The 131971-nt window shown below is 31.8% G+C and overlaps 2 protein-coding genes across 12 annotated transcripts; both read left to right on the top strand.

The window, feature by feature from the left end:
• Positions 1–19955: 19955 nt before the first annotated feature.
• Positions 19956–89572, top strand: LOC127708383 (MICAL-like protein 1). Of its 11 annotated transcripts, XM_052213245.1 has the most exons (15): positions 19956–19974; positions 27683–27808; positions 41245–41435; positions 49879–49927; positions 51356–51497; positions 53831–53946; positions 55419–57578; positions 57936–58050; positions 63365–63394; positions 64421–64517; positions 66690–66763; positions 71103–71217; positions 80620–80660; positions 82988–83005; positions 88544–89572. In XM_052213245.1, the coding sequence occupies exons 3-15, from the start codon at positions 41287–41289 to the stop codon at positions 88639–88641; spliced, it is 3204 nt and encodes a 1067-aa protein (XP_052069205.1). In that variant the 5' UTR covers positions 19956–19974; positions 27683–27808; positions 41245–41286; the 3' UTR covers positions 88642–89572. The 11 variants fall into 11 exon arrangements, 10 of the variants coding, with proteins under 10 accessions (XP_052069205.1, XP_052069213.1, XP_052069214.1 ...); XM_052213244.1 differs by lacking the exon at positions 19956–19974 and having other exon boundaries at positions 27588–27808; XM_052213247.1 differs by lacking the exons at positions 19956–19974; positions 27683–27808 and adding an exon at positions 35679–35748.
• Positions 89573–102315: 12743 nt separating this feature from the next.
• LOC127708377 (RYamide receptor-like) lies at positions 102316–116945 on the top strand. The gene is made up of 3 exons (XM_052213241.1): positions 102316–102550; positions 102785–102940; positions 116917–116945. The coding sequence occupies exons 1-3, from the start codon at positions 102316–102318 to the stop codon at positions 116943–116945; spliced, it is 420 nt and encodes a 139-aa protein (XP_052069201.1).
• The last annotated feature ends 15026 nt before the right edge of the window (positions 116946–131971 follow it).

Raw genomic sequence — 131971 nt, 5'->3', positions numbered from 1 at the left:
CATTTATAGTGAAAATTCACGAGTCGGTCCCGTTCCCATCTGCCGGCCACTTCTAAATTAGACTGTAATTTATTTGTGTCATCTATCTTTCTAATTTCCTTATAAATAATGCTGTCATCTGCAAATAATCTTAATGTACAATGTTTGATATAATCTGCTAAATCATTAATATATATTAAGAATAAAATTGGTCCAGGCACTGTGAGGTACTCCAGATGTTGCAGGAATTTTATTTGATTTTTCACCTTCACCTTTTGTGTTCTGTTTGTTAAAATTTCTTGAATCCAATGTAATGCATTGCAATTTATACCATAGAAGCCGATTTTATACTTGATGTGGGGGTCTCAAACTTTGCAAAATGCTTTTGCAAAAACCATTATTTTGATGTCAGTTTGGATGTTTTTATTATTTGAAATTGCAAGATCTTGAATAAATGATATTAACTGAGTTTCACAGGAACGGGATGATCGAAAACCATGTTGAAAGTTATAAAGAATCTATTTGTTTCTAGATGTTTCATTATATTACTAGCTACAACATGTTCTAAAAGTTTGCAGTAGATGCATGTTAATGATATGGGGCGAAAGATTATAGGATCGTGTTTGTCGCCTTTTTTGAATGATGGACATACACTTGCATAACGGCAGTCATCTGGGATCTTTCCAGTGTTCAGTGATATTTGAAAAATGATTTACAAGATGGGAGTGATTGATGTCTTGCACTCTTTTAAGATTTTTCCATGGATGAGATCAGGCTTAGCTGCTTTGTTAATTTTGATATTGTTAAGTATATATGTAGATTTTACGTGGCTTGGTTTGGCATATTTTTAGTGATAGCAAACAATCTATATATGCAATATCATAGTCTGCCTCTCCTAATGGTGACATGGTTTCAGTTTTTTTTTCAATAATGGCTGGATGATTTGTTAACACAAGATATAATATTTTATCATTTCGAGCTGTAATATTTACAACTTGTGTTAATTAATGGTCATTTATTATGTCTAGAAGTTGCTGATGTTTTTTTATGTTTGTTTTTCCAGGGATGACTCTAGATGTTTCCCAATTGATGTTTTGGAAGTCCCCACCAACAATTATGGCTGAAATTGAGCTGGTGTTTATTCTACATAATGAATCGTTGAGCAAATCTAAGGATATGTCATCATTTGGTTGAGGTCGATAAAAAGCACGTATATAACATTTACGTGCATATGATATCAATAGTTCATCCAATATCATTTCACATCCTGTCTTGAGTTCTTTGATTTCTGTGCATAAAAAATTGCTATGAGTACGCCTCCGTGACATTTCCCTTTTTTATTTGGTGGTCTATCTTTTCTGAAAACCGTGTATTTATCTTTTGAAAAATGTTTATATAGTGATGTTTTAGGGTCTTAACCAGGTTTTAATACTTATTTTTATATCAGGTTGTGTGGTATTGATCAAAATATCTACTTCTGGTCTTTTGTTCTTAATAGACTGGAAGTTAATATTTACTATTTTTAAAGGTCTAAGTAACTTATTTTTGGTCTTTGTAACTTTTTTGTTTTGTTTTCTGTTGTCCTTTTGTAAGATTGGCGATGAACATGCATGAGGCTGTCCAGGACTACCAATGTCACTTAATGATTAAAAAAAAAATGTTTGTGACAGATGATGATAGTTCAGTCTGGTTAAAAAATTAACTACTTAAGTTTGGGAGTCCACATTTAATACAATTCCAGGTCAGGTTACTGTTGTCCATTATGCTGTACATTGTTGTTTGCATACATCCTTGACAGTCTACATGATGCCAAGTTTGACAAGAATCACACTCTAAAGCTACTAGTACATGAAAATTAAAGCAGAACTAAAGCAAATTAGTTTGCGAACTTTTGTTGAATGATTACCATTTTTTTTACCGAAAGTGGAATACATGACAAGTATTCACAAGTACATGTACTCACAGCTGATATGCAAGAAAGGTATTTGAATGTTTTTTTTCTATATTGAAATGTACTCACTACTATAAATTTATCAAATGTTTTTCGAAAAAAAATCACGAGCAATTTGGGGTTCGTCTATGGCGACCGACGAATGCGCACTAATCTTGTGTCCTTTAAATCTGATGAATTAAGGCGACAGTAGTTTACCTATTTTGAAATCAGGAAAATCGACCAAGAAGAGACAAATCAAGGTTACACACTCAACCTGTGGAAATCGCATGCACTCTAAAAAAAAAAGAGTCGACAGAGTAAGCGTCTCCTCCTTTGCATGTAATCACCCGCCTTTCGAAGATCTGATTCAGCCTGTTCAATGCTCTGATAAGCCAATAGCTGTAACCTAACCATTCTAATGTTACTTGGAATTTTTTTGGAACACACGGAAAAGAAGATATTCATGTGTGTAATGTTTGCGAAACCTCATTTTGTAAAATGCGTGAAGAAATATTAGTCAATTCATAAAAAAACATGTAGAAGGTAGACTGGATTTTGCTTATTGTTGAAGGTCGTATGGTGATCTTTACTTGTTTACATCCTCGCCTTTTTGGCACTGGAAGAAGATAATCATACAACATGTACAATGCACATCTCCTGATTTTATATAAATGATATCCCATACTATTTTTTGTATTGTTTATTTTCATTGTTTGAATAGGGCATTCATTTACCATGGCTCTTCGATCTTTCAATGAAAAAAATTCAAGCCATCAGGAGGCTTTAAGCTCCTCTCCGTTATCATGTAGGTGGGTACGTGGTGTGTACGAGCATGTTCGCTATAGGTTTGTCATCTTAATAATAATAATAATAATAATAATAATAATAATACACTGTCAGTATATACATAGATATAAGAAGATGTGGTATGAGTGCCAATGAGACAACTCTCCATCCAAGTCACAATTTGTAAAAGTAAACCATTATAGGTCAAAGTACGGCCTTCAATACGGAGCCTTGGCTCACACCGAACAACAAGCTATAAAGGGCCCCAAAAATGACTAGTGTAAAACCATTCAAACAGGAAAACCAACGGTCTAATCTATATAAAAAAACGAGACACGAGAAACACTTATGAACCACATCAACAAACGACAACCACTGACCATCAGGTTTCTGATTTAGGACAGGTCCAAACAAATGCAGCGGGTTTAAACGTTTTAATAGGGTCCAACCTTCACCTTAACCCGAATCAATAGTGTAACATCACAACAAAGAAAGACACACTATAAAATATCAATTGAAATGTCTTAACTCAATCAAAAGACATATTAACAAAACCAATGACACAATGTAAATACAAAATTAATAAAACAAGGGAGTTAGATGTAAAACAATATCAGAAAGACAACCATAACCTTGGACAAAATGCCGCCAAATAAAATAACGTACACAAGTTAATAAAAATCATTTTGTTGCAAGGTATACATGGAGTACGGAACTATTTTTTACAAAATAAATAATTTTGTTGTTCATATTACGAGAACAGAAGTGGAAATTTATCGTAAACATTAAATAACAAAAAATGCATTACAAATTGTATTAACAGGTCAAATTAACACGAAAGTACGATTTGAGAGTACTCGCAGTTACTGAAAGCTAGTTAAAAGCCAAAAACAATCAATAATAAAAAAAAACATGCATTAGAGACTAATGTTTATTATAGTTGTCGACTTGATCTGGAAATATAACCTGTCGAAATAGTCAATTCCAATTGTTGCTAGACAAGACTCTTCACTGTTCGTGGAGAATACTTATTTTCAATTGTGTATGTAATTACATATCCTGTATTTTGTGTGGTAGAATATTCATGTCATCCAGTATATACAACATTGATATTGTCATTTTTTTACATAAGCGCTACGTAAACAAAGAATCGTAACATTATCTGTATTTTACTCAGATTGGGTTGTTGTGTTGTGTTGAGTCGAAACTTCTTATCATATATCATATCTTAAATTATTTTAGTAAAAAAAACTTTTCATTTCTTATCAAAATATTAGTAGCATCTTTTAAGTTAAACCATACAATTTTTCTTTCAAGTCAGGTCATATAAATTTATTAACATTAAATCCACCGATAAGATAGTACTAAAATCTCCGAGAAAATATGTAAATTTGAAATTTTGTTTTCTCTATGCCAAACATTAAGCACCGCCGTTGCTAAAGAACGATAAAGGGATGACAGATTTATCGTTCTTCATAGAAACGGATATGCGGAATGAACAAAATATCGCGACACTTGATAAATGTATTCCCCCCATCAATCTTTTTCTTTTTCAACAAAGTCTGTGAAAAACTTCATTAGAAGAAGGAGGTTATATTCGGATCGCCATGACTATACTAACACGCGACGATGAATAAGGCTATATTCTGATCTCTCTCTGTGAAATTTAGGTGATCACGAGGTCGAGACATTTTACTTGTCCCTAACAGAAATAGTTTAATTCAAAGAGAGTAAAAAATAAGTCCGAATAATCGCGGTATCACTTGTCCGTCTAATCAAGGAGATCAGAATATCACCCCTATGAACGAACGGTCAAATAGACGAACACGAAATGCATGTAAAATGCATTCCAATATGTATAACAGCTAAAAACCATTATTTGCAAATCATTCTACCGGGCTGTTTAATCACAAAACACAATATATAAAGTCGACTTTCTTAAAAATAAACAGCAGGAAGAAACTGAATGAACTATTATTTTTTTTTTGAAATTCTAACTAAACATTATAATACAACCCTCTTTATAAAGCGCCGTCCGTTCCTTCCACACTTTTGTACCCACAGCTGCTCCTGATCGAATTGCACCACAGAATTTTGTGAAAGTTTAACAGAATCTTAATTACACGATGTACTTCCGATTTCATTTCATCACCTGAGTAATTTTAGAGGTTTGGGATGACATGTACTTCTGCATAGTTTTTACTACTAGTATACCGTTTATAGTACACATCTGTACCCGCTGTACCTACTGCACCCCTATCATAATCTAATGAAACTTTCACAAAATCTTTACCGTATGATGCCGTTGTTTTCTCGTCGGAATCATTATTTTTTTGGTTTCTCTTAATGGACTTTGCATGGGCCAATGCGATCTTTTTTATAAGCTTTGCTCGAAATACATATTATTAATTATCGGAAAAATTATTAAAGTGGGATTGAAATATATATTCTATATTCTGTATTTCACTTTTCCAACATTAAACAGATCTGATGAAGGAACACTTATCGAACAAACATCTCTGAGACATTAAGCAGATCTAATGAAGAAACATCAATCGCATAGCCAACTATATCAATCCTTTTCAGGACCGATAACTCTGTCGATAGATATTGGCGGGTAAACAATGTTGAAATGTATGCAATAACATTATTTTGTACACAAGTTAAAATTTCAATATGGATTTTTTTTAATTCTAGGATTTTGCTTAAAACATTGAATTAAAAAATAATAAATGACAAAAATCATATGCAATTAAGTCTCGTTTAATTTTCTATGAAATAAAAAAATCTATCAAATATAAAATTTGAATAAGAGTATTTTTTTTAAACAATTATCGTGAAACATTAATGCTTAGTTATATTTTTTTAAGCAAAAATCAACTTATCGAAGAATTTTCATCATATTCATGTTTTCTTAAAGTTCTTTTTGAAATATATTTCTTGGGTAGTTTTCACGGGAAAGAGAACATTTTCTTCTCTCTAGACGAAAATATTTTTCTAAGAATATATTATTTTTCTAGATAATTTATACAGAAAAAAGAGAAAAAATCTTTAAAAATATCATCGGAAAAATATTTTTCTTATAAATTTCCTTGGTAACTATTTTTTCACTTCACACTTGAAATAATCTATTTTTTATCAAGAAATGTAGAAATCAAACATATCAGAATATCAACGAAGAAAATAACAGAAACAGCACAAATCCGCATGAAAAATACAAGATGTTAAAAAATACATGCGACGCTTCCAAACACATCCGCCATTTTGAAAAATACCGAAAAATTCACTTTTTAAAATCGATGTTGGACGTAATATCCCCTCGATTTAAACTGTTAAAAGTAGCCTGTTTTGCTAGATATATGTGTTGATATTTTTAATATAGCTGCAAAGTTTTACTTTTATCTACGGAATTTGTGAATTTGATGTACAAGTAGACATGGGGTCGCTAGATTTACTATTGAGTCAACGGGGAAATAACGAGGAAAAGTACGATTTTTACGAATCTCAAGGGTAATCTAATCAAAAATAAAACTGTCACGACCAACATTTTTATGTAGAATTATGATCGAATATCAAAGATATAGCTGCAAAAGTTAAAAAACGGGTCATATGAATGAGAAAATTGAACTTTATTGAAGTTATAATTCATTTTATAAGGGACAAAATGACAAATAATGGCAGCTCGCTACGTCACCAAAGTCACGTGGTGTCTAACTTAGTTGGATATGGAGCACTTTCATCTTGAAGACATTGAGCATATTTTATGAAGGAAAACCTATCGAGCACAAAAATCTTAGACATATTGAGCATTTTTGATAAATGAACACCTATCCACCACAAACATCTTGGAGACATTAAGCATATCAGAGGGAAAAAGTATAAAAAAAATACCGAACTCCATGGCACATTCAAAAAGGACGAAGTCCATAAAAAATGACAAAATCAAACGCTATCAATCAACGAAACAAGTGAAAAACCACTGCCATATTCCTGACTTGGTTCAGGCATTTTCCGAAGAAAATATTGGGTTAAACCTGGTTTTATAGCTAGCATCCTGGAGACATTGTTCATATCAGATGAAGGTGCACCTATCGAGCACAATGGTATCACAATGGCTGACAGCTGAACAAGTAATTAATTCAACAATAATATCCCGCCATTTAAATTTGCAATTTCATTTCCAATCATCTGCATACATTTTGTGTATTGATATGCTTCCATAAAACTGTAAACATTCAGTAAGAGTAATCACAAGATAAAGGAAAATGTTTATGCGTTACGCTCGTGTATGTTCACACTATATGGACTTCATTAACAGGGTTGTGCTCCTTTCATTAAACTTATTTCTACATAGTTATGAGAAAACACGACTGAAATCTACACAACATAACATAACGGTCACCAATATGAACTGGTTGACTGATAAAGATGTGTTAGTGTCTAAATTCACTAGGGACATGTTTTCGCGGTCTTTATATTTTTATATACTAGGATTGTCGTCTAATCAGTAAATTTTTTCCGATTGTGTCCTATTCCCAGAGTGACATTTAGACGGAATGGGGATAACTATGGCTTGTGATACGTGCATAGCAGGAGATCACCCCAATTTTTGGTGCTGTTCATGTTTGCTCAGTCTAGTTTTTAGTTTTTCTATGTTGTGTTTTGTATACTGTTGTTTGTCTTTAATTTGTTTTTTTTTTTTCAATTTTTTACAATGGCGTTGTAATATTATTTTCGACTATGAGTTTGAATGTCCCTTTTGTATCTTTCGCCTATCTTTCATCCTATTTTACTCAGACGGACTGAGAGACCATAAATATATCTAAGTAAGGTTATTTTGAATCTTAAATATTGACACTCATGGGTTTAATAGAACAAGCGAAATTAAATACTTAACTATTTGGCATTTTATATGAATAAACTCATCATAGCTACCAGGATTACAATTTTGCACGCCAGACACACGTTTCGTCAACAAAAGACTTATCGGTGACGCTCGAACCAAAAGAGTTCCCTGACTGTGTACACATACATTGCGTGTGTTTGTGTGCGTTCTTATAATCCCACAAAGGTTTTATACATATTTCGTTTTAGTGGTTGATCTGTTTATGCATGCTATTGGAGTCCTGATAATGTTATCCGACTGTATGAAGTGTTGACTCATTGGGAAATATGACTTCTTTGCATCATCGCTCTTTTCCCAATGCGTACCAGTAGATTCCTCAGATTATTTGGCTGCCTTGAAACAATCAACCGATTTTCCAAGACCATGGCCAAGAAACAAAACGACAAAAAGACAGACAACAATAGCTAAATTTTACATTAAGAACTTGAATGGGTTGAAAGAATGTGTAGCACGAACCTCATAAAAAAACCGGGATTAAACTCAGATGCTCCGGAGGGTAAGCAGTTCTAGCTCCACACGAGGCCCCCGTCGTGTTGCTCATGCAAGTATAAAACGGTGATACGTCTCAATCGGTAATGTCATAATCAAGGAAAATTGACAGGGATTGTTGTTACAACAAGTGGAAAATATACGTGGTCATCTATGTCACAGATATTCCATAATGGTCAACCAAGTTATGATGGTGTCCGTAATACTATTAACGGTACCAATTTTACTGTAACAGATTAATGTCTTTTTAGTGGTGTTCGAGGCCAACAACATATTTGAAATGAAAAAAAAAAATAATTATAGGTTAGATTTAACCAATAAGGACATAAAGTATAGCCAAATTGGTACAAGGAATCAGAGCTTTGCACGTGGGAGATTTATTCCTTAATTCAAAAGGATTTCCAAACTTTATGACACGAAATTTCAATCACAAAAGAACCGTATTTCCATGCAAATTCCAAAGTACTGGCTGTGGGTTGGTGATACCCTCGAGCACTTTAAAGCCACCAGCAGACGTATCAACCCAGTGGTAGTAATGATATTAACGGTACCAATATTACTGCACCAGATGCGCATTTCGAAAAATAATCACTTAAATGATGCTCGGGGTCAAAATATTCAAACTTAAACAACTTAAACAGACGTTGAAGAGCTAATAAAACCAAAAATGACTGAAAGTATAGCCAAATCCGGACAAGGAATAAGATATATTCCTTAATTAAAAAATTTTCAAGCTTTTATAACAGGAAATTTTGATGAAACAATATCCGTATTTTCATGCCAGTACCGAAGTGCTTGATTCTGGGCTGATGATACCACGGGACTAACAGTCCACCAACAGATGAATCGACCCAGTGGTAGTATTACATTAACGGTACAAATTTTACCGCATTAGATGCACATTTTGTTAATTAATGTTTCTTCAGTGATGTTACGGAATGACTTAAACTTGACCATTTTGGATCCTTGGCGCCATAGCTTCCTTGTGAAGAGTAACCATGTAACAAGGAAGTCATGATCGGAAACGTAGACCCTGGAATATTCTTAAAAATAAAAAATATATAATCCATATGCAGGCATGAAATATGAACAACGCCTCTTTTGGGTAGATATTTAATATTCATGGCTATTTTGTTTTGTTCACCTACTGGTTCCCAGATATGATCTCTATGTTTCATCTCATAGAGACACAAATTGGGAATTATACCAGTCGAGTATCAATACACATGGATAGTGGCCAAATTGAATTCCGAGGAAGATCAGCTGTGAAGGGAAGGGTAGTACAAACTTTTAGTATACGTTTAAATTCTCAGAAATTCGAGGCATATAAATGCTGAAAATATGCCGCACAAATCCATGTTTAGACCTTTGAAAAAAATAGTAGTGTGTATGAACGTTCCATTCTAGGATATAATTTTTTACGAAGTTTTATAGTAAAAGTGGCACATTTTTAGCCGTAAAAGGAATTCCACATTAAATTTTACATTACTCACGGTGGTACTGAAGAAACATACATCATTATTTACAATTTAATAGAAAGGCAATGGGTACCGAATCGGTCCAATCTTATTCAGGCATATTCGTGGTAAACAAGAAAAAAAACAACGCCCTGAATTTTGAATCAAAGAACCGATTTAGATAATTGATGATATGGATAAAAGATATGGAATAGAATCGACTAGAATACTGAGAAATTTATCTCCCATACCAATAAAAAATGTTAATATTACATTCATGCATGAGCTATCTATAAATCTAAAATTCCAGCTCCCTATCGGACGGTATATGTACAATTCTGTACTTTAAGCATAGTGACATTCAGCGATTAATATAACTAGTAAATACAATGAATTGATTGTATTTTTGCTATTCAAATATATGTCTATGGCTCCTCAAATAAGATTATAAAATGAGAATATGGTCGGAAAACATATTATTACTATGCGAAAACAGATTAAAAATAATATGGATTATAGTTATTGAAGGAATTTCCCTATAAAAAAACATGACAGCTGAATTGTTCAAAAATAAACAAAAGGGTCTGTCATTGACTGATAGGGCCGCGATTGTTGTTCATCAAAGAATAACTTTACTTTTACAAAAAAAAAAAAAAAAATTTTAGAAGATTTTTTGGGACTTGCTTTTTTGTCAAAGTTGCGTGATTAATCATTTGACCGACGTTTAAACTGGAATGATTGTACCCTGTTTTGAAAGTTTTATTTACTTTTGTTTAATCATTGTATTGTACAAGATTTAAAAAGATTGGTATCCGTTATGTTATTTTCACCCCTGGATCGACACCTCTGTTAAAAGAATGTTAGTCCTCAATGGTATCAACAGCCAAGTAGCCAGTACTTCGGTACTGGCGTGAACATTCGGATATTGTGTTATATGAATTTGTTGTAATAAAATAACGAAATAATGCAAGATTAAAGAATTTATGTTCTAATTCATAAATTCATCCGAACATAAAATATTTACAAATTAACACCAGCTCGCATGACAATATGTAGTGAAGCTTTAATATTGTTTAAGCCAAATACAAAGTCTAGTTCAACAGTTACTATCTGACTAAGCTGTGACAGGTAACAAAAACATAAAAACAAAGCAACAAGAATAAACACTTTTTTTTATTATGCACGCAAATACACATTATACAACTAACTCAGGCAAAGTTGACTTTAAATGGATTTGACTTTTACTTTAAGGTCCTTTTTGGTCATATAGCTCTTCAACGTTTTGATTCTTATACATCCTTGGCAAACACATATTCGTCTTTGGGCGTTCTTGATGAAGGTGACTCAAAAAAAGCGCTTCGGACGCAAGAAATTTATAAAATATTGTTTCATGTTTTATGAAACAAAATTAAAGATTCAATTTATACATAAATTCTGAATTATATAAAAAAAATACACAATATATTCCTTCGGCTGTTGTGTGCTCTTTGGTCGGGTTGTTGTCTTTTTGGCATATTCCCCGTTTCTATTCTCAATTTTACAAGACAAATAAATGTATTTATTAGTTGTATTTGGCTTTCAGTAACTGCAAGTACTCTTATATCGGTGTTTTGTGTCTATTTGTTTTTATGTTTATTGTTATTGAGTTACAAAAAATGTAGGCTAATTGCAACTGCTTTTTACAGTTTGATCTTATGGTGTGCTGTAACATCACTGTCTCATATTAGGGGAGGGTTGAGCGATCACAAACATGTTTACCCCGCAACATTCTTTATGTGTCTGTCCCAAGCAAGGAACCTGTAATTCAGTGGTTGTCTAAAACTACTATTGGAACTAAAGGTGTCAAGCCAAGGTGATATTTGCACATTTGTTCTGTTAATTTTTTTTTATATCTATTTGAAAACTAATATGGAGTCTTAAGGTGTCAGACAAAGGCAATAGCATACACGTGTTTGTTAAGAATCATGTAAGAATCTTACTAAAACTACTTTGGCAACTAAAGGTGTCAAACCAAGGCCATGGTATGGGATTTTTTTTGGCAAATTATGTTAGATAAATTTAACTAAAATCGCACCACAATCATCACTTGTGTATCTAAAGAACGTGTCTGATGACCACGACTGCCAACCAAGATGGTCGACATGGCAAATAATAGAATATAGGGGTCAGATGCAAGTTTTGTCTATTATTTTGAAAAATTTAAAAGAAGAGAAAATCTATTGGGAACAAAAATGTTAAGAATGTTGAGCTCTACAAATTATCCATATGCGTCCAAACTGTCAAAATTCTCATAATAGGAGTTATTGCCCTTATGAACCAATTTTTACCATTTTTTTCATTTTTGCCTACTATCTTGAAACTATAATAGCTAAAGAAAAACTTTAAGATGCAAAACTGATCAACAAAACAAGGTCTACAAATAAGTTCTAATGTAGAAATCGTCAGTCGACCCCTTATGAGAGTTATTGCCCTTTGATGACGATTTTTCCAATTATTTGCGTTTTTGCCTTATATCTGAAAAAATTCCGAAAGGTTTTGCCAAAAACAGCGAAGGTAATATATTCCTGGGGTAGAAAATCCCAAGTATTTCGAAAATAGTTTTGTATTTACCAGATTTATAATTATGACCATAACAAGGATAATTCATGGCATAATGATGATAATTGTGTTATCGAAAGAGATAAAAAAATCAAAAAGTTGTGTTAAAGCGAATTTTACGCTGACCGTTGATTATTAATTTCAATAACATCACAATCTTCGTAGCATTCCTCCTTAAGGAATACCTTATTGTTAAGACTTTCCTTCATATCCAAAAACTAAAAAGAAATTAAGGTGTCATACCAAGAAGATATTCTTACATGATTTCTGTTAAAAACTTTCTTTCGTATGTACATAAGAACTACTGTGTGAGCTAAAAGTGTCAATCTTAGGCTATAAAAGAGAGGCGAAAGATACCAGAGGGACATTCAAACTCATAAGTCCGAAAATAAACTCTGACAGCGCCATCGCTTAAAAAGAAAAAGACCAACAGTAAAAAAATAGTACATAAGACACAATATAGACAACTAAATACTGAGCAACACGAACCCCGCCAAAAAGTGGGGGTGATCTCAGGTGCTCCGGAGGGGTAAGCAGATCTTGCTCCATATGTGGCACCCGTCATGTTAGTATAAACCCGGTAATAAGTCCAATTCGGTAGGTCACATTCGGGAAAAGGGGACGGATTGTAGTTACGACATTAGGAACATATCCGCTATCATCTGTGAAACGGATAACCAACTCGTGATTGCGTCTGTAAAACTTACGAAGGGATGATTTCAACTTCACCACTTGGAACTCTTGGTTGAATAGCTTCCTTGTGAGCAGCAACCCTCTATCAAGGAAATCATGATAGAAAATACGAACCCTGGAATATCGTATCAACTGGGAGATATACTCCGTATGCAGGCGCTGCTTGAATGCTGCTACATAGAAATGGAAAGTTCACAATAGGGAAGCTCAAATCATCTCTTTTGTCGTAAAGTTTTGTTTCAACCGACTATCATTGTCAATTTCTAGATGTAAGTCAAGATATGAGACTGACTTAACTGTATATGTTGTATCCTTATAAATAGTGTCAAACCAAGGCAATGGTCGAGTAAGATTTCAAGTTCTTTTCGACAAATTCTGTAAGACTTTTTAAATGAAATCGTTCAACATATAACCGATAATTGATGGTGTTTCATGAATTAATCTCAGATAAGAGCAAACACAACAAAAGTGTTCTACCTTTGTGTAGTTTATATATCAATACATTTAGTATGATAAGTATAAAACATATTGTATCAATATTCAAGCAAAATATAAATGTACGGAGCAATCTTCAACGAACATAACGTAATTGTACTGTCTTTTCTCGAAGCCAATAGGTGAAATATGCCGTCGTCATGGCATGACATATCACTGTTATGCGGACGATACACAAGTGTACATGGTTATCAAGCCGCTAGACAACTGGGTGAACTATTTTTCAAAACTTGAACTATATCTTTCCGACATTAGTTCATGGATGTCAACAAATATGTTAAAATTGAATCAAGATAAAACCGAACTGATCATATTCACACCGAAACATCTGAAGGCAAGTGTGCCAAATCTCCAACTCAAAGTCAGCAATAATGTGATAAGTAGTGTATCCTGCGTGAAAAACCTAGGTGTATATTTTGATTGATCAACATCTTACGATGGAACGGCAAGTTTCTGCCATAGTAAAATCTGGTCATTTCCACATTAGTAATATTGGACGCATTCGCAGCTTTATAACAAAAACCGCTTGCAAGACACTAGTGAACAGTCTAGTAACATCCAGACTTGATTATGGGAATATTCTGCTGAACGGTATCAACAAGACTACGATGAACAGATTACAAAAAGTACAAAATACAGCAGCCCGTCTTATCACAAGGACAAGAAAACATGAACATATTACTCCGATACTTGCTGATTTACAATGGTTACCCGTCTAATACCGATCACAATACAAAATACTTACGTATGTGTACTGCGCTTTGAATGGCATTGGCCCTGCTTACATTCGGGAACTAGTCAATTTACAAGTGCCAAACCGATGTCTGCGTTCAAGCTCTACAAAACAACTTACCGTTCCAAAAGTGAGGACGAAGACGTACGGTGAAAGACAATTTGATTGGGCAGCCGCATCTCTATAGAACAATCTCCCGAACAGTTTAAGACAATGCAAGTCCCTAGAGTGTTTTAAATCTCAGCTAAAAACTCATTTTTATCGAATTGCTTTTTAATATTTTTTTTTCATTTTCTCTTTTACGGGTTTTACTTGTTTTGTATCAACTTTTAATGCAAGTTTTTTGTATTCCTTTTTAGATTTTTTGCTTGTTTTGCATGCTTTGAGCCTATATTGCTAATTTTTAATTTTTTTGTTTTAACATGTATTTGCGTATTGACCTTTTATTTTATGGTAGGCATTTTTGTTGTATTTTGTTTATTTTTTAGTATTTGAATCTGACACAATGTATGTTTTATGTTTTTGTCATTGATTTGTTTTCATTACCATGTTGAATGTACAGCGCCTTTGATTAATTTTAATTTTTTTATATAGGGCGCTTTATAAATTTTCATTATTATTATTATTAAACTGATGCAGTAGCAGTGGTAGTATAAAAATAAACAATAAGATTTCCGTTCGTTCAACATGTGTTTCTTGAATGATAAACAACAGGCACGTTCGTCACTATTGGATTGTGACGACAAATTTGTAAAACATTTAAGAGAATAAAATGGATCTAATTAGATCGACCAAAACCGTCCAAAGTTAACTTTGCATGAAGAACTTGACATTAACACACTTAATACACCATTTAAAGCAAACCAACACCTAATCCTGGAGTGGATTAAGTCTTGATTGTTTTTATGTGAAGATAATTAGGCTTAAATTAAAATATTGTTTGTTTGCAGTTTACCGACCGAACTTCGAAAATCCGCCCGACTGTGAACATTTTATTGCTTTTAATTTGAAGAAATTATTTTTAATACTTCAATTGACTCGATCCGGAATTTCGGGTCGTTTCCGGAATTGATTTCGAGTCTAGGTCAATTACATGTTTGAAGTTCGGTTTTTCTTCTCTTCCTGTCAAGCGTTCATCGGACCCTTTAATGGTAAAGCACATGGAGATTGTTTACAGGTATCCACGAAGTCATGGAGGAGTACTTTATTCTGTCGTCTTCTGTCAACTTTAAGACAAATAATACACAGAAAAGTTTCATAGTAAACTGTTTATACTGTTTCAGGCAGAATTGCACACGGAATGATGTCTTCGATGATATCATTGACGATGATGCAGCGGATATTCATAAAACCGACACGATAACCGTTTCTGTCTTAAACAAATCGGATACAGAATCTTTTGAGACTGACTTTATGGAACCAATATCAGTGGTTCAACAATTCGACACCAGCCTTAAGTGTGCCATATTTTCTTTAAATCGTCGTGAAGACGACAAAGAGGAAACAGACTCCTCCGTGACTTCATGGATAACTGTAAACACGCCTATACGGTGGAAGGACGCATTTGAAATGTTAAATCAATAAGAAGCCACACAAACTGCACAAAGATGTAGAGAAAATGAATGGTTGGCTTGAGAAATAAATATATTCTTTCTGTATCAAATCTATCTTCGATTGCAATGAGTATGCTCCTTTAGGATAAGGGGGGCTGTCCCACTCATTGCAATTATTCTCTCTCTTACAATATTAAATATACCCAAACTGTGTGGCCTGTGTGAATTGAATTGAAATATGTCCTTAACTAGGAGCTATGCTGCTATTTTTTTATGCAGTCAAAACATTTCAGTACAGACCATTTACTTTTAATGGGGTGCTATGGATTTCACCCCAAAGCTAGCCTTAAGATTTTTGTTTGTTTTAAATAAAGCCTGGCATCAACATATCTTTCCAAATATAACCTTTATGTCAGATGTCTAATATATTTTTTTTTTAGTTGTCTTTTTTTCAATTGAGGAAGATTCAATGGTTGATTTTTTTTTAACACACTCCTAAATTGTCTTTTAAATCTTTAATATCTACATTTTTCTGATGCAAATACTCTACTCATGAAAACATTCTAGTAAAGATGCATATATGTCAGTGAATATGTTTCTTTACAACAATTCTAGTCATTCCTTGTTTATAAGTGTTCCAGTATTTCATAATACCATAAATTTATGTCATAAATTGTATAATGACACTATGTTAAGTTTCAGTTTTGGTTAAAAAGGTGTTTACCTGAAAATGCCTGTTCATTTCATGTTGGTTTTCAGTGTTTGTTGTTTTAAAATGTTTTTTCTTTACAAGAAACTTGGTTTGTGTTAAACTACTTGTTTAAACTTTATTCTGGCTGATAAAATAAAATATTTTTCCTACCTACCGACCCTGCAGTCTGAAGGTACAGTCGGAAAACTGCAAACAAACATATTTTTAAGGTTGGCCTTAGAAATAATCTGAAAACACTCTCAATCCCTTTCAAAAGTTGTCATTTTCTACCAGCTCGTCCGAAGTTCAGTAACATTGGAAAACCATTTTTTCAATAGGCAAAATAACCCAAATCAGTTACATATAAATAACCGATCAAAAACCATTCATTCGAAGCACTGGTTACGGTGGGAGGAATGTACCGTCGAAACTGATAGGCCACCAGCAGCAATCTCAGCAAAGGTGGTAAACACTATTTATACATCGGGAGTCCTTTTCATATATCAAATCCACCACTATGTTGCATTAAACAAAAAGCAATGCTATTTATTTACAAAATACAAACGTTGTTTCATTGGTTGAAGCATAACGTTCAGTGGAAAATACTGCAATGCATATGCAGAAAAGATTACATCTCAGCGATTGATAGAATATGCATATAAACTATTTTTATGTTTTATCCTCTCTGTACTAAACTGACATTCCAAGTCGGATTTTAATCATGCTCTCGTACCATGTAGGAAACAGTCCACAAGATGACATGTCATCTTACTCGAATATAGTATTTCGACTCCTAAAATCATCCCCAGTTTTTGGTGGAGTTCGTGTTGCTCAGTATTAATTTTATTTTTCTATGTTGTGTTTTGTAAACTGTTGTTTCTCTTTGGTCTTTTTCTTCTTTTTTTTTTGGTCATGGCGTTGTCAATTTATTTTCGACTTATGAGTTTGAATGATCCTTTGGCATCATTCGCCTCTCTTCTTGAGTGTGCGTTGAGATAATGTTCTAATTTATGCAACCCCCTTTACTTAAGCAAGGTTGATCTTAAATTAATTTTACTATTATGTTCATAATGCTCGTCACGTGTTTCGGTACTTATAATCCTTGGCTTTCAATTTGTCTGTCTTTGATCTAAAGGTAAATCTAGAAAAGCGCGTCGGATGCATACAATTTAAAAATGTTGTTTTCTTTATGATTGATGTAAATATAGAAACTAGAGTTTCTGCACTATATGATTGTCAAATTTCAGCAGTGTATTTATACTTTCAAATGTAAATAAATGAGTAGCCGAATCAACAGATTAATCTGCGTGACAACAGTTTCAGCGTAAAACCATAATTTTATGATGTCAATATAGCCATGTAATTGTAAGTTTTGGATTCACAACTGAGGCAACTGCATGTATTTGCCATATTCCCATACATTATTGTGGTTGAGAAATTTGGTGTAGCTCTTGCTTGTTTATTCTGTTGACACAATATTAATTGGTGCGAACTTATCGATAGGTATGTATCCTGGAGAAAACATTGAAAACTGATTTGACAAAAACTGATCATTGAGGTATTTGTTTTCGTATTGGATCAACTCTTAAATTATTCGTACCCTCATTTCCTCGTGTTGCTCCAAATCTTGAAACAAGTAGATGGCAACAAATCGTGCAGGCAGTTTCCATCACCAACAATGGCAACAGGGAAATAGGATAGATTAGAAGGTAGAAGGAAAATCATCAGGATTTAAGTCGAATGCTTCAGCTTTCGTAATAAGTAGCAAGTCAATGATACATAATTGCTCTGAAAGAGCCGAAAGATACCAAAGGGACATTCAAACTCATCAGTCGAAAAATAAACTGACAACGCCATGGCTAAGAAGGAAAAAGTTACATCCCCAGTTGATATTGCATCTGCCGTACCGATAGCAGGTAAAAGGGCGTGGTCCGTGTTAAATTTTCTTTTCTTTCCAACTAGCTAAAACTGATTAACTATAAGGAATTAACAGTTGCTGCATATTTTCAATTATCAATATCTAATAACATTTTGAATGTTAAAATCATCACGTTTGTCATAGATTCTAGTTTGAAGTTATTTCTTTTTTTTTTCATTATCGATGAAAATATCAAGATATGATTCATTGAAGTAAACTTTCTAGTTTCGGTTGTATTTTTAATCCCAAGTTCCCTGGAATATATGAGATGTAAGCACTTGTCTAGTACCCATTAAAATGTGGGTTATTGAGTAACAGGACATCATCAATATATCTGAAAGTAAACTTAGGAACTCTGTACGATGATTTTTCTTTTTGTCTTTCAGAAGTTTCTGTATAAATTCTGCTTCATAAGGGTAAAAAAACAAAGTAGTGGGGCACAACTAGTTCCCAATGGAATTTCGACTGTCTGTTGAAATATCAATTCACCAAACTCAACAAATATGCATGTTGTCGATAGAAAAGTCCTGCATTTTGATGTCTTCTTCGACGCAATAAGTCTGTTTCTTTACAAAGTAAGATTTTTCTATTACCAAAAATTAGCATGGAAAATAGTAGTGTAAAGCCGATCGAGGTTGCGGAAAAAAATCGAAAGTCTTGATATTACGGCAAAATTGTAAAGATTGCATTGTGATTGAAGATTTTTGAGTTGATGTTTGAAACCTTAGTTAACACACAGTAGACTGCTGGTTGAATATACTTCATCACAATATTTATGAAGACCGTCTTTAATTTTGGCTTTAGAAAGAATTGTGGTGAGAGCTTTAGAAAGATTTTGAATCGAATATCTTAATCCCGGATATATAGCTTTCTTTATAAGGATTTTGTGAAGTTTAGCTGAGATAGTGTGTTCAATGTTGTTTAAATCTCAGAGTTTATGTATCCAATATAAAGACGGGACATAACCATTGTCCTTGTTTAATGTTAATACCAAAGGAGAGAAGAACGGATTTGTGATTTTCTAAAATCTCCTCTTTCGCGAATGATGTTAACGTAAATCTGGGATTCACAGTTTTGCTATAAAATACATGTTCGTTAGTGAGACATTCCAAATGATTTTTGCATATAAAAAAAACATTGTTTCAGGCGTTTCTGCCAGAACAACAACATATATATCGTGACGAGAGGATCAAGCATTCAAATCCTCGGGTAAATATATGGTGCTATGATGGATCATAAAATTCACAGAACGGTACTTACTTTAATTATATTGCCTTGTCTATATCTATAATATATATACCTAGTCATTTTGCAAAATACCGATCAACATTTGTCCATTTGGTTATATAAAATAATGATGATGGGAGTTTTTAACGACCTTGACTGGCTATACAGCCCTCGCACGGTCGGTTAGTATATATAAGTTGCCAATTGTGCTCTTTTATGGAGAGTAGGTCTTCTTGGTACAATGTGTCAAAAATAGGCGAAAGCAATTGATTTTTTACTTTCAATGTTTCCTTGAATCTTTTTCACGATTTTGTTTGTACTCTTTTGATACTTTAACTATGAGCAGTCGTTATCAAATAAAACATAATGTAAAAAGGGAAGTAACTTAAAAGAAACTAAATGTTTTCCCGCCAAATTGAATACGTTCGGAAGAACAAAATCGATAATAATTCTAGAGAACAATCGAAAAACAGCACGTTGACATTTGACTCGAAGATAATTTGCAGGTGTTGTCAGGTAATTAATCGAATAATAACCTAACATTTAAGTGTATCATGTATATGTATAGGATATTAATACAAATTAAATAACAAACAAAAATTATGAGTATCACATTCACAGCATTACGGGGTTCAGCACAGAATGTTCAGTTCAAAATGCATCTGAAATATTTTCCACTGGACGTTAATAAACCAAGACGTTAATCGGGGGTATCTTGGATAAAATGTTTGTTGGTCACTAGATTCCTTTTGTTTTCTGTATAAATTAGTTTGTCTAGTTTTTATATATATTGAGTGAAAATACAGCAGTTGGCAGATCTATCATCTAATCTCTTTTGAGATTCTGTGTCCGGAGCAATTGTTTGAGGCCAAATAAAAAAGGCAGTGTCTGCGCGACTCCGCATGTGGGGATGGGTAGCCAAATTGGCCTTCATATGCTACGAGTACCTGCATTCGGTTTTATAATTGAATGTCATCGGATCGGGAATAAAACGTGAAAAATACATGGAAATTATCTGTAATTTGCGGATTTTGTGAATACAGTGAAGAGAATGGCAAATAATATTTTTTAATTTGTATTTATTATTTTAAAATACATAATGAACATTGCAAATTAGATGCACACTTAACAGTCAGGGGACTTACTTAAATGAGTGATTTTCTAAATCACTGATTCAAGTAACATTATGTCCATAAAGGTTGGAAGTAAGAGTTGTCTTTCTTTAATAATCACCTATTTAAGTAGTACAAATTAATCACTAGACTAAATGATTTAATTTTATTGTAGCTTTAAATATAGAATACTAATGATCCAGGGACTAATTATGTTGCTAAAATTATCAGAACCAACATCTGTGTTGATAGGATGACCGGGTCATGTCAGGTGATGACCTTGTACTAAATCTAGGATAATGACATAAAAATCACTTGTTTAAGTATCATACCTCAATTTCCTTCCAAAAAATCACTTCTTTAAGTATCATTATATTAATAACCCCCACTAATTTCAACCCCCCCCCCCCCCCCGAACAATGAAATTTTGATCACGAACAGTAGAATTTTATTACATAAATCTATAAGATGAAACCTTGAATTTTACAGGAAAAATACTCCCACTGCTGGGAAAAATCTGTTAAGAAAGTATCAGTTCATTATGTAAAGCCATTTTTATAGCATTTTTTCAACTAAAATAGAATTTGCAGCTAAATGATTGCATCAAAGGCATAAACCTTGCTGCTTAAAAGAAGCAAAAAGTTCATTTTTTTTCAATTTTACTAATGAAAAGATATTATCTAAACCTATGTGTCTACAATTTTGGTAAAACTACAAAATCTCAATATGTGACAAAACCTCGAATTTGCTTCTTAAATAAGTGATTTAAAAATCACTTATTTCAATAAGTCCCCTTACTGCTTAAGGGATAAAACTACATTCCCTGTAAAAAGAAACATGATAAAAAAAATAGAAATTAAATGTAAAATGCGCATAAAAAGAATAAAATTATACTGAATTTTGAATAAAGTTATGTAAAAACTCGAGTGTGAAAATAATTTTCTAGTAAAATGCGAAACAGAAACAAAATTTATAAAATATCTAAAACGACTAAAAATAAAGCTTCAGTGTATACATAAATTAAAGAAGCAAATAATAAGATGAAGTTCAATATGTATAAAAATAGATGCATTTGATAATTATATATCCATTCAGAACTTCGGATTCATCTTTTACTACTTCTAATGTTGCACCTGAAATACAATAAAATATTTCAGGTGTTCATATATAGGTTAAAATGAACAATGTTATGTATGATGAATAAATTAATTTGAATTAATAATGTGTTATATATATGTATAGATAATCTACTTTATTTATATATCTATTTTAAGAACTTAAACTGTTTTATTTTGTTTTGTTTTTCTCACTTGTTTTTCTCACTTGTTTGTAATGCTTTTTAATTTGATTATCATTTAATATTTTTTTATCAAAGATTCCATTATATCAATAACTATAGTTGATATTTAATAAAAATATATAAAAACTAACCAGGGACCTTTCTCATCTCTGTGAGTAATCAATGTATTCACTAATTGCAATAATTTTAACGTTTATTTCACGTTTTATTTCTGATCCAATGACATTTAATTATAAAACTGGATGCGGGTACATGTAGCCTACGAAGGCCAGTTTGGCTACTCGTCCCGGCATGCAGGGTTGCGCAGACACTGCGAATAAAAAAATCTGTGCAGACACAGAATCCCAAAAGTAATTATTGTCAAATAATGGCTGGCCCCATTGGCCCTCAACTGAAATAAGGGGCCTTGGTAGTCAAAACTCAGAAAAATGTACTAAAAAAGACCATTTTTTTCATACATCACTCACACATGTTAAACTTAAACATTTAAGACCATGATAGCAAAATAATTTAAAGCTGGTGACCCCCTAATTATCTAGGGCTTGTCAGCTTTATTGTCCTCTGCAAGAGAAAAGTTTGATCAGAAGGATAAATGCCAATGTACATGTACATGTACACTTGTCCGAAAGGGACAACATGGAAAAAAAAAATTTATCCTGTCCTTGATACACAAACGTACATCAAACTGTTAACAATTCCAATTTTCAGTAACATATATTTGTTCATTCATGGAATCATCGATAGAATGATCCTTAATTAATGTACGGCACATTTTACGTAACGTTTAAACATCACCCTGAACATTTGACCAAAATTCTAAATTTACACTATACTGTATATATATATCATTCTTACACACAGGCCATACATATATCTTTGTTAGCACTTGAACATATTCAATAGAGTGTTGATAGCTTTCTTATTCAAATTTTTTCTTTAGTTAATATCTTTAAATTTATTGTGGTACATTTATTTGAAACTTGATAAAAAAAACTATTTTTTAACGTAATTATGAAGTAATAAACAAATGTATGTGTCTGAGTAAGTGCTAGTATTTAGTCTAAAAATTGCTTAAAGTGCTGCTATAGTTACATGACTATAGGTTGAAGACTATATTTTGGCCTCTGTGGTTTGAGTTGTGTGGTTGCTGTCTCAATGCCTTGTTATATTGAAGTTTATAGATATAAGAAGATGTGGTATGAGTGCCAATGAGACAACTCTCCATCCAAGTCAAAATTTATGAAAGTAAACCATTATAGGTCACAGAACGGTCTTCAACACGGAGCCTTGGCTCACACCGAACAGTAAGCTCTAAAGGGCCCCAAAAAATTACTAGTGTAAAACCATTCAAACGGGAAGACTAACGGTCTAATCTATATAAAAAACGGGAAACGAGAAACAGATCTCCTTTTATTCATATCCTTGTCCTCAAATTACCCTTTTTGTCTTTTTGATGAATTTGTATTGGTATAACATGTAACATTACAAAGATACCAGAAAGTATGTGAAGTTTAGTTTATTTATACATAGTCAGTTACAACTGAAGCAATGCTAAACCAGATCAAAAGGATAAAAAACTTTGTTTTAAAAGACCGTGGAGAGATCAGTGATAAAGATAAAACTATAATACCTTTGTCTTTATGAAAAACAAAAATTTAAAGTTCTGTTTTAAGTGAAATTTGTGTATTGTCCTCTGTTAAAAGAAGGGGCAAGGGAATGTTTTTAATTTTGATTTTGATTTTAGTCCCCTACCAAAGAAGTTGAAGGGGACTTTAGGTTTGCACTTCCTGTCCGTCCGTCCCACACTTTTTTTTGTCATTCTTGAAGATATTGATTTGATAATTGATAATTGGTATATAGTTTAATCATGACAAGTTACAGTTTAAGTTTGAATTTTTTTCTGGTCTGATGATTTTGTGCAGAGTTATGGTCCTTGGACTTCGAAAATTCACTCAATTAATCAGTTTTCTGCACTTTTTTTCATCATGATTGAAGATATTGACTTGAAAATTGGTATATAGCTTTATCATGACAAGTTACAGATCAAGTTTGAATTTTGTTCAGGTCTGATGATTTTGTGCAGAATTATGGTCCTTGGACTTAGAAAATTCACTTATATAATCAGTTTTCAACACTTTTTTTGTCATGCTTGAAGATATTGACTTGATATTTGTTATATAGTTTACACCATCATGATGATAAGTTATAGATCAAGTTAGAATTTTGTTCCAATTCAATGAATTTTTAACCGGTAGAGGACTATGTATTGCCATGCAATACTCACAGAATACTTGTTTTTTTTCTCATCTTTTTCAAGGTTCACAGATGTACACAGATGAATATTGTAAATTCACAAATTATTGCATGCATTTATTACTGCAACTTTTGAGTAACGGACAAAAATGTGAGATTAATTATTGCGATTTCAGTAAAATCTGTATAGAGGTACATGTGTATATGTATCTTATATCAGAATGCAAGTTCTTATTATTGCAATACTCAACCAGTTGCATAACTCGCATTAATAATAAAAACCTTGCAATAATTCCTGAATTTGCAGTATACAATGCAATGAAGTTAAAAAATTTGCCTTGAATTTTTAACCATCTGTTAACATGATTAATGAGTTTGTAGAAAAAATGAGTTTTTAAATTATACATTTTGATTTCATACTGTCAGTCAAAAAACAATGCTTGAACAAAAAAATCCTATTTTTAGATTTTATTTATTTCATTTTACCATTTTTTTCTTGGTTTTAAGTCAAAGCAAATAATTTAATTGTATGGTATACATGAATTTAATTGTGTGTAAATATGATTTCCATGCTACAATTTATGCAATTCTATTAAGGCAAAATGTTAAGTAGTTGCATCTTATCTACATTAACGGATCTACCTCAGAAATAGATTACCTTAGCTGTATTTGGTAAAACATTTTGAAATATTTGGTCCTCGATGCTCTTCAACTTCATACCTTAATTGACCATTTAATTTTTTTGATTTAAGCCTTACTGATGAGTCTTGAAATCTTCATGCATGTATGAAATGCATGTCTGGTGTACAAAATTATAAGCCTGGTATCTTTGATGAGGTTTTTTTACAACAAGGATCCCAATTCTTTTTAGTTTTGATGAACTATTTCTTAACTGATATTGTAAGTTTTAAAAATATTGACATGACAGTGTATGTTTACTTGTTTTTGTTAATATGTCTTTTTGGTTGAGTTTTACAAGCCATTTCAATCGATATTTTGTAGTGTGTCTTCCTATGTTGTAATGTTACACTACTATTTCAGGTGAGGGTGAAGCTTGGCGTCTGTTAAAACGTTTATACCCGCTGCATTTGTTTGCACCTGTCCTAAGTCAGGAACCTGTTTCAGTGGTTGTCGTTTGTTGGTGTGGTTCTTAAGTGTTTCTCGTATCTCGTTTTTTATATAGATGAGACCGTTGGTTTCCTGTTTGAATTGTTTTACACTAGTCATTTTTTGGCCTTTTATAGCTTGCTGTTCGGTGTGAGCCAAGGCTCCTTGTTGAAGGCCATACTTTGACCTATAATGGTCAAACCTTAACATGCTGCATCTAATAACATGACGAAGATTTAAGTTGTTCTAAATTAAATACATGTTCATTTTATATTGATTGATTAATTTTTGGTGTTTTAACACCACTTTTGTGGCTGTCAGTTTTTATTGGTGGAGGAAACCAGAGTGCCTAGAGTCAAACGCACCTGCCATGTGCGGGGTTGGTTCATTTATTAAGTAATAAACCTAATAAACCTTCATTCAGAAACATCAGACATGTATTTTTTTAATCAAATAATCCTATTAAAAATAATCTTAAATCATAACTAACTACAATGTTATGTATCATTTGTATACTTAGTCAAACTTAAATCTAGGATTATCTCAGGTCATTAATACCATTAATCCTCTTAACTTTTGATGTGTATTTATAAAAAAAATATTACCCCTTCCAGGTGTACATTAAAAGGTGTCAACATGAAGTATGACTGTTGAAGAAGAGTGACAATCTTATTTCATCTCTGTAAGGATAAACAAATATTATTTGACTATTCAATATGATGTAACAGGCATCAATCAAGACGAGTTTTACTTGACCAGGTATTAATCATTTCCCATTTTGAACTTGTAGTGATTATTTCCAAACAACTTGGACTAAAGTGATCATTTAAAAACAACCAAGTAAATGAACAATTTTGGATGAATTGGATTAAATATTCAATCTGAATTCCTTGTGTTCTGAGATTTTTACAAGTACAGGTACATGTAAATATTAGCTAATGTTATTTGTTTATTGTGTCATGTTTGTGGTTGTAAAGGATGGTTACATATTTAATCAAATTGTTTTGTGGTTGAACTAGAAGAAAATTGAACAAAGGTCTCTGTTTTCAAGCTGCACTTAACCCTGTTGAATATATATATGAATAAAAGCATGCATGAATTATATGTCAATTTTAAAAGACACAGCTTCCCAACACTAAAAAAATTGTACATATAAACATTGCTCAAGAAGGTATGCCAGTTAAGTACACGTACTGAGATTGATTTTGTAAAGAGTTGATAGGGTTATTTTAGTGTAGTGTTTTTGTCACTTATTATTTCACATGTTTTGGTGGTGTATTAGACCTATTTTAAATCATATTTGGTAAAAAAATGTAGAAACGTATCATTCATGTTTTAAAAAGTTATTAATTTTCACATCCCCCTTTCCCTTCCTTTATGCTATACTCAGGGGTTTAAATCTAAAGCAAAATTTGTATTGTGCTGTACTGATAATTTTTAAGTAAATTTACTTATTGTGCAGTTGCAAAATCTGTAAATTAGTATATATATATATTATATACTTCAAAATGTTTCGTGGAAATAAAAAAATAAAATAAAAAATACACAGACACACAAACATTCATAATTAACACACAAAAAAGTGACAATAAATCAACTGTGGATTCAAAGATAAGTTTTGACATGCTTGGTAGGTAAATTTGAGTATCGATAGATGAATTTGAACAAAGAAAATATTGTAATTTAGAAGGCATGTTCAGTAATAATTATCCCTAATTATTTTCATTAACATGACAATGCCTGCCTATGTAGCTGAAATAAATGATGCTTGAAAGGCATTGTTTATTACAATTTACAAATTTATTTAAATGACTCTTTGCTTCATTAATTTGTAAACAAGATCATGAAAACAATATCTTATTACTAAACTCGGACTTACAATTACATACAATAAGCAAGCCATGCATATTTTCGAGATGAATGTATTGCTGATTAACATTTTTTATCTGTACAAACAAACTTGAACTCAAAATTGGATTTTTAATTGGGACTATAATTATTACATTACTTTATAATTATTCACTAAAGAATGTACATGTACATTTCACCGGCATTTCATATTTTCAAGTGCATATTTTTGAAATTCCTAAACAATGAATTTACTAGACATTTAATATATTTAGATACAGTTCAGAAATCAAAAAGAAAGTAGAAGGTGAAAATTTAAATGAAACTACAAATGACAAATTATAAGTTTTTCACCTGAAGGCTTATTTCAGGTAAGTCGTGTCAAGGGAATTACCTGAAGTTATTTAAGGTAGTAAATGTTCATTTGGAGGTTGTAATTTAAACTAGGTGCGTGTGACTCTGTGAACTAGCCAAGCATTTATTATTTACTGTTTAGTATGCATGATCACATGTGATTATATTCATGATATTTATGTTAAATTGTCTGGAAGAATGTGACAAATTAATTATATTGGATTATCTCCCTTGTAATTGTTTATTGTAGGAAATAGATTACATGTATGTGTGCAGTTCAGGATTATATATATGGAGTTGAAATATTGAAATGAAGCAGATGAGAGTGTAATTAAATATTTGTGGTCTTCAATAGGATTAACATTCTAGAGAAGTCGTAAGTACATAGGTAGATTATGCATGTACATGTAGTTAATCTATTAATCTGTAAGGAACAAATTTAATTATAATTGGATTAGAAAGTGGAAAATGTTGGTTCATATATGATATTAGAAATGCAAAATATTTGGACTGAGACAATGGACATTGGAATGGGGAAGTGAAACAGGATTCAAATTCTGTTAGCCTCATAAAAATATACTGTGACATAATAGTTATAAATTATAAAGGTGTTAAACCTTCACTTTCAATAAACATTATACAGATTTTCATGCTTTTCTGGTGAAAGATTTTTTTAAAAGGCTTTCAGTGAAATAGGAAGACTTTGTTTTCTTGGTGTAGATACAAAAAAATAAAAAAATCTCCTTTTATATACATGTACCACATATATATTTTTATTTTTATCTCATATCTATCTTTTTTTTTGGGGAAGGGGGGGGGGGGGGGGGGAGTTTTACAAAACTAAACATGTTTTTGTGTAATTTTAGAGAATTGATTGAGGGACTTGCAGAGTTTAAATTATTTTAAAACTTTTTGTCACATATAGCAAAAATGTTATTTCTCATAACCTAAAACAGTACATAAATGTATAAACCACACTGAGTAGAAAATGACATCACAAAGAGCCTTGCTGATTTATTATACCCTAAAAAATGACTCAAAACCAGTAAAATTTATTGAAACTATACAAGTACTTGTGGATTTATTTCCTTGAATTCTTCTATTGGAAAAGTCATACATATATGTATAGGTCCATATAATCACTTAACATTTCAATACACAATAGATTTATATGATGTGAAAATTGTACTGTCACAAGTTCCTGAGGCTTAATATCCATTAACATTGTCAATTGCTTCCTAATAGAATTTAAATGGATGTTCAATAATTCACAATGTATGTAAACGTAACAATTCAGTTATATCCCATTTTGGATAAATATATATTGTCCTTGTTGACATTAGAATTTAAAAGAAAATTGATAGTAAAATGATTCATCTGTCTTTATTTACTTTCGGGGATCCTTAAGTAAATGAAGGCTGATTTATCCAGCGTCATTTCATTAAGTGAGAAGAGAAGAAAGAAAAATTGATTTGGAGCAAACACATGTAACAAAATAGAAAAAAATTGAAAAAAACAATGAAAATACTGAAGAAAAAATTTTGGCCATGATATGGTCTGTCTTTCTTCAGCAAAATGATTATAAATGTTCCCTTGGTAACTAAAATTTTTCAAGACGCCTAAGGAAATAAAACAAAAAAATCACTTGCACTTATTAATGCAATGTACTGACAGAAGTTTCAGATTAATTAAGGCAATTTTAGAAATTCCTGCATACAAATAACACTGTCAGAATTTTAAATGAGAGTTGTAATTGATCTGATAATAACATTAACCTTACACAACTCTCACAATTTTGGCATACATTAAAGACATCTCAAAAATGTCACTTCATTTGCAGAAGCTGAACTAAATGTAACATGAGAAATCAAAATGTTAAAATCCAGAGTACAAGTTATTTATATATGTCTTTGCTTGGGAATATTCCTGGCAAAGGTTAATCCAGAATTAAAGGTCAAGCATGCCATATCAACTTAAGTTTGTTTTACCTTGGCTCCCTAAGAAATATATAATTTTTGATTAATTGATATTTTTGGATCTCAGTCTCATTTAAGTTTCCCCATCATTTAAACCTTTTTTTTTCAGTCACAGATTTAAAACATGTAATATTTTTTTAACTTTAGCCCTGCCTATTGCAGAGGGGGAGAAAACTTTTTCTTAATTGAGAACACTTATCGCCTGACATTTAATTCATTTTCATGTTTCTGCAAAAAATACCCAACATTTTTCTTAACAGTTTTAGTCACCCCTTTAAGTGGCCAAAAGTTCAATACAGTACTTTTTGTGAAGATGAAATCTTAAACTAGCACTCCAAAAAATTCTGAGACGTGAGTGTGTCCTTTTATAAATTGATACTTAAGAAAAATTTCTGCTACTATATATATAATTTATATGGTATGATTGCCAATGAGACGACTTTTCACCAGAGACAAAATGACGTAGAAGTTAGCAACTAGCATTATTCAGATTGACGTATAGTATCATTAGTGCGTTTTGTTTTAAACATGACGGTAGGTTGGAAAATATAACATGTAATCCCAATGACAAATCTCTCTATAGGGAAAACGGTACTATTACATTTTCCCAGCATTAGGTTGGCCTTTTGTGTACCCAAGGCAGGTGAAGGAAGTCAACTTTGGAGCGCTGTGATTGGATATTAGGGTACAATATATTTTTTTTATTTATCTATGAATAACTGCAGGGTGTATATTTACAATATAAATTTGGAAACCTATTGAAATATTTTCTAGAGAATTATTCGAAAAGACTTCAAAAATGTCATAAATTTGGTGTAAAATGACGGTGGGCATGGATAACATTAACAAGCTCCGTTGGAAGTTGGTCATGATACTATTTGGCTTCAATTTCTAAAACAGAATAATAAAGTACTAACACTACACATAACTGTTTTATCCGGGTTTTTATTATAAAAAGTGGTAAATTTAGAAAATGTTAGTATTGTCGCCTATGGCAGAATAAATAGTACCGTTTTCCCTTAATGGTATTTACCACTCAGAGTTTAACTGGCACACAATCACGGATATGGCCCGAGAACACAGTTATTTCGTAGTGCATTTCTTTTAGACAATAAATTCAAATTAAAAAAATCGCACCTGCTCTATCTCAAAAAGATTTTTACAGTGTAGTGTACTACTATTGATACAAATAATATCAAAATTATAGAAACTTCTACCAGCTCTAACTCAAAATATTGACAGTTCTGTGTTAAGGGGGGCTAAAATTCAGTTTGACAGCTTCAGACATTCTAATTTTTGACCTTTTTAACTGGACCAAATCACTACTTAACATAAAGATTCAGCACCCAAATTTTTTTAACATGTAATTTCATCCCCTTACTTAATATTTCATGCATAAAATATCAAGAAATAAATTGGAAAGTGTATAAAAAAAAAAATGCAAGTTATACACTGTTCACACTAGGGACTATATTTGTAGACAACGAAAACCAAAGGACGATAACTGTGTCCTTGGACCTAATAGGATAGAAAGACTTGTCCAATTTTAATAAAACTTTGCATGACCTAAGCTTAGGCAATTATAAGATAGTTGGCCAAGTTTCATGGCCATAGGATATATATTATAGAAACTAGGGCCATTTTAATATTGAAATTTGGATGTTTATTTTTGACGTTTAAATCAAATATTTTCAACTGTCAAGATTTTGGCCTAAAAAATTTAAATACTGCAAAAATTTGCTTTTTAAATACTCTTGAATTTAATATAATAAGTATTAAAAGCAACGGAACACTCATTTGATTTATCAGATTTATTACAGTTATTCAAAAGTCAAATTTATATGAGCCTGTGCCTGAAAATAGAGATTTTCGAATTAAGGGAAGCCTTACATAAACATGCATTTTTTTCAACCAATTTGAAGTTTTTGAAGTTTTTTAACCATACATTATTCTTCCATATATATAAAATGTACTTTAAATGTAAAGAAAAGTTACAAAAAGCATACCACATGAGTATAAAATGGTCTAAGGCCATGTAAGACTGAGAATTATTTAGAGTCGATTTAGGCCGTAGCCCATATTTACATATAAAAATGCACACAGAGGCTATAAGAAATTGAAATTTGTTACTTTTTGCTCATTTCTATGCTAAGATGTCATGATACAAGAAGTCTAATTGCAAAAGGACTCTTGAATTTAAATTTTTTTGGCAGACAGTATGGTCTGATGACCAGTTTTTCACTTTTCAATGGAAAACTTGCATGTAGTTTTAGTCTCATTTGGCATATATTTGAACCACTTACTATCCTAAAGAAGAAAATTATGGTAGCATATGAAATGAATAGGGTGAACTGATCATTGTAAAGTGCTTTTTTTACAGATTTAGTGAAATATTTGTGATGGACTACAGATTTTATGTACAAAGCTCTTCGCATTTCACATACATCAAACAGGCCGTTTAACCAGGGACATAAATACAAATATTCTACACATTTTTTCTGTGATAATCTACTTTTCTCTAGATTCCGAGTTCACAAATGGTTAATTAAATTTGATTTAAGCATAGAAACACAAATATCAGGAACATAAAAAGCTGTCAGATAGAAAGTCAGCATGGCTCTTAGGCATAAAATGGAAACTGCTTTAAAATGCTTATTTTAGCCGTATAATGCCAAAATGGGACATTTTAACAGAATTTCTGTCAAACAAAGATGTAAATCCTTTACTTTTATTGAGTTTGACAAATTGAAACCAGCAAACCATTCAGGAAAGTTGCCAAAGTACAGAATCTACATTTACGGAATTCATCTCTTAGGCCCGAGAACACAGTTATTTCGTAGTGCATTTCTTTTAGACAATAAATTCAAATTAAAAAAATCGCACCTGCTCTATCTCAAAAAGATTTTTACAGTGTAGTGTACTACTATTGATACAAATAATATCAAAATTATAGAAACTTCTACCAGCTCTAACTCAAAATATTGACAGTTCTGTGTTAAGGGGGGCTAAAATTCAGTTTGACAGCTTCAGACATTCTAATTTTTGACCTTTTTTAACTGGACCAAATCACTACTTAACATAAAGATTCAGCACCCAAATTTTTTTAACATGTAATTTCATCCCCTTACTTAATATTTCATGCATAAAATATCAAGAAATAAATTGGAAAGTGTATAAAAAAAAAAATGCAAGTTATACACTGTTCACACTAGGGACTATATTTGTAGACAACGAAAACCAAAGGACGATAACTGTGTCCTTGGACCATATGGATTAAAGGAAATTCATGTCTTTTCTAAGTCAGGAATTTCATCAGTGTTTTTAGGTATATCCTAATTTTTTGCATTAAAGAGAATTTGGTGTTGATTGTAGATGTTTAAAAAAGTCTGTTGAAGTACTCCCAAGTTTTCTTGACTTAGGCTGATTTAGAGCTTTAAAACATAATCTGCTTTGATCATGTTGATTCATATGTCTGTTGTTGAAGACAGTTTGTTGGGGGAGGGGGATTTAGAAGGGGGTCATTGGATTGATGTCTGATTGAAAAATGCACTCCCTTTTGTTTACAATTTGTCAAAGAACAGTTGGAAGACTTTTATAAAAGTTTTATAAAGAGAACTTTTTTCATATACCTAGACTTTTATATTATAAAAGTTTTGTAAAGAGTACTTTCCTCATATATATATCTAGACTTTTATAAAAAGTTTTATAAAGAGAACATTTCTCATATTTATAGATTTGTCTATTGTTGAGAATTGTTTAATGCCTGGATCTTTTTGTTGGTTGGGTTGCTGTCTCATGAAGGTTTACCCCATATTTCCTTTTATTCATATATGCTTTAGAATTATAATTTCTCCAAAGTTTTAATCCAAAATTTACAGAAGTATGTTTCTATAATTGTTTAAGGTTTCATATAGATTAAGGAGGAATTAAGTTAGGATTTACAAATTCAATTTATCATATTTTTAAGGAAAAAAATTGTCATTCCAATTAAGAGATACAGGCATGAGAATTTTAAAAGAGAAAAATAATGATAAAATAACATGTTGATAACAATTTCATCACTTGTTTATCAAACACTACAATCTTGTGAAATTGGTAATCTCAGTGAAAAGACAATGTGTCAATCAATTACAAGTCTATATCTGATTATAAATAAATCAATCAAATGTTTGCCTCCAGTCCTAAAATACTGTAAACAAAATACATTATTTACACATTGATGTAATTGACCTGTGGTCCCTGTCAACATGTAATATTGTGAGGAGTGTAACAGACAGCCATTAAAAAAGTGCATAGTGAAGAACATCAGGTTTTGTGGTGTTTGTACACACCTGGATTAGCAGAAATATTAGCAAATGGAATAAAGATAGGTAATTATAAAAAAAAAACATCATTTATAGAAAAAAAACTTGTACTTTATAAAGGGATAATATATAGGTACATAGTGAGCTCATCGTACATGAATTACATATGAGTGGCAGTATCTGCCGGTGTCACATTAAAATACCTCATATAGATTCATGAAACTTGTCATGTCATTTTTACTTTATACAAATTTGAGGTTTGTCTGATTTAAAAACTGTTCAAAATTTTACAAAAAAATTGTTTGAAGACAAATGAGAAGGTTTCAAATTTACCATGTCTACTTTAACACTTAAAATATTTTTTGGCATATAAATAAATAAATGATAATCATGATTATAGATTGTCAATGATTATGTTCAACTTCAATGGTATCATTATGTCATATATGTTAAATGAAACTTCTGTTGTCAGGGGCCTTGGCTAAAGGTAGTTGATCACATTTGTCTAACCAGCTACTCACCACAAGCTTGCATGGTCATGATCAATGGTAGGTGTTCAAGGTTTTGTGTTAGCCATTTACAAAAATTAAGGGACACACTATTTTCATTGCCGGTTGCTTAGAGTTTTCAGCCTAGATTTTTTATGAGATGTCCTACATGAATTTACCCCATTTTATAATCTTGATCAGTTAAGTTGACCATCATCTACTTTTCTCCACCATTAAATTGTAGAGATATATATTTAATATGAAAGTACGTCTTATAGGAACAAGTAGACATAATAATTGAGCATTATTGTATACATGGTATAGAACATGTATATACTAGATTTCTTGAGATCCCTATTTCTGAACTACCTTCTACAGAGGTAATTGATTTGATTATCTTAAATAATTAAATACAAAAATGACCTAATCAATAAAAGTAATGTTACACCCATATTTTATTGTTTCTTAATAATAGATTACAGAAAAAATGGCAAGGTTGCATTGTCATTGTAAAATGTTTCCTTTTTTTTTAAAAGCTGAATAAAAAGCTTCTGAAATTCACTGCACAGTTTCAAATAAAGAATAGAATAATGGAAGTCGTAACAAAAAAGTAAGGGTTGATAAGAAGGAACTTTAAAAGGTTCTTAAGTACCTACTGTTCTGGTTATTGTTTTATTAGGTGCATGTATTTTAAGGGTTTCATACACTGTAAGATTAACTTTTTCTCTGTGGAAGAATTATTTGTTAGTTAGAACTTTATTATGGTGTCTGCATGTCTATGGTAAAAGTGAATAAAATTAGAAGCTTTTTAAATATAGTGGTAGGAACAACCAGAATTATTATTGATATCTCAGCTAATTCAACATGTTTGTTTGTTTGTGTGTTTGTTTTTTTGAGAATTATTGTTGTTTTGAGAATTATGCTGTTCTTAAATCAGCAATCACTCTTTTTTCATTTTTCCTCTCAACAAATGTTATCAGATTTTTACTGGTATGACATGTATGACTTGTTAGTACGTACTGTAGATGACTAGATACAGAAAGTGTTAAATTGGCAACATAGTCCATGTTTTGGTTCACTGAATAATTAAAACAATGACTACTCAAGTAAAAATGAAATTTGCCTAATCAGCTAAATATTTTAATCTGACATAATGCTACTTTGAAAAACTTCTTATTTGAAAAGCTAACAAGATTTTTTTCTTAGGAACAAAGTAAATATTTTTATAGCCATTTTGCAATTTAAAATGATTAATAATATGAAGTGTCGTTTTAACATGAATAAGTATATAAATTTGTCAGATTTGTATTTATATTACAGTTTTAATTCATGATCATATGACCATCATCAAATCGTGATTGTTTACACGTATTGAAGTATATAACAAACAATAAAGTTCATAAGTACACAACAATATTTAAAGTTTTAAGTTAATAATAGACAGTAAAGTTCCCAAATACCTGTTCAATATTTAAATCCAAATATGTCGTAAGTGTGTTATTGATACTTGTGTAACTAAATGAGACAAAGAATACACTATAACAAACTGTAAGTAATTTTAAGCTTATTTATAACTTATATTTTTAAAATCTGTACATAGCTAATGAAAAACAGTGAATTTAATTTCTCCTGAAGGTTTTGTCCCTCCTGATAGCTTACTAAATTAAAACAGATTGCTTACTATTGACAGTGGAAGTCCAAATTCATTGTCTGACTTGGTATTTTGACAGTTGCCTTGATTGTAAAAATAAGTAGTATTGCTGTTCTGTAGAACTTTATTATTACATGTTACTGACCGTGTTACTGACCGTCAGTCTGGCCAGTCAAAGTTTTATTGTTATGTTATACTTGATACTTTTTGTCCTTTAAGGAACCTTATATCAATAGTAATTTGTTCAATTTATTCACTTCTTTTCTAAACTCCCGAGGCCTTTAAAAAAGCTTTAAGGGCCTCAGTGCCTGAGTTAAGTCTAAGTAGTTCAAATACTGTATCACTAGCCTGTCAGCACTTAGACTGGTACCCGTCCATTATTGACAAGTTTGTATATTTCGAAGGCATACTGAATATTTTACGGAGGGAACCAACCTAGTCAACACTGTGTTTGTGAGTTTGAACCCCACATGATGCAGGTGCATACTATTCCAACCTTAATTGACTAGGATTGTCAGTTTTCCTGCAAAGGTCGTGGTTCTCTCCAGGCACTCTAACTTAATTCGTACACCAATAAAAACTGACAGCCATGAGATAATGTGAGAGCTTGACATATTGTATAGACTCTTTTTTTTATGATGAGGAGATGAAGACCGTATGTGGTCCTCAGATGTCTTTTGGTCATTTGTGTCTTTGTGTTTCCATATGATTTAGCTAAGTTTTGTATCTAGAAACTCAGTGAAGTCCATCCTCACTAGCCAAGGGTTATGATCCAGTCCCCTCCTCTCCACCCTTGGCAGATTAAGCCAACATTTGTGATTACAATGCTGCGCCATATACCGGCAGCACTTTAACTCTCTTCAGTGTGGAGGTGTAAACATGGATGTGTCTAGTGTTTACCAATTTCGTGAAGCAGGAACCGAAAATATACGTTGACATTCCAACATTTGCGTGAGAAACCTACCAAGGAACTTCAATTAGTAGATTAAGAACTTTATAATTTCACTAAATATGGTCCTATGTTTGGGAGGTAAAACTTGTTGCACAATCAGCACGTGGCAATTGTTTATTTACATTTTCTACATTTACATGTGATCATCTTAAAGGCGCTTTTTGATTGGATGCAGCCAGTTTCAACTGCGACCAATGGAAATCATTACCTCGTGGATCAGAAATTCTATCTTAATCCGCCAAGGGTGGAGAGGAGGGGACTGAATGGTACCCTTGGCTATCGAAGATGCTCAAGTCATTTTGCAAATGTTGTTGTCCACTCCCAACAAATTCCTATCCAAAGTTTTTCATAAAATGATGAACATAACAGATAGAAATGAAAGAAGAATCAATGCAAATATGCTGACACTAATGTGGGCTAGAAGTAAAGATTATTTGGTTCCAATTTTAAGTGGGTTCTACATCTCTGGAAGGAGTAAAATATGCTATAATTTACAAAAGATAGATCTGCTTTATGTGAAAATAAATGTTTTAATAGGATTTCTGAACAATATGCAATTGTAAATCAGTGCAAACATAGGTAAATAATTATGCTGTAGGTAATAATCCATGATATATTGAATTCCAAGTCTGCAACATGTTGTGGGATATCGATTGTATTTTTTATAACAAAAACAAATAAATATCATGAAATATAAGGGGTTTATTTCATGTTGCAAAGGATTTAAATGGTTGTTTCATGTGAAAATGTGTAGATATGTACATGTATGGTATCAAATAGCAATGTTTGCATGTTTTAAGCATGTTACATATTAAACTAATGGAGACAAATCATGGGAAAAATTGCTTTTGGTTATTTATGCATTATTTAAAGATAAAGGGTATAATTATTGGTGATTCAAAATATTCTCCAGTCTCATATCATTTACGAGGGGTGGATTGCACAAAAACAGTACTTTAAAATTGAGATCAAATTGTCCTTAATATAAGAAAAAAGTAGCCTAGGTCTATTGAGAAATCGGTCTTTTGTGTTGGGATTACATAATTGGTGTAATTGAACTAAATTGTTATTATGTAACAAATTATATTTTTGAAGTTATGTGCAGACTCAACAATTTAAAAAAAAAAATTGCAGTACTCAATTGATATTTCAAAATACCAGTCTGGCTTCTAGACATGTATATTTAAAGTATTTAAATTATAGAAGCATTAAGAACCACATAAACTATGAGCCATAAGCTATAAACATTAAAAAAAAAAAAATACATGTAGATAAATATATATGCTAAGTGTTTAGACCGAAGCAATATTTTTTGTACAGATCTACAGTTACCTTAGGAATTTAGATGGGATTGTTTACTATAGGTAAAAATATGTAAAAAAATATTCAACCCATAGAAAAACAGACTAAAACAAAACTTTATAAGTAAATGAATGGATTTTATTTCAAAAGAACCTTTTTTAATCTGCGCGAAGTGTAGGTGTTGCAATACAAAAGCTTAAGTAGGTAAAATTCAGCTGATTCACACCTGTATTGAGATGAATATAATAAACATCTTCATTTGTTACCTATGGGAAATCACTGATTTTAGTAAAGAATTACCTCATTAAATATAGATTGTTTCATTTTGTTATCATGGTTATCACCTTTTGAGGGGGTTGGATTTAAGAAAGATCAAAGACGTGATACATATTTTTATTGATTTATTGGCCTTCTTGTGATGTTGGCCTGTACATTGCTGTATGTATTTGTTCAGTGTTCATATATATGATGTAAAAGGATTATATAGTTGGGTTTGAATCATTTGGAATGTATTATAGGTTCTTGGTGCATGCACATGGTTATTAATAAAGGTAGGATGGAAAATCTAATAACTTTTACATTGATAACTTCATGTTTTGGCTGCATTTGAGTCCAAGATTGCTTTATTGGGACTTATTATTTACATGTGATGACCCCAGCATTTGTCCATAAAAATACTGTCAGACATCATTATAAGCAATCTTGCACTACCTTTCTTTTTATTTATTTATGATATGCAGTTATTGATTTCACTTACATAGATTTGAGGACATCTCTTTTGGAAAAAAAATATTGCAAAGGATTGACAGCTGGGGGGTTATATATGTTTAGTGCATAGTCTTTTTACATTTTTACAAGTCCCACTCCTTACTTTATCTCATCGGTTGAAAGATATCAGAAAAAAATGTATAACAAAAATACTGAACTCCGAGGTAAATTCAAAAAGGGAAATTCAGTCCATAAAAGCTGTCAAAATGAAATGTTATCAACCAATGGCATGAATGGATTGAGCAGAAAACAACTCATATTCCTGACTTGGTACAGGCGTTTTCCTGAAGAAAATAAAAATAAGGAGATGTGGTATGACTGCCAATGAGACAACAATCCACCAAAGTTCAAATGAAGTGGACGTACAGCCAACAATGAGAAAAACCTATACCATATAGTCGGCTATAAAAGGCCCGACATGAAAAATATGAAACAGTTCAATTGAGAAAACTAATGGACTAATTTATAACAAAACAGTTTATAACAAATATGACAGAAATGAAAAAAAGGACAACCACTGAATTTTAACTCCTGACTTGGGACAGGCACATAAAGAATGTGGCAGGGTTAAACATGCTTGAAGACAACCTGGTTTTATTGCTTTCTAAACCTCCCACATGTTTGACAGTTGTTTATAGTTAAGTTATATTGACAAAATTGGGTGAGCAAACCAAACAGACATAATAGGTTAATGTGACAATAATTGGGATCCCACATGCATTTATCATTCTTTTTCATAACTCAGACAATTTTATATGAATAGAAGTTATGTGAAATATGTATGAAATTTAGCCTAAATAATTCTCTAGTTTAAAAAATGTAATGAATAGTACATTGTAACTTAATTACTCCAAAAACTTTTAACAATGATGTAAGGTTGAATCTAGTTGAGCTATGGTATTTTATTTGCAATTTACTGGCCTCTACTGTAACACCTGGTGTCAAATAGATTATTTTCTAATCAATTTCACTCATTTATCAAAGATCAATGTCATTTTCACCTTTATGTAGGTTTGACCTTTTGATCTGTAGTTTTTATCATAAAGAACTAGTCCTTATACTGCTAGATGTATAGGTACTATTTGAAGTTTTTATGTAGTTATCTTTAACAGATTAAAATTTTGAATGATTGGTGTTGAATTTGGCATGCATATTTAATATTTATCAAAATTCTTCAGTCAGCAGTTTCAAATATAAGGAAGTGGTGAAGATAAACTTTTACTTTTAGACACATTAATTTTATTTTTACACTAATTTCCAACATTGTTTTTAAAGACAGAAGGACTGAAAAGAATACTTATATGTTTTAACAATTTGAGTGACAAAAAAAAACATTGAATTGTACTTTTATAAAAAAAATTTATTCAAACATTAAAAAAATTAAAATAAATATGGATTTATAACATTTAGTAGATACACATCATTGATTAAGAAAATTAATTAATTAAAATATAACCATCAGTAGAATATGTTGCTATTGCTATTTCTAACTTTACTGTGCTAATTTGTGAAAGAAGCTGACTGGGACTGACTCAGATATTTTCATAATTGTTCAAATTAGGAAATCCTGAAGTTTTGTTCAGTGTGACTTAGTTAATTTTCTACCTCTTTTGAACACCAACGCAAGAGTATTTACTTTATCTTTATAAATAAAAGTTAGATAACTATGATATCATTTGTTTGATAACAAAGTCTCGTGTCTGTTTGTAAACATCATGGAACAGGAAATATTTCGTCAGATAAAGGGCTTGTTTCCTAATTTAATACTGACACAATTTATGTGGAATGCAGTTTCGCTGAATTTATGAGACATAATTATTTTTAAAAGATTTTTTATAGTTTTTCTGCTCACAAAGTTAAGTGATAGTTTGTGAAAAAAAGAATTTGGACCAAATTATGCTGGATTACTATTTCTTTGTTTTATTTATATGAAACTTGTAATAGGTAAAGTATTTAAAGAATGCATTATCTAAAGTTGTTCAGCAACATCTTCATTTGCAAATTTTTCAATTCATATTTTTTGCATTTATAATTACGTAATATTGTAATGTGTTTTGTCCTTCAGGAAATTTTGCTTTGAGGGCAGATTTTCAGTCTGTTAAATTTTACCATAACATTTAATTCTAGTTTAGGGTGAGTTAGCCTGACTTTTCAACTGTTGGGTGACCATATATTGACTTCTTTTTATTTCTCACATCTTTTCTTGTTGTCCTGCATGGATTTGCAATGATAAATGCAGGTACATTAATTTCTGAATTTACAAAATAGAATACATGTATAAAAACAATATTGACTCATGGGCAATGATAGAATGCTCATGAATATTGTTTATTTTGCTTCAGGTTAAATTCTTGTTGACTTTTTTTCACAGGAACTATATGGTGACATCTTGCTCTAAAAGTTGACAATCATCATGGCAATGACAAAAGTAAAGAGTTTACAACTATGGTGTAAGAAGATGACTGATGGCTACAGAGATGTGGATGTCAAAGACATGACAACTTCTTGGAAAAATGGCCTGGCGTTCTGTGCTCTTATACACAAATTCAGACCAGATTTGATGTAAGCATAGCTTTAGAGCTACTCTTTATTTTGAAATATGCTTATTTAAGAAATGCAATAATAGAACTCAGATTGAGTTTCACTAGCATGACTTTCTGACTTAAAATATGCCATAAAATTTCATACTTTTATTTCACAGAAATTTTATTAGTTAATAGATAAACTCATAATAGATACCAGGATTAAAATTTTGTACACCAGACGTGCATTTTGTCTACAAAAGACTCATCAGTGACACTCGAATCAAAAAAGTTAAAAAAAATAACAATAAAAAAATGTGTATGGAATAAGCTATCTGGACATTTTTTCCCCTAAGTGTATTTTAAATTTCTGGTTTATGCTAATTCAGTTTCAACAGATCTGTCACATATGAAAAATACTGAATTGTACAATAGATTTTACAGTATGATGACACACTTTGGTTGACTATTTTTGCACAAGAATTATAACTTGTGAAAATGAAGTCTTGGATTTAATGTTTACTAAATGTATTGCTATCTAGTGGGATTCACCAAAAGTATGAAACAGTTAATTTTGTAGACAAGAAATGAGATAATTTAAAAATCAACAAACAAATTTAAAACACTAAATTTTTTTAACAAAAAGGTTTATTAATTACTTTAGTTTGGCACATGTATATATATATTGTTCACATTTTTCTTGCTTGTTTGTGTTTTTGGTATGCAGTACAAAGTGCAACAAAGCTTAGGTGAATATTTAGACTTAAATGTCCACAAAGGAAGTACAGTTAGTCTATTGTTTCACCTGTCTCATAAAGATATGAACAACTAATTTCCTGCTTTAAAGTGATAAACAAAGGTTTGAGGTCCTCTAGAGGTTTTCAATGCGTAGTTATGTACATACACAATTTACTGATTGTTTATTTAATGTGATATAAATAAATGTATATTCAGAAGTATTGATTTATGATAATTCCTCTAAAAATATGAAGTATTGACAATTCTGCTTAGTTCTTGGCTCCTTATGTCAAGGACAAGAAGGATATAAACAACATTTCAATTGTTAAAGTCTACATCAGATAAAAGCCATATTTTTTGCTGTAATTATAAGGACATAGGTAACAGAAAGTAGTATTTCAGTTAACTGGTCGACAGTTTAAATTCATTTGTGAAAAAGAAGAGCATTTTACTTCAAAGGCAACTTTCAATAAACAGGCCCATTGGCTTTCTTCTAATAAGTGCATACAGGAGCTCAATTGCACAAATGTATTTTTAAGTTTTTAAGAAGTTTTTAATTAACCTCAGGGCATTTAGAGATCAAGATGGAAAAATGCTGTTTGACCTATGCCTAGCTGAACCTGTGAAATATTTGAGTCTTGTTGTACAATTATTCCCCTGCATTGGAGAGGGGTGTTTATAAAGTGATGTATATATAAATAAGAAGATGTGGTATGAGTTCCAATGACACATTACTATCCATCCAAGTCACAATGTGTAAAAAGCAAACAATTATAGGTCAAAGTACAGCCTTCAACACATAGCCTTGGCTCACTCCGAACAGGAAGCTACATGCCCTTTAGTCTGTCCATTTGTTGTCCCTAATTTGCTGTCTATCACAAGTTTGCTTTCCAGATAATAATTAAAGTACCCTTAAACCAAGTCCTTTGAAATTGAACACAAAACAGGTTAATTTTGATTTTGATTTTTACCATTCAAGAGTTATTATTATACCCCACGCAACTAGTTGCGGAGGGTATAATGTTTTTGACCCGTCTGTCAGTCCGTCAGTCCGTCAGTCCTATTTCTTGTCATCGCAACTCCTCTCAAACCACACAACAGAATTTCACGAAACCTTTTTAGATAATAAGGACATACTATGTAGTTGTGCATATCGACAGGAAATTACGATTCAATTTTTTTTTTAGGAGTTACGCCCCTTTGAACTTATTTACTTTAATGTACTACTGCAACAGTTTGTCATCGCAACTCCTCTAAAACCACACAACAGAATTTTATGAAACCTTTTCAGATAATAAGGACATACAACGTAGATGTGCATATCGACAGGAAATTACTTTTCAATTTTTTTTCCAGGAGTTATGCCCCTTTGAACTTATTTGCCCAATATACTACTGCAACCTTTTGTCATCACAACTCCTCTCAAACCACACAACAGAATTTCATGAAAACTGTGTAGATAATAAGGACATACTATGTAGATGTGCATATTGACAGGAAATTATGATTCAATTTTTTTTTCTGATACAATTTTTTTTTCTTACACTTATTTTATTTCTCCAATGACAATGTGGGGACGTGGGGTATGTGAGCGTGCTCACTAAGGTTCTTTAATTCCCCTTATTTACCTTTATTTAAATTTTTGTGGTTTCCAGGTGATTTTTAAAGTACTGTATTTAACATTTGCCAAACTTTTTACACTTTATCACAATTTGATGAAAAATGAAATACAAGTCACATTCAACATGTTCAATTTAAATTTCAGTTTTGGCAATTACAGTTTAATATTTGTTTCATCATTCATGGAATCCATGATTACTTATAGTTCACCTAATTCTAGTTTTTTTTCGACCTATATGTACCTTAAGAAGTGCTCCACCCAGTAAGATACAGTTACCTATAACCAGGATACTTGTAACTCAATTGAACAGTCTACATCAGATAAAGGTATATAATCCCTCTGTTGTCAGGTTTCTTACTTTATAAATTATGCACCATAAATTAATCAACAACCGAACCAGATACCAATCTGTTGCCACCTTGGGAATTACTTAGGCATGATTTTAAAAAAAGCTGTTATGTAAGATAAAATGTAACCTTGGTCTTATTTTGTTTTTTTGATAGAGAATAAAATCAATTTTGGTGAGGTCCAAAATTTTTTTTATAGCATAGTTAAACTAGTTGCTTTCATCATCCAAATTCAAAGTCAAAAATGATTTCCCCCTATGGTATCTTAAAGGCATATGCTTTGACTAACAACTTTCAACCATAAAATGAAGGTCAAGTTTGATTTTCACTGTAATTGACTGGTGGATGTAAATATTCAAGAGATGAAATGGTAAAGGCATATAATTTTCTGAAGGATTAATTCATTTGCTTATTTTACAATGGAGTAAGAAAAAGTTATAAAGGTTTACCAAATTGCACCTTTATAAGTTTCCAAAATTTCTTTCGAATTTTGAGATTCAGGGAAACAGTATCTGTAGAAAGCACTTAATATTCCCATGTTTAGGTCCTAATCTTTTGTTAAATTTTTAAGAGCTGAAGATTGATACAAATGTTAAATCCAAATTTGAACATGAAGAAAGATATAATGTTTTCCGGTAAAAGATATCCCAACAGAAAACATTTGTCTTTACTGATCACATTTGATTTTTTTTAACGTCATTAGGTTAACTGGTTTGCAAAATTGAGCTCTTTAAAGTGTTCCAAACTTACAATGGCTCTCTTGAATATTATGATAGTACAGATTGACATTATCTGCAGGAAGCACTCAATGATCAAATAAAATAAGCCTAGCTGTCTGATATAAAATGCCTATCATCTATCAAATAAATTCATAAACTTTAATTTTCAATCTGTCTGATAATTTTGACAACTTTGACATTTAGTAGTTAACATTTTGTCATATGACTTGTTGACATTTTTGTCAATTTGTTGACATAGACTAGATATATATACTCCTATATCATCTGTAAACAGAAGCTTACAGTCGGGTTCCTCTTATAAGTACTCCAAAATGACAAGTACATGCACAGCAAAATTTAAACAAATATATTTAAGATATTTTGGTTGTTTAAGTATAGGAAAAATAATGCAATAGCTCAGAATTACAGAAAAGTTGTTTCTGTTTTGCTTGAAAGAGAACGAGTTTGACTTAGCAAAGCAATAAAGTTTTCCCACCATTATCCTGGTCAATCCCCTTTTTATACCCCTGATAAAATTAAATAGTCTATAAAGTTTAGGCCAATAAGTCTGTCAGTCATTTTCTTTTCAGATGCTTTTTTAGATAATTTATTTCAGACTGCAACCTTGGATATATGGTCACATGTTATGAAAAGAAGTTCCCAATTGATTTTTAGTGCACTTTGTCAAAGGTCAAGGCTGTAGTTACTAAAAATAGACTGAAATTTGTGCAGAAAAGTGGTTTTCTGGATGGTTAATCAAGAACTACATATTGGATTGTTACCTTACTTGTATATATGGTCACATAATTGGAGAATGATCCCCATTGATTTTGAGGTCACTGTGTCCAAGGTCAATGTCACAGTTACTAATTATATATATATATAGATAGATAATTGTGTTGAAAAGAAATTCCAGGATGCTTTAATCAAATTCTACATACAGTATATCAACCTTTAATGGATATATTGTAGACACATATATATAATTATATATATATAATAAAACTTGAATTTGAACAAGGTGAACCTACTCCTGAAGTGGTAATCATGCGGATGGGTAAAAGTGGGTGGATACCGAAAGGTATTCACAGTTGTCTTTCACCATATAAGTAAAATAAACGACAATAAAGACAACAACACCCATCAATTACCGCATGGTTGGAGTTTATTCTGGTCGACATGTTTCGCCAACAAGCGTGGCGTCTTCAGGACAATATTACATATGAAATCAAACAGTGAAGTACAAATTTTGCGGTTGTGTGGTTCGCCGAAAGTAACGTAACAATAGAGGTTGTTATGACAACGTTATAGATATAAATAGAAAGTGAAAGTAAAATAAAAAAAGAATCTAGTTAAGTTAAAAGTGAAAGTTAGTCAATAAAGTCATTAAAGATGTGGTTAGCTGCTATTCTTACACGTCTGTGTAGTTGTTCTCATGGAGGTTTCTAGTGGTAATATTGTAGAAATGATGAAAGTAGATCATAAAATGTCAGTTCATTTCCAAATTGGACAACACCCCACTGGCCATCCCTTACCAATTCAACTGGCTTTGCTCCGAGGGAGGTACTGCTTCCAATTGCGTAGGTAATAGGGTGAAGTGTATGATCGCCGCAATTTTGGGAATTGTAAATCTTGGTAGATTCGTTCATAAAAAATTTACTTTGCTAATAAAGTGTCCGTGGATCAAGCTTTTCTTTATAAATATGTTTTGTGGTTTATGTGGTTCATTTCGTTTCTGGTTCCTTCCTTTTTTCTCTAAGTAAAATGCCTGGTATTCCTAATTATTTTGACTCTGTGTACTTATGTATGGTATGTTAATCTTCAGTGATGGACTGCTTCTTATTTGTATGTTTCTGTGGTTGCTTCTGTTTCCAAATCTCTCCTTTTTTCCTCGTATCTGGTAATTTTCGGGAACGGATCAATAACGTTTTAAACGGTCCGGTTTTTCGTCCATGCTGGGTGGTTGTTAGGTACAACGCTAGTGTGGCAAAGGTGGATCCTTTCAAATGCAGGCGTTCACAGTAAAAAAGTAAACTTGAATTTGAACAAGGTGAACCAACACCTGAAGTGGTAATCGTGCGGTTGGGTAATAGTGGGTGGATACCGAAAGGTATTCACAGTTGTCTTTCACTATATAAGTAAAATAAACGACAATAAAGACAACAACACCCATCAATTACCGCATGGTAGGAGTTTATTCTGGTCAACATGTTTCGCCAACAAGCGTGGTGTCTTCAGGACAATATTACATATGAAATCAAACAGTGAAGTACAAATTTTGCGGTTGTGTGGTTCACCGAAAGTAACGTAACAATAGAGGTTGTTATGATGACGTTATAGATATAAATAGAAAGTGAAAGTAAAATAAAATAAGAATCTAGTTAAGTTAAAAGTGAAAGTTAGTCAATAAAGTCATTAACGATGTGGTTAGCTGCTTTTCTTTTATAAATATGTGATATATAACAATTAACATACCATACATAAGTACACAGAGTCAAAATAATTTGGAATACCAGGCATTTTACTTAGAGAAAAAAGGAAAGAACCAGAAACGAAATGAACCACATAAACCACAAAACATATTTATAAAGAAAAGCTTGATCCACGGACACTTTATTAGCAAAGTAAATTTTTATGAACGAATCTACCAGGATTTACAATTCCCAAAATTGCACTTCACCCTATTACCTACGCAATTGGAAGCAGTACCTCCCTCGGAGCAAAGCCAGTTGAATTGGTAAGGGATGGCCAGTGGGGTGTTGTCCAATTTGGAAATGAACTGACATTTTATGATCTACTTTCATCATTTCTACAATATTACCACTAGAAACCTCCATGAGAACAACTACACAGACGTGTAAGAATAGCAGCTAACCACATCTTTAATGACTTTATTGACTAACTTTCACTTTTAACTTAACTAGATTCTTATTTTATTTTACTATCACTTTCTATTTATATCTATAACGTCGTCATAACAACCTCTATTGTTACGTTACTTTCGGCGAACCACACAACTGCAAAATTTGTAATTCACTGTTTGATTTCATATGTAATATTGTCCTGAAGACACCACGCTTTTTGGCGAAACATGTTGACCAGAATAAACTCCTACCATGCGGTAATTGATGGGTGTTGTTGTCTTTATTGTCGTTTATTTTACTTATATAGTGAAAGACAACTGTGAATACCTTTCGGTATCCACCCACTATTACCCAACCGCACGATTACCACTTCAGGTGATGGTTCACCTTGTTCAAATTCAAGTTTACTTTTTTACTGTGAACCCCTGCATCCGAAAGGATCCACCTTTGCCACACTAGCGTTGTACCTAACAACCACCCAGCATGGACGAAAAACCGGACCGTTTAAAACGTTCTTGATCCGTTCCCGAAAATTACCAGATACAAGGAAAAAGGAGAGATTTGGAAACAGAAGTAACCACAGAAACATACAAATAAGAAGCAGTCCATCACTGAAGATTAACATACCATACATAAGTACACAGAGTCAAAATAATTCAGAATACCAGGCATTTTACTTAGAGAAAAAAGGAAGGAACCAGAAACGAAATGAACCACATAAACCACAAAACATATTTATAAAGAAAAGCTTGATCCACGGACACTTTATTAGCAAAGTAAATTTTTATGAACGAATCTACCAGGATTTACAATTCCCAAAATTGCACTTCACCCTATTACCTACGCAATTGGAAGCAGTACCTCCCTCGGAGCAAAGCCAGTTGAATTGGTAAGGGATGGCCAGTGGGGTGTTGTCCAATTTGGAAATGAACTGACATTTTATGATCTACTTTCATCATTTCTACAATATTACCACTAGAAACCTCCATGAGAACAACTACACAGACGTGTAAGAATAGCAGCTAACCACATCTTTAATGACTTTATTGACTAACTTTCACTTTTAACTTAACTAGATTCTTATTTTATTTTACTTTCACTTTCTATTTATATCTATAACGTCGTCATAACAACCTCTATTGTTACGTTACTTTCGGCGAACCACACAACCGCAAAATTTGTACTTCACTGTTTGATTTCATATGTAATATTGTCCTGAAGACACCACGCTTTTTGGCGAAACATGTCGACCAGAATAAACTCCTACCATGCGGTAATTGATGGGTGTTGTTGTCTTTATTGTCGTTTGTTTTACTTATATAGTGAAAGACAACTGTGAATACCTTTCGGTATCCACCCACTATTACCCAACCGCACGATTACCACTTCAGGTGTTGGTTCACCTTGTTCAAATTCAAGTTTACTTTTTTACTGTGAACGCCTGCATTTGAAAGGATCCACCTTTGCCACACTAGCGTTGTACCTAACAACCACCCAGCATGGACGAAAAATTGTCGTTTATATATAATAGAAGGAAGATCCCTATTGATTTTGTAGTCACTTGGTCTAAGTTCAAGGTCATAAATGCTAAAAAAAAACAGATTGTGTAAGACAGCTTTTATATTACTATCTAAAGTCATAGAAATTAATAATGATTCCTTAAGTAAACATAAAAAAACAACACCATCACTGTAAACTTTCCCCTTTTAAGGAGGGTGTAGGCTTGCTTTCATAAGGTTCTTTAATAAGAGTCTGCTTTGTTTACTTTCTCTTTGAATGGATCTTATTCTGAATATGCATTAAATACATTCAGCTGTCTTTAGACAATGTTATCAGACAATTAAGCTAAAACAGAAATAGACACCCTTGTGTACCTTTTAAACAAGATATAGGGCATTTTAGTTTGGGTTAGACATTTTGCCTTCCAAAAGACCACCTGCAGTTCCCTCCAAAGAGATGTTGTAAGGCCTCTTAACATGATGACAGGATTGCAATCTTCCAAAACAGAGAATATTTCAGATATTCAAAATAAGAGATGTTCCCATTTCAACTAGATGTGTCTCTTATAGCCATATATGAGAAGAAAAAACAGAAATTTACTCAAATTCAATCTCTTTGCTTTTTCTTTATGTTTTCCACAGTAAAGCCTGTTGATGTTTTACCTGTAATTCTAATACTTTTGTTGTTTTTTCAGAGACTATGACTCGTTATCCAAGGAAAATGTATTTGAAAACAACCAATTGGTAAGTAATGGAAATATGGTAAAGTCCAGTAATTTCATTGGTACATGAGCAAATTATTTACTTGCAAACAGGAATCATACCAGGTTCTTCTATTCAACATATACATCATTAAAGTAAGAAAGTCATGAAAAATAAAGGGTTCCAGTACGATACCCCCTTAGGTCACAAGGTCATGTTTAAAAATCGACTCCGTTCACCAGATCGCTTTTAAGCAAATTTAAGAAAGTTTGTTCTGAACATTTTTAAAGGTCACAGGTCCCTTTAAATGAGATGTCAGACCAAGGTTCCAGGTCATATTTGGTCATGTTGGAGTCCCATAAATTTCCACAAAGTCAACTAGAAAGGGGTGAAACACGACAAAAAAGGATCTGTGAAAATATGTTAATATACAGTTAGTTCATTCCTTTTGTTGTCATAACATTAAATAACTTGACTTGTATGATAAAGACAATAGACACAAGGGAAAAGTTTGATCTTTTATAGAAAGATGAGATAGGTTATCTGCAGTTATTACATTCTGTAAAATAATCTTTACCTTGCATACCCAGACTATTACAGAAACACTTTGACTCTTTATGATTAGTTAAAAAAAACATTGACATATTAATATAGATCATTTGGTTCAACATCAAAATTTAGTGAGTAAAAAATAACAAATTAAATTCAAATATATTTCAAATTCCTTTCCTGAAAAAAAAACCCAACAAAATGTTAAAATAGCAGAAAGAAAGGTTATTAACATGAAAACACATTAACCATGGTAGTTGGTCATTCTTTTTCTCAAGAGAGGACTTAAAAATGTCATCACTAGGTGCCTATGGGTTCTTGACTTACTCCAGTTATTTAAGAAATGACAAGTGCATCTCGTTTCCTGGTATGACTAAGACTAAAGTTGCCAAAAGTTGGTTGTTAAAGTTAAACATCTTGGCTTCCTCTGACCTTAATAGAAACTGACATTTACATAGAAATGTATGAATGAATGTATATCATATCCTAGATGCAGATACATTTGTATGTGAGAAATATAAAGCAATGTTGATAAATCTGTTACATTCTCAATTTTCATATGTTGTGGTCAAAAATGCAATTTCCGTATGCATTTCGTAAAAAAAAAACATGACAATTAGACATGAAATATGTGAATGGGAAAAAAGTCAGATGGTTGAATCATTAGTTTCTTAATATGTTCCAATTTTCATTTCACTTGAAATGATTATTTGTAAAGTGCATATTTGACATGTGCAGGTCTTATTGTTAATTTGCTTTGATTTTTATGAATGGAATAATTGTATTCAGATTGCAAGAATAGTGTCTCGAGTAAAAAAGAGATTACCTTTTTGCTATAATATGATTTATATCACTGATAATTATAGCAGCATATATCAAATTAAAGATACTGAGTGATAGAATGAATGATTTATTTTTCAGGCTTTTGAAGTGGCTGAAAGAGAGCTAAATATCCCAGCATTCCTTGATGCCCCAGACATGGTAGCCATTAAAGTTCCTGACAGACTCAGTGTTGTCACCTATGTATCTCAGTACTATAACAACTTACATGATAAACCTCAGTGTAAGTTCAAAGGTCATGCTGCTATAAGTCACATGTTATTTCAGATTTAAGTGGTAAAAAGTAATGTGAATGTGATGTTTTCACTTTGGTATTGCACATGCAGAATTTCTAATAAAGAGGCAAAGATTTTGTCAAGGGATATGTTTATTTATTTGTCAGTTTTGCTGAAATAACAGAAATTTTCTCTTTCATTTACTTAGTCTTAAATATTTGATAGGTCATGTAACTTAGTACTCTTTATCACATACCATTATGGCATGGTTGCCTCTAATCACACCCTTCTTTCAGAACCTCATTGATGTATATTTCAAAAATATGATCTGTACTTGTCAAAATCTATATCACCTGATGTAATAACTCTCAACCAATATCAGCTGTTCGTATCTTTTTGTCCTTCTAGTTGATACTGATTTGATGGAATGATATAACATGCTGCTGTTTCATTTATTTTCATTAGTACCAAATTTCGAGAATTGAGAAAAAATTGAATATTCGTGGATAACTGATTTCATGGTTTTGCCAAAATCTGAATACAAGCTTAACTGAATTCATGGTTTTACTATGCCCACAATATTTATGAAAATTGATATATACCATTATTAATGAATCCACAGTATCATATTGTCATTTATAATTCTGTCTCAGTGTGACAAATGTCAAAAGGAAGGAATATGCAAGCCACAAATGATGTTTTTAACATATATATAAAAATAAAACAGACATAGAAAACTGAATAATTTAATATTCTAACATGTAATAAGACACATATTAGAAAAATGTGCTTGCATCATTCTAAAGTTTAAATATATAATTTTCTAACTGACAAATAATTATGACATAGACTTTAGTAATAGTGCAAACTCGGTTCAAATTACAACTTTAATTTATTTTTATATTATTGCGAAAGAAATGATACTTTTCCACAGATTCACTTGATAGTTACCTGTCGATTTAAACTTTTGTAAGTTCTCTTGTCCCATCTAATGAATACAATAGCTATTGTTCTCTGTGGAGTTTATTCAATGGGTCCTTTAAATTTCTTCTAAGAGAAATCTATCACTCATTGATTAATTTACCTGAGTAAAAAAATTATCTTCTAAAAGATAAAAATACATGTTTTACATTAAAAAAACTGCATGTGATTTTGTATTTATTCAATATCAATAATATATTTTCCATCTGTTGAATGTAAACAGTGAATCAAACATTAATAAAAGTTGATTTCTGACAAAATTTTCAACATTGTTCCTATTTAGATTTGTTTTTCTTGTGTGTTTGACAAATAAAAACTTGAAAATGAGGATGTTTATATTAAAAGGCCTTCTTAAAAGTATTCTATAACTAAACAAAAACAAAAAATATGCAAATTTCAATAGGAACAATGCTAAAATTTTGTCAAAAATCAACTTTTTATGATTAAATTAGTGTTTATTTTGAACAGATTGAAAAAAATATTATTGATATTGAATAAAAACAACTTATCGACATGTAATCCTGATGATCCGGGCATGTAAGCATGCCAAAGTATGCTGACAAAATAAAAGTACCTTATAATCCTGCAAAGTGTTGTACGTTGTTTAATAAAGATTTTTTATTTTGATTGGTGAAAACGACCCTGCATACCATAGATATCAACTTCTAGGATAGTGACTCGGTTCAAATATGGAGTTTTGGTTCAATAAAATCTTATATCATTGAAAATAATTTATGATAATGCTTTCTCATATGAATTTCCACTTAAATTTAAAAAAGGATAGTTTCTACAGTCAAAAGTGTTTCACCATTTGAAAATTTCACTTTATATTTCATATCAAAACACATTATCAACAAATGATTAATAACAATTCTCCTTAAGTTATTTCTTGTCAAAATTTAATGAAATTTTTACCGTTAAATTCAGAAATACCTACAGTTTCTTGCAATGATTATGTAATATATTTGTAATTTTTTCTTTTATTAGGTAATCACTATTTAAATACAAATATGAATTTCTTTACGAAAAAAAAAATGTATGTCTATATCGGATAATGACACCTATTTCAATATTTGTGTATAAAGAATGAGTCCTCAGTAATGACATTTCATAAAAAATATTTCCTTATAAACATGAAAAACTGCACACATTTATGAGCTTAACAGTAAAATTTAATAAAAATCTAGCCTGGAGTAAGTTTGTGACAATGTCTGTTTTTATATGAAATATATAGGGAAATGTACGAGTGGTGAAACACTTTTGACCTATGTATGTTGACACAAGTCATGAAAACAGAGATGGCTACCGTAATACAAATAATTTTTTCTCAAAGATACAACTTCCCTTTACTTTTTTGTAGTGGGAGGTCCAGGTGTGAAGAAAACTGTAGCTACAAAACGACACCAACCAGACCCAGAGCTTGGTGGACCAGAGGCCAAGAAACTTACACCCAGTCATCAAAATGCTAAAACGCCTGTAAGATTTCCTTGGTGCTTGGAGCTTTGTTACAAAATATACTCTTTTTTACACCCCAAAAAGAAGTTACTAAGTATTTTTTTTCTAGATTTATTTGAATAAACTGAGCTGCCACATGAGTGAAAAATCAATACAAATAAATCTTTGATCAAATATTTTATTATATACAAACATCAGTGGAAGTTTTTTTAATAATAAATGTCAGGTTTTGAATTGAAAAGTTAATACTGTAGGAAAAACATGTACACAAACAACGGATATAGATATAAAATATAAGACAGACACAGATAAGTATAAGAATAAAATACAGACACTTAAAGCAATAAGAACAAATTAAAAAGGCAAAAAAGTATATTAGAAGGGGATACTGAAACACAGTTGGAATTAAAACAGACCAATTAGAACAATCAAATAAAAAAAAATATAAGATGTAACATCATACAAAAAGAAGTTGATAAACAAAATACGCTGATCATGAAAACTGAAGCTTGCACAATGTGAACTTTCATAAAAAATAAGAAAAAAGCATAGTATTTTTTCTTTAAAATGACTGGGCCAACACTTTCACACAATCTTGAAATATAAGGTACTTTGGTGTGTCATTTCTGCTATTTTGATTGATGCAAAAAATTGCTTTAGTTTCTAACTGGAATATTATCCATTTATAAGTAATAGTCATAAAAAAGATTCAAAAAGCAATTTGTTAAATCCAGTTTTAAAGTTAACTTGATAGTAAGGAGATGTGATTTGATTGCCAGTGAGACAACTATCCATAGACCTAAGTACAAAGATGTGAACAATAACAGGTCACCATACAGCATAACAATAACAGGTCACCGTACAGCATAACAATAACAGGTCACCATACAGCATAACAATAACAGGTCACCGTACAGCATAACAATTACAGGTCACCATACAGCATAACAATAACAGGTCACCTTACAGCATAACACAGGACACCATACAGCATAACAATAACAGGTCACCATACAGCATAACAATAACAGGTCACCGTACAGCATAACAATAACAGGTCACCATACAGCATTACAATAACAGGACACCGTACAGCATAACAATAACAGGTCACCGTACAGCATAACAATAACAGGTCACCGTACAGCATAACAATAACAGGTCACCATACAGCATTACAATAACAGGACACCGTACAGCATAACAATAACAGGACACCGTACAGCATAACAATAACAGGTCACCGTACAGCATAACAATAACAGGTCACCGTACAGCATAACAATAACAGGACACCGTACAGCATAACAATAACAGGTCACCGTACAGCATAAAAACTTGTCCTTTTCTTGAGCAAATTACAAGCAAAACCTGATACAATATGTTTTGATATTTATTTAAACAGTATATTTCTTGTTCCCGAAATGGTATTGGTATAGAAATAAGGTTAAAGGTTAAATAATTAAATCAATATATTAATGATTTTATTTCAGTCAAAAGACCGACAATCAATGGGAGACAAGTGCCACATCTGTGGAGATAAAGTTTATTTAATGGAACGCCATGTTGACAAAAATAAACTTTTCCATCGGCATTGTTTTAGACATAGTGATCTTTCACCTACCAGCAAAGTTTTCAATAAATCTGAACTGAAAAAGATAAGTGACAAAGTGAAAAGTGAAAACGAAACAAAGAAACTGAGTGACAAAGTTAAAAGTGAAAATGACACAAATAAGGCTGCAAAATCTGACAATAAACAACCTAATTTTTGGGAACGACGAAATGAAGCTAGGAAAATTTTGAAAATGGACACTGAAGAGTCTGTCCCATCCAAGGGGACAGCCAATCAGGATAAAAACAGTTCTAAGTCAACTAACAAAGATATTAGTAAACCAGATATAATAGTGACCAGTGATAACAATATTTCAAAGGATGCTGCTAAAAGTAAGAAAGAAAGACCGTCAGATTTGAATCTAGAGACAAAAGTAGACACTAAAAAATCAAGTCCTTTACCATCACCAAGGAAACCAAAAACTAGCAATGTTGAACCAATGGACACAAGTGAAATAAGTGATGTCAAGTTAAAACCGGTGCCAACTCCTAGAATTGTGCGAGATGAAAAGAAGACATCACCATTAAATGGAATTTTATCTAAAAAGAGAGAAAAGTCTCCTGGCAAAAGTCCCTTTCTGTCTCCTAATCAGGGACTGAAATTATCGTCAAGTAGTGACATGTCCCCATTATCCCCACCCCCATTACCATCACAGCCACCCCCTCCACAACTGACCAAATCTAATTTATTATCACCTGAATCAGACGCTGTAGGTACAAGTGCTAAAGTGACAGCTAATTTTGGAGAAAAATCAAAACCCTTGACATCTCATGGGAGAAAATCTCCACAGACTAGTGCTAAAAATGAAGTAAGCTCTTCAAGATCTTCAAATTCTCCTGATAGAGGAAGTAGTGTGTTTATTTCCCCAAGGACAAAAGAGTTCTCTCCCACATTTTCAGATTCCAGTGCATCATCAGACAGTTCAAAATTTAGTTCTAGTTCAAAGGAGAATAAAACTTCTCCCAAAACTACAAATCAAAGATCATCTAACTTTTCTCCACCTTTATCCAAACCGAAATTTGGTGACAAACGACAGATGAGTGTGGAGGAAGCCATTGATTTAACAAAAAATGACACAAATAGAAATGAAATGGTAGCAGTTGTGTTCACCCCTAGTCCAAAAGAAGAAAATGACAAACAAGTTCTTGGTGGATTGTTGTCAAATCTTGCCAACATCCGACGAAAGCAGAAACCAAGTGATACTAGTCCAAGTGAAGATTTGTTAAATCAACGAAACACAACTGGGGCTTTGGATATTCAAAGTAGAGACCAAAAAGGCCAAGTGAAAAGTGCAATATTTACAAAGCCTCTCAGTGAGAGTGATCAAAATAAACACTCTGTTAACAAAGAATCTCATCTCAAAAATATTTCAAAAACTGATACTGATATCCCTGAATGGAAACGTCAGCTAGAAAAGAATAAAAATTTACGACCAAAATCCGCAGACATATTATCTGATAAAAAGACATCTGAAACATCAAAGACACAACTTGAGAAGGATGCACATTTAAGACCTAAAACAGAAATGTCTAAGGTGTCTCCTAGACCAAAAACTGTGGACGTACTATCGGATAAGTTTAAAACAGATCAGAAACCACAGTGGCAAATAGAAGCTGAAAAACGAATGGAGGCAAGAAAAGGTGGTTATGTTGATCCTGAAAAAGTAAGGCCACAAATAGATGTTGGCAAAGATCAACTGAGGCCAAAAGAAGAAACAAAACTTCCAAATGATAGAAGTAGTACTCCTTTAAAACCGAGTAGGGTTGACATAAAAATCACAGACGATAAACGGGAAAGTGCAAATGTTCAGAAAAGAATTTTACCGACTATTCCAAGTCTTACTGAAAAGGGAGATAATAAAGATGATATTCAGGATAAAAAGAAAATTTCTGTGAATGTTAAATTTAATTTCTCACAAGGTAAAAAGGAGGAAGAAAAAGAAGAAAAATTTAAGCCACCTAGACCACCAACATATATCCACAATAGTCCAAACGCAGGTTCACCAAACAAACCAACTAGACCACCTCCACCATTAAAAGATGTAAGTTTATTCAGTAGCCTCACTTTCATTTTTTGTATATTCTTTGTTTTAAATTTTGGGATATTTGAATTTTAATAGAGAAAAAAGAAAAATATTACTCACAAAAGAAGAACTTCTGTTTTAGATAACATACACACATTTACCATGTATTGTTTCAAAAAGGATGAGTGCTGTATGCATTAAAAAAGTGATATGATAATTATCTAAATTTTCTTCATTAGTAATTATTTGTCCAAACCATTGAATGCTCATGCTAGGAATCAAGTAAAAATAACTAAAGCATGGCTGGAGGTTCTTTTATTAAACTGGTATGTTTTCAAAATCTTTCAATATAATCATGACAATATTTAATGATAGGGAGACCAAAGGAGATTATCACCATCAGAGATCCAGAAACAATTAACACAGATAGATTCTAGACTTACAGAACTGGAGATCAGAGGACGACAACTTGAAGATTCTATCAGAAAAGGTTAATTTTTTTAGTGATTTTCCTTTTATTGATTATTAGAAAAATAGAAAAATAGAACTTTGGGTGATTTTTAATTTAATTTTTGATGATCAATATTAGAAAGTAAGAAATATCTACAATATATTTTTTTAAGAAAACCTTCTGACACTACCCTTTAGATGTTAGGAATGCTTTTAAATACCTGCTACATATCCATTTGTACATAGAAACACTTTTTTTGGTGTACAGTACATTTATGCATCTGGATGTTCGGGTTACTCTACTGTAATACTTTATACATGTATATATATGTATATATATGTATATATATATTTATGAATATATATGACATGCACTATATATAACACATGGAAAATTGTGTCACTAAATTCCTATATTTTATATCAATCAAAAAAAGAATATAATCCAAAATTAAATGTGAACATGCAGGTCAATTAATCAATTATATTTTTTCAGCCAATGACCTACACAATTTTTATTCACATTTCTTCAGTTAATACATTTGTAATAGCTTTTTGATGTATTTAGAATCATAGTTGATTTTCTATGTTTTATGCCTTGCAGCAAACTAATTTTACCATGTAGTGGTTTTAGGATCTTTTATACCAAAAAAAAAAATCATGAAAGAACAATTTCAGATTTGACAGAAACGATCCTGACAGCTTTTTATATATGTCTTTATTCTGTCAAACCTTTGCAATTACAATGGTATACAGACAGTAAAAGTAAAAATTTGTCATTCTGAAAATACCCAAATACTATTGTAAGGGACATAACTCTACTTTTTATCTAGAAGTGTTTGTTATTTGTCAATGTAGGACTATGTCTCAAAATGTCATTGGATTTTTGGTACGAGTGAATATTTGAATTTGTATCTTCTGGAAATTCACTAATGCTCTTATCATTGCACATATTCATTTAACATAGGCTATAGTAAGTTTGGCAAGAACATAAGCTTTTATATACATGTAGCCAAGATATTATTCATGTGTGATCGGCTATTTGATGCTTAATACTTCAATTCATTAAAAACCATATTCTTTGCTAGATCATTTTAAATTTAAGATACAATTTGAAAATAAAGAACTATAATTTATATCAGAATAGAAAATGACATATTTCTAGTCAGTTGTTTGAAAATCAGCGGCAGACATTTCATGAAAATAGAACTTGAAAAAGTCTTGTTATTTGTCTCAAAAGAATGTTGGTGCTATTTTTTCTTTTTAAATTATACACAGTAATTACAAGTAGGCATATTTGTTTGGGACTATTCCAGAAATATTCAAGCGATTGGAATTTAATGACCTTAACACATTAGAAAAGAATCTCCCACTTTAATGTGATAGGTAAAATGGGATAAAATGTCCTGCAAATTTTCGAAAAAAAAATAATACTTTTTGTTGACCATATTTGTCTTGTAGTAAAACAAACCTTTGGATGTCAGGATTGCCCAAAGAAAGACCTCCCTATGACCATATTATCCGGACACCCCTCTATGTGTTATGCAACAAGAAAAATCATAAACTATGCATTATCTATAACAACCCTTTTGATCATTGATTATTTAACTTCAAAAACTAAGATTTTTTTCCCTATGGAAACACCCCCATATCCACTATGATTATGCCATTTAGAAATTCAGAATAATCTTTTCAGAGAGAATTATATAGAAGGTGAGTGGTGTTGGGAGGGGAAAGTATGCTATTGGATACAATAGGTGGAAAATAAAGTTTGGAACAAGAAAATTAAGGAGATGAATGAAAGTCATGGACTTGGGCATGTTGGGTAAAATGAATATGGATGGACATTAGAATATTATCCTTAGAAGTCACTTTTTAGGAAGTTTAAGCATAAGTGAAATATGATTATTCTTAGATTATTATTTATGCCAAGCATTTGCCCTCACTCATGTTTTTAAGTTTACTTTTCACATTTTCAATATGGAAACTGTTAATTCAGAGTCAAAACTAGTAAAAAAATTTTTTTTTAAAAAAAGTGAATATTCTGAATATATGAGAATATTTTCTTCAAGACTAAGGGTAACAAAAACTAAATTTCTGGAATAGTCCTATCACCAGTAGATTAGTACATGAGATTATTAGTAAACTTTTTCTCTGTAGTGGTACATAGGTAAGGTATATAGATCATTATCATAACTAACAAAATTCACATTGCAAAATACAGCATTAGTAGTCAGACCAAAATCTTTTATATTTTGACGGAAAATTTTAATGCAACAAAGATAGTTTTGTAGCATAATCATGTTGTAATATTTTAAAGAAAGATACCCTTTTTAGGTGCCATTTTCTGACATGACATAAAATATTGGTTGCCATGGAAATCAGATGGAAGTTATAACTAATGCTGTATTTCATCATTTTGATTGTTGAATATTTCAAGAATTTATTAATGAGAAAATGTTTTTGAAAAAAATGTTTTGAATCATTTCATGCAAATTTTGTAACAAATTATATATTTTCAAAAAATATTTAAAGATATCAGCAGTCAAAAGTCAAACTATTGTTCATTCATTTACATGTTCTAAGTAAAATGGAAAGAATTACACTGCAGCAAATTTACAAGTACCTTAATGAACATTTCCTGTATCTGATCAGTAACTCCCTAAACAGCTGATCAGTAACCCTCTGTACAGATAACTTAGCCATTCAGTGCCACAGAAAACATTGTGGCCATTTGTCAAATTTTCAAGTTGGTCTAGATTTAACAGAATGTGCCACATTTTACTTTCAATTTTTTGAAGAACATACAATTGCTTATATCCACGTGGTGGATAGTTGTCTCAATGGCAATCATACCACATCTCCTTACTTTTATATAGAACATGAATATGAATTAACAATCATTATATCATTATATCATGCAAATTAATAAATGTGTATTATGCTTTTTTCGCTGAAACAGATCACAGTCTTCCATGCCATGGAGTTGTTGGGATTCAGTAGGGTAATACATGGCTTCAGCCAATCATTTCATTTAATGTCGGTTGCTATGGTAATGACCTTGAGTAGATGTTCACTAACATATGTAGTCACTTTCACTAACAAAGGGTTTTAATCAGTCCAGTTTCTGGGCTATATGAAAGAGCAAGTTTAGGCAGTAACTTTATCTGCATAAGTTGTAGAAATGAAAATCAGAGATTACTGCAAAATTTATCAGATTTCTTGTCAGATAGTTCAAAAATGTCCATACTGTATTGTAAACGTAAGTCGAGGGATGACTTTGAAATGTCATGTGTTCTTAGAAATCTTTGCACTGTATTTCACTTAAGAAATAACAGGAAAAATTGCATCCTGGGAGTTCCTTATTAGAAGGCTTCATAATTCATAAGAAAATGGTGTATTCTCTTTTGATTTATTAATTTGGAATTGACTTAAGACTTTCTATAGGAAGGGGAAGAATTTAGCATACATTCTCAAGATGTTTGTTATTTAGACACAGTGTACATCTAAAATGAAATATTTATAATATTTATTATATTCATAATTTACTCTTATTGTACAAATTTTTCTGACAAGAAACAAAAGGTAAATTTTGTGTGATCTTTGACATCTGTGGAAGAACTTACAAGTTTTTACTCAGTGATATTTTTTTTAAATATTGTAACTTTTGCACTTTGTGTGCCTTGAGCATTAAACATCTAGAGTTCTTATAGAAATTAAAGCAATAGGTCATCGCCAAGCTGCAGCTTATTTTAATGCAAAGCCATTCAGCTTTACAAGCAGATCCGTCATATTATGCTTTTTAATATAATTCAGTTTATACATTTCACTTGGATACAAAAAAAATGCTGTAATGGATTGGAATAACATTACAGCAAAGGCATACTCTATATATTTGATGAAATATTTCCCCATGGAAATTTCTAATTGAATAATTAAAAACTTGAGCTTTACCAATGCCCCACTGGTAGACATTTCAAAAACATTTTTTACAGATTTTTATATTTTTTCAAAGTTTGGTTGGAAGGGCATTTTGACATGATTGAGCAGATATTTAGCTCTCATGCCAATGGTGATTGAATACAATTAATTTAATTTAAGTGAACTTATTTAACCTTAAAATGAAATTTGAGATGGGGTGCACAAAAGGTAGAAACAAATATTTCATTTTTATCCCTGGTTTTGAATAAATAATGATTTTTTTTATTAAAAAGAGATCTAGTTAGAAATTGCCTATTGATATTTTACTTTTTAAAATGCATGTTGATGTGTAAAGATTGCCCAAAAAGAAACTAAAGGGTCACGACTCACAAGTCACACTTTTCACTGTCATGACTGTAACTTCTAATATTTGTATATGTCTCTTTTTTTTGTTTAAACAATGGGTGTTGTTAGATGTAACCAATGACACTGTCAGAGTAAGCATCTCATTTCAAATGATAACTTGACTGCTTACAACAAAAATCATAAATGTGTTTACCTATTTTCTTGCAAGTAGGCAAATCTATTTTAATTTTATCAACAGCTAATTTAAAAAGTAATACAGAGGTTCAAACAAAAACTGCTGAGGTTAAACTTAATACTAAGTTTGAGGCACTTGCATCAATCTGCCTCCTCTGAACAATTGTTTTAAAGGGTCGTTGAATAACCTTGATCATTTCAAGAAGTTTCATTACCGGTATATATTCATGATTAACGCTGTAAATAGTGATTATCAAACTCATTCAAGTTCATTCAACAATTTTATGTTAAAAGGTTATAATATAGTGAATTAGAATAGAATATTAAAATTATTTGACAAATTTGAAGCTAGATTATAGCTAATTTAGTACTTCATGTTTTCATTATTGCTTGTTGCTAGTCATTTCCATAGGCTATTGTAGTCATAGCTTGTTGCTAGTGAATTTGCATCGTAAAAATACCCATGTATCAAAACAACAAAATTCCTATATGTAAGGCATAAGTTCTTACCAAGGAGAGATTTTTGTCTTTTTGCCATGACATTGCCATGATATCGCCATGATATTGCCATGATCTTGCTTAAAGCTTTTAGAATTTACATATGGAAAAAGAGGACAATTTTCCAAACACGCAAGAACCCTTAAAAATTTAAACTCCTATGTTATCAATTTGGAAAGATATATGAATAAAAAAGATGTGTGGTATACATCAATCAAAAAACAACTCAAACGTTCCAGTATCTTTTAATATCCAAATATGATCGCAACGAAGGCTTCGTTCAGTTTTGATTTTGGTTCATGGTTTTCATGGCAAAAATTTTTTCTTGTTAAGAACTCAACATCCTCCAGGTCACCAATACCAAAACCATGCTGACTTTATTACATTCCTTACAGACTTAGATGAGTTAGACATTACTCCCATGGGTAAGAGATAAAGCCTTTCACAGTGTGGGTATGCAGTGAACCATTAACAGTAAATTTTACATTTTAAATTATTGCATGGAATGGGCAAAAAGAGCAATTTTAGTTTGGTTTGGAGACAAAATTCCTAAAATGTATGGATGGATTTAAAAATATTATATTTGGTTTAGTAATGTATTATTATAAATAAAAAATGCACATTTTATATTTTCATTTACTTTGATATTATTTCACAATTTTAGATTTTTTTTTTTTTTTATCTTACTTTGGTAGCAATTCAGATTTATTTAGCTAATTAAAATTAATGAAGAAAATTAAGAAGTCACTAAATAAAGTAGATTTTCTTTTTTTGTAGTTTTTACGTTACTTGATTTTTTTTAAACTGGAAATTTTACTAATAATAATTAACACTTGTACATTCTTTAAGTCCCTTTTTTAACCTTAAATTTTAAGAAATAATTGATATTAGATATTGATAAGTAAAACCTAATGAATTCTAACTTAAAAAAAACAGAGCTTATAACATTAATTCTGAATTGCGTTGTACTATTAAAACAAATGGTGAAGGGTAGTCAGTGAATTAATCGGTGTGCACAATCGTCAGTATCTATGGTGACTGGTAATACAACCCCAATATTTCACGCATTTTCTTGTGTATGATTTGCAATCCCATCAATGTATTTGAATTAAAATTAAAAAAAACAGGCTTTAAATTTGTCACAAATATACCAGAATTTATACCTGAGAAATCTTCTATAATCATTAATTATGCTTTTACCTTCCTTTGAAAAGTTATTTGATGTAAAAACAAATTCTGTATTTGAGTTTGAAAACCTTAATGTAAGTTAATATCTGAGTATGTTGATACTACTAGGAATGAACTAACATGGTTTAAAAACATGGTATTTACTTCATAGGCCATATTGTTGACAGAAATAAGTTTACAGATCAATTAAAGGAGATATGAGATCCAAAAAAATAGTTGTGCACTGATTTCTTTGAGTCATTGAACTGTTTAATTTTTTTCAGTCCAAGAAGAAGAGGATGACAAGATGATGGTAGAATGGTTTGAATTAGTTAACAACAAGAATGAGCTTGTCAGAAAGGAGGCTGATCTGATCTATTTGTAAGTAAGGGGGAATAACTCTTAATATTAATCTTTGTATGTATGAAAGTTACTATCTTTAAGAAAAGCAGTCGTTTTAATTTTTTTTTAAGCAGGACAATAATATAGCTAATAATTGAATAGAGGAATCCAGGGTTCTTTTAGATGATTTAAAGATGCAATATCATTTAGACTTTTTAAATGCAAATTATTTCCCACTAGGTTTTATACTTGAGCAAGATATTATTTCTAATCACATTTTAATGCATATTTTTGAATTAAACTTAAAAGCTCATCTTTTAATTCTTGGTTTTTGTGTTACACTTGTCATCAGTCATTTACATATTATACTGTAAATTCTTAAGTGAAATTTGGTCCAGTATATTTGTAAAACAGTACTTGTAAAGTGAATGGGTAATTAAAAACTAAAAACAGACTGTCCAGCAAAAAGCTTTTGGACCACATATTTTCCATTAAATACAAATGTTCTTATTGCATTGTAACAATTTTATTCATCAATATCAGATGAGCAATGCAGACTCCTTGGAGCCTCAAATTCATGTGAATAGCATCTGGAAGCAAAAACTAAAGAGCCCTCTTTTCTGTCATGCCTGTTGATGTTTAAACTATATGTGAGCCGGCAATGGACATTTGAGTGAAATGGCAGGACATTTGAGCGCCAAAGTATAAGACATTTGAGTGCCGATATATCAGAACATTTGAGCGAAAATAAAAATAAGTATAAGACACTTAAGCGAAAAAATAAGAATGATGAATGAGTACCTCTTCCGTTTGTTTGTTGATCATTAACCTGTACAAAATTTTCAAATCTATTTGTCTCAATATTCATCTTCGTTAACCATTCAAGGGTTTCCTTTCTAGATTTTGGAAGTGCAGGTAGAGATTTACGTCTCTTTCTATATCGATATAGCCTTTGAAACTCTGCTAATGTCTTCAGATTTTAGGTTTGCCCCACCCATGTTCTGTAACTCGGTATGGATAATTTTCGAAGGACGTGGAACTATATCATCATCGGCTTTGCGTTTTCCTTTTAGTGTTTTGTCCACTCTATATCAGAAACTTTCACAAACAAGGCTGTTTTTTCTTTTATAAGTCTCGGTCAAAATTATATCCATTTTAACATGTACATTGATTGGTAAGTAGAGATCAACTCAGGACTACACTACCATTAACTCAGCCAGAACCGGTCGAATTACTTGGATGTAAAATCAAATAAAATATATTTATTTCTAAAAACTTAGTACTCTTTTTTCTTACTTTTTAAAAATATTTTCTTAATTCATATAAATGTATCACAGGGAATTTTGCTCAAACGTCCTATTTGAAAATCCAGTTCCAGCTCTAAAATGTCCTATGATGTCGGCACTCAAATGACCCTATGTGCATTTTTTATTTTTGCTCAAATGTCCTATGCCCATATGAGCTGTGGTGGATAGAAATCCATCTTATGAAAATGAATATCAATACATCTGTTAACCTAAATTTCGGGTTGAAAAAAAATCTCTATGGAAAGTCTGTAACTGTTTGAAAATTGAGTTGTTATAAAAACCCCATAAAACAGACCAAAATTCCTCTTTTATTTTGTATTTGAATGTTCCAAAATAAATCAAAGTCTTATACACGTTCATGTATATGTGCACTTGCAGAAGGTCGATTTCTATCCAATGCAGCTCATATATTAAGACTGGGAAACAGCAGATAGAAAAGTGATAATGTATAGTTATTTATAAAATAATTATAAATAGAAATATAAAAACCTCAATACTTTGTGATGCAATTATAAAAACCAATCAAATGAATTTCTGCCCTATATCTGACGTATTGACAATAATAATATATCAATTGCAGCCTTTGTATGAGGTTGATACAAGGATATTTCGACCTCACACAAAGGCAATGATTCACAGTATAATGTTAACAGTAAAATTTAGGAAATATTTCCTTTTGAACACCTTTTATTGACGGATGAAGCAAAGATGTACATGAAGCGGAGTTCAAAAGCATGTTTGGCCTAAATTTTAATAGTCTTTTGAAGTAGCATATTTTTGTGATATAGATGCTTACTTCCCTTTCAGATAACTCTAAACTAAAAAGAGCCCAACAACCTTTATGCAATTGTCCTTTACAACTTTTAAAGACATTTGTAATCAAAATTTACATATTTGATTACAGATCTAGGGCACAAGAATTGGAAGGTGAACAGAATGAAATTGACAGACAGCTGAGGGCATTATTACAAAAAAATGGTAGGTACCTTGTTATGGATGCCAGAAATGCAATAGGAGGCTGGTACTAAAGTGTAGGATACAAATGGACGCTAGATTCCAAATATAAATGCTATGGTGTATGATATAAACAAATGCTAAGGTCTAGATATAAATGTTTTTAATACAACAGGGGTAGCTTAAAATGGGGGGTTTGCCCTCCCAAGATTTTTTTTGATTTTTAGATGCAAAATACTGCATTCTTAGAGCCTCTGATGTGATAATCCATGTAGATAACAGTCAATCTTTGAGCATTATATTTATGTTATCAAATATTTTCAGAATTAAAATTGTGTCACACAGTTTATTTTTGAAATGTTTAACCCCGCTGCATTTTTGTGCCTGTCCCAAGTCAAGAGCCTCTGGCCTTTGTTAGTCTTGTACCATTTTTAATTTTAAGTTTCTTGTGTATAGTTTGGAGTTTAGTATGACATCCATTATCACCGAACTAGTATACATATTTGTTTAGGGGCCAGCTGAAGGACGCCTCCGGGTGCAGGAGTTTCTCGCTGCATTGAAGACCCATTGGTGGCCTTCGGCTGTTGTCTGCTCTATGGTCGGGTTGTTGTCTCTTTGACTCATTCCCCATTTCCATTCTCAATTTTATGTTAATGTAAAAATAAGCAGATGTTGTATGATTGCCAATGAGACAACTCCCCACCAGAGACCAAGGAGATGTGGTATGATTGCCAATGAGACAACTCCCCACCAGAGACCAAGCAGATGTGGTATGATTGCCAATGAGACAACTCCCCACCAGAGACCAAATGACTCAGAAGTTAACAAATATAGGTCACTGTACACCAAACTCTCCACCAGAGACCAAATGACATAGAAGTAAACAACTATTGGTCACTATACAGCCTTCAACAATGAGGAAGAAAACTAACTGCCTGATTTATGTGCAAAGCAATAAACAAAAAACAAATATGATATACAGCAACAAACTACAACCACTGAATTACAAGCTCCTGACTAGAGACAGGCACATACAGAATGTGTTGGAAGAAGCCTCCTCCTTATGGCCTACCATGTTAGTCTACCATGTCTGGACTCTGCATAGTGTTTAGTTCAAATTTTCAAGTTTCCCATTGGATCATTTGCCAGTTTTGTACATATTTAATTTTTTCACAGCTCCCTTGGTGTTGGGCGTGTTAAATTAAAACAAATTATAAGTATCCTGGGAAAGCACTGGGGAAATGATCCAACCTTCCATTGAAGCAATTTTAAACATTAAATTAATTTAAAATGCAGGCAGAAGAAATTGATGACCACACTTAACAGTGATTTAAAAGAGCTTTTTGGTGTTGGTTGATTGAGTCTCTTTTGAAGTTTGTACAGCCAGTCACAAACATTCCATTTTTATCAAACTTGGTACAGATTTTACAAATCATCCCATGATCCGTATTCTCCAGCCACCTATAAGTAGCTTTCCACTATGTAATAAATTCTCTCTTCAGTTTTTCTGTTTCGTACTTTTTCGTTTCTCCTTTTGATCTTCACAATTAGCTGCAGCGGGACGTTTCTGTGGGTTAAAATTATGTAGAAAACGCTCCATCTCTGTTTTTTATTAAAATATTATGGGGGCTGCCATTTTGATAACTGAAGTCTCGCGAAATCACGGACATGCGTTATCGCTTTATCGCCAGATAATGAGAAATTTGATTGGTCATTATTTTTATTCGGTATCTCGTATCTGCATATTGATTAAGGAAAAAAGAAAGTACGAATACTGGGCAGACGAAAACCCTTGGGTCCTTCTGGCCCGAAAATATTTTCCTACTGGTCCAAGTGGACATAAGACATTCTCTGGCCCGGCGGGCCCCTATACTTTAAAAAAAAAACCAACATTCTACTGATGTAAACAGATGTTCAGGTCTATATAAAGACGTATTTAATACTAAGAAATGTTTGGTCCCCAAATACATGCTACTGATGTAAACAGATGCTAAGGTCTAGATATAAATGTTTTTAATACAACAGGTGTTAGGTCCCAAAAAAACCCAACATTCTACTGATGTAAACAAATGTTTAGGTCTATATGTAGACATATTTAATACAAAGAAATGTTTGGTCCCCAAATACTTGCTTCTGATTTAAACATATGTTCAGGTCTAGATATAACTGTATTTAATACAATGGATGGTAGGTCCCAAATATAAACTACTGTGTATACTTTAAACAGATACCATGGTGTAAATATAAAAGATTTAATACAACAGTTGTTAGGTCCAAAAAAAAACCCAATTCTACTGATGTCAATAGATGTTCAGGTATAAATATAAATATATTGAAAACAACAAATGTTAGGTGCAAAATATACTTGCTATTGATGTAAACAGATGCATATATCAGGTCTAAATCTAAACTTATTTAATACACAACAGATGATTAGGTTCTAAATATACATGTAACTGATTTAAACAAATGCTGAGGTGTAAATTGAAATTATTCAATACAACAGATGTTAAGTCTCATAAATTCATGCTACTTATGTTAACAGATGCAGAGGTGTAAATTGAAATTATTTATACACATTATGGTAGGTTCTAAATTTTAAATGTATACGCATGCCTGTAGTGATAACTGATTAAATTTAAATTGCAAAGGAATGTAAGTTCCAAATGTAAATGATCAAAACTAAAATGAATGGGATGGTTAATATATGTTTGTTTGCTTAAGGATGTTCGCTACTCTGTTTCAAAATATCAAGCTTTTTAAAAGATTGTTATAAATTGATAGTATATAAATAAAGGAACTAAATAAGCAGAAAAAATTGAAGGGTCAGTGTGCTTGTTTTTGAGATATGAGCCATTTAAAATTTGGCGGGAAATAATTCTCTCTAGATTTTTCATACATTTAACATTGGCACCTTTTTTCTTTCAAAAACAATGAAAAAATAACAAGGATTTTATAAGATTTTAAAAAATGACATTTTAAACTATATGTAATCATATTATAGAGAGAAAAGTAGGGGTTAGTGGGCAAATTTTTTTAATGACACTACATGGATAAAACCAGAGGTTTCCGAATATCTTGCAAAAATTCAAAAACAAGAGGAGCGAACATCCTTAAAACAGTATCACTAACCATAATAAAAAGAGTTAAAATGTGATTATAACAGGCAGTTGCTGCCTTTGCTGCTTTGACTTTGATGTCAAATTTGTTCCTGACTGAGGTCAAAAGGTCATGATACTAAAATTGACGAACTAGGTTATACTGATGCTATTTGAATTATCCTATGTATCTTAGAGTTAAAGGGGCATTAGCTGTCAAATTTATGTTCACTGATTTGACTCAAATTCTCTTAATTGATTTATAACATACTAAAACGTATATCCAAATTATAAAAAGTCTAAAATAAACAATTTTCTGATGCTTGGGCTCGATATTAGTATCATCATTTCGTGTGTATTTTAGTCTAGAGACCATCTAATTAACCATTGAGGTGACCTCCGAAAACTGCCGACAGTCATATAACCTGATATAAACATAAATATAGATATAAATATATAGTGAACATGTGCAATTGGATTTTTCTAGGTCTATTTGATTTCATTTTATAGATTAAAAAAATATGTTAATCATCGTTTTTACCTGCATAAGAATGAGTTTTTGTGGATTGAATGTTAATCATCGTTTTTACCGGTATAAGAATGGTTTACCATTGTTTCACTTTCAAGGTTGACATTCTCTTCCTTTTAATAGCTGAACATGTCTAATTTATGCATAACCCATCTCTAGCAATGGGGTTAAATTGAGGGTCACATGAGTACCGATTCAATGAGGTCGAGTTATTCACTTGCAAGTGAATAATTATTCAGTGATGTTTCTTAGCTTATTTTGACAAAATTGAACAAAACTGGCTGCTGAAAGCGAATTAATATTTCACTATTTCACTTTCATTAATGATTGAACATATAAAAATCATAGTTGACTTTTTTCATATCTCACAGCTAATGCGCCTTTTAAAAAATTTAAAACAAAAATTTAAAAGCGGTGGTATTTCATGTAGTAATATGTACATCCTTGATCAGAATTGTAAAATAAATTTGTATCATATATTGATTTGAGGTTGATAATGCTGAGTTGTAGGGTGTAAGCAAATTTTAGATCTGCCATGCAGCTACTTCCTGTTTGCGTTTAGTTTGAAATTTCAATCAATTAAACACAAAGACTCAGGTCTCGACCCGGTATTGGTCTTGTTCAGCATTACTTTCTACATGCAATGAAGTTCAAGTATTATTTGTTTTTTAATCAGTTAATTAACTGTTTGGAAAACATCTGTTAATTTTTTGGTTTTTTTTGTTGTTTTTTCTAGAAAAATACAAAACAGAAGAAGATAAAGTTGAAGAAGAGCAATTAATACAGAAGTTACTGGATGTTGTTAACCAAAGAAATATAATTGTTGACAGTATTGATGAAGATAGAATTCGGTAAGAAATAGAATAATTACATTCAATTCATATAATGTGCATTCATTATATTTCGTGGGGTACTTATTTGTGGATTTCGTTGGTAGAAGGGAACCACAAATTCATTGTTCTCAAAATACAAATTTTCTATAGGCTTGTATGCAGAGTTTTTCTAAATCCTCAAAATCAAGTTTTAAAGAGAATACATTTTTATCGACAGTATTTATAGTTTGAGATCCTGACTCACTGCCTAAATCTGAGCCAGAAGGAATAAAATGACATGTTTAAGGTGGTACATAACACTACAGGGAGGTAACTCTGTAAAAATCAGCTTAATGTTTTGATCACGTTCTATTGTTAAGGAAATATTAAGCTTCTCAATGATCAAAATTAGTGATTGTCAAACTGCTATATATCCAATGAAATTTTTCCAATAAAGTGTGTGGTCCAAGTTTTTTGAAATCTTTATATTTTTTTTCAAGGGTCAAAGTAAATATTTTGTCCAAATTTTATGAAAATTAAAGGAGCCAAATTAATTTTAGTCAAGGTGTTTGGTACCACCTTAAATTTATTAGATGTAAGAATGATGCGTTGAGAGACAACTAGTCCAGGAACACAGTTATCCTCCTTTCATTTTTGTTGTCGACAAATATACTCCTTAATGGGACAGCTGTGTATTACCGACAAGCACTCCCCAATTTATTTCTTCATATTTTATGCATCAAGTAGCAATAAGGGGTGTAAAATTACACTAAAAACAATGGGTAATGAATTTTTAGGCGAAGTAGTGATTTGGTCAATTGAAAAAGGTAAAACATGAGTATGTCTGAAGCTGACAAACTGAATTCAAAACCCCATTAATTAACATGAAATTGTCCATATTTAAAGTAAGAGCTTATGAACTTTTCTCTATTTTGTGTCCCAAAAGTAGTACATCACACTTTAAAAAATCTTATGGAAAAATAATATATCACACATGGCAGGTGCTCTCTACAACTCTTAATTGACTAGAATTGTCAGTTTTCCTGCCGAAGGTCGTGGTTCTCTCAAAGTACTCTTGCTTTCCCAACCAATAAAAACTGGCTGCCACGAAATAGCCAATAGTGCTGAAAGTGGTGTTAAACACCAAACATCAATCTTATTTGTTACAGTATATCTTAATGATAAGGAGTTGAATGGGAAATCCACTTTTTCAGCTCAACTGGTCCAAAGGGCCAGAGTTATCTTTTGCTGTCTCTTGGTGACTGTCTTCTGTCGTCTGTTGTAATTTATTGTTGTCCTCCCTTCCATAGGAAATGTGAGCTTTTGCCATCACTTGGCGTCCGTCATCGTACCTCCGGTGTAAACTATTTCAAACATCTTTTTCTCTGAAACTACTGAACCAATTCCAACCAAACTTAATCTGAATATTCCTTAGGGTTATGAAGTTTGTGTTTTATTTTCTGTTTCGTCAAAAAACATGGACACCATGGCTAAAAATAGAACATTGGGGTAAAATGCAATTTTTGGCTTATATCCCAAAAATAAAGCATTTAGAGCAAATCAGACAAGAAGTTAAAGTATTCATTAGGTCAAGGTCTACCTGCCCTGAAATTATCAGCAAAATTGGGTATCTGATTTTTTAGGTTATTGCCCCTGAATTGATGATTTTAAGGAAATTTTGCAGTTTTTGGTTATTATCTTGAATATTATTATAGATAAAGATAAACTGTAAACAGCAAAAATGTTCAGCAAAGTAAGATCTATTAAAAAGTGTAATGACCAAAATTGTCAGTTGACCTCTTAAGGAGTTATTGTCCTTTATAGACAATTTTTCCTAATTTGTTCATCTAGTTTGCTTACTTTAAAAAATCTTCTCCTTTGAAACTGCTGAATCAATTTCAGCCAAACTTGGGCAGAATGAGTTTCAGAGTATCTAGTATAAATTTTATATTTTATTTCCTTGTACGTCAAGAAACATAGACACTATGGCTAAAATAGAACATAGGGGTAAAATGCTTTTTTTTTACTTTTGAAGAAAATATAACAGATACAAAGAACATTTAAATGACATTTTTAAGCCACTCATTAATATATATTGAAAAGCAAAAATAATCATTGATGAAAGATTTAAGATCTATAAATAAGTCAACATTTAGCTGAAAATTGTCAGTCACCATACAGTTATTGCCCTTATATGTGGATTTTTACTCACTTTTTGCATTTTGATAAAAAAAAATATAGTAAAAAGACTAAACAGTATTCTGAAAAAAATATCAGCAACACAAAATATCAACTTAGAAAGAAGCATACATGTGAACCTCCCAACGGGAGTACAATAATCCCGTTTTCAGGGGTCTTCCCCGTCCTCCCGTTGAAGAGAAAAAAATCCCGTGTATGAAATATTTCATGAATGAAAACTTTCAGCCGCCATTTTTGATCATTTCTTACTACAATGTTTATTGAAGAGGTAAAAACCCGAGAGTACCAAACATATCTGGTGTAACTGACATTACCTGAAGTTAAATTTTACCTGTAAATTAAATCAAAGAACATGCATTATTATATGGCTTCACTTGCGAGCTTGGGTGTCAAAAATTCTGGTAATCAACGATTTTTACCTCAGGCTAACTGCCATTGTGTAATAAAAACTTTGTGTATTTAAAAATACTTGAAATAAATTTTGGGTTACTTCTCTTTTTTTTTCCTGTTTTAAGTTACTTTCCTTTAAATAATGTAAACTGTTTAAAGAATATAAATGAAATATAAATTGAACAAATAATCATATAAGGATGGTATTTAATGATTTTAAATGCCTCAAGACAAATTAAAAAATAATAATTTGGAAATTATTTGAGGGTTCTATACTTCTTTTCAAGGCTTAAATTGAAATTTTTATAATAAATTTGACCTTTGTATTTGGTATGACCGACCCTGCAAGGGCTGTATTGCCAGTCAAGGTCGTTAAAAACTTCCATTTATATATTTGGTCTGATTAAGTTTCTAGGATGTTTTACAATGTTAATGTCTCTGAGGAGACGTTATTAAGAGTTGAACGATGGACAGTCTGCGGGCTGAATGCTTCTTACTATCTGATTGGAAAATATTGCTGACTCTATCCAGGAACATATATACTGTTCCCAGCTCTATCATAGCTAACTTGTGTTGATTGGTTGGGACAATTCGAAACCTAGTAAATGTCTTTTGATCCCGTAAAGTGTCGGAATTGAACTCTCTATTTTAGCAATTAGATTTTGCCTGGTTACCAATCATGCAAATCGGTACACAGGTAACACTTATCTATAAATAGCCGAAACTCCTGAAATATTGTAAACACAGTGTTCTATCCAGTCGCTCACTGTTACATACATCTTGTTCATGAAAGCATACTTATGAAAACATTGTGCTTTTTTCTTAGCCTAGATTATAAATATTATACTTAGTAAAAAAACCAAAAGCAATAATCAAAAATGACGAAAAGGGAGATATGTTCGATTAAATATTAATTTTAACGGGAATTTTTATCTCTGAAAGAGGGGTGCGACCTTTTTGTGGTAAAAGCACATATATGTCTCAGTCTGGTAAAAGGAAAATACCCTAGCGATCAAATATTTTTTTACAATTAGTATGTCTACACATAGCTATGATGCATGGTTACGCTATTTCATCATAGGGGATACATTGCTTGACAAATATATAAAGCATTTACGACAGTTATTTTAATTGCATTTGAAAAAAAGTATTGACATCTGATTAGCAGTCAGGGGACTTATTGAAATAAGTGATTTTTAAATCACTTATTTAAGTAGCAAATTCGAAGTTTTGTCACAAATTGTGATTTTGTAGTTTTACCAAAATTTTAAACACATAGGTTTAGAGAATATCTTTTCATTAGTAAAATTGAAAAAAATGAACTTTTTGCTTCTTTTAAGCAGCAAGGTTTATGCCTTTGATGCAATCATTTAGCTGCAAATTCTATTTTAGTTGAAAAAATGCTATAAAAATGGCTTTACATAATGAACTGATACTTTCTTAAAAGATTTTTCCCAGCAGAGGGTTTATTTTTCCTGTAAAATTCAAGGTTTCATCTTATAGATTATGTAATAAAATTCTACTGTTCGCGATCAAAATTTCACTGTTTGGGGGTGTTGAAATTAGTGGGGGTTATAAAAATAATGATACTTAAAAGAAGTGATTTTTTGGAAGGAAATTGAGGTATGATACTTAAACAAGTGATTTTTATGTCATTATCCTAGATTTAGTACAATGTCATCACCTGACATGACCTGGTCATCCTATCAACACAGATGTTGGTTCTGATAATTTTAGCAACATAATTAGTCCCTGGGTCATTAGTATTCTATATTTAAAGCTACAACAAAATTAAATCACTTAGTCTAGTGATTAATTTGTACTACTTAAATAGGTGATTATTAAAGAAAGACAACTCTTACTTCCAACCTTTATGGACATACCAGTAATGTTACTTGAATCAGTGATTTAGAAAATCACTCATTTAAGTAAGTCCCCTGACTGATTAGTTTCAGATTCAATCTTCAACCTTGACTTAGCTTAAATATCACCTAAATTTCTCGACCTCATCAAATATCATGAAGCTTAAAATAGGCCTATTCTAGTGGCTGATCTCTACCTCTCACTAATGAAAAGTATGATAAGTAATGAATATTACTTAAAACAATGAGGAGGGTCAAGAACAAACTTCTAGTAGTCTTTATAGTAGGGTGCCCAGTCAACAAATTTGATCGATTTGGGTTAACGGAATAACACACAGCTGTATTTTATATCATTGGAAAGAGGAGAACAAGCCTCGTCGAAATATTGATGTCGTCGTTGTCTATAGTGGTCACGATTTTCTTAAATTTGGGTTAAAGGTCAAATCTAAAATTTCAAGGAATACGAAGAGTCACGTTTAGACAGCTGGCCACCCATAGATATTTGCGTTTATAGCAAAATAAATTCGAATAATGCAAAGGATTATAACTATAGTTTCTATATTTAGGACTAATTGGACAATTTTATTGCCAACTATGGTTCGAGATTGACATCTGTACTTATATGGTGCACATTTACAATTTTCATTCAGCTGTTAAATAACAGTGACCTTGACCTTTTAAAAGTTCCAAAATCGGAATTTTTACATAAGATTCGATACAAGTGATCTTTAGAGATGTTTTTTAGATATTAACATTTATAAGTTGCCCTCCTAAAATGTTATTTTGTCCGTCTTTTGATAGAATGTGTTCATCATGATTTTCTGGTAAATATCCAATTTTCTTTTGGTGAACGTGGAAGCACATCAAATAATACTTAGTTCCAAAACTGATGAATATTAACACAGAATTTATTGCATGAATTAGCAGGTCTGAGTATATATTTGCTTTACAGAAATAAAAAAAAACTGCAAAAGGTGAAAAAGGGGGAGGGTTTATGTTACAAGTTATGAAAACAAAATGAGAATTAGAAACAGCAGGCTAATCACTCCATCTTACACACTTATATAAAGTGTAATTTACATGACTTATCGAACATAAATTGGCCTACAATTGACATGACGTTAAAGATTATCTACAAAATGAAAGTTTTGAACAGCATCGATGTATTTCACAAACACTTGTAAACAACATCAATCTGATTAAAATATAGATCTCTGATTTCGTTTTCTTCATTTGAGCTTATATATAAGAGCACGCGAATTTTAATAAGAGCGAAGCAACATAGAAAAATTGCCGAAGCTAGTAGTAGCTATTACGTCTCATTGTCTACTGTTAAGTTGAAAGCCCACCGACTAGGTTTAGGTAAGCAAGCTAAATTCAGTTGTTTTTTTTTTAAATCGCATTCGACATAAGTAGCAGAATGCAATGCGAGGCATACATAATACAATCTGATGGTGGTGGCGGCAACACCGTAAGCTATTTGTAGAGGGCAGAGGAACTGGATGATTCATACTTTGTATATAGATTCATTGTATTACGATGTTTCCGTCATATAATCATTATCCTTGACCTCATATTCATGGTTAAGTGACTGCTAAAAAACTGTATAGCTTTTTTCGTTATGTGAATATCTCAATTATCATGAGTTCTAGGATAACTATATTTGGTTACTAATATATGGTATCCTTGCAAGGCCTACATGACCGTCAGACATAATTCATCTGACCTCTACCTAATTTCAAGGATCAGTGAATAAGGTTAAGTTTCAGTGGTCAAGTCCGTATAGTCTCAGATAGTAGTGGGTTAAATATATTTGGTGTATGGAATGTTGACAAAGTGTACATGATTTTGTTGCAGCGTTCATCTGACCTTACCTCATTTACATGTAATACTTGTTGTATAATATAAAAATTAGGAGATGTTGAAGCAAGCAATTATAGGCAACCGTACGGTCCTCGACAATGTGAAAAACGCATACCGTATGGTCGGCTATAAAAAGGTCAGTTATGAAAAAAATGAAAGAATTCATTTGAAAAAAAACCAAAGGCCTGATTTATAACAAAAGCTAGTTTTTACGGTAATGATGTTTATGATCATACTTTTTCTCAGACAATTGATGATGTCCTTTCATTAGTTTTCAGTAAGGGAACACCCATTTGATTTCGACTCGAAAACAGGGAGGGAATGAGGATTTTGAAAATGAATTACTTGGCCTGGTATGAACTGAAATAATTGACTTTGCACAAGACAGGATGAGAATGAACACTCTTCAACATGAAATGCAGAATAGTTGAGGATATGAATGTTTACAAAAGTAAAAATAAATTTTCGCGCCGCCAGCCCCATCCCTTTCTTCAGAATATAAAATGTTCTACCCTAGCGGAGAGTACTATTATATCGGTACCTTGTGTTTTTTGTCTTCATGTTAGTTTGTTTTTGTGCTTCATGCCGATTTGATAAGTCAAGCCATTTCAAACTGTTTTTTCAACAGATTTTTCTTATGCTGTGTTGTTATACCATTGTCCAAGTCAGGGGAGGGATGAAGGATCACAAACATGTTTAACCCCTCCAAATTCTGTATATGCCTGTCCAAAATCAGGAGCCTGCAATTAAGTGGTTGTCGTTGGTTGCTGTCTGTTGTATGTTTTTTTTTGTTTTTTGTTGCACGAACGGTGGTATATTTTTGTTGTTGTTCCCATCGAAAGGGATTTAGGTCGAAAACATCAAATAAGACTTTTGATGTGCCATATTCCGGGTGTGAAACAAAACCAACCGATTTGATTCTTATACTACAATTTTCAACAAGAACACTTTCCACTGTCATCAGCTAAGAGACGGCTAGCTTTTTTGAAAAGCTATTGTTTGTTGTAGCAGTGATTGTTTTAGTGGATAAAGATAAAAAAAAAAAAAAAAAGAGATTGTAGAATGTTAGATGGAATAAAGATAAAGAAAATTTATAAGTACAAGGGTACTATTAACATATTACATTTGGATGGAAAGTTGAAGAAAAAACACTTTAAAAGACAATTTCTACATCACACTTTTACATTTACGACAAAATTCATGTCAATAAACACCTCCTGATCAGAGTCCTAACCTCCTGACCAAAATTCTCCAATCTCCTGATCTGAGTTTCACAGTCCATCACATGTATGAAGAAGAGTTAATTTGTATTCATGATGTCATTTTCCCAATATTGAAATGTTATTACACTACTAAATATCATCAGCTGCCCTTTAAAAGCCAACTTCTGTTCTGCAGGACATGTGTTAAATTAGGGAGTGTAAGTCTACATATATAACATGTGATTAAATTAACATCTTTTGAGTGATCTTTATTAAAGTACTTAGTTTTTTGTAGATACAATCTGGTGTTTGTTAGACATCAATTACTTTGTCTAACCTTCATGAAACTTCATGAAACTTTGGCACAATTTTTTTTCTGATTATGAGATGAAGCAAAATTTAGAAAAAAGTTTTTTTTTATTTTTCAAATTTGCTGATAGTTTTTTGCAGTTAACATTTACAGACAGTCTGGGATTAAATTTTGTTGACAATAAATTTTCAAACCTTTGTTGATTGTTAAAAAACTTGGACAGAAGCTAATCTTCAAGACAAAAAAAAAAGCATATGAAGAAAAAAGTTAGATTTTAAAATCTGTATTTTACTTATAAAAGGACTTACTTTTTACAGACAACATTACATTTTTATCCCTACAGCAGCAATTGCAGGCCAGACACAGGGTTCGTGGGACCCTTTTCAATTTTTTTTCTTAAATGATATTTTTAAGAAAGAGTGTGATACAATAGACAAGTTTCCAATTTCAATTTTATTAATGAACTGCACACTTGGGGTCATTTGTTGGAAAACACATCATTGGACATTGTGACATGAAGATATTTGCTCTGTGACCTCAATTTTTTTTCAGAAAAAAAAAAGCACCAGTTCATTTCAGTTGGTAGACCATGTATAGAATTATGCAAAAATAAACAGTGACTGTTATGTAAAAATGGAGAAATGGTTGACCCTTACTGCATATGAAATTGACTCTGAGACTCTTAATTTTAATTGATGATTACAGTTGATGGTCAAAATAAGCCTTTTTATAAGCCTGTTGATGGGACGTATTATGGTATAACATTGTCAACATGTCTGACAGTAACTCAAGTATGCTTTAACCAATTTTCATGAAACTTCAGTGAATTGCTTATATCTATTGACATAAGGTCCCTTTTGATTTTTATAAGGTTTAGATTTTACGTTTCTGAGTTATGGGATTTTATTCATAAAAAGGGGGTGGTTTTCCAGATTTTGGACAATAACTCAAAAAAGCAGTTTTCATGAAACTTTGGTGACTGCTATCTATTAAAATAAACTCCTTTTAGTTTTGTTGATAATTTTTTTTATATGACATTGAGGAGTAATGGAATTTTATTCGTTGAAAAAGTATCATGCGCTCATGGCGCAGGTCTTTATTATATATTATTCTATATTGATTATTTTAGTGCAGTATTGAATTGCACCAGGTTTATGATTACCCAGTAATCCCAGTTATGACTACCAAATTTCAATTTCATTCTCAAATTTATCATCCCAAGAACAACAGGTAAATCTACAGAGTCCTAGGAATTGTTCAAAACCATTTTTTAGATTTCATCAAATAAAATTTATTTGATCTTACTGGGGGATTCATACCTGTTAACTGACCTGATTATTGCAGGTGTGACCAGGGAATTTACAAGTTCATCTTAGATTATCTATGACTCACCCATGCATGTGACATTACATAACCCAGGATTTCAGTTTCTGACCCGTTATTCCCTGTATCATCACTTCATTCCATGATACATTATATATCTAAAATGTCTTTGAAATTATGCTAATATTTAAAAGAGTTTCTTCGACAGGATTCGAGTTCAATAATTTGATCTGAATTTACTGTTAAACAGCTGTTAATTCATGATTTTTTTCAATCTTATTTCCATTTTCAGATATGAAGAAGAAGATAAAGATATTGCTATGGCCTTACAAGGTATTTTGACATACAATCATTTTAGTTGTTACGGCTGTAAATGGTATGGATATTGTTAATGAGGGCATATAGATTCAATTACTGTAATTTCATAAAAAATTTTGCTTTGTTTTTATTATTATTGCAGTATTGGTTTTGCAAACATTTAAAATTTGTATTGCATTATTTGTATGCAGCATTCCATGAAATCACAACAATTAATCTCAGAAATTTTGTCCACGACTCAACATGATTCTCTGTAGATTTATTATAGATTTAACATCGGCACCTTTTTTCTTTCAAAAACTTGAAAAAATAACAAGGATTTTATAAGATTTTAAAAATGGCTTTTTTAACTATGATTGTAATAAAATTATAAAAAGAAAAGAATTGGTTAGCATGCAACATTTTTAATTGCCCTACATGGATTAAACCAGAGGATTCCGAATACCTCGGATATCCTTAATTGACACATACACAGTGACCTCATTTAAGTATTATACTGACCTTTATAGTTTTTGATTAATTGACACACGTAATACAGCTGTAGTTCAATGACCTCAATTAAATATATGACCCTCCCATTCAGTTATGAAATTAATTTACACTTTTATGAAGACTTATTGCAAATTGATCTAGCTTATTTAAGTGTATTACTAACCTTTTTAGTTTTTAATTAATTGACACACATAAAACAGCGCAGCACAGTGACATCAATTAAATATATTTCCCTTCCCTTATCAGTTTTTAAAATTAATTGACACTTATGAGGGTCATAATGGGGGTATCTTCATGATGAATAATGTTAAAAAATCTTGCCAAATGACGTTAACGGTAATTTTTTATGCATGATGATAAAGTATTCATTTAATTTTCTTTATGATCATAAAAAAATCTACTGATTTTGACGAATCACGTTAAATTCTTTCCAAAAATAACGGTAACGGGTAATTATTTTAGACCTCTGACGAATCACAATAAGGATATTTTGACGAATCACGATAAAATTTTAACTAATTTGATGCTAACGTCAGCCCAAAATGACCATTTGACGCCTGATGGTAAAGGGGATTCCTAACCTCTTATGTGAAAACTTACTGCACAATGACCTAAATTAGATGTTGTACTCTACCTCTTAGGTTTTGAATTAATTGAGACTTGTATGAAAACTGCTGCAAATTGACCTTGATTAAATATTTTACTCTTCCTCTTAGTTTTTACATTAATTGACACATGTTGGATTTGTCAGTGAGGGCATATTAGATTAAGTTATTGGTTCATAGACATGGTCTTTTCAATGAAATATTTACTGTCAGCTTGTACTAAATATGCAGAAAGAAAATAGCTTAAATTTTGAAGTTATATATGATGTAAACTTTCACAAGACAGATAGCTACTTATAGTGTCTGAGGTGATAAAGACAACATGTTAAAAGTGTAGGTAGACTCTCAAATCTGGTCTTAAGAGGGAATGGACCAAATGTTAAAAAGGGACAAATGGAAGCTCACACTTGGAATTTGACACTTATGAGCTTTAAATGTTTCATATTGTTTTAATGCTCTACGACAAAGGTGTAAAATAAAAAAAAATCATTATGTAAAATGGCAAATAAAAGGTCTTAATCTTACTCCAGGGAGTGTTCACTTTATAACATCTCCATGGAAAAAGTTGTCTATTTGAAAATTATCACCTAATTTTTACAAACCACAAATACTTGAGACCATCCCTTCTATGCTTCACAAAAATATATATGCTGAATTTTCATTATTAAAATTTCTTCTCTGAAGCTACAGTCAGTTCATTGCAAACTTTATGGAATGATGACAAGGAGATCTTCTGCATTATAACTCATTTTGTATGTATGAAGGGGACTACATGGGGCTGTGGTTCAATCACATCCTATATGAATTCAAATGTTCGTTTCCCTTAAAAAACATAGGATTCAATCATTTATTGTTTTTCAGAAGCCACTATTCTTTTTTCATCTAATAGGAACAAAATTCACTTTCATTCAAATTGGTGATTAAGTTTTATTTTCAAATATGACATGTCCCCTGAAATTGAAAGAAGAAATAATTTTTTTCTTCTATGTAATTATTACAAACAAGTTCCTTTCATATTTCATGCTGATCAAATGGCATTCTTTGTTGAAATGATAAACAATACTGATCTCCATGGAATTATATGTGAAATTTTTGCACCCACATGAACATAATATCGGTACTTTCAAGCCACTAGTATTTAAATTAAAATACATGTGACCAGTTTCAAGAACATATTTTGAAGCCTTTTAGTTCCAAATGTATTAATCAATGACATATGTGTAATATTGAAATCTTATTTCATAGATTTTATGAAAGTAAATGGTAAGATGAATTCATCAATAGAATAATTATGCTTTTCCCAAAACTCCAATTTCATTTTAAATTACATTATATTGCATTACAAAGCGTAGTAGATTTAATATGAAAAGTCAAAGATAATTGCAAATTACAATCTTGCTTTTCCTGTTTATTCTTATATATCTTTTAAATAATTTTGCATGCCTTCTTGAACTCACAATGAATATTTTACACAATAAACAAATATTTGACCTGTAGATTGCTAGAAAACTTTAATGTAGGAGCACAATTCAAATTTTCTTTTTTTAGTGCCCTATGACCCCTGTGTCAATTTTTGAAGGATCATGGTAGTATTTCAAGAACAAATGTTTATTATATGCCTTCTTCAAAGGAGGGGGTATACTGGTTTGTCTGTCTGTTGGTATACCTGTCCATTTTACCATCCATCTAATCACATTTTTCAAAGAAGTTATAAAGCAGATCTTCCAGAAATTTGGTATCATTAGTGAGCAATAACTGATTTGCTAACTAGACCTGAGATATTTAAGTGACATAAATATGGTAAAAAAAAATGGCAATAATGAAAACCATTTGTCAAGTAACCTTCAAATTATGAGTTAAAAAAGAAACTGGCAATAACTATGTCACTCTCATTTTATCATGTTAAGAGCTGATGTATGGAAAAATATTTGTTAAGTGGCAATAACTCTGTCACTCACATTTCATGGTGTTTGAGGTGAGATATGATAAAGTATTTGTTGAGTGACCTACATATGGTAAAAATGCAACAACTGTGTCACTCACAGTTCATGATGTTTTGAGGTGAGATATGAAAAAGTATTTGTTAAATGACCTATATACATATGGTAAAAAAAAATTGCAGTTGTGTAGAATTTACATTCTGAGATATGAAAGAATATTTGATACTGGAATAAGATTCTGGGTTTTAGCTGAGTTTTCTCTAAAGGGATTATGAAATGTGATATCAATAAATTATTGACAAAAATGGGCTCTGCTTTTATAAAGTTGTAACTAATACTTTGCAGCTTTTTTATGTTTACTGTTGAAGCTAAAGAATATGTGTAAGTGCCTTGTACAACCTATAATATTCTGATGGCCAAGATATTAGGGTGTTTCATGACATTCAAGAAATTTGATGTCATGGAATTGTAAACAATAAGGACAATAAATACACTATTTAGATTTCATATCATTTTCATTAATACATATGTGTCCTGGAATAATGAAACTTAAATGAACCAATTAATTTCTTAGCAGCTGTAGATTCATTTGCATGTAAGGCATTGGGTCATAATTGACTATGTGCCTGCCAAAAAGAGCTGAATTTAAAATTTCCCCATAACTTTTTTAACCTTCTAGTTTCTTCATCAAATTTCTGAACAGCATAACTATGTAAAAAAAAACCCTCTTGAGATATCTTAGTGTTTATTTGTCTCGCGTCAACAACGTAGAAAAAGGGAGACTTAGGTGTGCTGTTTCCGATGGCGATGTCGTCAGTGTAAACAATGTATTAGTTTGTAATAAGGTCAAGTTTATGGGGAACCACTAATGGTAGGTCAATGATATTTGGTTTGCAGTTGTATTAGCATTGGCACATCCCATTTCGATAGAGAATATTTGGCCCTGCCCCCTCAGTCATGGTCTATTGACTTTGAAACTTTTGCTAAGTCAATGATATTTGGTACACAGTTGTATTGGCATTTGCAAGTCTCATCTCCATGAAGATATTATATGGCCCCACCCCCTCATCATGGTTCATTGACATTGAAACTTTTACATAGTTTACAAGTTATAGATTGTGTTTAGGTTAGTTTAAAGGAACCACTTATGATAAGTCAATGGTATTTGGTATGCAGTTTTATAAGCATTGGCATTTCATATTTCCATGGAGGTTATTAGGCCCTGCACCTTCAGTCATGGTTCATTGTCTTTGAATGATTTGCATAGTTTACATGTTTAAATATTGCCATTTTAATTTCAACATTTGCATTATACCATCAAAATTACAAAACGGGAGACATATCTCTGTGTCAACAGTTTTTGTTTATGAAGAAAATGGTGTTGATGGTTATTTTGTGTGCCCGCCCCTAGTGGTTGTGCGTCTGTTAGATTTATTTAGTATTTACTTATAGTATTGTATTTACTGAGCTTGGTACAGACCTTGTCCATGAATTAAGAGTCTTTCATGAATTTAAGAAAAATAACCTTCACCTATATTTATTGGATTTATTGTTTTGTTGGGTTGTTGTCTCATTGATGAATAACCCTCATTGCCATTTATTGATTAGTATGAATGTACGTCCACAGCTCAGTCAATCTCATTCTTCAATTTAAGATCAAACAAATGCACGTAAAAGAAAGAAAAGGTCTTGCTTAAAAGTTTTAAGAATTTTGATCCAAATCATGGCAAAGTAAATGGCATTTGAACAGGTAAATTTTAATCCCCTTTCCTCACAGCTAACAAGTTATAAAATTTCACTGAATTTTGCATGATTATCACCAACTAATCTGTACCATTGGAACATTTTTATTTACCCTTATTTTTATGTCCAACCTATGATAGTAAAGGGGCATTATGTTTCTGATCTGTGAGTCCATCTGTCCCAGATCAAGTTAATGTTTAAGTTTGAGGTAATTAAAAGTATTGGTTTGAGGTAGGTTAAAGTTTTGGTTTGAGGTAGATTAAGTTTTGGTTTGAGGTAGGTTAAAGTTTTGGTTTGAGGTAGAATAAAGTTTTCGTTTGATGTAGTTTGTGGTCACATCAACTTGAAACTTAGTTCACGCTTAATTTATGTTCATTATAATGTGAATTGTATAATATGTAGGTTTTTGACCCAGTTTTCATGGTTCACTGACCATGACAATATGATAGAGTTAGAGGGATATGGTGTCCTCTGGACACATATTCTTGTTATGAATACCTCCTTTTCAAAACCAAAGTAAATTTCAAAATTTGCTTTGTTTAAAAGATATTTGGACAAAAAAAATAATAGACCCTGTTTATCTGATAGAGGGTCACATCTTATCACCCCAACACACCACTGCATGGGTAATTATAAGCAACACATGTTGAGAGATTGCCACACACCTGTCACAAAAAACCTCTCCAGGATCACTTCTTTGGAATAAGATCATAGGAGGTTGATGCTGTGGATTTTTTTTCATCCTACCCAAGTATCCATATATTTCCAATTGTTTGTCAAAGTTTGATCCACTTTGGAGTCCCATCCCTCCCCTTACTAGTTGTTGGTTTGTTGTTGCATTGACTTGATCCCCACATCTTTTTTTTATATCAAAACTTTTATATAAAAATGTAGTTCATTTTGAATTTAATTTCTGTCATTTAATCTTATAAATGGTGAACTTTATTTACCAAAAAATATGTGGGTTTCAGGAATCAAGAATATCTTAAATCAGAAGCCATTGACTGGCTTTTATAGATTTTGGGCTGCAGTTTACACTTCTGCTACAACATAGATCATTGGACTTGATTGTCAAAAAAAAAAAAATATAGAAGAAAAGGTTTTGCTCTCTGAATCAATCCTGCTTGTTGGTCTTCAATGAAAGTGAGTGAAAGATTTATGTGGTCCAATGTAAAAATATATAAGATTTGGATCAGAAGCAAAGTGAAAATAACACTCCAGAAATTTGGTGTGTTTGAAGCCTTTTCTGGATTTACTTTCCTCAGGAACACTCAGACTCAACTATTTAAAAGCCAAGGATGTATAAATACTTGAATACTTGAACTGTATGACCAAAAGCAACCTGAAAATAATAGCAAAAACTCATCAAAGGTCAACTTTTGGCCAAGGGAGTTTAAAATTTATTTATAGAAAATTAAAAAAATTATGTTATAAATCATGTCAGTACAAAAGCACTTATTACTGAGCAAATGTTACTGTTATGGGAGTAAAAGATCACTAGCAGCAATATTGACCCAGTGCTAGAAAAAGTGCTTGGAAAATCATTATATTCATTTGAAGTGTCAAAAATGCTTTTCTGGATTTACATTCACCAGGAAAGCTCAACATTTGCATTATACCGTCAAAATTATATACAGGTGAGACACATCTCTGTGTCGACTGAAATTTATTAAAATAGTTATAGAATTTGATTAACTAATTTCAGTTGCTCCTGTGATTGTCTTATTTAGGATTATTTTTTACTTAAAGTTTCCTAGTATCTTCATTTTTACTAAAATTTACCTGTTTTCTCCCTTTTTCAAACATAACATTGTTACAAGGACCTTTACCAATAAAAATTAACAGTTAGTTTTTGCACCTTGATTTTTGCATGATGTTTACTATTTCCTTTTTCAAAACCTTGACATTTTTATGTGAGAATTTTTTTAAATGTTTTTTTTTTGTTTGTTTATAAGTATGAAACCATGACAACTTTAGTGTGATTAAATTATGAAAATCACAGATTTCTTTCAGGTTTGAACATGTTTACGGGCACCCAACCCTTCCCTTACCAGGGACAGTGGTGTAACAGCACAACACAAGAACAAACTATAAAAAAAGTGAAAAGGGCTTAAGAACAAACTAAGAAAATGGTTGAAAAGGGCTGAACTCATCAGATCAATACAAAGCACAAAAAACAACTTACAAAAACACAAAAGTCACAGATCTGAGAGTACTCACAGTTACTAACAGCTAGTTCAAAGCCAATAACGACTATTAAATGAAAAAGCATTAGTTAATATCTGGATCATCAAGAATTTTTATTTGATTATAGATATATATTTTGAAGGCTTTTTTCTACATTAAGCTACTTTTTTCAATGTAGATTTGCTGATGATTTGTTTGTTATAATTGTAATTGTATGAAAACAAAAGGGGGAAAAAAATGCTTGTGTAGTGCATAAATGGGTGATTTTTTTTACTACAGGAATAGTATTTTCATTCCACATCATAACAATACATTCCAGTGGAATTACAGTGGTAAAATTTACAAATGATATTCCAGTGGAATCATCAATTATATTGCAGTGGAATTTTCAATTATATTGGATTTACCAGTGGAATTCCAATAGGTCACTGGGATCCAGTGGAATCAATTGATACTCCACTGGAATTCCATTAATATTTTCTATGGGGCATGATGTCAGCATTGTGATAGCCTTCAATATATCTATACATATTATACCTTGAAACCATTTTCATAGTTTTTATCACATTTTCTTCTAATATTATTATATAATTAGTAGTTGGGACTTCGGATATAGAATCATTGCAAGTCAAACATGTTTGTGTGAAAGGGTTCAACAGCATCTTGCCCTCATTTCAAGATTTAGTGGTCAGTGTTAGGTTTCATGATTGGGTCAGTTTCTCAGATATTATAAGGTCAACTATATTTGGTGTTAAGAACAATTGTTAGATGTACAAATATCTCTGAAAAGGTTCATCTAACAACCATCTCATGTTCATGGTCCAGTGGTCAAAATTAAATTTTAATAATTACCCTGTTGGTCTATTATATCTTTAGACTGGTGATTTGTATGTAATTCAAGCAGTCCTAAATGTTTATTTTTTCTTTATAGCACTCTCACAAGAAAGTGGGCATGTGACAATCCAGTCGACAGAAGCTTCATTTTCAAAGAAAAAGAAAAAGAAGAAGAAAAAAGGAAAATTGCTTTAAAACCATGGACAGTGAAAAAAGGAAAAACATGTTTTAATGGCAACTACAAATTATTGATTCTTGTCATAATATAAAACATTTGTTTGTGAAATAAGAAAGATTCATTTTAGGCTCAAAATAAAGTTTATGAAAAACAGAATTATATTTTGTAGTACTTGTTCAAAGCATTAAACTCTTTATAAACATGTTTTAAATTCCATAAAATGGTTAAGTTCACATTAACAATCTTTGCATGGTTTCCACTAAATAAGAGCAATTCATGAAAATGGAACCATTTCAACTGAACATAAATTAGTGCTTAACATAAAAAAAAATGTTTATGTATTTAATCACCATTAACTAGTGCTTGGAAGCTGTTTATTTATGTTTTATAAATGTCTTCAGAGAAATGAATTTTGGCTTTAAGTTTCCTTTGTTCCTCTTCTTAGAAATAAGTTATATGAAAAAAAAGAAGAGAACGTATATCATGGGGACCATTGAATTTGTTTTATTGATAAGGAAATGTGGCAATTATCCAGACTGGTGCTGTGGATCAAAGTACTTTTTTTGCCTGTACCATATCCATTTGCATATCAATTAAAGTTACAATTGAAGTTGTTTCTTATTTTTTTTTTTAAAGTTATCTACCTATTTTGGAAAGTTAACTCAAGTTTTTTGTTTAAGGACTTGCAAAATTTTATGCAGATTCTTACACTCTTCTGTAAAGGTAAGTGTTTAAATTGCTGTTCCTTTTTCAGTTAGGAAGGGGACAATTGATTTTATTATCATATTGTTAGGGAAATGTAGCAATTTTCCAGACTGGTGCTGTGATCGTTTTTATTTTAAATTCTATCATGCTTTACATTTTATAAGAATCCTGTTAAAATGATTTGTTTTTTTTTTACTTTTACATATGCATTGTTGATCTGTAGAATAAATATCATGCTTGAAATCTATCTTATTCTTTATTTTATAGCAAAGTCTGTTAAGACCCCAGCAGTCATAAAAAAATTGAAAACAACACGTTTAATAATTTCATGTGTCCGAAGCGTTTTTCTGGATTTACCTTCGTTAGGAACGCTCAATGCCAAACATTTGAAATCCGAGGGATGTATAAGTACCGAAACAGTTGAAGAGCTATATTACAAAAATACCTAAAACAAATAGCCAAATTCATCTAAGGTCAACTTTGCCATAATCTGTCCCCAGAAATGGTAAAAATATCATTGTTCATCTCTTCTATCTTGTGTATCATTAGTCATGAAAAATTTGTTTCAATTTCACAATCGGTCAAGTTTCAGTGTTATGTAAAAAATTACAACAGGTGTCCCCTGTGGAGCAAGATCTGGAAACTCTTCTGTAGCACCTGGGATAATTCCTGGTTTTTTGTATGGCGTGTGTTGATATGTCTTTAGTTTTCTTTGTTGTGTTGTATAATGTTGTTTGTCTTTTGGTCGTTTTGGTTTTTGTTTTTAGCCATGGCATTGTCCGTTCGTTTTCAACTTATGAGTTTGGACATCCCTTTGGTATCTTTTGCCTCTCTTTCAATTTTTTTAAAATTGTGCTTAATTTTTTATAATTGAATAAGGTTGTATTATCGTTGATATTTTCTATAGAAATGTCAGTTGTGATGTCATAAACATGTCATAAGTGACATATTGAATCTAAAATGGGCATTTGACAGTATTTGGCAAAATTAAATATGGTTGCATCACCCAAAAAATATTTTAACCACATAACATCTTTGTAAAAGACATCAAGTTACAAAATAATTTTTATGCAAAGCTTTATATCTAAATATTAAAAACAAAAAGGAACACAAACTAAGACAAACAGCAGTAAACAAAACACAACATAGAAAACTAAAGATTGAGCAACACTAATACCACCAACAAAGATCTAAAAATGATGGGTTTTAGCATATTTGCATTAAATACACAACTTTGAAACCATGAAGCAAATATGTAAGACAAAATTAAAAAAAAAAAAGAAATACTGATGACTAATGTCTTGTGAACATCTGCAGGATGTTATTTGAACTACTTGATTTTTTTCAATTTGGAAAAAGGAAAAGGTGTAAAAGGTTTAGCTGTAATAAGGACCTTGTCATATTTTCTCATAATGTCAGCTTGGTACCAAATCCGGATATTGACAGGATATTTGCCAGTCAATTATCAAGAGTTATGATGTTGATCTTTCTAAGATATATTCCACATAATTAGTCCATTTATGTGGACATTGATATTATATTGTGATTATAGTTCATGTGTTATTTTCTCTCCTTTCTATCATTTCTTTTAAAGAAGCACAGTACAGTAATAACTTTGATGCATGCTTCACTGTATTCAAAATTAGAAATAGCATCATTTTGTTTTAGGTTCAATATGTGGTATACATCAAATAGGTATCAATCAAATGGCAAAAAAAAATCAGAAAAAAGAGGTGAAAAGATACCAAAGGGACATTCAAACTCATAAGTCAAAAATAAACTGACAACACCATGGCTAAAAAAGAAAAAAAGAACAACAGACAAACTAAAGTACACAAAACAACATAGAAAACTAAAGACTGATCAACACGAACCCCATTAAAAACTGTGGGTGATCTCAGGTGCTCTGGAAGGGTAAACAGATCCTGCTCCACATGTGGCACCCGTCTAGTTTCTAATGTTAGTACAAACCCGGTAATAATTATAATTCGGTAGGTCACAATCGGGGGAAAAAGGGGGGACTGGATTGTAGTTACGACAATTGGAACATATCCGCTGTCATTGTGAAACGGATATTCCATAACGGTCAACAAACTCGTGATGGCGTCCGTAAAATTTACGAAGGGATGATTTCAACTTCACCATTTGGAACTCTTGGTTTAATAGCTTCCTTGTTAGCAGCAACCCTCTATCAAGGAAATCATGATTGGAAATACAAGCCCTTGAATATCGTAGTAACTGGGAGATATATACTCCGTATGCTGGCGCTGCTGGAATGTTGTTACATAGAAATGGAAAGGTCACAATTGGGAAACTGAAATCATCTCTTTTGTCGTAAAGTTTTGTTTTCAACCAATCCTCATTGTCGGCATGAAAAGAAAGGCGAAAGATACCGGAGGGGCATTCAAACTCATAAATCGAAAATAAACTGACAACGCCATGGCTAAAAAAGAAAAAAACAAACAGACAAACAATAGTACACAAAACACAACATAGAAAAATAAAGACTAAGCAACACGAACCCCACCAAAAACTGGGGGTGATCTCAGGTGCTCCGGAAGGGTAAGCAGATCCTGCTCCACATGAAGAGGAGCACAGATAATTCCTATGGGAATGCCGATTGTTTATTGAAAAACACGTCCTCTAAACGTAACAAATATGTGGTCAATCAAGACATCAATCATCTTGATAATGTCAGTTTCAGTGAATTTTTTGTTTGAATCAGAGTGAATTTTTACAAAGTACGATTTATCTCTCCCTAAGACAAGATATTTTACTTCAAGACAAGAAACCTTACTTCAAGAATAATAGAAAAGTTGTGTTCTGTGTTGTGTTTTGTATACTGTTGTTTGTCGTTTAGTCTTTTGTTTTGCCACATCATTGTCAGTTTAGTATTTTCGACATGAGTTTGAATGTCCCTTTGGTATCTTTCACCTCTCTTTGAGAAACGATATAAATGTATAAAGCTATAACCGCCAGGTCTAAACAAATATTTGTTTCAAAGATCGGGCATCAACACAAAAAGGAAAGACAAAGATGAAAATAAAGACAACAATTAAGAATGTGTCTCATTTTGGACAAGCACTTACACACATGATGAGATTGAATTAAGGCGACAATAGTTTACCGATGTACAAATCACGTTAATCGATTAGCAAGAGACAAGTAAATGGGACAAACAAAACCTACTGAATCGCATGAACTCTAAAAGTAGCGAGAACGGATGTGTTGACAGGGTTAGCGTTTCCTGCTGTGCATGCATCACCCGCCATGCGAATTCACTCTTAAGTCAAAATGTCACGATTGGGTAAAGGACACAATCGGTAAAACTACGAATTAGACGACTTTACTGTTATCTAAAGAATTTAAGACGTCGAAAACACGAAGGTAGTGCGTTAAGACAACGACACATGGTATCGGTCAAGCAATTCGTGATGGTGACCGTAAAACTTATGTAATGTCAATTTCAGTCGTTCTTTCTAATAATTCTGTTGGAGCAGTTCATGTGTAAGAAACACACTTTTCTTAATGAAGTCCGTATAGTGTGAAAATGCACGAGCGTAATGCATTAACTGAGACATGTAATCGCAATACGATGGAGTAGAGGATATGTGACTGCTGAGAAATGAGAAGTTGGCCATTGAAAAGTTGAAATCGTCACGTTTGTCATACATTCTAGTTTGATGTCTATATGTGTCAAATATTGATCAGGCAAAGATCAAGATATGATGCAGCTTTCTACTTTCGGCAGTAACCTAAATCTCAAGTTCACTAGGACATTTGAGATATAAGCACTCCTTGGAATGTGGGTTATTGAGTGACAGAACATCATCAAAATATCTGAAATTGAAATTTATAAATTTTCCAAGATGCATTTTTGTCTTTTCTGTACGAATTCTGCTTCATATGACCTAAACAAACTAGTCGGCTTGTAGTGGTGCACAATTAGTACCCTTTGGAATACCGACGTCTGCTGAAATTTCAATCCACCGAACTCAAGAAATATGTTGTCGATCAAAAAGTCCGGCATTTTAAATATATCATCTTCGGTGTATTTGTATTTTGTTTTGGTGTGGTTCTTCACAAAGTAAGATTTTTAATGACCTAAAACCAGGAATTTGTATCTACGTTTCCCGTTTTTGTAGAAAAAGCTCTGTTTGATGTAGTCGATTCTTCAATTCAACATGGGAAATAGTAGTTTAAAGGGTAGAAAATGCCTGGGTTTTGATATTGTTGCAAAATTGTAAAGATTGTTGCAGATTTTGGAGTAGGCCTTAGAAATTTATAAGAATTCACATCCGATTGACACCGCTGGTTGAACATATCTCATCACAATATTTTTGTTGGCCTTCTTTTAAAAAATTTGGTGGTAAGAACTTTAGAATTTTTGACAACCCGGCTATATATTGTTTCTTATGAGGTTTTTTTGGAAGACTATAGGTATCCAGTATAAAGATAGGAGATTTTCATCATCCTTTTTTTATGTTAATACCAAAGGTTTGTATAAGTTTATGCTCAAACCTTCCTGGGTTAAAATCTCTTATCATTACCTATACAATGTAAAATACAGGTATAATAGAAATATAAACAACAGTACAAGTGTATTCAACAAATAGGACAAAAGAATGTCTGTAGTTACTGAAAGCAAACTAAAAATACTGATATGATAACAACCATACAACAATGCCATGAGCAGTTATACTATAAGTAGAGTTATCACAACAATGTCATGCCAGTGCTGTAAGACTCGATCATGTGCAACCCGCGACGTATTTTATATATAATTTCAATGCAGAAAAAAATTATAGTAACATTTGATATTCTGTAGAAGAGTATGTGCAGGTTTTGTTGAATTCTGGCATTAATAAATTGTTAGGCAGAAAATAACAGTTTACCATGGATATATTTCAAATGGAGCAATTTTCCCGTCCTGTTTACCTCAACTGTGACATAATCGAATGCAATTTAACTCCTAATTTGTCCTGAACATGAGCCACACGACAGCCGTCACATATGGAGCAGGATCTGCACATCCTCCGGAGCACATACAATTACACCTGGTGTTTGATGATGTTCGTGTTGCTAAGTCTTAATTTTTTTATGTACTGTTGTGTAGACTTATTTGTCTTGTCATCGTTTTTCGTCTTTTGCCACGATTTAATCGGTCTCTCTTCGACTAAATGAGTTTTGATTCTCCTTTTGGTATCTTCCGCCTTTTTGAGTGTTGTTTCGATCTATAACTGAGCAAAACTACAAAAACTGCAAAAATTGCCAAAAAAAAACAGGATTCAGCGAAATCCTTTGCAATTGTTTAGTTTAAGATGCTTTTTAACTTCCTAAATATTGATTTTGCCTTCCAACTGTTTTAATTCAAGTGCAGCTGATGAGTTTGATATAGACGAAACGCTGCTTGCGTAAAATTATAAGCGTGGTATCATTTATGACTTTTTTAAACTCGTCAACTCTTTCGTTTGTTGAATGTTATTTCAATTTTAGCTTAATGTAAAACGTCAACCTTTAATACAACGCCAAGAATTGAGAGTAAGACGACGAATGCTAATTGTAAGCATGTTGTCCATACATTGACTTGGTCTTCAATATTCGTGTTTGATTTGACCTTCCAACTGGTTTAATTAGATCGCCACGGATGAGTCTTACGTAGACGAAACGCGAGTCTGGCGTACAAAATTATAGGCCTGGTACTTTAATGAGTTTTTTTGTATATATATTTTACCAAAATTTTCTAAGGAACCCAAAATATTAGTTTCTTCGCATTTTATCATAAGGTTTACAAGAATATGTTCAATTCACTCAGTAAATATGAAAACCTTACTTCTCAAAAAGACACCAGAATGATACTGCAAGTACCTCAAAAGGGAAAGCAGGTCCTGCTTCACATGTGGCACTCTTTGTGTTGCTCATGCAAGTAAAATCCGATGAAAAGTCAAATTCGGTAATGTCACTAACGAGTAAAAGAGAACAAAATTGAGGTTACGACAAGTGGAGCATGTCAGTTGTCACCTGTGAGATAGATTTTGCACAACGGTTAATCAAATCATGATAACGCCCGAAAAACTTTCAAAGAAATACCTTTGTTTCTTAGAATCCCTTGATGCAATAGCTCCTCGTGTAAGCAGTTACCGTCTGTCAAGGAAATCATTATAGGAAACGCAGACTCTTGAAAAACACATCCACTGGAAGATTAAAACATTGTATGCAGATGATGCAGGAATGTTGCTACACAGAAATGGAAAGTTCAAACTTGGAAAATTGAAATCAAATCATTAGTCGTAAAGGTTTCACCAACGAACCTTATTGTCAATTCTAGATGTTAGTCAAGATATGAAACATACTTCATTGTATCAGTAACACCCTTTATTTGAAGTTATTGGGACATATGCAGTCAACATAATCACAAACTCCGAATTGTTTGGTGAAGAACGTATAGCAGAAAGTGAGGTTAAAGGATGATTCAAGTATTTTAAACATTTTTCAAGAAAAATTACTCTATCAAGTATGCCTCATAGAAATGAAGGAACAAGTCGACTCAGCTGGTTCCGATAGGAATATCTAATAATTTCATATTGAATATTTTTTTTAAATTTCATTTGTATTAACGTGATTCATAAAGTTAAAAACAACGTATATGTTACATAGTACATTATAACATTTTCGCTTAATATCCTCATATGATGTGTAGTATAATCTGATAGGGCTTTGTTTTTAAATGATCTAAAAAAAGATACTTAATCATAAAAACAACTAATTTGATATTTTCTGGGCAAATTTCAGTTGCAACAATCAAGAAATATAAAATATTTTGGGTTGATAGTCACTCTGACTAAGTTGAAATACATCTGATAGCACTGATTTGATATGATCTGTTGGGACCTTTAGGTATGCTCTCGGACGTTTTAAATGTGTGACCTACCAAACCTTTGGTTTCAAGCTTACCGGACGAAAGTTATTTAGGAAACACTGTATCTTATAAATCTCATGTAATAGTGTTGACACCTGTTCTATTATCTTTATTATAATTTTTCACGGTTAATTTCATAGAACCAGCTATAGTAGTTATAAATAAAAAGAAAGATGGGATTAAGTTCAATGAAACAGCAACCCAACGACAACCAAAGATAACCAAATGACATCTGAATGATTTTTTTCTCATAAATGATAAAGCAGTGACATACATGTAGTTATAGAAACAATAAACAGGATATATACAACAATATAATGAACACATCTAGAGCGTGTGAACGAATGATATATTGAACATTAACAAAGAGGAGAGGCTTTCACATTAACAGCTTTGATATATTGACATAATTTTTTTTCTAAAACTATAATATTGCTTGAGCAAAACAGTTTACGTAATAGTAAGGTGTTTGTATCTTTACAACAAAATTCCGGTAAATATTTGCTTCTTTCATTGTCTAAAGAACCAAAAGAAAAAATATAATGATACTCGTCCCCCGATTTTAGCCGAGCCAAAGAGACAACACAATCTAGCAGTTCTTGACATATTATGCCATCTCCCTGTCCCCACATTTAAATTTAAAAAAACTTATATATACAATTCAATGGTAAGATAGATATTTATTCTCCAAATTTTAAATTTGTTTTAAATATTCTATAACATATACTTTTAGAAGTAGAACTAATATTTTCATCCCATTCCTGTATAAATTGGTCTTTCAGTTTTGTTCTACACATTTAGAAATTTACAAAGCAGGAAAAGAACGTCTTGATTCCAATTACTTGACGTTCAACAATTGTCTTAAGTATTTTTATTAAATGAAACATAACCACTTACTCTCAAATCCATAATTATTCGAATACAAAAAAAAATTATATAAAAGAGAGGAGAGTTTACATTCTTTTCCTTGTAAAAGGCGACACCATTATTTACCATACGAACTCGAGCATGAATTGAAATGGGATATTTACTCAGTATATCATAAAATTTGGAGTTGACTGTTTCAAACGAAGTACAAGTTTGCAAAATCGAAAATGCACTCTTTCGACTAACTCCAAGTTTTCAAAACACCAAATTTCACACCCATACAAGAGTATAGGTAAAATAGTCTTGTCGAATATATATCATTGACATTCAATAGAAAGATTTGTTTTCTTCATCATTTTGGTAACAACCTATATATTGCTTTTTTAGCTTTTTCTTGTAAATATTTTCTTGCCTTTAAAATGAGGAACTTGTCGAAAATATAATTTCAAGATATTTATATTCATTTACTACCTCTATTTCACGATTATCAGTATTAAATTTCAAATTTTTGAACAGTCAACCTTTTCAGTATATCATAATTTTAGTTTTTAGCACATTTATTTTCAGTTTCCGTTGTTTACAGTAATAAAAAAAAAAATTGAGTAGCATCAATTGTAATTCTTCACTTGATCTTGACAACAAAATTATATCGTCATCAGCATACAATAAAATAAACATTTTGAAATAAACCATCAATTCATGTTCTAGATCTCTACTGATTGTTTCTTAACCTTTATCATTTGTAGTTTCTAGAAAGTCTTGTAATTCATTTGAATATTAAGAAAACAATATAGGATAGATATTCTCCCCTTGTCTAACTCCTATATCACATGCCAAAAAGTTCCTTTTCATTATTATGCACTGTATATGCAAGACTTCATATCTGAATACATATTTTTTACGACTCTAAAAATTTTCCCGTTCATATTGTGCTGTAGAAGTTTGAAAAACAAAGAGTTTCTATGTACAAAGTCAAAGGCTTTTTCAAAATCTACAAACGCACAGTAAAGTTTCTTTCTTTTTATTAAGAATAACTAAAACCATAAATACAGACAAAAAATGTGGTTGTTGATAGAATAGCTGGATCTGAATCCATCTTTATTCTCAGGTAAACATTTAAAATGATAGCAAAATTTACTTCATCTATCATTCAAAATAGATGTGAATATCTTCCCAATGCAAGATAGAAGTGTTATGGGTCTATAATTTCATGTTCCATTTCACTCCCAAATTTAAAGAAAAAGTGTAAACTTTTCCAAAAAGCCACGACAGTAATATAATAATTGTATCAAATTGAATAAATAAACATAAATGTCAATATTATAGAATCAAATGAAGATGAAATGTATTCATTTATGATTAAATCAAAACCTGGAGAATTATTTTGTATGATTTTTTACTGCTTATCTTATTTCATCTGCTGCTATATCCTTGTTAATCATTTCATTTACTTCGTCTGAATTTAACTCATTTGTAATTACAAAATCATCTGAATGATATTTGTTTGTATTCAAATCTTTACAAAAGTCAACCAAAGGAATGTTTGATATATATCCTTGCCTATTACAGTGAAAACGTTTCCAAAATTCTTTTAGATGTTTTGTTCTCATGTTTTTCAGCTTGCTTCGAAATCTGTATTAAACCCTACAATAACATTATTCATTGTTTTCTTGTAAGAAAGTTCACACACCCTTAGTCTTTCTTTAAATATATTTGAACCATATTTTTTCACAGTCTTTTTTTCTCTTCTAAATTCTTTTTTTGCTTTTAAACATTTGAAATCAAACCATTGCTTTTTTGAATGTCGTTTATGCGCTATATTACTTGTGATACCGAAAGTAGTTTCTACAGATTTCAATAAAATATTTCATAGATTAAAAAGAAGCTCATCTACTTCCCTTTTCCATGCGTTTTGTTTGGCATTATGTAAAGACAGTATCTTAAAAATAAATTCTCAATCATTTTTCCATTCAAATGTTCACTAAAATCCAATGTTTCTATTTACCAATTTTTGGTGTAAAATTTGTCTCCAAATCTGAATGCTTCTTATTTATAGAGTTTAAAGTAAGTGAAATAGGTGAGTGAACATCTGAACAAAGTCTACAAAACTCTTGTACTTCAAAATCGAGTATACTCTCAAAAACATAATAAGTGCATATCATATAATCAACTACACTTTTATTTTTACAAGTCATTCTACCAATACTGTCTTTCCCAAATCTACAATTTAAGATAAACATATAATTATTTCTACAAAAGTCCATCAGTTTTCTTCCATACTTATTTACAATAGTGTCAGGATTTTTTTTATACCTTGAAATGTTCAAGAATACATATATCTGAAAATACATTTATATCGGATATTTTATTAGATTGAGTATCATCGGTATCTTCGATTTCATGGAAATCTTTGAGTGTTGCAGTTCGGCTATTGAGATCGCCAAGTAAACAGATGAAAAGTCACTATTTTTACAAATTTTTGAAATTCTAATTCAATTTCGGAAAAGGCGTCATATGATGATTACACTAGTTTGCAAGGGTTATATAAGTAATGGCAAATGTTATATTTCCTGAAAATTAAAATAAAAACCTTCATATTCAGCAGAAAAACAGAAAACATTATATGAATGGACATTTTGGTTCTTTTCCAGTAATGCAACGTTCTACATATTTTTTGTAATCTGTAGCAATATGACCAGATTTGTAGTTCTTCATTTTCTTTTTTTATACTTGAAAATAAAGTTTTCACAATCAATATTGTTTATTTTGTCAAGTTTTGCTTCTTGTTAACAAACAATATCAAATTTATTTATTAAATATCGAAATGTAGGATAAAATAACAACACATACATATAACGATAGTATTTTGATATCTGAGTTCTTGTTCACTGTAAAACAAATGGATCTGTGAATGTCATCCGAATCGTTTACATTGTCACTGTTCACTGAGCTTGTTCACCCTCCATGATTTACCTATCTCTCGTTATTTGATGATCTAATAGACGTGAGATCAATTGGTTTGTTTTGTCTTCGTCTTGTTTTGGGACGTGTTCCCGTCGTATAGCCTTTTCGTCTATATCTGACATTAGATAGAGGCATAATTTCTTTTCCATCGATAAAAAGTCTGTCCCGTTTGAAAATGGTTATTTTGTTTTGGTCTCGAGCTTCCTTATAATAAGGCCATAACAACTATCTTCTTTCATTGATTTCTTTCGGAAATTGTTCTGAAAAACCAACTTTAGTTCCCTTAAGATAAGTTGCAGATTTTCGTACAATTTTTCTGTTTTTAAAGTTTTTGAATCTAAATGCAATTGGTTTGGTTTCAAACATCGTTCCGCCTCGATTTTTTCTCTTTGTCTGCTGTCCGAATCGATGAGGTCAGTTGAAATCAATCACATTTTCCATTTTTATTTTTCCTATAATAAATATTTTTTTGATTCCTTCAGTTGTATCGCTTTCTTTATTTTTCGTTTTGATAGGAATTCCTGTAAACACTAGATTCTCTCGTATCGACCGAATCTGGAGATCTAGGTGTTTTTCGTGTAGTTTATCCAGATTCTTCTGAACTCTTTGCATGTTTTTGGCCATTTCGGCGATTTCAGATGTAATAACGGTAATATTAGATTTCATATCAGATAATCAATTTCTATTTAATTCAATTTTTTTGTAATCCCACTACTCTTCCTGTATTTTTTTCTACACTGTTTGAAATTTTTGGCATAGCATAGATCTTTCAAATTTTCCCAGTTTTTCACAGAAGGAAACCTTCCCCCTTTTGTCCAAGATTCTCAATTCTAATGTTTGTTTTGTGTCCGATATTCATTGTAGAATTTTAGAATAAAATGGTGACTATAAGGATAGTAGCCCGTTGTTGAAGTGAAGTTCGGGTTGGACATTTGTTGCGTTGTAAACGTATATTTAGAAGTTCCCCTGAAAAATATATTATAAACAATGCCATAATATATGTTCCTGTTGGAACAAATATTCTATACCCTTTATTCCGTTAGGAACAAATACTGGAAAACTTGTTTCAATGGAAATAATATTACAGAATATTTCTTCCATTTGGATCTTATATTATAAAGGAACTTTTATTTCATGACATTGTCGTATATTGATGTATGTTAGGTCCCCCAGGGAGGATAGGAGTATCAATATCTGGTATGTAAGTTGTCATATTTACCAGTCTGTAATTTATCGACAGTTTAATTCATTTTTTTATCTAGAGGGTAACACTATGTCTTCAGCGATAGACAGGTGATAATACCATATACACGCACATACAGTAACAACAGTACATGAAAAGCACATAGCTATACAATAACGATATAATAGATAAAACCCACATAAAACCAAATTACACCGTACTAAAGAATGTTTGCAGTTCCTAAAAGAAAGCTCAAAGTACTTAACATACTGATAAGAAATCATGCCATCCTTCACTTAAGATTGGTTGCAATAAACAGGAAAGGAAGACACGATCTTGTTCAATGCCCAACACAAACTATACAGAAAGATAAAAGAAACATTATTTTATTGCTTCAAACTGCAAGTTAGCAAGTTGATATATATATACCCAAATATACGAGAAGTGGTTTTTCTCGAAAATATTAAATTATGTGAAAACAATTTCGAGTTATTAACGGTTTTTTGAACTATTTTATCATAAATATTGCCAATGACACTTACATATTTTATATCGATTCTGAGTAAAATATTTGAATATAGCAATACAAAAATTGGTCTTTTGAAAAAAAAACCGAATGCATGGTCGTCTATTTAGTCAATGCCATTATAAAACAGAAAAAAATGTTTTTTTCTATTGCTTTAATGACAACAAAAGAAGATTTAATCTAGCAAATATAATGCTGACCTTGGCTTCCACCTGCCTTGCAATTGATCAAGAATGACACTTGACGTAAAACATTGACACCAAGGCTGATATTTTATGAACTTTTGATTTAAGTAAACTTTCTGTAATATAAAATCAAAGCCAGCCACCAGTTCACTAGTTCTAATTCTAACCGAGAACTAGACGTCATATTGGACAAAGCAGTAGAGGAAACAAATAATGTCAAATATCTTTTTGAACAATAGTTATGTAATGAATTTAAGAGGATTGAATTTGACATTGGAAAATAAATCTTTTTGGGACAAATTTGATGATCTATTGAGCCCAGCAGAAGATGTATTCTTCGAAATGTACGATCTACCATTATCATTCATTGTTCCTTTGCTATTGTTATATGGCATTGTAGCTGTCATCAGTTTTGGAGGAAATATTGCCGTTTGTTACACCTTATGCAATGGTAAAGTTCTGCTTACAGTGACAAACTTTTTCCTTGCAAGCCTTTCAGTCAGTGACATTCTGATGACGGTTCTCTGCATTCCGACTACTATTGTCAGCGATATCATTTATAAGCATTGGGTACTTGGTTCATTCATGTGCCATGTGCTACATTATCTTCAACTTGTAGTAGTCTTGCAAAGGGCATTTTCAGTTGTAGCCATAACATGTGATCGGCATTTTGTAATTTCTAGACCGCTCAAACAGAGAATGACCAAGAAAACAGCCAGATTGCTAGTGCTACTCCTCTGGATATTTGCATTTATAATTGCTTTGCCATCGGCCTGGTATTCTCAAGTCATAAATTTACATTATCAACCAGGATCACGTGGAATCTGCATTGAATTATGGGACGATCAGCAACTTCAACACATCTACAGCATTATACTACTACTGCTTCAGTATTTCATGCCTTTATTAATAATGATTTGTGTTTACGTTCACATAGGCTACATAATTTGGATTAAACCAACTCCTGGTGAGGCAGATAAAGTAAGAGATAAGAGAATTGCTTTATCTAAAAGAAAAGTGAGTTTCATATTTAGGCATTAGGGCCCGACATGAAAAAATATTAAACAACCCAAACATTGACGAGTTATGTGGTTATATACTATTATTTGACATAAACAAAACTGAATACTTAATTGTCAAAATAATTTATCAATTGGAATCAACATTATTTATTTCACCAAAATGTTGTTCTCCATCCCTACACATGTTTATTTAATCTTGACAACGAGTATTTATATTACCCGAAAGCTTTATCAGTGCTAAATGATCTTACTGCTTAGAAGCTAGTGAGTATTGACCTTGTGGTCTGTTTAGTTTTTTTAATCAATAAAATTTTAATGTCATTTTGATGGACTCAAAATTTTGTATCTTGAAACTTCTTTTGATTGGGTACATTTGATATTTGATATCGTTTGCGTATTTGCATATTGATATTGTTCTTTAACCAATGGTATAACAAGAACTTTAGTTTTTTTTATCATCACGAAGCTTGGAAAAAGTATTTTTAGCAATTACTAATTGTAGAAATTGAAAGTTTGATTAATATCTAATTCATCACAGGGCCCTTACCTAATTTTACCAAATTCTTCAAGATAATTTGAATTCAATGGATCAATCATCTTATCAAATAGTTTTATGTTAGAGTATGCAAATAACGGATAGAGGATATCAAACTGACTTTATAATATGTTAAAAGAAAGAAATATATAAAATATTTGAAAAAGACGACAGGATGTTAATTAAAAGAGGGAATCATATGAGCTCCTAAAGTTTCACTGTATGTTGCATCGAATTTGAAACTTGTATAACAAGTGTGGACTAGACTGAAATAGTCAGCCTTAAAAGAGAGTCGAAAGATACCAAAGGGACGTTCAAGTTCATAAGTCGAAAATAAACTGACAACGCCATGGCAAAAAAGAAACAGACAAGCATACAAACAACAGTACACAAAACACAACATAGAAAACTAAAGACTAAGCAACACGAACCCCAAGAAAAACCGGAGATGATCTCAGGTGCTCCGGAAGGGTAAGCAGATCCTACTCTACATGTGGCACTCGTCGTGTTGCTAATATAAATACAAAACCCGGTGATAAGTCTAATTCGGTAGGTCACATTCGGGGAAAAGGAGGCCACGAGGTAAATATATATGGTTTGCGAAATATATGACACTTCATACCCGATAATATCTCACAGAATCACGAAGGTCTCAAGTGTCATTTTCAATGTTTATAAATACTTACAAGTTATAAGCTCATTTGTCCAGTAGTTAAAATGAGGAAACAACTGAATAATAGTGATTGTACGATTTTTAAATTGATCTATATAATGTATCTGTTTACATGACTCATTGTACAATGCTATTTCTTTACAGAGTTTGAAAATGTTATTCATCCTGGTATCTGTCTACGCACTCACATGGCTTCCTATCCATATCATGACTATCATTGGCGATCTTAATCCAACGGTATATGATCATAGATTTGCTCACATACTATGGCTGTTTTTTCATTGGCTGGCATTCAGTAATACTGGTATCAATCCAATGATTTATTGTTGGATCAACAAGGCATTTAGGAGTCAGTTAAAACGATTATGGCGTTTTTCTGTATGTTGTCGTTTAAAGGCAAACAAAGAACGTCGGAAATCAATCGAAAAAGCTCTTAAGAAAAGACGAAGAAAAGCAAGTAAACAGAACATGCAGAAGCAGAAGGAAACTGATATTTCTTAGAGGGTGCATAAAAGGTCAACAATTCAGTCACAAATATGCCTTGAGACTTTATTAAATTCTGCCTCTATCGTATACTCATATATATTTTTAAAATGTTAGTACTGAATATACCACGTATACCAATTAAACGTTTCAAACTGATTTGTTTTTTTTTATTTGACAGAGCTGGATATTTTTTTTTTAATTCACAATCATGTGACGTTGATCTAGATAAGGCCGATGATTGTAATCTAGTCTAATTTTAGTCTGGTATTGAAATGTAATGGACATTATTTAGAAACAAAGAAAATAAAAACTTATTAACCAAGCACAAAACGCATCCTACAGCTTGTATAGAAATATAAGAAACCAAGTCATTCCATTAGACTTACAGTTCAAACTTTTTGAAGCCATGGTAGAGCCTATTTTATCATATGGTAGTGAGATTTTGGGGTTCGAAACTTGAAAATGTTTTAACAAATTCCTTAAGGTTTTTGTAAACGAATTTTAAAAATAAGGTCTACAACACCTAATTTCATAGTCTATGGGAGAATACGCCAGATTTCCTTTAGAAATCAAAGTTAAAGTAAAAATGGTATCATTTTGAAGAAAAATATTGCATTGTGAAAAATTAGGAAGTAATATGTATAGATTATTACTTAGTTTATAGCAAAATAGCAGTCAGTCCTTCAAATGGTTGAATTTTGTTGAATCAATAATTAATGATACAGGATTAGGGTATGTATTTGTCAATCAAGATAGTTCTGACCATAAACATCTGATAAAACATGTTTCAAAAATGGCATAGCGATATTCAATTATATACCCGTTGTGTATTTTATTCAAGTTATAAAGAACTTTTTAGTTTTGAAAAGTATTTAATAAAGAACACGCAAGAATCTGGATGACAAAATTAAGTCCTGCCGAGGACCGATTTATGTAAAGAAAATATGAAAAGAATTTCACTATCACTATATATGTTAGTCTCCTCTTCTAGTTAATATTAATATACGCAGGTGACATCTTTTATTAGAAACATAAATAACTTATTGTGATAGGTATATTATTTTTGTATATTTTTTATTAACTGTTTATTGTATTATAATTCATGGTTTTTTTTATTGTATATTTACCTTATGTTACACGTATATGTGTCTGAGTAATGCTTAAAATAAAATCTTGAAATCTTGAAATCTTGAAAATCTTGTAATAACATATTTGTTCATATAACCATTGATTTTTGGGACAGGTTTTATGTCCCTTTGCCATCACAGCAGATTTGTCAGATGCCTCTGGAATAATGAAATAGGTATCATTGTCCTTAACAGCAAGCTGATCAGATACAAATTGGGAAGCATTTTGCAGCGTCTTTTATTTTGAAACATTAAAAATAAATTTTAAATTAACTGAAATGACCGTTGAACAACTACTAAATGAAGAAAATACTGCTAATTGAGTTAGTCTAAAATTGATTGATATCGTGTGTGCCTTTTGAAAAGGTTGGATCAATTGTACGAAATGTAACATTGCCGACGCTTTTAGTCTTTAATTTTTTACGTAATATCTTCTTCTCTTTTCCTATACTCGACGGTGCTTGTTTTGAGAAAAATATGTATAAACTTTGGCTAACGATAATGTTAGTAGGTTTGTTCCCTTCGTAAATGTTCAATATGCCTACGGAATACACAAATATTTTTCAAATATCGGACGGGGAACAGAATATCAGGGGATCCTGGCCTAAAAAACCTATGATTAAGGCGAGGCGTAATATAATACACGTGACCACTTTTCAGCGTTGACTGGATTACTCCACATGTGTATATTATATAAGCAATGCATATATTGAAAATTAGCTGTTGAGTCACGATGTACGTCAGTAAGATGGGGATTAATATTGCTATCTTAGTGTTTAATATCATATTAAGATCTTCTTATTTGCTAAGATTCCCCTAAAAATTTAGTCCCACGCGTAACCCTTAAGGGTACTCTTATCATTCTCGTAGCGCTCTCTTGGTCTTCATTTTATCGACTGGGTATCTCAAACGCCGATAATCAACTTAAGATCGTCTTAGTATACTCTTAGCAAAAAGTGTTTCAACAATTTTTTTAAACTTATTATTTCCGACAAAACTTTAAGAGTATTCAGCGGCCTTCTTATAGTCCTTTAGTTTAGAAATTAGAACTTGCTGTCTTCTCGTAAAGTCTAAAATTCAATGTGATGTGTAGTTCAAATTGAAATTCGAGTTTATTTAAATAAAATTAAATTGTTGTCACCCTCCATGTCAAATTAGAGCACGAACCAAAGTTTTATTTTGGGTTTGCACTGATACATTCACTTCATACTCATTTTTCTCTTGATAGCTGTTTGATTGGTAATCATACAGCATCTTCTTTTCTATATAGATATAAGAAGATGTGGTATGAGTGCCAATGAGACAACTCTCCATCCAAGTCAAAATTTTAAAAGTAAACCATTATAGGTCACAGTACGGTCTTCAACACGGATCCTTGGCTCACACTGAACAGTAAGCTATAAAGGCCACCAAAATTACTATTGTAAAACCATTCAAACGGGAAAACCAACGGTCTAATCTATATAAAAAACGAGAAACGAGAAACACTTATGAACCACATCAACAAACGACAACTACTGAACATCAGATTCCTGACTTAGGACAGGTGCAAACAAATGCAGCGGGTTTAAACGTTTTAATGGTACCAAACCTTCACCTTTTTTCTGAAACAATAGTGTAACATCACAACATAGAAAGACACACTATAAAAAATCAACTGAAATAGCTTAACTCAATCAAAGGACATATTAACACCATTGAACATACACTGAACAAATAAATTTGACCTATGATACAATGTAAATACAAAATAAATAAACTATGTATGCTAGGTTTTCACTCCGAATTCGATAACATATTTGCCATGTTTCAAACAAATTTACAGCAGTTATTTAAGAATCAACTGTTCCCACTTCTCAAATTCTTGTTCAAGTACTTATACGCGATGGAGTGTCTTGAAGATTGGATAAAAGAAAAAAAAGATCAAAGAAGTCAGTTCATTTAATATCACATAATAATATATATCATTATAAAAATACGAAGATGTGGTATGATTGCCAATTAGACAACTATCCACCAGATTTCAAATGACGATCATAAAAGCAATTATAGGTCACCATACGGGCTTCAACAATCAGAAAAACCCATACCATATAGTCAGCTATAAAAGAATTACAGGCATATAAAGAATGTGGCAGGATTAAATATGTTTGTAAAACCTCCCATAACCTGGTACAGTCTTCTCTTAATCAACAATCCAAACTTATCAATATTAAAGAAACAAAGAGTTCATATTACAGCTGCCCTTTCTCATTTCAGGCCTATACATCGAATTTTAAAATGTTGTCACTTCAGTAAAGGAGTATATGACAAACTAGAATGTTTCAACTTTTAAATGAATTTTCTTCACCTTAGCGACAAGATATCTCTATTAACTACTGTTAATGCGGTATATATTCCTCAGTTGATAAGATATGCATATAAGAGCTTGCATTTGTCATAACTAGAAATTGTGATACTCTATAGTTTGGGAGTTTTGATAACAATAAATGAGCCAATGATGTTTACAAATTGACTTGTACCTATAAAGGTTCATTGGAAGGTAGTAAAATAGGATTGAAAATAGATTAGTATGAAACTTCCAATAATATATGACAGGTTTTTTAAAACTTTATTTTGAATTACGTGCAGTTAACATCCATCATGCATTCATAGAAATGTTTTTTTCCTTTTTCATTTGATCGAAATTTAATATATTTGTGTTTTTGCATTGCTTTCAATTCGGCATTATTCAATGGTGACCAAACTTTGGTGGTTTGTGGTTTATCCCTTCATATTTTGTGAACGTAAGGCGAATTTCACGTTTTTAGCGAGATTTTGGATTTTTATGGAATGTTGTATTCATTTAGAGGTCGCTAAATCCCATCTGTCGAAGTATCAAAAAAGACATAGTTATGTACATATTAACATATATTAGCATTTTATTCATTTCCAGAAAAAATAGCAATTCAAAAATAATGTATAAAATGCAGGTAAAAAGTTTTATAAAAAGAATAATTTTCACACTAAATCTATTTCTATAAATTCCATCTTACGAATTGTTTTCTGAAATAGTATGTTAAAGTGTGAACAATTTAATGACATTACACATATATTGCTATCAACAGCTTTCCCTTCAACTTATATCAAATCAAATCAAATCAAATATTTTATTGTCGTATAAACTTTACAGTTTGTGACCAACATGTATTAACACAATAAACCAATTTTAACACAATAAACATATATACATACATATCAAACATACACAATAAAAACAGCATCAAAATTTATAAAAACAAACAAGCTGTTAAGAGTCCCCTGCCCACAGTTCTAATGACTTTTTCAAGAATGATCCTAACTTATTTGTTTGTAATTATAGATCTTAAATGATTTCTACAAAGAATTCCTTTTTAAGAATCCTTCGACTCCTTGTCGATGTTATATAATTAAACCGCAAATTTACAAAAAGTTCTTTCTTGGACTTTAAAACTGGCATGCATTATAAAAGTTATAATTAGCTTTGATGAGGTTTTTCTTTACAATAAAATAGATAACAGGATTGAAATTTTGTATTTACGCCAGACGCGCGTTTCGTCTACAAAAGACTCATCAGTGACGGTCGAATCAAAAAAAGTTAAAAAAAAAGGCCGAATAAAGTACGAAGTTGAAGAGCATTGAGGACCAAAAATTCCTAAAAGTTTTGCCAAATACAGCTTAGGTAATAACTTACAAATAACTGTCAAATTCTCAAAAAAAAATAGTAGTCCACTAAAGATGTTCCTGACTTTGGACATGCTCATAATAGTTGACAGTGTTTTATTACAAAATCCTACATACAAAGTTAACGAATGAGCAATACAAACCCAAACAAAAACAGAAGACGATTGCAGTGGTTCCGGATGAGTAAGCCTTTTCTGCTCCAAAATTGACAACGGTTGTGTTGCTCGTGTAAGTACAAATCCAGTGAAGTATCATTCAAGGAAAGGAAGATGGGAATGTGGTAACTACAATTTGGACACATACATATGATGGGATGACCAGATATTCCATAATGGTCAACCACTTTAGAAGGGACAATTTTTTTGTTATCTTTTTCTTTAATTAGTGGTTTTCTTTTGTCATATCGTAATGCATAATAACATTAACTGTACGATTTTCTGCGCCAGATGCGCATTTCGACAATAAATGTCTCTTCAGTGAATATTATTGTCCTTTAAACTTCATCAGAGGGATAAGAAGAAAAAGACGAAAAATATGTCCGTGTTTACACAACAAAATTTACTCAGAGTACAGACAAACCTGTGCATCTGGTAAAGTTTGAAGGCATGGCAGGAACTAGATAATTAAATTTTAAATGCAGGTTAAGTTAAATATTCAGAAAATTATAAACTTACTTTGATTTTGAGATTCCCTTTTTTCAATTTCACAGGAGTGCCAAAATGAACAAACACATGAATTGCATTTGAAACAGTCCACTCATTTACAGTTTATATCACATATTGTTGTGCAGATATCTATTGTCCATGTATATCAAAATAGATCGCTAATATCATTACTCAGTGGAACATCTCAAACATTTTTACAAACCTTCTGTGGGAACGGAAAAAAATGCAATGAAAGTTTATAATTTTCTGAAATATAAAATACATTTAATATTTAATTACTTAGTATCAAGTTCCAGCCGTGTCTTATAACTTTATCAGTTGCACAGGTTTGTTCGTACTCATGGTGAACCTTCAGTTATTCAAATGTAAAAAAGACATGTCTTTTTGTCATACAATAAAAGACGTTAACGCAATTTTGCTGACAGCATCAACAGAACTTAACTTCGACAGAAACTCCATACGCATTAAACGTGGTTTATTAAAAGTTAAAACAAATTTCCAAAAACTTGTTTCTTGAGCTTTCCTATAAACACTAAAACAACTAAGACTGTCTTTTCGGTTTTGTTGTGAATTCTAATATTCTCATAAGAATCAAAGATGGTTTCTCCAGAAAAGTCGATAAGATCGTTCCCTTAATTCCCAGTCGTAAATTAATGCTAAGAGTGACATAAATAAACGAGGGGTTGGTGAGACACTCACATCATCGTAACAAGGAAAAAAAAAATAACATCAGAATTATAACAGTAAACTGTATACGTAGAAGCTTGAGAAGTCAGCAAAAAAAGAAACAAGTTTACCACACTTATAGATACTCATGAACCCATATGATACACGCAACTTTAACACACATAGATTACACAATTAAATGCAGAAATCATCGACACAAATATTTATGAAGTATACAGAAAAGATCGTGTATTTGAAGTAGGGTATGAGGGAGGAGGGGTTTTAAACCTATATTATTATCAACAGCTGAAATCACACTTGACACCGATTGTGAAGTATGCTGCATTAAGATTGAGAAAAGACAATAACTTCTAAGTAAGAAAACCCAACAATTTTAACTTGGACATAAATAACAAGTTATTAGGAGCACTTGAAGAAATTGTCTAATCCAAACAATAAAAGAACCTACACGTTATGAAAACACACTAGTCTAAGATCTTGTACTAACAACAAATCTGGCTAGCATTGAAAATACATCATTCCAAGACGGAATGAGTGACAATAGCATAGTCATTACGGACATAGATTTAAAAGCAAAAATAAAGAAGCAAGTAACGAGGGAAGTATATTTTTATAAAAAAACAGAAATATGAATGAAGTTAACGATCACCTAGATAAAGAGTCAATTTCATACAAAATTCAAAAACAGCACCATACAGGAATGCTGGAATGAATTTAAGGATATATTATCGCAGGCAATAACACGGATGTCAAGTTGGTTCAATATTCAACATTCAACATTCAACATTCATATTTTTTTTATTTTTTTTTTTTTGGTACTATTCATTTTCAACATTCAACTTTCGATTTCAACGTTCAACATTCAAATTTTTTTTTGTTAAACTTTTTTTTCAATTTTTTTCAATTTTTTTTTTTTTTCATCATTCAACATCCGTTTTCAACATTCGATTTTCAACTTTCAACATTCGTTTTCAACATTCAACATTCGTTTTCAACATTCGATTTTCAACATTCAACATTCGTTTTCAACATTCAACATTCAAAATTTTTTTTTGTTAAACTTTTTTTCATTTTTTTTTTTTTTTTTCAACATTCAACATTCGTTTTCAACATTCGATTTCGTTTTCAACATTCAACATTCAAAAAATTTTTTTTTGTTAAACTTTTTTTTTCAATTTTTTTTTTCAACATTCAACATTCGTTTTCAACATTCGATTTTCAACTTTCAACATTCGTTTTCAACATTCAACATTCGTGTTCAACATTCAACATTCGTTTTCAACATTCAACATTCGTTTTCAACATTCAACATTTGTTTTTAACATTCGATTTTCAACATTCAACATTCGTTTCAACATTCAACATTCGATTTTCATCTTTTAACATTCGTTTTCAAAATTCAACATTAAAAAATTATTTTTGGTAAACTTTTTTTTTTTCAACATTCGTTTTCAACTTTCAACATTCGTTTTCAACATTCAACATTCGTTTTCAACAATCAACATTCGTTTTCAACATTCGATTTTCAACTTTCAACATTCGTTTTCAACATTCAACATTCGTTTTCAACATTCAACATTCGTTTTCAACATTCAACATTCGTTTTCAACATTCAACATTCGATTTTCAACTTTCAACATTCGTTTTCAACATTCAACATTCGTTTTCAACATTCAACATTCATTTTCAACATTCGATTTCAAACTTTCAACATTCGTTTCTAACATCCATCATTCGTTATCGACATTCGATTTTCAACATTCAACATTTAACATTCGTTATCAACATTCGATTTAAACATTCAACATTTGTATGTTTTACATTTTGTATAATTATACTCTGTATGTACTATATATATGTATTGCACGAAGTGAGACTAGTATGATAAAATATTAAATCTGAATCTGGATCTTCTTAATCATCTCTAAAATACTAGAATATATTTATTTATTTTTATCTCATTAGCTTAATAAACCTTATTATAATTGATAAATACCGTACAGAATATCTCAGACAGTTATATAAACAAAACAACAGTATTCAATACAAATAAAACTAAATGCAATGCATGTATACAAATAAAAATACATAAAACTCCGAGCAGCCGATTCTATGAACTACTTCGCGTTGTATTATATGTGCCATATCAAATGGTTCATTCCGAGCCTTGTTTCGGTAGGCGAGGAAAGAATTTTTAAACGTTATAATCCATATTCATTTTGACTTTTTCTTAATCATGTTAATTATTATTTTGTTGACCAATCATTTCACAAAATGTATGAGAAATGTTTGAAATATGAATTTCAAAAAACAGAAAAACGACCGAAGGAATTCTAAAATTAATTTTTATTGTCTACACATGAACCTGAATCAATCATTATTCATTTTTCTATGATGAAATACACATTGTAATTGGCATACATGAAAATCTATCAAAATTTGTTGATTGAATAATTGTGGTTTGCTCAACATTCAGTGGCAGGTATTTCATGCAATATTAAAGACGACTGAGATCTAATAAACAATCAATCTGTTGTTAAGTAGTTCATACGAGTTAAAAGATCTGAGATGAATGGCTGAAAATTGAAGTTGCTACTGGGAAAGGATGATATGTTGGATAAGAAGAGAATTCATTGGGTCATCTACCAATTTAACATCCCATTTCGAATGAAAATGAATACTTTTAGATTATTAATGCTTTCATGATGAAATATGTATTGACATATCATACCTTAGTACAAGTATGTCGAGTAACATTTGTGTACCTTTACAAAAAATATTTAAGAACAAGGCTGTTATTCGGTATATCGAGAAAAATGATATATAATGATATATTTGAAACTGAATCTTTGGTGTGTTATATAGTTCAGTAAAATAAAAGTTGCTTTCCCTTGAAACCGTTCAGTTTGGTACATCTGAACAAAACTGACAAGACATTTGTGCTGTTTACCTTTAATAGTTGTATACCTGTAATCTTAAGAAAATTTACCAAAATCATTGTAAGATGTTCACATTTTCTTTGAAAGTTCTTCCGAACAAACGACAAAATCAGGAAAAAATTATTCGGGTAAACCAGATATATTATAAGAAATATAGTATACGTTTCTGAGGAAAACGATAGAGAAAATGAAACTTTTGTGGATGGAAATTTTCTAATTTTGACCGAAATTATTCAATTAGCTTTCTTATCAGTGGGTTAAAATTGGAAACTATATTCCTCTTGTGGTTATTCTGTTGAACGAATAGTCCAAGGAACTGTACCATTATAGTTTATCTAAGATAGTTTCAATTTGTGAAGACCAAAATTTCTTTTTTAAACCACCTGCTGTACCTGTTGACTTATAGAAATAGTCGTGGTTGTTATAAGGAACTTGCTCTACTCCATACTCTTGGAGTGTTATTGTCCGTCTGATACAAGCATGATGGGGAAATGTTGATGATTTTAGCTGTATATAAATGTATTTTTCTTTTATATTAAATGATTTTTTAGATGTTATGTTGATAAAGCGCAAATGCCCTTTTTTAAGCGCAAATGTCTAAAATTTTAAGTGCACTTAACCACTAAAAAAGTGCAAATCAAAAAGCGTAAACGTCCCAAGACGGACCAAACTTTATAGTCCGAAAACAATATTTCTTTTACCAATTGATATACTTGCAACTAGTTGAAGTATGTTATCAGTTTAATACGAACGGACATTAATGCTTTAATTTTTTTTTCCAAATTTATTAAAATAACTAAAAACGTGTCTAAATAAGTAGATTTCTAAGATAAAACGACCTTCAGGAGCGTAACTTTTTGAAAGTAAAAGTATATATGTATCTGTAATGCTTAATGCATCCGCCCTGGATATATATGCATGTGTACGCATTTTTTTTTTAACTTAGAGTCAGAAACCTGTAATTCAGTGGTTGTCGTGTGTTGCTGTGTTACATATTTGTTTTTCGTTCATCATTTTCTACATAAATTTATAGGCTGTTAGTTTTCTCCTTTCAATTGTTTTACATTTGTCATTTCGGGGTCTTTTATAGCTGACTATGTGGCATGAACTTTCCTCATTGTTGAAATTTAAATTAGCATATTTAATGAGATTAGATAATGAGTTAAACGTTTTCGTAGCATCAGATCTTTCACGATCCTTTCCTTTCACGAATGTTGAATGTTGAAAACGAATGTTGAATGTTGAAAACGAATGTTGAAAGTTGTAAATCGAATGTTTGAAAAGAATGTTGAATGTTGAAAACGAATGTTGAATGTTGAAAACGAATGTTGAATGTTGAAAACGAATGTTGAATGTTGAAAACGAATGTTGAAAGTTGAAAATCGAATGTTGAAAACGAATGTTGAATGTTGAAAACGGATGTTGAATGTTGAAAATGAATGTTGAAAGTTGAAAATCGAATGTTGAAAACGAATGTTGAATGTTGAAAACGAATGTTGAATGTTGAAAACGAATGTTGAATGTTGAAAACGAATGTTGAATGTTGAAGAACGAATGTTGACTGTTGAAAACGAATGTTGAATGTTGAAAACGAATGTTGAAAGTTGAAAATCGAATGTTGAAAACGAATGTTGAATGTTGAAAACAGATGGTGAATGTTGAAAACAGATGGTGAATGTTGAAAGTTGAAAATCGAATGTTGAAAACGAATGTTGAAAACGAATGTTGAAAACGAATGTTGAATGTTGAAAACGAATGTTGACTGTTGAAAACGAATGTTGACTGTTGAAAACGAATGTTGAATGTTGAAAACGAATGTTGAAAGTTGAAAATCGAATGTTGAAAACGAATGTTGAATGTTGAAAACGAATGTTGAAAGTTGAAAATCGAATGTTGAAAACGAATGTTGAATGTTGAAAACGAATGTTGAATTTTGAAAACGAATGTTGAAAACGAATGTTGAAAGTTGAAAATCGAATGTTAAAAACGAATGTTGAATGTTGAAAACGAATGTTGATTGTTGAAAACGAATGTTGAAAACGAATGTTGAATGTTGAAAACGAATGTTGAAAGTTGAAAATCGAATGTTGAAAACGAATGTTGAATGACAAAAACGAATGTTGAATGTTGAAAATCGAATGTTGAAAACTAATGTTGAATGTTGAAAACGAATGTTAAGTTGAAAATCGAATGTTGAAAACGAATGTTGAATGTTGAAAACGAATGTTGAATGTTGAAAACGAATGTTGAAAGTTGAAAATCAAATGTTAATAACGAATGTTGAATGTTGAAAACGAATGTTGAATGTTGAAAACGAATGTTGAAAGTTGAAAATCGAATGCTGAAAACGAATGTTGAATGTCGAAAACGAATGTTGAATGTTGAAAATCGAATGTTGAAAACGAATGTTAAGTTGAAAATCGAATGTTGAATGTTGAAAACGAATGTTGAAAGTTGAAAATCGAATGTTGAAAACGAATGTTGAATGTTGAAAACCAATGTTGAATGTTGTAAACGAATGTTAAAAGTTGTAAATCGAATGTTGAAAACGAATGTTGAATGTTGAAAACGAATGTTGAATGTTGAAAACGAATGTTGAAAGTTGAAAATCGAATGTTGAATGTTGAAAACGAATGTTGAAAAAAAAAAAAATAAATAAAAAATTGAAAAAAAAAGTTTAAGAAAAAAATTGTTTTGAATGTTAAATGTTGAAATTGAATGTTGAATGTTGAAATTGAATGGTACCCAAAAAAAAAAAAAAAAAAAAAAAAAAAAAAAATTTGAATGTTGAATCTTGAACTAACTTGACATCCGTGGGAAAAAAAGAGAGTTTACAACAAGGCTAAACTTACCAACAATGAAAAACACTGGGAAAAACGGTAAAATCTAAACTGGAAGAAGCGCACCAAAACTATATTTCACAAATATTGGAAGTAGATGAAGACAGAGAAAGAAAAACACCTGTTGTTTGAAAAAAGTGTTGGCAATATGTTAAAAGAAATAGACTCATGTGAAATAGCAAGACTCAGTTCAGATAGAAAAACAATGGAAGACAGTAAAAGTAAGGCAGAAGCACTTAACCATCAATTTCTTTTCTGCTTTTACAGATGAAAATAATCAAGCCAATCAGAATTAAAAGGCAACCCATGGCCTACTATAAGCCCATTAGAAATTACAGAAGAAGGAGAAGAGGGGGTAAGAAAGCCTATAAGTAACACCAATCCCAAGAAAACATACGGACCAGATAACATCACGACCAGAGTCCTTAAAAAATATGCTTCCAGTATATCGCCATATATAACAACAATATATTACAAAAAACGCACGAAGAAGGCTCCTTCCCAGACAACTGGATAACAGCAGTCATCACAACAATATTTAAGAAGGGAGATAAAATAATGCCAGTTGATTACAGACTTGTTTCATTGACATCAGTTACATGTAAACTCATGGTAAACATTATTTCAAACACACAATGCAACATCAAGATAATTATGAAATCCTAGTAGATTTATACCTACACGGCTTCAGGCAGAAAAGATCATGCGAATTTCAATTAGCTACAACAATCGAAGATATAACCAAACATCTGGATAACAAAGAGCAAGCTGCTATTTTAATTTTAGACTTTAACAAAGCGTTCGATGTAGTACCACACAAGCGCCTCTTACGGAAACTAGAGCAATACGGAAGAAAAGACAAAATACTTGAGTGGCTAAAAGCTTGGCTCAAGCAAGTTCAACAGTGTGTAGCAGTTAAAGGTGAAACATCTAGAAACGCCTTTGTAAAATCAGGAGTACCTCAAGGAACAGTCTTAGGTCCATTGATTTTCCTTTTGTACATCAACGATATTGTTGATGAAATCCAGTCAATATTTCGCCGTTTTGGAGATGATAGCCTTTTATGCCTGGCAATAGATTGTACGGCTGACTGCAATCAATTATAAAAAAATCTTGACAAATTTGTTGACTGTGATATAAATGGCAGATTAAATTTAAGCGTCAAAATGCTATGTATTAAGAATGTCCAACAAGAAAAAACCTATAACGCATAACTACCACATGCACGTCCAAATTTTGAAAAATGTAGACCAAAACCCTCATTTAGGAGTTCAGTTCACCAACAACCTCAAATGGGATATACACATCAATAACATCTTAGCTAAAGCAAATAAATCATTAAACTTCATGAGAAGAAATATCAATAAATTCCTGGACGAGATTAAGAAAAGATCGTACCTAACTATTAGTCAAAATGTAGAATATGCCAGCAGTACTTGGGATCCATACCAGGAAATCACATAAAAAAGATAGCAATGGTGCAAAGAAGATCAGCCCGTTTCATTAAACATCAATACAATAATAAAAAAATAGCCATAACTTTACCAGATTTTATAGAACATTAAACAGGACAACAAGGCAATACCACAAACATAAATTCAGAATTCTTCAAAAATCAAAACATCAACCGACACTTTAAAACCATCAAAGGCTGGAACAGGTTATCAACACAACTATTAAATAAAGATGATGCGGACGCATATAAGAACAGCCTCACATCCTATTTAATATAATCATCACGCAAGAAAGTGATGATTGTAATCTGCACATGTAAATATGTTTAATGAGCACCATATTGAATGACTGACTTGGTACTTGCGTGATGGGTCTTAGATCTTTTGCATTTCAATGATGTAGATGTAGATGTAACGTTCTCGTAAAGCGTTCGTAAGTTTTTTTTTCTTTAATGAAACTGAAGATAGGGTTTCATGATACTAACCTCATACTAGTTATTCACTCGGAACTCCTAGGTTGGTTTGTTTGTCACACTAACAAGTTTAGATGAAGCATAGCGGAGTCCCGAGGTTTGCCGATGGATGGTTTTCAGACAACGCAATCTTCGATCAAACCCCGGACCTTCTATCAAAAAACTAATTGAAATATGATTTTCCAAATCAATGCATTGAATTGAATAACACAATCAGGAAATACTGATTTTTACCGGCTGTGGAGCTTTAATTATTCAATTATGGACACTGCAAAACGGCGCATGCATTAAGTAAAAGATTCAATTGTACTGATTTAAGGTAGCACAATACAAGATATATTATTTTATCAAAATTTCAATTTTGCCATATATCATAATTGCTTGATGGAAAAAAGAAGATCTATAATGATTCCTTTTTCAAACGTTCATAAGTTTTTCTTTTTTCAAATTTGTGTTATAATATTTACAGGTTTAAAACATCTAAAAATTGATAGAAATTATGTGAGCTGTTGCCATTCCTTTGCGTCTGTCGTTGTTCGTAGTTCATTCAATGATCAATGTTATTATTTTAGATTTGAGCCTGTTTTTCAGATACACTAAGCAATATGCCTTTTATATTTGGCTGTCCGTCTGGCAGTGTAATTATCTGACCATTTCCTCATATTCATGGTTCACTTGTCATCACAACGTTATTGAGTTACTAGTAATTCTTTTTCCTTGATACTATAAGCAAAAGGTCAACTATATTAAGTGTATGGAATGATTGTAAGGTGTACATGTCCGTCTGGCAGGATCCTTCAAACAATGACCATATCTTCATGGTTCATTGGTCAATGTTAAGTTTTTGTAGTTGCACCTGTTGTATCTTTTTCTCAGATGCTATAAGCAATAAGCAAACTATATTTAGTTTACAGATTAATGTAAGAACCAGAGATTGATTGGAAAATGGCACTTTACTTCGTTTTGATATTTTCAGATTTAATATGATGTTACTGTTTACAATGTGGAGGTCAATATAAAAATAAGGAGATGTGGGATGATTGCCAATGAGACAACTATCCACCAAAGTTCAAATGAAGCGGACGTAAGCAATTATAGGCAACCGTACGGCCATCAACAATGAGAAAAACGTATACCGTACGGTCGGCAATAAAAGGCCCCGACATGAAAAATATGAAACAATTCAATTGAGAAAACTATCGGCCTAATTTATAACAAAACAATGTTTACGAAAAACAAATATGACAGACGTGAACAAACAACAACCACTGAACTACAGGATCCTGACTTGGGACAGGCACATAAATAATGTGGCGGGGTTAAACATGCTTGTGAGCACCCAACCCTAACCTGAGACAGTGGTGTAACAGAACAACATAAGAACAAACTATAAAAATCAGTTGAAAGAGGCTTAACTCATCAGATGGATACAAATAGAAATACATCTAACAAAAACACAGAGTGGACGTTTGTTTTTGAAAAGTTTTACTTTTCCTGTTCAGAATGTGCCCTTATAGGCTTTAACGACGACACTAAAAAAACGTTCACAGCCTCTGATTGCTTCGCATCACGGTGCGAAGCTTTTAGTTTCATACAATATTCACGCCATCTTGAAATTATTACGTAACAAAGATCGGTTCTCATTAGTTTCCTTATGATTTTGGAATGATTCTATTGGCTAGAATGAGATATAGGATTGAAAACATACCCCGGACAGGAGAAGATATCATATACGGCAAATTTACAGTATGGGTATTCAAGATCCGATCCAATACCCGATTAATGACTATTTTGCTCAGGCAGTTAATTTTGAATAATTGATAATGTTGAAGTGATATGGATAAATGAGTGCCCAATTTGTATTTGCTTCGCACCACTGTTCACTCGATATTCACGTCATCTTGAAATTATAGCTTAACAATACAATACAATACAATACAATACAATATGCTTTATTTAAAAACACTCCGTGACATTGACATGTGAAACAAATATTGGTTCTGCATCATGATTTGGCTAAGTTTATATTGGCTACAATGTGATATTGAATAGAATTGGGACATGACAGGGGATATCAAGTACGGTACATAAGGAATAAAATTGCAGTACGGTATATTCAAGACCCAAGAAACAATTATTGCTACGTGTTGACGTAAGTTATTGTAAAGCAAAGCACTCCATACCTTTTTAGAAAGGTTAAACTTGTTTATATAGATACATTGACATGTAACATGCAGGCATCCGAATCAGTTATTGTCATGTATTGATTGTTATATATAATGTTTGGCAAACAAACATTCCCCTACATTTAATTCCTGATACAGAGTTAATAAGAAACCTTTTGTTAATTAATGCAATAATATAAATGTCTAGACTATCACGGTAGATATAGTGTCCGGCTGAGATCGTGTTTTTTTTCGAGTGAATCGGTTTATTTTTTTCGAATGTAGATCAGGTTTTTTAGAGTGATGTAACAATCGATCAAATCGATTTACTCTTGTTTCGCGAGTATAATAGTTTTTTTCGTGTCTGTTTATTTTATTCTGAATGCTTTACATGTTCTGAGCACAACCGACGCCCAATTTCCTTGTAGTTCACTTATAATTCATTGTTACTGTCATTGATTTTTTGAGAGCAACATTTATAACGTCCGAGTTTTTCAACAAAAAGTCCGGGTTTTTCGAATAAAATGTGAATAAAAAAGAAGACAATCTTGGGCTTAAGAACTGCATTTTTCTAGTTTGTAAATGTAACTTAGCGAATGACAATACTATTGATTAAGTCACAAAAAACATATTACTTTGTTGATCAAATTTAACCCTTTTCAATTTAATGATATCTTTCTACTCTGAAAACATTTTACCATAACCTTGCAGTATTACGGTATATAAGAAATCACTGGGTCCTTCTTAATAGGTCTTTAGTACCGAGTACAGGGACTCATAATCTTTTCCTTTTTAGTTCATGCTACCTTTGTTTTTACAGCCAATAATAGTTTATGATTGATATATATATATTACAGTGACGAAAAAACATAGAAGCAAGAAACTAAGGAAAAGCAGTAAAGAAATCAGACAATTCAATATAAACCCAAATATTCTATTTAAAGAGCCCCCACCCCCTAGCACCCTACCCCCCCCCCCCCCCCCATAACAAATATTACAATAACAGTAGAATTGAATAGAATATCCAATAAAAAATGAAAACAACAATTTATACATTTCATGCCTTCGAAGCGCTTTTCTGGATATTCCATTCGGAACGCTCAAAGCCGAATATTTGAAAGCCGAGAATGTATAAGATCCGAAACATTTGAACACCTAAATGACAAATAAAGGACATAATTTTCAAATTTATAAACTGACAATGATTGTTGGTTGCCTAACGTCCAGTGACAAATATTTAATGCATGTTTATGACGAGAAAAAATTAACAATAAATCCAATAGGTAGGTCCTGTAACAGAGGATGTTCAAGATGAAGGTCGAGAAATTTTTACTGCCACTGAAAATGAGGGTACATTGGATATGAACAGAAATTTCTTACAACAGGCCACCTACTGATCCCTCAAATAGCTGCAGCACGGGTACTTAACGTGCGGTGAGCGTGACACTATCTGTTCACGCTCCATTCTGGCAGGACATAACATACGCTTGATCAGACTCCTTTCATAGTAAGGGTATTTGAACATTGTTCTTGATTTCCATTCCTAGAACGATAAAACATAATACCATCAAGACAAACAGTAAATGAAAATTTTAGAATGTGTGTTCTGTTAAAAAACACACATTTACCCGCTTTACACACTATGTGTACGTACTTCTCAATCCAACATGCCTGAGCTCAATTAAAGATTGCTTACACCACGAAATATTTACTGTATGAAATTCATATAGGTACACTAACATGAAAATTTCCGAATACAAATTAACGATGCATTCTTACAATGTATGAAATGAACATGTTAATACATCATTATCAACCTGGTTTAATGCATTGCTTCGTGCTTTAAAGTCCTTAATTTGAACATTTTCATTGTTTATTAAACGTAAATACACTGACATATTACATTTTAAGCCATATGATCTTTTTCACTCGATAAAACAAGGACGTATTCGAACAACACGGACATATAAAAATGAATTTACTCTCCAAAATGTACTTTTCAATGCAAAAACAAGAATTTTGGTAAAGATTCTGTATATCTAAGTTTATATAGATTCCATGAATGCATTTCCGTTGAAATTTGCAATGGTATGTGTATAAAAATGGTTTTAATCTATATTTTGGAATAAAGCATGTTAAGGCTAAATTAAACTTTTTTTAAACATAACGATGTAGAGTTAGTAATATCTTTTTATCACTAATACTTGTTTAACTTCTATGGTCTTGAATATAAGGTTATAGCATTTGTTTAACGTCTACCAGGAAAGAAGTCTATTTGTTTACTTTTTTTTTCATATTCACTCGAAAAAAACGTAGTCACAATCGAAAAAACCAATCAAATCACTCGGAAAAACTCGACCCTAGCCGGACACTATACATACTGTGATTATGCTCTCAAATACAATACACATTATGCCTTGTGCTCAGTACATACTTTGTAAACAAAAGTGCACAATCTTATAATTTTAAACTATGTTGTTTATGTAAGCCGATGAAATGTAGCGATGAACTATTAGTTCTTAAGTTTCCGTGAATTATGTATTTTTTTTTTTTTTAAGTATATTTGAAATTCATGCCTGTACCAAGTCAGGAATATGAAGTTGTTGTCCATTCGTTTGATGTGTTTTATCATTTGATTTTGCCATTTGATTATGGACTTTCCGTTTGGGATTTTCCTCGGAGTTAAGTATTTTTGTGATTTTACTTTTCACATGTCTTAATGGATTAATGAGATTCGAACATCTGTAAAGTACTGTTGTTTCGAATTTACATTTCTCGTGTCAAATCATTGAAAAAAGTCATGTTGTTGTCTCTTTGACACATTCCCCATTTCCATTCTCAATTTTATCTATATACAGTCGCCTCTGATGATTCTACTGTTTGTTTGAACATAAAATTGACAATGGAAATTGGGAATGTGTCATAGAGAAAACAACCCGACCATAGAACAGACAACAGCTAAAGGCCACCAAAGGGTCTTCAATGCAGCGAGAAACTCCCGCACTCGGAGGCGTCCTTCAGCTGGCCCCTAAACAAATATGTATACTAGTTCAGTGATAATGGACGTCATACTAAACTCCAAATTATACACAGGAAACTAAAATTAAAAATGATACAAGACTAACAAAGGCCAGAGGCTCCTGACTTGGGACAGACGAAAAAATGCGGCGGGGTTAAACATGTTTTTTGAGATGTCAACCCTCCCCCTATACCTCTAGCCAATGTAGAAAAAACATTTACTTTCAAATAACATGAATTTTGAGATAATGAGATATCGATAATGGGGATCAATTTATAAGTCTGTTACTCAAAATGTAACTCTAACTTAAACTCGAATTGAAATGCAAAAGATCTTAAATGGAAGCAATATTATAGTTAATTTTCAAAAGAGCTGTATTTATTGTCAACAAAGAAGGTTCACAAAATTCTGTTCTTATTTCATTTGGTTAATATAATTACTACGTTTATTGTTAGAAAAAATACCAATACAAAGGGTCGTGTTAAATAAAACTGGTATCCCCCAGAGCGTATACGTATATTATTTCATCACACCAAACAACCTTGCAATAACATCTTTGTGTGTGGAAACCGTTATATGATCAATGTTTTTTATATTTAAAGGCTTATAAACTTTTAAAGCGATGATAATAACATTGCAAGTAAACGTTTAATGCACAGAAACTGTAAATGTCATTTAAATGAATGCTGTATTCGAAAAGAAAAATATGATACTTTTTGAATAAACAAATTATCAGTAGAATGATAAAGTCAAATACAATAACAAGAATTAATTACTTTGCAAAAAAAAAAAAAAAAAAAAAAAAAAACCGACAAAACCCTAACAAACAAAAAGGAGCCATTACAAAACACTCCACAGAAAAAAAAATTGTGCAACATATACCTAAGTGAACAGAAAACCGGGAGTGAACCCAGGTGATCCGGAAGGATCAACAATTCCTGGTCAACTAGTAACACGCGTCGTGTTACAATATATGCAACCTTAGGTTTAACTGTTTGATGTGCACTTGACTTAACAGTGAATGATCTGTGACGGATTGTTGAATGTTCCTGAATGATCGGTGGTCAATTACCAATAGCTTATTTGACTTGGATTCTAAGTGATAGTTACCGTTACAATTGTCAGCAATAGGACCGTACCATTAATTACGTTCACAGACCGGACGGATACATATAAATTGAAATATGTATATGAATCATAAATATAGGAAAACTTGTTCTAAAATGATTGTTCACATTGATAAGGAATGCCAATTTCTTGATGATATAGGAAATGATGTACCGTCATTTGATATTAGTAGTTTTGTAAACCTCAAGAAGTGTTCTTTTCATTTAACATGATAAATATAATGCACTAGTTCTAAACTTTTAGTTCACTTTATTAACCTATTGCCAATAAGTTTTGATTTTTAAAAGAAATAACTATTACTAGACCTTAGAGTACCACCTAGCCAGCAGCAAGTGCTTCGGTACTTACATGATGTAAATAATAAATACACATATAAATTGCCATAGCATAAATGATATAACTGTACCCAGAAATGTTTACATCTTTGGCTGAACAGAAATCAGCATCATACGATTTGTTTCACAGTATTTTACATAATCTGTTATTTTAGATAGATCTTTTATACCTTGAAGTCTTGTTAAATGATTAGAAAAAAAAAAACAACAGAAAGTCGATCGTCAAGCGCAAAGAAGATTTTAAAAAACAAATGGGTTGAAATATTAAAAAACCAAAAGTGTTAAGGCTGTGAGATGCTGGAAAGTTAGAAATTCAAATGTGCATGATATTGACCATTTTTATAAGTCTCCATAATGAATTAAATTTTCATTTATCTCACATATGTGGATAAGCTGTGAAAAATCAACAGTGGAAAATCTGTTGCCAAAACAATACAACGGGAGAAAATTAAATAAAACCAAAGTTATCATATAATGTTATCATTTCCCTCTTAAAATAGCTATCGATGAGGAAAAACGTTACATGATGGATGGATGGATGGATAACTGTTTAATGTCCAATGGTACATTTAATGCATATTCAGGACGAAAACATGTTAATGCGACATGAACATAAACCCTGTTTTTGTACTAGACCAACACGCTGAGTCGGATCTTTAACGTGCTAGTTCACAAAGTAACAGTCAACAGGAAGACATGTCACCATACCAGGCACATTGTTCTGACTCCGAGCCGATCAATCTTTATGTAACAACGTATTAGATTTTAGCGAGAGAAATTTATGTATTACTGAAAAATTATTACACCAGGGTTTTCGATATCATAAACTAGTCAAAACTAAATTTTATCATCGGTATAAGGACATCATTCGTAAATATAACTCAACATGCAGACATCTTATACGTTCGGGTATTTCACATCCAATCTTTTATGGTAATATTCTTTACAAAGCACAAAAATGTCAGTATTCACCTCAAAAGCTAACAAAACCTTTAAACAGACTTATTAAGAAGGGATATAGTTACGATACTGTTATCGGGTCATTAAAGATTGCATATTTTGGCTTTAATATTGATTCACTTATAGGGTCTTTGCATCGGAATTAAACATATTTATTCTAAAACCAGTTGTTGGCATGACACGGGTTATGTTCTTCTCATATATTTTATGATGGTATAATACTAAACCCCTAACAGGAGGGATTGTGCCTGATATTCATATGATGAAGACATAATCTTTCAATCAGTTTAATTGAGGTCTGGAGCTGGCATGTCAGTAACAGCTAGTAGTCTGTTGTTATTTATGTATTATTGTCATTTTGTTTATTTTCTTTTGTTTTCTATTCTGACATCGGACTCGGACTTCTCTTAAACTGAGTTTTACTGTGCGTACTGTTGTACGTTTGTTTTTTTCTACATTGGCTAGAGGTATAGGGGGAGTGTTGAGATCTCAAAAAACATGTTTAACCCCGCCGCATTTTTGCGCCTGTCCCAAGTCAGGAGCCTCTGGCCTTTGTTAGTCTTGTATCATTTTTAATTTTAGTTTCTTGTGTATAATTTGGAGTTTAGTATGACGTCCATTATCACTGAACTAGTATACATATTTGTTTAGGGGCCAGCTGAAGGACGCCTCCGGGTGCGGGAGTTTCTCGCTGCATTGAAGACCCATTGGTCGCCTTCGGCTGTTGTCTGCTCTATGGTCGGGTTGTTGTCTCTTTGACACATTCCCCATTTCCATTCTCAATTTTATTTGCACTTACTCCTTAATGCCCGATGTTTGATGAGAAGCAGCAAATACAATTTCAACGTCAATAGGTAAATTCAATCGGATCTAAACATTTAATGCGAATATATCGAGAAGACTGCACACCGCCGCATTTTTGCGCCTGTCCCAAGTCAGGAGCCTCTAGCCTTTGTTAGTCTTGTATTATTTTTAATTTTAGTTTCTTGTGTACAATTTGGAGTTTAGTATGGCGTTCATTATCACTGAACTAGTATATATATTTGTTTAGGGGCCAGCTGAAGGACGCCTCCGGGTGCGGGAATTTCTCGCTGCATTGAAGACCTGTTGGTGGCCTTCTGCTGTTGTCTGTTCTGTGGTCGGGTTGTTTTCTCTTTGACACATTCCCCATTTCCATTCTCAATTTTATTAATTTTACATACAGTACAACAATCAAGACGACATGCTCTATACCTTTTAATCGTTAAATATTAGATATATATAAATGTAGATAAGGACTATGAGGCACGCTCTGAATGTTATGGCGCCCTTTTCTCAATGGCGTCATAAGCATGCCTAACAACAATGTCATTTAGGAAAATGTTCGTGCTGTCAACTTTGAGCAGAATGACAACGGAATTTGTTTAAGAAATAAAGAACACTAATATTAAAAGAAAATCAAACATTGACATAATAATAATGAAGGATTATAGCTTGGAACAACTGGGGAGCTTCGTAATAATGCAATTAATAATTCAATGGATAAAATGAACAAGCATGTATCTTGCCAGACAATCATCAAAATGTTTCCGTTATTTTTAAGCATTTGTTACTTATATATGAATATGTTGAATAAATAGATTATAACATGTCATTTTCCATACATCTCGAACCTTGTATCATCCTTTGACCAATATGATTCTTCGGCTGACATGGAAGAATAGGGATGATACCACGGCTGATACGGAAAAGGAAATGTCATTAACTACAAGAATTAACATTTATCTTACCTCCTATACATTTCTAGGAATGTGATTGGTTAAAAGCGCCCTCGTGGAGACCGTGTATATTTCATATTAGGTTAGTAGGGAGGCGGGGCTTATCTCATACACGGTTAGTAGTGGTGTTACGTCCCTTTATATTCCTTATAAGGTAGTAGGGAGGCGGGGCTTATTTCATACACGGTTAGTAGTGGTGTTACGTCCCTTTATAAAAACAAAACGGTACTGAGAAAAAATCGTAAAGGTTTCAACAGACGAAGAAAGTGATGATTAAGATTGAAATTAATTCATAAAACACATTTAAACCTAACAAGTTGTTATTGTTGGGATCTGTTTTTGTAGGATCAATGGAAGTAGTTTCTTAATCCTAACAGTATTGAAGACTTGCTCATTTGATAGGTCACTAGTCTAAATTTCACACGTTAAGATAGTCGGTAAGATAAATTCGTTACATAGTGTGCTAGTGACCTAATACGGTATATAGGGTCAGTAAATTCCATATGGGGATTCGAGCTTCGCTCTCACCCCATATGGAATTTACTGACCCCATATATACCGTATTAGGTCACTAGCACACTATGTAACTAATAATCTCTGTTGATAAGGTTGAATAATGTACATAAGTGTATCAATTGAGGTTGCCACAAAGACCTTGTCAGTTACAACAAATACAGGGAATAATTTTGTTCATACAACTCGTAAATGACATCAAATATCAGCGTATAGTTAACATGTTTTTAATGATAATGCGATGATGTGAATCCATTCTTTATGTATATTTTTATAAGTCAAAAACATGGAAAAACCCAATTTTCAAGTAGGAAATATTTGAGAACTGTAGTTTGTATATAGTCATCTAAAATAGAATAGAATTATCTTTCTTTGTACTGATTATTTGTATTTGTGATGCAGTTATATTATATATATTGATACACAATAAACCTATTCATTAATCTGAGGTGTTTATTTTACATGTATTATGCGACCAAAACAACCTGGTTACAAACAGGTTACTAGAATGACGCTGTATTTCCTACCTCTTTTGTTTTGTTTTCTCAGCTATTCAATGTTTGTATTATGCTTTAAACTAGCAATAATGTGGCCTCGAACATCACTGAAGACACATTGCGCATCTGGTTTAGTAAAATGTGTACCGTTAATGTTATTACAATGTTTATATATCTAAGTGGCATTGTAATAACTAGTTAGCTAAACGTTTACAAACAAGGGTCAATAAAATGAACTCGTAATTACTTATATTTACCAAAACATCTCCAGTTACTAAGATGTTAAGGAAAAAAAATGAAAACAACACTTTATCAGTTTCATGCGTCCGAAGCGCTTTTCTGGATTTACCTCCATCAGAAACGCTCATAACCTAATATTTGAAAGCCAATGATGTACAAGAACCGAACCAGTTGAAGATATTGTGTCATAATTTATGTTTTCTTTCTTAAATTCTCTGTTGATATATTTAGAAATTATAAAAAAAACCAGGATACGCATTCCCACAGGCAAATTTGACCAAAGATGGATTTGACTTTTATTTTGTATGTCCCTTTTTGTCTTACATCTCCTGAAGTATTCCATTACTTTTACATCTTTGACATTTAAAGTTTTGGGTTTGAGCGTTCTCAGTGCAAGTTATTCCGGAATGCACTTCGGACTCACAAAATGTTTAAAGTGTTAGTTTACACATTTACAATATCATAGCCCAAACTTCCGTTTTCTCATACAGTTTTCTAGCAAATGCAACAATTTAAACATTATGAATTGGACCTATATTTATACTGCTAAAACAATTTAGAGGTTACATCCGCTTTAAACTGTGTTTTTATTATTCTTTTTCAAGAGCAAAATTTGGCATAACCGATAAGCCATTCATAACGAAATTTTGAATATTGTTTCTCTACCACCATTTTGACTAATTTCAAGTACGATCCAATTTTCGACATTTTCAGACTTTTTTTACCAAATTTTTTCATTTCGAAAATTTCTCTGATTGTTTTGAAACTTACGGTTATCAGTATTCCACTTTTCGACAAGTTGTTTTTTTTTTTTTTTAGAAAATTGGAAATACTTTTTTATTCAAATAAATGACCCATATTTTAACCATACAAAATTTCAACAATACAATTACAGTCTTTTGTTTACAATTTGTCGACAATAACTAAACGGCTGAAAATGCTTAATTGTAGCCAAATTCCAATAAAATAAGATCATTTTCTTGTAGGAAAATAGTTCTGGGAAAAAATAAAAAAATTGTAGAAACCCGATTTTGAAAGAAAATGAAACAAGCTAGAATACTGACTTCGGATGCTTTTTTTTTTATTTTGAATGAGTGTGGATTCGCATGGCAGGTAATGCATGCATACATGTAGCAGGAAGCTTGTACCTTGTCGATGCACCAGATCGGCTCCTTTTGAAGTTCATGCGATTCCCTTAGTGATTATGTGTTACATTTTTTTTGTTTTTTGGTAATCGATTAACGATATTTGAACATCGGTAAACTACCGTCGCCTTAATTCAAGCGTTTAACATGATCACCACAGTTCAATGTGAGAAAAGCTTCCGAGTCTCTTTGTAAAGAGTACATTTTAAGAAGAAGAAAAATATCTTTAGGTGAAAATGTATGCAATTATAGTGGAACATGTTAATCCGTAACCCTTAAACGTGCAATCGTCGTACTACCTTTCAAATTCATTTGCAATCAATTACCATCAAAGTGATCGCAGAATGTAAATGACGGATATGTTTCTACCTAGTCCTTTAAAATGTTCATGTTTTTGTGCCTTCGTGTTACTCCTATTCTTGTAGATAATATTCCGAAACTAGCCTTTTGGAAGCGGGCATGAGAGCGCAGATTTTTACTAATCGAAAACCATACATGTTAAAAGCTGTACTTTGACCTATAATGGTTTACTTTTACAAATTGTGACTTGGATGGAGAGTTGTCTCATTGGCACTCATACCACATCTTCTTATATCTATGTAAGTCAATATCTAGCAAAAACTAAATAATTTGTATTCCACTTGTTTGGCCGAAGTGTCCTTCGTGAAACGCCACCACTAGCTATAATTCAGATACATTCGTGGTTTTTATGCTCATTTTAAATTTTATTGGCTTCCTCCCATACCACAGTATTGCTAAATTGAAGATTATTTTCAATGTTAGGTCAAATATGCCCTTTTCATAATTTTCTGATATTAGGTGGTTATGTAGGCGTTGGCATAAATTTAATATCCTAGAAATAGTGTATTCAATGACATGCTCAAACTGATAATAAAAAAGAATATTTTTTGTACCATTTTTAATTCTTAATTATTCCATTAAAAATTTATAAATTATAAACAAATTAAGGTACCATTCCCTCAGGCAAAGTTGTCCTTAAAATAATTTGGCTATTCTTTTATGTCACTTTAAATCATATGGCTCTTCATGTATTCAATTAGGCATCATTAGCTCTCAAATTTGTGGGTTCAAGCGCTTCTGATGAACGTTAATCCAGACGAGCGCTTCAGATTCACGATCTTTATCAAGTGCAAATTTCATTATAATATATGTTAAAGAGAGGCGAAAGCTACCAAAGGGACATTCAAACTCATAAGTCGAAAATAAACTGACAATGCAATAGCAAAAAAAGAAAAAGACCAAAAGACAAACACAGTATACAAAACACAACATGGAAAACTAAAGACTGAGCAACACGAACCAAATCAAAATCCGCGGGTGATCTCAGGTACTCAGGAATGATAACAGATCCTGCTCCACATGTGAGTACACTACTTGTAAGTAGACTTATTCTTAACAAAAGAAGAAACATTTTGTTTGGCTTTCATACCATCATTTTCATTCTACATCCTCCAATTGTGTACAATCAAAAAAACAATTCTTAATTACTGAGGCAAAATGTGTTTGTTTGGTTATAAGCCAGTGCTTAACGTGTTTAGGAAGAATTGTTTAACTGAATAAACCTAATAAAACTTGTCTTGAGCTTCAACTTTTTTTGTAGAATATTCTCAACAAA

This window comes from Mytilus californianus, unplaced genomic scaffold, assembly GCF_021869535.1.
Source record: "Mytilus californianus isolate M0D057914Y unplaced genomic scaffold, xbMytCali1.0.p SCAF_7, whole genome shotgun sequence".
In the NCBI taxonomy this organism is placed as follows: Eukaryota; Metazoa; Mollusca; class Bivalvia; order Mytilida; family Mytilidae; genus Mytilus; species Mytilus californianus.
Note: the sequence above shows the minus strand (reverse complement) of the source record. Positions and strands in the feature narration are given on the sequence as shown.

What these genes read in the sequence shown, in the direction of transcription:
- LOC127708383 (XM_052213245.1), top strand. Translation starts at nt 41,287, where the DNA reads ATGGCAATGACAAAAGTAAAGAGTTTACAACTATGGTGTAAGAAGATG. An exon ending in CTTACATGATAAACCTCAGT is followed by an intron (nt 51,498 to 53,830) that starts GTAAGTTCAAAG and finishes ACTTTTTTGTAG; the next exon opens with TGGGAGGTCCAGGTGTGAAG. An exon ending in ATTGATGAAGATAGAATTCG is followed by an intron (nt 71,218 to 80,619) that starts GTAAGAAATAGA and finishes TTCCATTTTCAG; the next exon opens with ATATGAAGAAGAAGATAAAG.
- LOC127708377 (XM_052213241.1), top strand. Translation starts at nt 102,316, where the DNA reads ATGTACGATCTACCATTATCATTCATTGTTCCTTTGCTATTGTTATAT. An exon ending in TTATAAGCATTGGGTACTTG is followed by an intron (nt 102,551 to 102,784) that starts GTTCATTCATGT and finishes ATTATCAACCAG; the next exon opens with GATCACGTGGAATCTGCATT. An exon ending in TTGGATTAAACCAACTCCTG is followed by an intron (nt 102,941 to 116,916) that starts GTGAGGCAGATA and finishes CTGCTTTTACAG; the next exon opens with ATGAAAATAATCAAGCCAAT.